We start from the raw sequence: 126,738 nt of genomic DNA, 5'->3' as shown, positions 1-126,738 counted from the left end.
CCAGGCTGTGAAAGGTAAGTAGCACTATTTAACCTACCTCTCCTTTGCCATTTTTCTGTGATTCTCTCCTTGCAAGGATAGATGTACCTGTCTACCTGTCCTTTGCACATAAACGTTTTCACACCTCCAACCCCTTTTGCTGCCTATCCTCAATATCTATTTATTTCCCCACAGTTATGTCCAGGTAAGCAGGTCCAGCTCAACCAGAGATGGACTATTTCATAGTATTCCTATGCCAGTCTATATGTACAGGCTGGCATTCATCTTATCTCTGCCAAAAAGGTCTTTGGATTGTTTTTTTCCTATTTTCTAGACAGTCTATGACCCTGAGGGGCTCAGTCACTGGCAGGGTCTATTTAGACAATGCAAATAATTAACCAGCTGAAACTTCCAAGTCTAGCTGAACCCTTAAGCAAGGCTTAAGTTAAGCTCGGTGAGATTTGGGAAACTCGCTGGCTTGTAGGATTGTCCCTTTTTTTCTCTGAAGTACTTTCCCAATTAAGCAGTAGTTCAGAAGAGGCTGTGGAATTTGAATTGTTATAGGTGACAGTCCTTGGGAGCTCTGAGGAAAGGGCCGGAGGGAATAGTCCCCTCTTCCACTTGAGCAATGAGGTGACTGCCCTGGAAATCACTTCTTTTAGTGCCTTATTAGTATTCTGACACACTGCTCATCCTATTAAAAATTACCTTGTCACCAGTGCCTTTACTAACTGTCATAAGCATGGACAGAGGCATTAACAGGCCATTCATTAGCTGTGCTCTGTTCCAACTCTCTGAAGCTACCCACAGCTGCTGAGGAGGGCTTCCTTCTGTAGGGGATGGAGCCTGCCCTAGGAACAGCCACAAAGATGCACACATCTGTAAGTAGGTGGCCTAGGGGGTCACAACATTATTTTCCCCAGTGCTGCCTGCTGAACAAGATCAGTTTTGTTTCCCTTCTGAGTCAGAAAATGTGGGGAAAGACATAAAAATAAAGGATTGTCAAGCACATAGGCAGGACAGGGGCAGAAAAGTATTTCAAAGAAACAGCATCACTGCTCTTCACCCCAAATCTTTCTTGTACTTTTTCAAACAGGGTTCCTGGATGAAAAAAAAAGTGCAGAAATGTATTCCATTTGGCCTGGGAATCTCATTTAATGAATTGATTTTTATTTTATTTGAAAGATAGCTGTTATTGGCATTTTGTTAATTAATTTTAATGGTAAGGATTAACAGTACAGCTAAAGATACACGAAGTTTACAGAACTTTTTGCAGATGAAATCCCAAAGGAGCATGTGGGAACTACTGTTTAAAGATCTACCCCGCATTTGTAGTTTTATTAGAACTGTGCAAATAACTGTTTTTCTCTGTTCACATTTACAATAATGACACTTTGGACATGAAGAAATATGAATGTTTACTTTCTTTTTATCTTTCCAGTCACTTTCTGCATCCAATTTAGGTTAATTCTGATCCTGAAGTGAAATTTCTTCTATTAGTTTCTCTCTTTAAGGTTGTGGTGCCTTGCACACCTGCCCCTGACTCAGGGCATCCTACAAGAAGGCTTATTTGTATATATCTTCTTTGGGTTTTTTTTGTTTCTGTGGAATATAATCTGCAGGAAATCTGCATATGCCTTTTTATTTGCGAAGAAGAAACCTCTTCAGTGAGGCATTCTCTGTGCTTGAATACTTCAGAGAACAGAGCACAAAAGCAGTCACATGGAAGCACAATCCAGAGTTATTCTCTGCCAAAAACACCATCTCATCTCTCTAGCTGTAGCAGACCATACAGGAGGGGAGCAGCTTCACCCTCTGCTCTACAAGCATAACTCAAAAGGAGAGCCATGGACAGATCATCCTGACTTCATGTGGGATTAACAGAGATAATCCAAGAAATCGTCACATGTAAAGGATTTCTTGGATCAGATACATTCGCAGAATGGGATCATTTCCTTTCAAATGTGCTCTGCTTTCCAGGGTTTGCATTTCCAGGTGCAGACAAAGCATTTTCTGAGACATTTAACCACTCACAGTCCTGCAGAGGGGTAGCTGTAAGTTTATGCACAGTAGAGGCCAATGTCAATCTGCAATGAGCTCTAGAGCTCATAATGAAGAACAGGTGACAAATCAGTTTCCTGCTCTTTACCTGGGGGACAAGGAGCACTGTTTTGGGAGCTGGCTCCTCAGTAGACACCATAAATAACTACACACAAAGCAGAAAGAAAAAGAGCTTCTCTGTTTCCATGAGTTAAGCACATACTTTAGGAGTAAGTTAATCACTCTGTTGTTTCCTGTGCCCTACCAATAACAGGAGACTTGTTTTATCGATTTTTACAAAGAACTGTTGGATCATGTTGGCAAAATCCAGCAGCTCAGTGACTCCAGGTGTATTGGAGCTGCCAGATCCTGTGTGATGGATTCCCAGCAGGGAGTCAAGGCCTGGAGAATAGCAGCCTGTAGGACTGCCTACAGGAATGAGAGGGATCCCATGGCAGGGACCTGAGCAATGTCATTCCTTTGGAGACCCAGGGTGCCATTGAGCATCCCTGCAAGAGATGCACTGCCGGCAGTGGGTGTGAAACCCTGCAGCCCCACAAACCTTGGTGTGGTGATGTTTCAGGGCCATTGGAATTGCACTGCTGGGTCAAAACACAGCACGGCTGGTCCCAGAGATCTGCGGTGGTACTTCTGCCTCTGAACCACACACACTGACATTTGGGTCTCTCATTCCTGCTGAAGTGCTTAGAATCCTTGAAACCTCTGAGATCTCGGTGCCTTTGACGCAAGTAGGTTCTTCCGCAGCTTCGATGGTTCTGAACACCGAGATTCCCACACCCGCAGGACCCCGCGGAGCGGCGGGCATCACCCACGGCCGTCATCTGAGCCCCGGAGAGCAGGGCGAGAGGCGCGGCCGGGCATCCATCACTCCGGGCAAAGCGGCGGGCGGGAGCTCCAGCCCGGCGGGTCCCGCGGAGGCGCGGCCAGCCCGGAGCGCGGCTGACACCTGGCGGCGGCCGGCGCGCACCTCGCCTCGGGCAGCGCGGCCGCGGCTCCCTGCGCACCGGGCCGGGCGGCGGGATGGGCGCGGGGCATCCCGGATCCCGGCCCGCAGCCGCCTCCAGGGCCGCTCCCGCCGGGAGCCCGCGGGGCGCGGCCGGCAGGTGGCGCTGGGGGCGGCGGGGGGCGGGCCGTGCTCGCTGGGACACCATCCGTCCATCCATCCATCCATCCGTCCATCCATCCATCCATCATTCAGTCCATCCATCCATCCATCCATCCATCCATCCATCCATCATTCAGTCCGTCCATCCATCCATCCATCCCCATCCACCCACCCATCCATCCATCCATTCCTCAAGGCTCATCCCTACCTCCGCCCTCCCCTCAGCCCTGCCACCCCGCTCCCTGCTGGCTCATCGTTCGTTGTCAGAGCTGGGGTCTCTCTCTGCGTTGCAGGCAGTTCTCAACGCTGCTGCAGTTCCCCTACCTGCTTTTGGAATCGCACCTTCCCGATGCTCCAGCGGCAATCTGCACCGCCAGGCGCCTCGGAGATTTCGGGAGCCAATATGACCCACAAAGATCATTTGTGTCTGTCTTGTCAGAAAGCACAAGAACGGGGCTTGGCTTTTTCATCAGAGAAATAGCACAAAAGAGGCTGGTTGAACATGGCCTGTGCCATCCTCAATCTCTTTGGGGTCCTGCTGAGAGCTGCTGGTCTTTCTTTTTCTCAGTAATTACCAGCAGCTTCTGTAACTTGAAAAAAAATAAATAAATAAAAAAAGCCCGACATACATTTTTTCTCGGAGGTGTCATGGTTCTATGTCCCCACTTTGCATTTGGAATACAGGAGCAGTGCAGACTGTGGTAATGAGGCTGGCTGGCCATCCCAAGCCCAGCTGGGGCGAGTGGCAGAGCCTGGCAGGGCTGGCTGGCACATTCTGGGGACACCATGAACTCAGGTGATTGCCAGACTCCGAGGTGAAGTTATGGAGGGGCCTCATCTGACTTCACTGGTGTGGTGTTTCATTAAAGGGCTTTGTGCTGATCAGAATGATGGAGCATAGGCCAGCGTGTTGGCTCTGCAGGCTAATTAGTCTCTCAGACCTTCTGCTCCTCTGCAAGTCCCAGCCCGGCTGGGCAGGCCCGCGCTTTGTGTTGCTCGTGTCGAGTGGCCAGGTTCCACATCTGTGCTGCTGGTATTTCACTGGTCTGCAGGGCTCTCATTTGGCCTATAAACCACAAACATCTGCTGGGGTTATGGTCGGCTTGTTGGCTGATTTCAGCAGGGGTGGTGACCCGCTGTACTAGTCAATCAGTTCTGGAAGAGCAAACTGGATGCAATGCAGGAGAGTTTGAGAGAGCAGGAAAAGCACTCAGCCAGTCAAAAACAAAAACTAGGTTAAAAAAAGAGCTGTGAAAATTCGCAAAATGCTGCAGTTTAATAGCCTGGGCAAAGCATATATTTGTGCCCAGGTGTCCTTGGTCTTTTCCACACATTCTCTCCCTCAACAGCTAGATATTCTTTTTAATGCACGTTGACAACAGAGCATTGGGTTTATCAACCCAATAAGATAAGCAAAAGTCTAGAGTCCCTTAAGAGGAAGGAAATTACGAGAAGAACATGTGCTTCACGCCCACACTGATAAAGAAATCTTAATTTGATTTAGTAAGGGAATAGTTTATTTTAAAGTGATATAACAGCGATAAATTCACCGTAATAGCTCAGATTGCAATGACATCTTCAGCTGTTAATGCGGATGTCATGTGTGCCTCCGAGAAATGTCATCATAGTTTGGCACTCTGAGGAATGACGTATAAGAGACTAACTCTGCCCTCCATCACAGCAGTGCTGCCTGGAACAATTTCACTGACCCTTCCCTCTGCTTTCTTTGGATTGACACAGATGGACACTAAGAAAGGAATGGACTGTTAAAGCTCTCAGTGTTCAGCCTCATTTCTTTAAAAAAGGAGTCCCTGCTGCTGGTCTGATTCACCTCTCTCCTATGCCAAGGTAGATCCAGGGATCTATAAATCCAGGGAGGACTTATACAGGCAAACAGAAAAGGTGTCCTTTCTTAAGTGAAACACATAAAGTTCTTCCCATGTAAATTCAGTTTAGATGCAGGAGTTTGGGTGAAGGACTGTTGAAGCTACTTATCCCACCAGTTATTCTATAGTCTCACTGAGAATTTATTTCCAGGTCAAGCAGGGCAGTACATGCTGAGAAGGCAAGGATGGAGCACAGCTCTGTGTAAATAATACATTAGGCCTGCACTGGACCAATTTCTACTGGCAAAGCAGACTCTTTTTTCAGGAACCTGGTCCAATTGGGACTACCAGCAAATGAAAGTATTTTATAGTGCAACCTTGTAAACTACTTAGTGATTTTGAAAATAAACAAATAAAAGCAAAGAGACTGTTCCTGTTCCTCAGTGTCTGATAATTTCCCAGGAGCATGGATGGCTGGAAAAAGATCTCTTTTCTCGTGGTTACATACCCTGCTATTTCGGGGACCTCACTCACTGAACTGCATTATCAGAAACATTAAATGAATCTCTTGGGTTTGCATTCCCAAAGAAAGCCACAGCAGCCCAGATTGCAACTTGTGGCAGCCTAACTGCTCCTTGAGGCCATGCTTACCCTGCTGGGCAACCTCCTTAAGTCTCCCCAAAATGCATAGGAGTTCTTGATCCCCGTAGGAGCCCTTAAAAACCCTGGCCAGACCAGCAGTATTCCTGTCAAAAGACTGGGGCTGGACAAGAGCAATGTGAGGTGACTTCTGGAAAAAGCAGTCTACAAACCTGTGAGCTTAATGGACAGTGAAATACATGATCCTTTTTCTTTAATCAACTGCTCTAAGTATTAGAGTAGGGAATAAAATTTTCCATTAGATTCTATATGGTGGGAAGATTATCTCTTTCTTTTGAGTTCTCCTGGATTTTCCTGTGAGAGCAAATGTTTCTGACTGATAGTGTGTGGCTATCAGACACAAGGAAAATTATCTAATTTATAGCCTGTACTGAGAAATCTACCAGCAGCAGAGTAAAATAGTTCTCCATATGGCACCATAAAGGTTCCAAAAACTATAGCTAAAGAAAACAACAATGTTCGTAGAGAAATTCTCCTTCCATGTGTCAAGGAAAGGGTTACAGCAACAAGGCTGGTAAAGACTCACAGGAGGGAATGATGTCTTTGATTGTCTTAGATGAATTTATAGCTTTTATGTACAGGATTACAAGTATTAGATGCATCTTTGTGCTAACAGAGCTCATGTTTTGAAGTACAAGAAAACTCTACAGTTACATTCTGTGGAGGCTTCCACAGTTTGCCAAATGGAAAAACATTTGGAGGTTTGGAAAAATCTTGCACATAAATTACTAAAGGCACGAAGCGCCTGAAAGATGGATGAAATCAGAAGCCAAGGAAAAGCAGCGTGTGTGCCAAGGAACAAAAAAAAACATGTAATGATTTCTTTTAATGACTCTCCTGCAAAATGGAGAGCAAGCTTCCAGGGCATGTCATATTCTCATAAAAGCAGCTTGCCTGGGTGATGAGAAATACCCTGTAAGTGGTCAGACGGAGACCAAATTTTTCATCCTTTCTGCACGTAGCTCTCCATTGATTATGTTAAGTGCTACCCACTGGTTAAAAACACAGCAAGCTCATTGTCTCTGCCTGTGGCAAAGGGCAGCTACACACTTGCTAATTTCCTGATTTATGACACCCTATAGAAGGAATTGAAAATGGGCACAAGGCGGAGGGACACACACACACACACTATTAGAACAGAGGGAGATCAGGAAGTTTGTGATAAAGAAAAGGCAGGCTCTCGTCTGACATGTAATCTCTCTTTTGGCTTGAAGTAAACCTGCTCCTTCAAGGCTATGCCATCAACAGGGCCAGGCTCAAGTTTCACCACTAAATCTGAGTCAACAATCTCTAATCTGGACACTGGGCTCAGGATTCAGGCTCAGGTTGCAGTTGGAAGCAGACAACAGGGACACAGGGAGGTGGGGGTCAGGGGGAATGGGGAGAGGAGGAAAAAGACAATCTTTGTTTCTCACTTGACTCTCTGCATAAGGCTGAATTGAGGTAATTTTTTTTTTTTTTTTTGTCATCTCCAAGATAAAACTTTGCACCTCTCTGGCCTTGAAGTTGCCTTCCTGACACTTATATTAAGTACAGAAGATATATGTCCGAGAATGGGGGACATAAGTTTGCAGAGCAGCTCAGATTTGGAGTTCTTTTCATCTTTCTGACATGTGATACCGTGACATAAGCTGCCTGCAGTGGGGTTGCTATGCAGATATACAGTTTCTGAAAAGTTACACCAGGAAAACTAAAACCTACCGATGGATTTAGCATTTCACAAAGAAGTGGGATATAATGTGTGGTAGTTAGACTCAAAAGCTAGAAAAGGTGAATTAAACTTTCATGAAAACAATCTCCCTAAAAAAACCAAAAAGGATCAATAAGTATAAAAGTATCTTGTTGCATTCCTAGCCTTTGGGCTTCTGACTTAATCCTGCTACTGTATATAATAAAGGACACCCTGTGTGTTTAATGGCAGGGACAGAAAGAAGTGGGAAATACTTGGGTACTGTTCCTCCTAATTTCACTCTCTTCCCCCTTCTTTGTTGCTGCTTTGCCATAATTTTATTTTGAAAAATAAAGACTAGAATAAAAAATATGCTGTCTGAGGCTTCCAGCCAAAAATGTGCCAGCACTTTCCCTTCCCACCACCACCCCCCCCAATCCTCCTCAAACTCCTTAGGCCAAAAGCCTTAACAAAAGCTGTTTTCTGTTTGGAAGATCTCTGGGTCCTGCGCTCTTTCCTAACCCCTAACACAGGAAATTATTTTATAATTCATGTTATTAAGGAATTCGACTCGTGCTCCCCCCTCTTCCCACCTCATTCCCTTGATGCCGACCAACAATAAGCCTGTGGGCTGGCACCCATCCTCTCTGACCCGTCTGTGTCAGCTCCTCTACCTGACCCTGCCCATAAATCATCCTGCTGGACCTCTAGTGAGGGTGTCCAAGCAACAGGGAGCTTTCCCCAGCACCCAGCCATGCTTCAGCCATATGCTTTGGGAGATACCTGGGAGTTATGCAGCAGGCTGCTCCCGAGCCCTGTGTGCGTGTGCATGTCCCAAACATTATGTTTCACATAATGCCTGTCATGCCAAAGACCACACCAGCAAGTGGGATGCAGTAAGTCAATCTGCTTTGGTGAGAATTAGAGGGCACATCTCTGTCCTGAGGTGCTCAGGAGAGGGCAGGTAATGAGAAGGGCCAGCATCACCCAGCACATGTGGGACAGACGTGTCAGGCAGCCCTGCCAGCCTGGCACACTCCCCTGCTCCAGAGCTGCCTGGGTGATGCTGCCAGTGCTGCTTCCCTAGGGAGCTCTTTGGCTGCCTGCCCTCCCTGTCCTGCTGTGCCCAGGGCCTGGGAAGCGTGCAGGACAGCGGGGCTGCAGCACGCTGGAGTGAGCTCCTGGAGAGGCTTAGGGGAGGCTTCCTCTGCTTCAGAAGTGGGCTCTGTAATGGGTCAGTGAATGCAGCAACTCTAAAGCCCTTTTGGGAGGAGGAGCAGATGCCCTTGCTCCAGAAGAGAGCCTCAACCCCTAACTGGAGGACTGTGATTCCTTTTCCTGGCACTGTGGATGTCATCTTCGCATCTCACCCCCGAGAAATGGAGAGAACCTCTCCTGCCTTTCTTGGCATAGCTTGTGCCCTAGTAGACCAGCCAGGACAGATTGTATCGTATTGATTCTGGCTTGGGACATGGGAAGGGATAACAGCCTTTCTCAACAACTTGTTTTGCATGTGCCTGTGTGGGCTTGATTCCTTCAGCTGAAGAAAGGGAGTGAAGCTGAGTCCCCAGAGTACAACTCTCTTCTGGAAAAGAAGGCAACATTCCTTCTTCCTCAAGCCTTTTTCTTTTACTAAATAGGTCCAGCAAGGTCCTTCAAAAGCAGGCCTGCTGAGAGCTGGGAATCACAACGCATCTCCATCCTCAGCTATCTTATCAGCAAATGATAATCACTTTCCTTCCCATCTGTGGGGCAGGATCCCACCTGCAGCATGGGATGATTCCAGAGAGCTCCAAGAGGGAGAAGGTGAGGCTGCCTCTTCTCTAGTGACAGTCATGTGCCTGGACTATTGATGTCAAATCAATAGTGGACAACTTTTAGATACTTGCATTATTTGTAAGGAAAGGTCCTGGGCATTTGGCTGCCTCTCTGTGTCTTGAGTATCCTTGGAAAACTTATTTCAGTAGGGCAGTGGGTGAAGTGTCTGGGACACACCTGCTCCAGCAGATAGGTGATACTTTAGAGGCCAGAGAACAGCTTGGAGGAAAGAGACTGTCAGTGGCCTGAGTTACTCTTTTCTTCTTCCTTGTGGCCAAGTCTGTTCCTCACATCGTCACAGAACTTCAGGTCCCAGGTCTTGACTGGTCAACGCATCAGGCTGAGGGGCACTCCTTTATCAGACACCTTGTCCCCCTTGGGAGTGCTGCAGTGCCCTGCAGTCAGCATCCATGGCACCTCTGAGGAGCCATGCTCCCACCTGGGAGAAAACAGCCAGAAGCTGCTGTTCTGCTGTGTTTTTCACAGTTATCTGTGTTTTGCTGGTGCTTCCCACATTTTGTGCAAAATGTCCCAGGATTGCTCAAGGTAGCAATGCATTTCTTTGCCCAGCACCACATAAATGTCAACTAAAATGTGTGCAAGCCTATGTAAAGCTGTTCTCCCTATTTTAAAACATTTGAGCTGTTATGTTCAGCATGAAGCAGGTTCGATTCTGCTCCGGATTCTCTCTCCCCCTGCTGCACATATGTGTGGATACTGCCTGAGTGCCACCTTTCCTTACCCACAGGTCCCAAATATCAAGTCAAGTCTCAATGTCAAGTGAGAGTGGAAGGCAAAACAACTTAAGAGACTGCTTATTTTCCAAGTTACACCTCTGTAAATCCAGAGCAATTCTAGGGGAATCAACCTGAACCAGCATTAGCAAATTTGCTCTTAGTTTGCACACAGAATGTTTGTCATAGTTGTTATTATTAAATGATGTCTTTATATTCCAGGTCTATTTTTAAAACAAAGGCAATGAAGTTTGGCCATCCAGTTCTATATATGGACACTCCAAATGGCATTGAAATGCCTCATGCATGTGTTTGGCTGAGTGTTGATTTGAGTGTCCAAATATGGACCTCAGAATGGGATATCTCACTTGGATAAGCATCCTTGCAAATTTGGCTCACAGCACTTATTTGAACAAAGCAAATTTATTTCTATCATTCAGCACAGAAAAAGCACAAATTGTTTTCATTTTGAGGGACATCCTTATTCACAGAATTGGGCCACTCAAAAAAGTGTCATGTGTGGTAGTTCTGAAAAAAATAAAGCTCTCAAAATCATCTAAGACAACAGGGGAGGAAATTAATGCGGAGTGCTTGCAGTGCGCAGACCCCCTTTTATCACAAGGGCAAAATTCTCGCTGACAGCAAGAATTCAGTGCTAGCAGAAGGGCCCATGCAGCTTGATCACAGCAAGCTCCCCCTCTGCCCCAGCAGCGTGAAGGGATGCACGCACGGCCAGCTGCTCTGAGACCCGAGGCAAAACTGCCTCTCTCTGTTGATGGAGACAGACTCTGCATCCCAAAACTGCACATGAGCAAGAGCTGGAGCCATGGCTGCTGCACGCAGGAACCTTCCCCTCTATCTCCCAGTGCACAGGATTTTCTTTGTCTGGCTCCTTGATGGTGAGTTCTCCAGGAAAGAGCTTGGCTTGGCTATTAGGTCTTAGTGCTTAATAAATAACGTCAGCAGCAAGTGAGCACCGATCTGCAAGTGTTTGCTGGGTTCCTGTTAATTGCAAAGGACCTTTACATCCTTTGTGTAATTCCATTCATTTTGTTGGCATCGTAGAAGGGATGGATTTGGCCTCAGAAATAAAGCAGGTTTCTCTTGAATAATGTATTGTACCATTTGGTCTGCATTTTCCTCAAGGTTTATGTATACTTGGATATCTCTCCCCGTATATGCAGCTGGAGATATTTTTTCAACAGCAAACAATGAACTGATTCAGCTGTCCAAAGCAGTTGTTCACATTCTGAATTTTGGGTAAGATATTAAGAAAGTATAAGGTGAGCAAATTCTTGGGAAAGCTAGGGTAAGCTTGTGATCACTGGAAACATGTGAAGCCAGCTCTAGCCTAGATATCTTCCTCTACCTCTGCTGTCCCGATGATTTTTGACAAGCTGATTCCATTTCTGGAAAAGAAAACCAGTTCACCAGAGAGAAAGATTTCTCTAAAGAGTCTGTTGTTTTTCAGAAGAGTGAAAATGTGTGCTAACAATTCTGGACCACTGACAAAAGCAAAATCAATACACACGGCCTTCGTTTTACAGCCAAGTTCAGATGAATAAATAGAGATGCAGCAAGCTGTTTACTAGGGAGACAAGCTTTACTCTGCGTGCCCTTCCAAGCAGGCACGCTTAGGCTGTTGTTGTTTGCCTTACGTGGCTGGTTAATGAAATCAGTCAAATAGTTCCAGAGCCCACCGGACATTTCCAAGCCCTCCATCAGCAGCGCTGGCTGTGCTGGCCAAGATCTGGAAAGCAAATGCTATTGTGTGAGATAGCTGTGGCAGAGGTCTGGGGGCACTTGGGAGGAGTTTGGTGCTTTAAAAACCTCTGATTTCAGGGAGAGTTCATGCACAGAAAAGCCCCATCCTCACGATAGGCAAGCAGAATATTCTCTGTACACTGCCCCACAGGCAGCATGAGAAAACTGTGCTTGCACAGATCCTCTCGAAATCAATGAAGCTGCAGCCACTGCATCTATCCAGGGATTTTCTCCAAGATCAGGACCTACCTCTGCACTGGGCTAAGTGCAGGGGTTTTTCTCCCCATGCCTTAAATACAGCAGAAACTGAGAAGTGTCGAGGGAGGCACGAAGATGGAAGGGACATAGATACAGCTTTCAAGAACAACTTACATGTATTTTTCTGTGGCTTCAGACTCAGGGGTCTTTTTGTCTTTGACCAGGCAGGTAGAGGAACGAATAATTGCATGCACAAAGAGGGGGGAAAAAAGAAAAATAAAACAACAGCACATTTAAGTGCATTTTTTTTCTTGGAGATTTATTTTGTTTTAATAAATCTGACACCAGTCAGGGAGAGAGAAAAGCGTTGCAAGACCGAAAGGAAAGCAGAGCACGCTGAGGGTGCTTCAAATTCTTGCTCTCATGAAGATGTTTCATCATATTGTCTTTGAGCTCTCTCCCTAGACTCAGGAGTTGTTGGATTCCCCCCCACCCACCCCTTTTTTTTTTGTTGGTTTTTTGTTTGTTTGTTTGTTTTTTTAAAAAGCGAGCTTACTCGCCCGGTGTGATTTCCAAGCTTTCACAGCTCTAATAAATAAGGAGCACCTGTAAAACAGTAGCTTGACTTAAGTGAATCTGTACAAAGGAAAATATAGAAATACAGTATATACATAGTGCTCATAGTGCACCATCACTACAAGGCTCTGGTTCGACTGACTCTGCTGCCCTGCTCCCAACACCACTGACACAGAGACTCTGCTCCTGCAAACTGCTCCTCTCTTCCCCTCAGCAGCCTTATAGAAAAGGTGTACTCTGAACACTCAAGAGTGAACAATTGCTTTATTCGAGTTAGTAAACAGTTACACTGAATCACAAGGTGATCTGAAATTTTTTTTAAGTTTTTTTCTTTCTTTTTGATTTTTTGTGGGGTTTTTATGGGTTTTTGTATTTTTTTTCTTTTATTTTCTTTTTTTTTTTTTTTTTTTTTTTTTTATTTGTCAGAATGGGATACTCCACAACTCTCTTACCAATTCAGTGCCAGTATAACATGCTCTAGTGTACTTTTGGACTCTTGGCTACAACTGTACAAGTGCACACAAGTAAATTCTACCCTGTTATCCTCCACCCACTGATTGAGGATCAAATTGCACATTTCTCTTAACCATGACAGGAGAAAGCAAACAGTGAAACAGAATCATGGGGGATCTTTCTCACTTTACCCTTGTTTTCATTGGTTTGTCCATACCATTCTAATTATCATGAAAGGGCTATGCATATGGAGAGATTGTCTCACTGCCTTCCTGGATCACTGAAAACCATCAGGGTTGAAATTTCATCCAAGTCTTTCGTGACGCCCAGCAAATATTCCCCTCAGATTATTTTACACCTTGAGGGAATTTTGGTCTTTAGTTCAACACTCTTGCTCTGTTCCCAAATGGGGCGCTATTTAGGGGAATTTAAAGAGAAAGCTGAGAAGAATAAACATTTACTGAGTTCTCTTGGCATTCAGTCTCTGAAAAACCACAGTATAAACTATTCATGCTGCTTCTTACATCTGTCAAATCAAAAATTAAAAGCCATAAAAGTGTAACACTGAAAATATGGCATTAGAAAGGATAAAGGTGGCCTTTGTAAAAATAACAAGGAAAGTATATTAGCCAATAAAATATTCTAACTCTTCATTTAAAAGTGCATCATGGGTAGGACAGAGATGACTCTGAAGCGTTGCTACTCCAGTATTACCCCTTTCCCCCATCAAAACTTGAATAGGTCCAAAACCATACAATGCAAATCACGATTCTTAGTGTAGCAGCAAAACCACAGCAGTTTTTCAAAGGAAAAAAAAATTTAAAAAATCCGTATCACTGTCCAGTCTCAAATATCTGAACTCCGAAGTCAGTGAGGGAAAAGTACCTATGTTGGTCCATGTGGTTTTTGAAACCCGGGTGAAAAATCCCCCCCAGCAAGAAACCAAGAGGAAGAAGCGTTCCGAGAGGAGAGGAGGGGTGGTCGCAGGAATGCTGAGCACACTGTGTGGATCTAGGATGTGCTGTCTTCTGGGTCAAAGGCACCCGTGGGACTGAGATTCCTCGGAGGGGCTTCATGACAGGAAGCTGCTTTCTCTGCTGGACTTTCAGCCAGAGGGGGTGGTGAGCGGACCAGCTGGTGTCATTCGGTGGAGTGACGTGGTTTGCTCTGCTCCCTTTCTCCATGCAAGGTACCCTGTCAGCGAGCGCTCCTGCAAAGCAGACAAGCAGAAGGGGTCAGGGGTAGCAGCAGGAGGCTCATTGCAGGCAGGCTGGGCACTGCCTGAGCTCGTGTCCCGCTCAGCCCCACGCTGGGCAGGCATCCAGGCTGAGGCACAAGCCCACCGCTCCAGCCCAGCCTGCCCCTCGTGCCTCAAGGGCCATTGGGACACACAGCCTTCAAGGTTGCTGCTGGAAAATGGGGGAATTTCTGTGATAAAAAGCTGGAAACCGGTATAATTATAGTTCATTCTCAACAACACCCTGGCAGTTATAAGCTCCTGAGCCTTAGTGTTTCTAGAGAATACTGGGAGATACACCATTGCTTCGTGTGCTTCTACTTCCCTTGTCAGCTGGCCATGTAAACTACCTAGCAGGGATTGTCCTCTCTGTCTCCCTACAGTGAGCTTTGGACTTTATCCCCTTGGATGGGATCTGCTGTCCCATACAGATTTGGACTGAAACTCTGCAATATTTATCAGCCTTAGTTTCGGTGCTGCGGCACATTTTCCTTCTCAGTCTGCTCCATGATCTCCCCTTCGCACTGGCTCCTCTGCAATCCCTTCAACAATGTTCCTGTATCCCCTTGCCAAACCTCCACCCTCCTTAAAGTACTGACTGGAATATGTCGACCAGCATGAACTTTCATGACATGGGGACCATGATATCTAGGTTAAGGAGTAATGTTTGTGCTTTCAGGCAATGTGCCCAGGGAGATGAGCTTCTTTGTGTGTACAGAGAGCTGTGAACAAGAACTAGACTGAGAATTGGGATGTATCCACCTAATAAGGTGAAGTACACAACTGCTTTCTGTCACATTTTTTGGCTTGAAGTCTCGGTGTAAAAAGGGAAGATGAGAAAATTAAACCTGTAATGTCTGTATGAAGTCTCACGCTGCTCTCCCTCTCCATACAGCAATGGAAATGAATTTCCATCCCTCACTAACCAGTCTCATGGTACATGGTACAGCACAGACCAATACGGGATTTGGGAGGGAAGGCATAAAGAAGTTCAGTGGCTATTGATGCTTTCTGCCTGGAGCAGTCATCTAGCTGTGTAAGTTCTGTTTTCCTCTGGTGCAGATGGACTCAGAGTAACAGGGTGTGCAGAATGGCGAGAAGGACCTTCCCTGTTGACCGGCTCACATGGCAATAATCGCGTTTGATGAATGCATCTTTGTAGCAATCAAGTTACAAAATAAAAATCTGTATCAGGCATAGCATGCAAAGTTCTATAAAGAAATGAGAACACACCAGTCATCACTGCTTCAGAGTTCAATGCTCTGCACCTCGTGCCAGCACTAGCGTGCATGACCAGCACAATAAAGTCAGCTATTTATATCTCCCCCCAAAAAACCCAAATTACTTTTTAGGAGAGGGACATATGCTCTTCACCCTAGCTGAACCTGCCTTCAACACACATCAAATATTGCTGATCGGATAGAAAAATTGCATGAACCACAAAAGAATTTTCATCACGGTAAAGCCGTGGAGTTAAGCTTATGTGAGTTGTGCTGAGGTAAGCACACTGGGTTTTGCTTGCTTTCCAAAGTCAAGGAGGGCTGGGCTGACCCTGGGTTGGAAGACCACCTAGAAGTTAGAGGCTATAGTTCAAACAGCAGCATGGAAAAGATGAAGGAAAGAGAACAAATAAGAAGGCTCATTTCTGCCCTATTGTTAATGTGGGGTGGAAGGAGAAAACTCAACTGGATGATGACCCAGTGCAAGCAGGTGGCTTGGAGGTTCATCTGTGTGGGCTCAGACAGTGATGCAGTGCTTCCATGCAATAGGTGAGAGCTGCACTGGTGCCCTGTGGAGCTGTAAGCCAAAACCTGAGCACAGCAGCTGGGACAGGCTGCACCCACCTGCACAGAGCTTCCTCTTTAGCTGATGCTCAACATGGGAGGATTTAAATCTTTGTTTGGAGCAGCACAGAATTAGAGCATGGCAGGTCAATTTGGCAGCTAGGCAAAGCCTCCCCACTCTTTGATCCCTCTCTGCAGTTACCCAGCTCTTTCCAGGTGCTGTTGTAGAGCTACAGCCCTTTGTCCTGTGGTGGGAAGCTTGGTCCTGCTTGGTAGAGCCAAATGCTGGAAGTGCTCCTCACTTCCCTGCCTCTCCATGCTGAGGAGCTGAGTGGCTCAGCTGTGGGGACATGTTCTTCTGCTCCCAGCACTGCTCCAGGAGCCAAGCATGGCATGCTCCTGGTGGCCACCAGAAACTGTTTTTACACAGGGTCCTTCCCAGACATGTCCCGCTCCCCCAGAGCAGCCTTGTCATTGACATGGCTTTGGACTCACACACACATCCAGACACACACACACAGTTTTTTGCCTTGTTTGCTTCCCTGTCATTCTATGCCCCATTGAACATTTCTGTCTCCAGATTCACATCTTATTGTTCAGGAAAAATTAAAGACTGGGTGGGGAGGGCTGAAACAGCCATTGATGTGGACTGGCATGGCAGAGTTTCCATAATTTAGCACTGTACTTAATTCACCCAGACAATGAATGCTGATGTGCTAAAAGAGGCCTGGTTCATCTGGGACATGCATGGCCCTAGAGTAAAGGCACTCCAATTATTTTCTCAAGGAAACTGCTCTGAAAATAAACCACAAGAGTGCAGCTAAAGTCAGCATGGGAGCAAGCTCAGCCCTGGAAACACTCGGGAATCATCTGTTACTTGTAACAGTTCTGTAATTTTTAATTTTTTTTTCTTTTTTACATTTCTTAAAGCAGCTCAAGCTTTTTTATTAAAACCTTCCCCTTTGAATACTCTCTTATTTATCTTTCCATGAGCTAAAGAAGGGATGCCACATTGCAAGACAGGGAGGACTTTTAGCATGAGTGGGAAAACAAGCTGAGTCCTTAAGCAACAACTCTGGATTTCAAAGGTAGTGATTTCCTTCTGCTCTGACCTTGTAAGCAAAGATCCTCCTCAGCTTGGGGTCACTTGTGGAACTCAGGCTCTCCCTTCTACTGAAACATGAGCTGCAATCTGAGCAAACATTGTGACTTTAGGGAGTGCACTGGGGAAGAGTCCTGGGATTTGCCTTTTATGCCTAGGCAGAACTGGTAAGGACATCCTCAACTCTATAAATTGTTGCACCATTTCCTCTAGGTTATCACTGTCAGGGGGTTTCTGGTTCATATTTTGGGGCATTCTGAGGTATGTATAAGGATCATGCAAAGAGGAAAATGCCATCATGGTTCTGGACTTCTAGTCTCTACAGAGCCTGCCAGGGCCAGTCCTGATTTACACTGGGGTGATTGGGTATAACTCCACAGCAACAAGGCAGCCCAGTCTTCCCAGTCAGTGCAGCACCAGTGTGTTTGCCAGCCTTGTAAGAAGTGTGCTTTTCCTCACTGGTGTGCAGATGTGGCAGAAGATATGATTTTCCTCTGAAGAAAAAAAAAATACCAGCCAAATTTTCAACAAATTCTCCCATTCTAAGCTGGGAAAAAAAATAAACAAACCCTAAAAAAACCAAAAAAAAACCCTGAAAAACTGAAACAGAAGGTAAACCAAATCCAGACAGCTTCTACTCTCCTTTCCTGAAAACCACTGTGATGTGATAACCCTTCTTTAAACCTCTGATTTTGTCTGAATCAGAATAGTAACTTCAATTTGCATTTCAGCAGTCTCCTGTGGGCCTAAACACTATTCCAAGGTGCTTTTCAATTTTCTTATTCAACCTGATTCCTCCAGTAAAACTAATTAAATAGCCAGAGAAAGGCAGTTTAACTGTTGGTAGGGGTATGGATGGGTGTCTTGCTGAGCCACAGCCTGTACCTCCTTGGGAGAGTCCTCCTCCACACCTGGGCCTGGCTTTTTAACCTGAAATATTATTGGCCCACAAAATTATAACAATTACCATAACAGAACTTTCTGAAGCAGCAATGAACCTTCATAGTGAAAAGTTTCAGCATTCTGTATCAGGAAGCCATCAATATTTTACCATTTTCCCATGTACAACTCCACTGTCCATAACCAGCCAGGACTGCATGCCTGTCACTGTCTCCATGGAGCTTCTCCCTGGGTTTCACAGTCCTTGTTCTGGTTCTTTTCAAGTCCAAGCAAGAGCAGATGCAGACTCATCCAAAAGCAAGGAGGCATGCTCAGGTGGCAAAAATGTCATGTGCATTATCTTGTGGGAAAAAGAAGGGGAATAACTCATCCAGAACACATAAGGAGCAAGTGGGTGAGACCTGGCATAGACATCAGTGCAGTGCCAGGCATCCTAGGGCACCTCCCTTACCCTCAGCACTGAACTGGGCACTGAAAAAACTGCATTGGGCCCAAACACTGCTCTAGATTTTCTCTCTCACCCCAAGAAGATAGGAACAACGTTTTACCTCCAAGATAACGATTTCAGCAATAATTGGTAAACTGCTTCAAATAAAACTGAATTGGCATTTTAACTGATCTTTGAAATTTAGGGTCAAAAATCAAATTTTCAGTGATTTCATCATGTATCCTTTCTAGTCGTGTTCAAGATTCTCTCAACTGGAGAATTCCTGTGGGAAAGGGTTTTATTTTTCTCCTCTTTTTGGATAAGGAACTTAGAAGTGGCAGCACAAGTGGTTCACGAAACCTTATAAATATTTGGAGCATAAGCAGGAGACACAAAGTTTTACATTTAACCACGTGGGCTCCAAATAAATGGCTGAAAATTGCTCTAACCATAGGTTTCAATATCAATCACCTGATGATGGGATGCAGATCTTTCCAGAGAGGTCAGAACTCCATAGTTATTTCACTCAACACTACCCGATCCCAAAACCCCCTATTTCTTAATTTATTTATTTTTTTAAAAATATCTGCCTTCATAGAAGATGATTACATTACACAGCATCAAAGCCCAAAACTGGGACTGGAAGATGGAGCACAGCAGGGAGCATGGGTGTCCTCTCAGCAAACGCAGTTCAGCCTCTTTGCCTTTAGATAATTTGTTATTGAAGGTTGGCTCGAATTTAAGGCAGCAATGTTTCAGAAACCCTTGGAAAAGCAAGCCAGCTGCAGGGCGGATATCATTACAAATTGAGACACATGTTGTACAGGAATACCATTCTTTGCAAATACCAAAGTTGTGTCTGGGGAACCAAAGCCACGCAAAGGAGTCGGAGGCAGGACCTCGATCTGTAACGCGCCGAGGGCCTTCAACTTGTATTAGAGGCACCAAGTGCTGAGTGCACACAGTACTGAGCAGGATCAAGCCCAGATATTTAATCAGCTGTAATTTTCATGGCAGAAGCAAACATTAAATAGTTGAGGGCTCTGCAGAATGTTAGAGGTTACTTTGATTCACGGCTCTCACGAGATGATCGCACACATTTCCAAAGACAACTTTCAGTCCTGCGAGTGCACTGCAGCTCATTATCAAAATAATGTAAATAAGGTCATGATTAGTAGGTCTCAGCTGTGAGGCTTTGGCTAGTGGAGGCACCCAGAAACATGCTTTCCTTTATGGGACCTAAAAATAGGCAGGAGAGACTCAGTAGGTAATCTGGAAACAAAAATTACTTCAGAAAGTCTTGCTTGCCACTGTCTGATTTCCTCCTGACTTCTTGCTCGAAGAGCTTTGTTTCTACTTTTCTTCAATCTTTCACTGTGTTTTTTAAACAATAATTTTATCCTAAAATCTATGGCTCACTGCTTGAGTATGTTCAACTTTTTCACAACCACAATCCTCAAAAGTATTTTGCTCCTTTATCTCCCACTTTCAGGTAGTGCTCATAATACTGTTAAATAGTTTATAAGCTCCTCACAGTTGTTTGGAGCTCACTGCTCTTCAATTAAGTTGGCCATGGTGTTTCAGGGTCAAGCTTCACAAAGGCTGTGAGGTGTTTAGCTCCTCATCACATTTCAGTGGCAATCAGACACAGACCATCCAGCATCTTGGCCCCTGCATGTCAAGGCAATCGATGGCTAGATGATGTTTTTACAAGTGTTTTTACAAGAGTCTGTTTTACTATGGTCTTTGTTGTTAGGGACTCTGTATTTAATTATGAGTTGTGCTTTCCTCCCCACCCCCATACAATTCCCCTGCACTTCTAGCTCGACAGCCCAAGGACAGGCTGATGAAGAGCTCAAGTCTCCCCATAGTGCTGTTTCACACTTAACACTTTTCAGTGCAGCCAAACCTTTGAACCAACTTAAATAAGAGAAGCATTTTAGACCTTATACTAATGTGCCTGGTCAGTCTTTAAAGTCTGGCAAAGCATTATGAGGAACTCATGGTTTCAATATGAACGTGGGTTGTACCAACTCAGGGGATGGCATGGCGCTTATTTCAGTTCAAATGATTTTCATCTCATAAGAAAATTAAAACTAATAATGGCAAGTAAGAACCAAAATTATCTCTGAAATTGGTGGTCTGAGATCCTGGGAGATGTCAGGTTGACTACAGTCTGCAGATGTCATAGGTTCTTCAGATTTCTGTGGGTCTGTCAATTCAGCTATGCCTTTTTTTGCTGTCAAGTTCTGGCTGTGCGTTTTATTTGCCAACAGCCCTGGATGCTTATTACCTTTACAAATCAGACCATGTGTAGTTATTTTCTAAACTGAGTTCAAGAATCAGATTCCATATTTGAAACATGTGTCCTAGGAGGTTTTATAGAAAAGCAGGAGGAGCCCATCAGAAATCAGCACTTGCTCCTTTGATTCAAAGAGCGTGCAGTGATCTGTGGCAGCGTACCACGAGCCTGCTATTTACTGCCACTGAGACGGAAGTTAGCACTCCCACACCCTGGCAGCAAGATGTGGGAGCTAAAAGCTACCCTGGAAGTATGTCATCTTATACTTCACTATTTTGAGAACCCTTTTCTCTTTTTTTTTTTTTTTCCTGGGAAACCCTTTTTCTGACTTAACATACCAGAGAAGATATACAGGCAATTTTGAATCATAAGATCATATTGCTAGAGTCAGGCAGCTCTCAAGGGCAAAGCTTCAGTTCCAAGTAAATGTGTTTAAGGCTTTGTGGTGTTAAAAGTCTCTCCTCTCCCCTTTTGGATAAATGGAAAATTTCTGTAGGCTCATAAGAAGCCAGGTGAAGGAAAACTTCTGAAGCAGAAGAGTAGGAGTTAAGTGTATGAGTTCAATTACTCTGCTGATTTAAATTAGTTTGGCATCAGTGGAACTATATCCAGTTAAAATTAGCTAAGGCTCTGGCCCATAGTACCGTGTCAACAAAGATGACTAGCATAGAAATGTGTTCAAACATAGAAAAACTGTTTTCAAGTATATCTTTAAGGTCAAATTTTGTCCTGATCATAGCAAGCTGGGCAGAGGTAAGAAAGATGTTGGTAGATAGATACCACAGTGACAAAGGAGAGATAAAATCTCTTGGGCTAAAAAAAAAGGAGGTTAATAGCCATGGCCCTTGCCTCGGGAATCCAGACCAGAGTAGAAAATCTTGTGCTGGACCATTATGGGCAGAGGAGCTCAAAGTGGGATATATATTACTTCTGCTCTGAACTGAGTGTTCTGTATGCCGTATATTTTTATGAGTACAATGCATGGACTAGACAACTGAAGGTTTGGGCCTTTCACTCAGCAGATGCTGACCCTGGGACCTACAAGTTGGCTCTGTAGGTGGCCACACACCAAGCAGGAAAACTCCTTCCTTTCCTGACCCCTCTGTCCCCAACACAGGATTACTCAACACACACACATGTATGCACACAGAAGCTAGTTGTGAGTTTAGCATGTGCCACTTCATTTGCTCATTTAGTTTAACATAACTATCATGTTAAATCCAAGCAGACCTCAGTGTTTTCATTTCTTTGCTTTAGGAAACGTTGACATCAAAGCTGGTGGGTTAAAACTGATCCCGCCAGGGCATAAAGCATGTAGGCAGGCAACACTAACACTGCTAATTTTAGAAACTCACATTGCTCAAACTTGAAAATGTAACACTCAACAGAATATTCTTCCTAGCTTCATTCCTTGATCATAGCAGGACTTTGGCACTGAGACATCTTTTGATAGTTTTTCAAATTGCATCAAGCTAGAACAGCTTGACAGTCCACATCCTGATGGAGAAACTAAACTTTAACATCAAGGATTATGTTGCTGATTAGCACTTTCAATAATCAAGTAATTGGTACATTAAATAATCCTGGGATTGGAAACTTGCCCAAAAAGGTTATGCTTGCACTGATTCCTTTTTAGAGAGTCTGTGTTGCTGTTACATGAATTCAATCTGTCTGTCCAGAACTCTAGCGTAAAAATATTTGGCTAATTTCCTTCTTGTCACACAATTTGATGGGAAATAAAATCCAGGAAAAGTTGCACATTAGAGCAATGTGTTCAGATTTTCCAGTTTGGGTAGGTGAGAATCAAGACCAAGAAAGACAACTGGCTGGACTTTTTTCCTCCCAGGTTAGTGGGGCCAGTGCTATCAGTACAAACCTCCAAGGGCCCAAGTCAACACATGTTAGTGCAGCTTCTATCCTCTTTGTAATTTATTACAATTTTTATGAGGTTGGAGTCTCTCTTGAGGCATCCTCTCCACAATTGGATTGCAGAAGGGTTTTATCTCCCTGTTTTCCAAGGCCTGGGCAGGAGGAACTAGCCCATGGGCATGGCAGAGGTCAGAGCTGCAGTGCAAGAAGCTACACCGATATTTTCTCCCCTTGTTGTACCCTCTGCATAGACACAGACAGGCTCTGAGCCCTGCTCAGTCCTCACAGGCAGCAAGGGCAGAAATCTAAGGCAGAGCCCTTTTGCTCCCCCAGACTGGCTATGACCAGCAATGCTGAAATAGCAAAAGAAGGGCTCTGCATGAAACCACAGAGTCCTCCCCTCAAATCAATCATCAGAGCTGCACAAATCACTGGTGCGTGCCTTGAGACGCTCAAAACCCACCCGCATTTCACTGAGGTACCCACTGGAATGAGTGGTTACCATGCTGTTTACTTCTGCAGAGTATCTGGAGTATCCTCTTTCCCTTGGAGCACATGAGGACCCTGGTCTCCCATACCTTCTGCACAGAGGCTACTTCTTTTCTTTTTCTGGGGGAGCGAGGGGATGAACACAGACTAATAACCATCACCGTGCCATGCTGTGCTGCTGCACAAGCCCCAGAGGAAGGGCAGACACCTAAGCTGGGCTTCTTAACTTCCAGCATCTATGTGGACATCTATGTCTGTGCCAGTCACCCTCAGTTTCCCTCACTGCAGGCAGAAATAGCCACTCCTAGGGCACAATTCATCTGAGCTGTCTTCCTTGTTGACTCTGGGATGAGCTCAGCTGTCTCTTTGAAGTGCCTGCTTCTCTAGGTTGGTTTTAAAGAGAGTTTAGGCAATTAGCTCAGCTGCATCTTTGTTACAGATGTCTGTATTGGGTCAGATTAATCTTGCCTGGCAACCTGAAAACTCCCCTGTAAGACAGCCCTTATGCTGAGGCAAAGAAATATGTAAAACCCAGGATGAAAGGGAAAATGGTTATTCCTAAGGATAATCACAGTGGCAGTTATTGACATTTAGGGAATACAAAGGGACGAGGACAGTAACTGAATGATAAAATATCCTTGTCTTTCCAATGCAGCTTGTTCAGTTTGCCTACTTTCTCCTCAAATACTATCTGTGAAGTGATGTCATGAATAATCACGTCAACACGCAAAAATACACATTCAGTGAAGCCAGAACTCTCTTTGGGGGTTTAAACTCTGGCTTTGAATGCTACTAAACTCCTCTTGGGACTGAGACCTTGAAGAGGCAGCATTGCTGCAGCCTGGATGGTCCAGGCAAGCAGAAATAGATGCTAAGAACCAGCCCCTCTTTGACTACAAAATAAGCACATAAATGTGCAAATCTTCTAGCACTGTCTTGAAATAAGCAGCTATGAGGAGCTTCAATGAGGTGGGAAAGGAAGAGTTAACCATGGCTCTCCTAAAATTTAATAAAAAGGATACAGCCAAATAGTGGCCTTGTCACTAGATCAAATTGCTACCCCTAGGTAGAAGCATGCATACATTCATGAAGGGAATCTTTCAAGCTCCAAAGGTAACACTGGGGTTTGCAACGAAGATATTGCTGCTGAGGGACATACATTCCATACCTCAGGGGTGGGCAGGGGGATCCCCACTAACAGGACCTATGAGTGTGTAAAGATTTTAAATATTCATTTCACCTCTGAGTAATTGTATATGCTGGTTATTACTTGTCCAAGAATATGATAGTTGTCCTCTATTCTTATTAGTGTATCTCTTAAACGTGTCAGCACATGCTGAGAGCAAAGAATTATGGTTGTGTTCCACTGAAGAAAGTAAATAAATACTGTTGATAAAGGGAAGTAATGTTTCCAGCCCTGCAACCAGCCCAGGGAATGCAGTGCTAACAAATGAGAGGGGAGTCCTGACTATACTATGTATCTTTGACGGTGCAATTAGCCCGCACTGATGGAGCAGGGAGATACCGCAATGGCCCAGATTACACAGCCTGCTGCTGCTATCTGTGGCTGTAGGTGCCAAACACCACTGCAGTCACTATTTGTGCAACCAGGGACAGGGATTTACTGCAGGCTACAGAATATTCCACGGATTGTAATGAAATCTGGCATGTCACCAAGCCACATCCGGCGAACCATCAGTATTTTACTGCTGAACAGATTTCTTGCAACACCCACCATTTCCCTTTTTCCTGAAAGAAGCTCTCCGTGCTTGTGAATCTAAATAAATTCCATTACATTAGTTTTGTTAAGGAATATATTCAGTGCAGGTAGCTCAGTGTGCAGCTGCAGTGCCAGCTGCAGGTTGAGCTCTGGGGGGGCAGGACCCAAGCCTGAGGATGGCAAGAGGATGGGAATAGGCACTGATCCTTTCCATTACAAAGGACACAGGGTGACCAGACACTCAACCCCAACAGCCTCCAGATTCTCCTGTGCTTAGACTGTGAGGGCATAAAAGTTAAAAAGCTCAGGGGTTCCTTTGTTCTGGATCCCTACTCAAAGGTATCAGCTCAAGCTGTGGTTTTGCTATCTATTTATTGCACCGAGACAACATTATTTTAAGCATTGGGGTATCTCAGAACTCTAATACGGAAAACCTGGGGTTGAGCCAGTGAGGAAACCTGGTCTAATTGTGTGAGTGTGGGGTGTGTGGCTGTGAAGGGGTTCCTGTCCCAGCTCAGGTGGTACAACAGTGACTGCCAGAGCCATTCTTGTATGATAGACAGGGAAGATTCATAAGACAGTTCCTCGCTCACAGGTTTGAAGCGTCTGACACACACTAAACTAAGGATTTTACAAAGATGCTATGCTATCAGAGGGATTGGAAATGAAGGATGAGAGGTTTCAGCATCTTGGACAAGCCATGGTGGAGTTACCCTTATCACTACCTTGCTCTGCAGCCCTACCAGGATCCACAAACCAAGTGCAGGGCTGGGGCAATCTCAGCTGCTTTTCTAAGATGGGAGACTTGCACCAAAGGCAGACACCTCAGGTAAGGCAGTAAAGCCCCATGGCAGAGGTTTTGCTGCAATAAGCTATAGCAGGCAGGTCCCAAAGAGCAGGCAGTCCCTAGGCACCAATACAAAAGACAGGAAAGCTCATGGAGAGGAGTTCAGTCTCTAGAGAACAGCTAATTGGAAAGCCAGGGTGCAGTCTGGAGGCAGACCAGAGTAAGATGGTTGGAACATTTGCTAAGTCCATTGGATCTGAGCTAGCAGGAAACTGCTGGGTCGTCCAGCTCTATGCTATGCTGCAGGGCAATTTCAGTCATTGTGAAGGCTTGAGCTGTGGTGTAACTCAGCTGAAACAAGCAAGCAGATTAATGGCCCAGACCTGTACAATATTCTAGGCAGAAAACCACTGACTTTGACATACACAGCACAATAACTTCACAGCCAGAACCACCACGATATGTTCTTTGAGCAAAAGTGTAATGAGGCTGCTGATGAATGGAGTACTGACAAGTACAGATGCAATACAACACAAAAAACAATACTAAAACACAAATACCAATCGTTTTCTGAAAGTGCTCATAAATTGGAATTTGTAACTTTTTGTTTCATTAAAGCCACATCCACATGAGTTTGACCTCATACCTGAAAATACTGAATTCTATTCACACAGAAGGCAGTAGTGATTACACAAACCTTTACTTATTCTGATTTCGAATTCGGAGACACCTCCTTTTCAATGGTGGCTCCAGATCCTCTGGCCCTGTGCTGAGTATTGGCGTTGAGATAATGCATGGCGCAATAGCAGTCTTTTCTGCTGGTTTTGGCACAGGCTGGATCACGCAGCCTGTCTTGGGCAGCATCCTCAAAGCATATGCATGGTCCTCATCTGCTGGATTGTTAAGGTTCGGGTCCTGTTTGTCTCCCCCAGCCAGGGGCTCCTCCCCAGTCTTCTTGCCAGCATCTCCCTCCAGGTGGCAGTTTGAAGCACAGTTGTTCTCCTTGACGGACTCCAGCTCGCTGACCGCCAGCTCCTCCGGGGGCTGCGGCTTCTTGGGCTCCTGGGGCGGCTCCGGGTTCTTGGAACCCTCTGTGCTCTTTGTGCCATTCACAATGACGTTGCACACCGCTGCGCCAGCTTCCAGTCCCGGCGTGCCAGAGGCCAAGGAGACGGGACAGCAGTGAGCTCCGTCACTGCACGGTAACGTTTGTGAGTCAACCGGGCTGCAGTTGTCCCTGCAGTCACTGCAGTTCCTTTTGTCTGAGCTACCAAAAGCCAAATTTACAACACTGTTAGGTTCACGTTCCACTTTCACTTGGGCGTGCAGAGCCCTGTGGATGACATTGTGCAGCCTAGACCGGTGGCCTACTGTTAGGTCTATCACACCGTCCTGTGGACCCTGCAGCACACTGGGGAAACCAAATTTACTGTTCACTGGACTACTAGGTCTGACAGTCAAATCAACAACTTCATTTTTACTGTGCTCCTGAAGCACTTTAGCTTGATTAAGGGACTGGCCTGAGCAGCTCGGTGATGAGTCAGAGGATTTGGATGATCCTTGCTTTGACTCTCGAGGGGATGAAGAGCTATTGGTTGGCTTTGCCCCAGGCGTCTCGCTGGAGGTACTCGGAATGAAGCTTTCCCCGTTGCTGGAGAAGCCATTGGGGGGTTTGGAGTCGTTGATGTGAGGGATGGGGATGGGGATGGGGATGGGAACGGGCAAAGGGACAATGACAGGATATGGCACTAGTAGAGTTGGGGGTGGCACCAGTGGGGCAAGGGATGGCAATCCAAAGTTCATCATCTGTGGCATAGGCATAGGACCATTTGGCATCATGCTGACAGGGGGGAAGGGAAGACTGGGCAAAGGAGCTCCGGGAGGGGGAGGTGGCAACAAGCCAGGAGGATTCCCAGGCATGGTAGGTGTTGTGGGGGGATGGATATGGGGGGAAAGCATTGGCCTGTGCATGGGGCTAGAGGTGGGGCCCATATTTCTGGGACCACCTGGTGGGGGACCAATTCCAGGAATCATTGGATTTGACAGAGGGCTGTTAGGATTTGAGGCATGGTGAGGTGGCCCACGAATAAACGGTGGACGGATTTGCTGCATAATTTGCTGTTCCATGAATATGGGCAGAGGAACTGGCCCACGGTTTGTCATCACCATGGGAGGACTGCGAGGTGGGACACCAATTGGAGGCACAATGCTAGCAGGTGGCTGGACAGAAACCGGTGGAATATTTGGATTCTCACTGATGGGAATAGGTTTGGGAACTGGCGTGGGGATTTTAGTGACAGAGCAGTTGGCAGTGTCAGACGGAGAGGCAGTGGTAGACGCTGATGGTCCAGGGCCTTGAATTTGGCCAGCTGCAGACGCTGGGGATGGGGCTTTTCTCCGAGCATCTGCTAGCGGTATATTCCAAGAATCTGGAGTCAGCAGCTGCACCCCAGTGCCTTCTGCTTTATTTTCGACTGGAGGATGTAATGTACTGCACAGTCCAGCTGGAAGATTGGCCTGTGTCTCTTTGTAGAAAATGTCCATTTTGTACTGATTGAGACATTTTGCACTGCAGAACTGAAGCCTTCTTTCCCCGTCCCCAAAATCCAGATACTCTTTTGTGTGTCTTATGTGCTTACACCAGTCACATACCTACAACACAGCAATAAAATCGAATCAGGTAAGAAAAGCAATCTACTCTTCATAGTGTTATTTTAAAAGTAATTTTTCAGTTGCTGAATACATAATTTTTCTAACAGGAAAAAAAGAAGTTACATTTGTGAAAACTGCACCTTTTTTTTCCTCCAACATATTAATGAATTGAATGCCCCTCCCCTTTTCTGGCTCCCATGATCTCAGTTCTACCTTATATGATGCATTATATATCTTAAACCCATAGCACAGAGAAGAATCCTCAGCTGGCATAAACTGTTATAACATGCATATGTAAGTGTGCAGAGTCCATATGAGTATGGCTGTGATTACTCCTTGGTGGTAATCTAAGCACGCCTGTGCCATATGAGACGCCATACTACACAAGGAGTGTGAGAACTGGAAAAGGACTCAGAAAGTTACTGGAAATGAATGCAAACCTTTTTCTGCTAAACTGCAGCCCACAGTAACATTTAGTATTTTACTAAGGGTATCAAATAATAAGTTGGAAAGAGTGTGATATTTCAAAATGGCATCACAAAGAAAAAGCATCATTGATTCTTTGCCCTTCGTTCCAAGGAGAAATTTGGAAAAAGTCAGGATATTTGTGTAAGGTTCAAATAGTCCCAATTTGTGATGTTTCAGCAAGCTGGAATTATTTTCTGAGCTGTTTGGCCACTCTTGTGTACAAGTCACTTTGAGTAAAACTTCTTGGCAAGCAAGGACCTGTTTAGCAACTTCTCAAATACTACGGCAAAAAGTTTGCATTGCAAGCTCAATTTTGTTTTGTTTCTCTGCTTTCCATTTAATCCTTTTTTGTGTTGCTATTGGTGTGGTGAAGGCACAGCCAATTTTTTTTTACATAATGCTGCAGAACTAATTAAGCTGTGAAAGGTTTTCCCAGTTGTAAACCACTAGACACCAAAGTTCAAAAAATAGTCATTCTAGGCTTCAGAATCCATTACTTCAGAGAAATTATTGTGATTTCATTAACACATTAATTTTGCAACACCAACAGCTCTCACAGATGGTGAAGACATGATCTACAATTCAAATATGACTCTTGTTTGCACAAATGCCTTTCCTTCATATGGCATTTTAAACAAGAATTAATATGAGTAATCTTGCCATAGCTATAAACAGATAAACAGATGTCAGATTTTTCAGTGCCTCACTTTTTTGACAGAATTTTACACACACAAAACCCCCCCCATTTTTGTCATTTACATTAGTTCTCAAAATACTCCACTGACAGAGATTTTTGGTGCTTTCTATCAGCATGTTGAGCCTATGACCATGTCAAAATATATCCTGGTATTGTTTGTTCTGCCTTTTCCAAATAGCCCATACTAGCTTGTTTTGAAATGACTCTATCTTTTGTACAAAGGAAAAAAATACACAAAAAACCCCAAAGAAGGCTATGATTGTGAAAAGACTGCATTAAAAGCATAATTAATTTTAATAACTATTGGCCATATAAACAATTCAAAACAACATATGCTGGGCATCTGATTACCCATCTCATTTAACTCTCAGCTTTCCTTTAATATAAACAGTGGCGACATTCTTGAGTTTTCAGTAATGTATCTTTAATGTATATAGGCACACACACACACACTATATGCTATGGTTATTAGCCCATTTAACTCCTCTACCTTTTGGTTATCCCATCAGGTTGCTGTTTGTTTCTCTCCTGCTCCCCTCCCCATTCACACGCATACACTCCCTCTCTTTTATCCCAACATTTAAATCAAGCTGAATAATCAATTGAGAAGTAGCAATTCCTAAGTCAACTCTGAAGTTTGGGAATGCAGGACCCAGATTTTTAGCTTGGACATACAGACACTGTGCCCTGTGAGATAAAGCAGAGGAGGTGCTGGTGCTGCTCGGTGCCTGTGGCATTAGCAAGGGTGCATTTCCAGCATGGTGCCCCATGGCAAGAAAGGAAATTTCCCAGTGCAAACAAGTCCAGCCCTGCATTGAACACACAGTGATGGTGTCACACCCTAAAATACATGGACAAAAAGGTTGTCAAATGCAGGGAACTGTTGAGATAAATGCCTGCACTGTTATGGTGCATGCATCCCCCCCAAGTGTGGGGCAGATGGGGAAGAGGGAGAGCAGCAAGCAGGGCAGAAGGGGCAATCCCACAGCTCCTGGATTTTATCAGCTATCAGCTCTCTGCTCCCCACAGGAAGGCTCAGTGGCCATCACAGACAGCCCTGGAGCTTGTGGTGCAAATAGTGCAAACACACAGCAGTGGGCATTGAACCATCCTGCATATTTGGCACGGGTGTGGGTTTTGCCACCCACCTGGCAAGTCGGCACACTTGATGGAACCATCCTATAATCAACCTCCTGAAATTTTCTGGCTTGCCACTGTTTTCAAAGCAGACAAAAGAGGAATTTGTGAGTCTACACCATGAGGTAATAGGAAACTATTTAACTCAGTGGAGCTGCTGAATTTACCTTAAAGTCATTTCTGAGCAAGAGCTCACTGCTGTAGCCACAAACAGTGATGTGCTCCACCACACTCCTCCTGCTGCTTGCAGAGCCTGCTCCTTCCCCAAGCGCTGGCAAAGATGCAGAGGATCTCCACATGTACGGTAGGACATGTACAAAAAGGTACTAGGAGCTCCCAGACAGCTCTTGAGGCAGGCAGGGGCAGGATGAAGCCCACCCTGGCCCTTCACCATCTATTTGCAGTGGAAAGACAAGGAGGAGAGTGGCCTCTGAGGTGTCTGCAGCGAGGGATGGAGCAGGACTTCAGGTCCAGCTGCAGTGAAGACTTGCCTTTCCTTTGGGACAGAAGTGAACCACCTTGTAAGCCTGCTGCCAAAGAAGTGCCTGAGAAATATGAGAAAGCAAACCCAGCCTCCTCTAGGAAGAGCCCCATCCATGACCTTAATTAAAGGGACTGAAAGAGAAATACAGCCCCACAAAAAATTGTGGCATCTTTTCTAATAATTTAATTTTATTAGTTAGCATTTGAAAAATTCACTGAAACACTTCACTGTATTATTGCTGTATTGATTTGTTTATCTCCAGTGGGCTCCTGCGTCTCTCCTGGCTAAACAAATATTTTCTCTTCCTTGGTAAAATATTTAGAAATCCTCCTTACAGATTCTCTACTGATTCCTCCAGTTTTCAATAATTCACCGAAGAAGAAACTCTGAAGTATGCCTGCCTCACTCACATATTGATCACAGGCCCTTCTGTATATTTTATTGCTAGATAAAATAAATTAAAGCTAGATAAATTAAAGGCAGCAAATATACCCTGAATACCCTGCATTGACCAAATATTCAATAATTATCTCATTGATTTCATGAGATATTGATGATTTTGATGAGACATTGAGATATTGATGCAATATCTCAAACTGTTGAAGCTACAACAGTGAAAAATGTCTATCTTCTACATTCATGTATTTCATAATTTTCTTTTGTTTTTTCTCCAATTCTTTTTTGTTTACATAAGCAATCAGTCCATGCTGCTTAGTTAAGAAAAAAGGTATAAAAATGTGGGACTCATATGCAGGTAATATGATGCCTCACAATACCATACAAAAAGGCAGAAAAACAGTCTCTACAACAATAAGGAAATTACTGGAGGAGAAAAAAATGTCACTTAAGAATTAATGAATCAAGTCCATCTTACAGAATTGATCATTTAAGATGAGGTCAATGAATTTATGATACAAATGGCTATATCACTAGAGGTAATAAAATGGAGCAATATCATTCATTTTGCATCTAACTAATGACATGCTCAGAGTAATTACAGATTTCTTCTAAAAGCCTACACTGATTAGTTCAGATGTGATAGGTGAGACATATATATCTCTCCATTCAATAAAATAACATTTTCTTATCTGTAGAACACGCAGCTGATGTCTATTTTTTAAATACTTGCATTCTGTACAGAACATCACTGTTCTTCATAACCAGCTCAGAATTTCTCTGCTCATGTATTCCCTTTCCTTCCCTTTTCCTGCCTCATCCCTTCATTGTACAGCCAAGAGAAGAGCTAAACCCTTGCAGAGTGCTTGTTAGCACTGCACACTGGATTTGGTAGTGCTTACACATGGGAGCAGCTCCCTGGGTTTCAGTGGGATTAGTCACAAGCATTAATGCTGTGGGATCACATTTGGAGGGCCTGACCCAGCACCAGTGGAAAACAATGAAGAGACTCCTCTTTAATGTAATCCATGGGCTTTGGATCTGTTGCTTAACACTGGCCCCTGCTCACCCTGGAGTCATCAAGAGCTTTGTTCCCAACCTCAGCAGCAGCGGAGGCACAGACAGGGATTTTGGAAGGAGCTGCAGAAGAAATACCCAGGAAGGAAGAAAATAAATGCTGTGACACTGAGTTACATACATTTCCTAGCAAATACAGGCAAAGCCACCATTTTGTACATTTCTACCAACAGGAGGTTGGACCAGTAGTGGCAACACTGACAATGAGCATGAACATTTCCAAGACAGAGGGTCAAAACTTGCAAGGTACTAACAGATCCCTTATGCACCTTCATATCCCTTGGAAAACACTTCTAGAACCTCTCTGGGGCAAGCACACTTCACACCATGAATGCCAGAACACGAATCCTGAATGACAGAAAGATCAGTAATAAGATAATGGCCTATCTCATTCAGCTGTAATGCAACAACCCTCAAGAAGATTAGATTTACCTAACTGGGGCACGTCCAAGGCTAAACAACAGAATGAACATTCCTCCAGTACATTTAATGTATTTATATTTTGGTGGCGGGATGCCAGTGTGCTACTTATAAGCTCAATGGCTCGGTATTGTTTATCCTCTTTCCAGTGAAACACGCGGCAATCTACACCAGGAGACAGCCCGGAGACACCGCATCAGCAGGAACACAACTCCTGCCCGATACAGGAGCACCTCAGCCAGGGCTGAGGCATCCTGCAAGGCTCAGGTGTCTCCAACACACAGAGCGGGAATAAAGCCATTCCTGCTGGCATCCATATCTTCATTCTGATAGAAACATCCAAAGTGGAGTCCAGACATGGCTGCGAGGCTGCCTCCCAGGCACAACACAGGATCCTGCTCTGCCTGAAAGGGCTGCACTTGGACTTTAGGCACCAGGTAATTAATGCTCAAGTCAATTGGCTGTCAAATGCAGGCACCAAGTTCACACGTTGGTGCAGTCCACCACTAACCTCTGAAGAATAATCTAGTATTAGACCCTACTTCATTAAGAAATACACTTGGCAAAATCTGTTTGCAGAGGTATTTACATCAGCCCTAGAGAAACAGGAAAAAGTAGCAATGGAAAAAACCCTGCTGTGATGAAAGAGACACTGTGCCTCTTACACAATGCTTTGGACGATTATCAGCTCCATGGTAAAGCTTAGCAAGAGGACAGAAAGTGGTCACTAGGGCAAAGAAATGCCATTTTCAGCTTCTCCAGAACCAGAGGGTGACTGACAAAGCTCCTCTCCTTCTGCAGGACAGCACCACTGGGGTATGCCTAGCATGAGGGAGGGTTGAATCACATCTGAGGACCAGGCTTTTATCAAAGATGCTGAACATATGCTGAAGATTATCAAAGACTCACTTCTTGGCATAAAATCCATGTATTTGACTTTGCTGAGTAGTTCCTACTTACTTTTCTCACTGTGGTATCCAAGTGCTGTCTCTTTATATACATTCAGGCATATGTTCTGACTGAACACCACTGCGCATTTCCTATATCCTGTTCTGGCCCTGGTTGCCTTTCCTTTTAGCCCAGACTGGTCCTGGAAGGGTCTGGGAAGTTCCCTGAAGTTTCCAGTTCTGCCACCCAGCCAGGATGTGTAAGGCACGGAGGCAGAGGCTCCCACTCCATCCCAAAGCCACAAGGTGAGGACACAATGCCTCTCCCCTGCACACCCTCCTGCCTTGCAGCCCAGTGAGAACCCAACACACCAGCCATATGTTTTTCAGCAAGGGCTCAAGCTTTTTTGAAGCCTGCCAGACATTGGACACAGCAAAAATCTAGAAATTAGGAAGTGGCTAGAAGCACACATACAGAGGTTTCTAGTATGCAGCCAAATGAGTCACAGCTAGTGTTCTAACACACAGCTCTGTCACACCCCGTGCAGAACACCCAGCAGCCACTGCAGCACGGACACCCAGGCACCTCGAGACCCAGGCCCCCTTGCAAGGCTGTGAGCACTCCCAGCAGGACACTAGGGGAAAATTCAGTCAATCAGAGGGAAAGAAACATAGACCTGTGTGTCCTGCAGGACTGTGTACCTAACTGTCTCTAAAGGAGTGTGAAACCTCTCTCCGCTGTCCTTGACAGCTCCCCAAGCTTATTGGGCAATGTGGCTCCCTGCACCCTCCCTTGTTTTCTCCATTTATCCATTAAGAAGGTTTCTCTACAGAGCAGGTTACCTAGAAGGTAATCCCCTCCTAGATCCCACCTGCAGTGCTAATCCTGCAAATGACCCTGTTTCTGCAGCCTGTTGCCTGATTAAGAACAGGAAAACTTTGGGGCCAGAGCTGTATACCTCAAGCATTAATGTATCTGACACTTCTGAGCACAGAGAAGCTGTGGCCCCAGTGGAGCTCTGGGTAAGACTGAGACTTCCTGCAAACATCAGTTTGGGTCTGTATCAACCTTCACCTACTCTTCTGCTCACTTTCTGAGGGTAACCTGCCACAGAACAGCCCCTCAGGAGGCAAAGCCCACACCGGGCTCTGAGGGCACTGCTCAGTTCTTAGCACACACATTGACTTGTTTGACACAAAGACTGTTCCAAGGCATTAAAGTTCCTTTTTAGCATTTCCTGACTCAGAACAAGACAAGTATGGAGCAGAGCAAGGAAGGCACACTGCCATGCCTGTTGAGAAGGTGGGCAGGTGAAGATCTGCAGCAGGACACGGCCACACTAAGAAGAATAGAGTCAGAGAAAGGAAGAGAGGGGTAATGCGTTCCACCCACAGAGGATGGAAAATGATGGACTCCTTTGAGAGGTAAGCAATAATCAGCATAATATCCTAATGCTGTTGTGCTTTTTTCACAGCTAATTGAGTTATCACAAAAGGTATTCAGCTGCCAGCACCCAGTGCCAAGAGATAGAGTGGGTGCAGCCTTGCCAGGAGCTGCTGTCGCTCACCAGCGTGTCCCACATTTCTCTGCTTGATCCTCCTCCAAAATGCCCACGCTCAGGCTTCCTCCTGAGATGGACCAGCCAGCCTGGGGCACAGCCAGTGCCTGAGCAGGGTGTGCAGGGTCTGCTTGTCAGCACTGGGGCTGCCAGGGGCTGCCCCGTGGGGCTGGGGGCTTTGTCTGGGGGTCCCTGGCAGGCATGCAGACTGTCCCTGAAGGGGGAGGGCAACTCACAGACTCTACTTTGAAGACAACTATGACTAAGTCCCTGCCTCAGCTGTCATGACTGGGAACTGATGCTCTTTCACCACCAAATGTCAAACAACACTGTAACAGGCATAATCCTAAGTGTGGCTCTAAGCAGTTATCCAGCCTCCATCACCATTTTTGATGTCTTATTGTAAAACATTCAGCATGTTTATTGTAGCAAGATTTTTCTATCCAAGATGGCTTGTGATAATTTTTTTATACTGATTGTTCCATTTGAATGGAGTGATTATTATAAAAAACAAAAAGAATCATTCCAGCTGAAACCTGCTGCGAAGGAACCCTGAGGCAGGCTCTAACACACTGTGAATGTGGTTACAATATAGCTCATAGCGATGCTAGGTGTGAAGGAAAACAGATTTTTACAATGTTTGGAGCTTTGTGTAAAAACAGTTGACAAAACAGAACACTGCAGTTGCCTACAACTTAAAACTGTCCTGTGACAAGTTTCTCTCTGTTAAAAGGATACCAAAGCCTGCCTGTCTGATTGTTTTTTCTTTCTCTGATGTTACCTTCCTAAATGTCTTGTCCTTTCAAAAATCTTTACTGGTTTTCTGAGTGAATACTGACTTTATGTCATTTAAATGCAAGACCCACTCTGTCTCCATTTTTCACTCTAATTATGCAGAAGTCTAAGCTACATGAAGCATAAGGAGAAAATAGAGTTATTTGGTAATTAATGGCTAATGATAAATTGATTCCATATTTTGAATCATTGCAGTTGTCATCTGTGGTATTTAAAACATAGGGCTTTTCAAAGCCCTTGGGTTCCTTTGTGTTGGGGGGCTTTTTAATGTTCCCAGTCAAACAGAATGAATGTGAGTTATGCTAGTGCCCAGTGGAAATACAGGTTGGGTCTTGTTTCATCAGAGTGGCTACATATTTGATTTTGTACATAAACAGCTGAGCTCTGTGTTTTCACCTTCAGTCTGATGCTTTGAAACCATGGAAGGAACTGGTGAAGCCCAAAATATGGTGGGTGAAACTTCAGGGAAAATGAATGTAGTGTGAGGTGGGGCTTGCCAAGAGCAAAGTTCTTCTCCCCAGAATGTTCCTGGCTAAAATAACACAGCATTCAAATCTAACATCTTTAATGTAAGGTTTTTACAGGGTTACTATAAAAGAGTGGGTTGAAGGGCATGTCTGCATGGCTGTTTCAGTACTGGCTAAGTCCACTACTGCAGCAGTGACAGAAGTCCTAAATAAAATTAATGTGATGTGTAAGATAAATGGAGGGTAAGAGCAGGAGACAGAGCTGGGGGTTAAATGCCCTCAGTAGGTCAGACAGTCTGTCTCACCAAGACTCACATTTCAAAAACATCTAAAGAACGTCCCAGTCTGAATGCCCTTTCCAAAAGGGCATGCCATGGGCTTCCCATGCCTGGGAAACCTCATGCCACAACAAGTGCATTGGCCTTTGAGCATGCAACAGTCTGTGGGACAGAGCAAACCACAGCTCAAGCTATCAAGTCCTACACTCAGATCCTGAGCTCTCATCAAGCCTCATCACACAGAAAAGCCAAGAAACTGCTCCTCTTCCAGACTTAACCTAGTCTGACAGGAGACCATTCAACTGTGTCTGTGGCCATCTTCCTTGTGAGCATAATTTGAGGGATCTGTGGAGTCAACTGAGTGTCTCCACCATGCTCCTCATGGCCCTTAGCTCATGGGTAAGAGGCCAGCTTGGCAGAGCATTGGTGCAAACATCTGCTGGTCACTCAAGCAGTTTGATTTGGGTTATGTAGGTATTGGTCTCCTTGATGTTCAACACTTGATTTCCAGGCCAACACTTCTCAAGATGTGCATTCCCAAATCCTCCTGCTCCTGAGATGATGGTGGGAAACAACTCAGCAGCCAGAAACAAGAACTACATCAAGTAGGTGAAGCTGGGAGTCTTGGTGAACTACAGCCTGTGTCTTTCCACAACAGGAGGTTCTGCTGTATGATCCTTAAGCTGTTAGTGCCTCAGCAGGAGCTTCACTTCTTCTAAAGATGACACAAATAAACTTCATCAAACTGCTGTCACTAGAGCTGTGCAAAATATCAGCAGTGAGGAAGCATTGCTAACACCTTGAGAAAAGGACAAGAATGTTGGCTTTGAATATTCAGGAAGTCATAAGAGAGAAATCAAAGCTAGCATATGGAAAAACATTTCTGGGGCTTAAAAATACTTCCTCAGAGTGTCCAGGCCCTGTTGTCTCTTTGGGGCAGTTAAGGGTAAAAATGAAAGGGGCACTTTACTAGGCTCAATCAATATCTCACTGATTGACCAAAATCTTTCCAAATGAGAAATCTGCACCCTTAGGAAGGAAACTCATGCAACCAAGTCTGTAGATGACTTCAGAAGCTAGATGAACATTCACTTTCTCTAATTAATTCACTTTTTATTCAGTATTTGAATAAACATGTTCACTCCTCTTGTTTTCTGATCAAAACTTTATTCTGATAATATGGCAGACATTGTGAGGTGAAAAATTACCCATCTGGCTAGAATTTATATCTAGTAATATATGTATTTTTCCCCAGTATATTTTCTTTTTAATATTTAAGAGAATATAAAAATAACAATAAAACTCCCTCTGTTACTACTCCAGTTGCTCATAGATTGGTTGACAGAACTATAAGTGTAATAATGAGGAGGTTTGAGGGGCAGGTTAATGTTTTTTGCTAACATATGATGCTTTTAGCCTAAGGCATTGCTGGAGGCCAATACCATTTCACCTGAAACCAAAATCACCACTGAACAGTCATTAAATCACTCAGAGTTAAATGTAATATTACTGGGTCTAGAGAATAGTACTGTAATCCAGATTTGAAATTTCATTAGCCCATAGAATAGGAAGCAGGAATGCAACCTGAAACCTTGGGAAATCTTTATTTACCTATAATGAAGGGTTCTAAGTCAAATTTCTCCCTCACACCTATTGCCATTTTACAGCAGTGTAACTCTCTGAGACTGGTGTTTCTGACTTATGCCTGTACAACAAGAACCTTACAGAATTCAAGTCTCTGGGTGCTTTGAAATACATATGTGTGTGTGTGTGTGTGTGTGTGTGTGTGTGTGTTCATTTGTGTGTGTGTTTGTTTCCCCCTATCTATATAGCTCAGGGATCTTCAGTTTTTATTCTTACATGGTAATCTTTATCATGCAATCATTTTGACAGGCCAGGGCCCACTACACTGGGTGCTGTAACATATACATAACCATGGCACAGGCTGCAGCAGAACTGGCTGGGTCTCACAGTCTACCTGACACTGATCCCCTGCATGTTTCCCCACCTTTCCCAAACATATAAAATCCTGGAGGGACTGCATCAGCCACTGACTTGGAAAAAAATAATATTAGGGAAAGATTGACTTGATTAGGGCAAGATTGACTTGACCATTAGTAAAAATGGATGAAAAAAGCCACAAAACTTCCCAGGAGAGGTGTTGCTGGGTTTTAGGCTACAGAACTCTGAAGGGAGTCAAAGCTGTTTGAGATTTGAATGCATGTGATTCACACTTTGAGCACTGCTGGTTTTGCTGCTAGTAATGGTACACACCACCCTGTGTCCCAGAGTATGCTGAGTTTAAAAAGCAGCCCCTCTCTCTGGAAACCACATGTGATTAGAACAGCCCTGGGCCAGATCCAAGATCTGCCTGGATCAGGGAAACATGTGTCACAGCAGTTTCAGCCCAGGACTGAGACATGTCACATCTCTTGCAGATTGGGCACAGAGAGTGGAATTCATTTTCCCATTTCCTCTGGAGTTGGGGGCTGGAGAAGACGAAGCCAAGTAAGGGAAATTGTTCTGCTGCACACAGAGGAAACATTCTGAGTCCTCTACTTTCTCTTGCTGCAAGGCACTGATCCTGGCTGAAACCCAGAGCCCATTGGTACAGACCCAGCTCCCCTTCCCCCTCCTAATTAGCACAAAATCACCAGTGGAGAGAGGCTTATTCTGAGCAACTGTTAGTATTACCCTTGGTCACTCCCATTTGGAGCAAGGAAGAATGAAATAATGGCCAGGGAATAGAAGAGATGGGGATTGTAACAGTCTGCACATCCTTCAAACAGGGAAAAGGGAGAGGAGAGGAGAGGAGAGGAGAGGAGAGGAGAGGAGAGGAGAGGAGAGGAGAGGAGAGGAGAGGAGAGGAGAGGAGAGGAGAGGAGAGGAGAGGAGAGGAGAGGAGAGGAGAGGAGAGGAGAGGAGAGGAGAGGAGAGGAGAGGAGAGGAGAGGAGAGGAGAGGAGAGGAGAGGAGAGGAGAGGAGAGGAGAGGAGAGGAGAGGAGAGGAGAGGAGAGGAGAGGAGAGGAGAGGAGAGGAGAGGAGAGGAGAGGAGAGGAGAGGAGAGGAGAGGAGAGGAGAGGAGAGGAGAGGAGAGGAGAATGAAAAGATTACTCTGTTTCTGGCAGGTAGGATTTACCATGAATATTATGGTCCCAAGATATCTGAAACCATGGTTTTTCAGGATTTTAACCTTGAAAATAATAAATGAGGAGTTACAAAGGTCTGAAACTGCAGCCTAGAGCCAAACATATGGTGAACTAATGTGTGTGAAAACTTCCTTGTCATCTTCTTCTGCTAATGCCTCTCTTGTTTTACTAAGAACATTCCTGCAGAGAAGCCAGGCTTCCTTTGACAGGAGCCAAGGCCTGTGAGGGTGATGGGCAGCAACCAGCTTTACTTATGTGCACACCTGAGGGAGGGAGGGTCAGTGCTTCACACACCCTATGCCCACTATGATGCTTTTCTCAGGCCCAAAACATTTGCTGGTCCTTAAGAAATGCAAAATGTATCTTCTTCCATGATACCTCTTTCTTTCTAAGGCATGGAAGTGAAAAAATTATCTTTCCTATTCAGATGAAAAGGTCTTACTCATCTCTCTGTTTAGAAAGCATTTAGCACTAGAACATACCTGACACTGAGCTATTTACAAAAATAAAATCTATTTTGAGTAATCCTGGGATCAATCTGGGATAACTCCACTGAAGCCAGTGTTGTTTCTTCAATTTGAATCATGTAACTGAGAGTTGAATTTGGCAGAGAGGATTAATTTCTCACCGAGGAGGGTACATTACAGCAGAAGGCATCAGATGCACTGTTCAGTAAAGAACACAACCACAGAGGACCCTTTAGCAATGCATTGTGTTACTGTAGATGGCAGTCCTTCCTTGCCTGGGTGCACGATGCACACACACTGCGACTGCACAGATTCTATTATGTAAATGCATCATGCCAAAGCCTTTCATACTTACAAGACCATGCAGATGATTTTCTCCTTGCATGACATGCACGACAAAGCAGCTATGTGGAAGCAGCACACCAGGACAAAAGAAATCAACATATTTAAACCATCACCCTGCAAAGCTCTCAAGTATGCTTTGCTCTTCAGATTCCTCCTCAAAGAAGACCAACTCTGCCTTGCTTTCTCCAGCCTTTTTCCTCTCCTATGTCTTCCCACAGAACTACTTCAGACAATAATTTCACAGGGTAGAGCACCACTCGAAATATTCTTCATTGGACCAGCTGAGATCTGGCTGGCAAATGAAGACCTGCAGCCATCACATACAAAGACTCCCAACTGTGCATTTGTTCAATGCAACTGAAGTGTTCGTTTTTCTTTAAAGAGCTTTCCCTTACATTTATTTTTACACCCATCCTGTGTAAAGTGCTCCTGATCCAGTGACTTAGAGCAGTAGCAGGAGGGTTACATAGCTACAGCACTGAGATAGGACTTGCCAGGTTGGCATTAGTCATTCTCTGCAAAGACAAAACTGCTGAGTAACTTTGGATAAGGAGAAGTGAAATAATCCAAACAGCACAATTTTAAATATTAACTTTGATTGCCCAGCTCAGCTCTGTGAATAGAGGTAGGCATCTCAGGAGGGTGGATCACAGCAGTAACCTACCTAGGGCTCTGAACTGGTCCCAGCAGAACTCTCTGTCCATGCATTGTCAGAGGAATGAAGGGAGACAAAGCAAGTCTCTCAAGCTGGGAGGCTTCTATGTTCTTTATTTCCAGTATGTATCTTTGACCATCCTTTTACAAGCAGAAGGCTTAACCAGATCTGACTAACCTACCTGGAGGATGAGGGTTTGGAAATAGGAATCAGGTCCTGTCACACCGTGTGTGTGACCTCCAGTACAGTCACTCACACAGAGCTGGTGCCTTGTTGCACCACCATCAAACAACCAAAGTGCAGCATCCCTGTGGGGCTCTTTCCACCCTTTGGGATGAGGAACCAAGCACTCTGCTCACACTGACTTTAGGATTTGGCTCTCTGTGGCTCAGTACGACTGCGCGCTCGTACACAGCCTGTTATATGGAGTGGTACCCGGAATGGCTCACTGCAGGATGAAACACAGCAGCGGGCAAGGAAGATGGAGTCAAGCATAGTGCATTTACTGTTAGGCATGGCTGAGAATACTGGCTGCTCTGCACACGTAGCAGGCACATTTATCACCCTGTGCTATAGGAGGGGGATGTGACTAAGAGATGGGGACATGCCAGTTAACCTCAGGCACTTGTCCAAGCACAGCGAGAGATCTGAGGTATGCACGAGGGTTGAAATTCCATTACAGGTTTTAAATAATTAAACGCTACATGTTTGGAAGCTCATTCATTCCTATTACTTTTTAAATAATTAATCTGTATTTACATCTAGTGAACTTCATGGAGCTATACACATAACAAATTTGAGTCAAGTTGCGGATGAGAGATTGCTCCTGTCTGACAGCATTACAAATGTTTTTGTTGTATACAGTAGCTTCAGCTATTAGGGATCAGTCAAAAACCAAATCCAACCTAGATGCTGCACACCACTGGGGTTTTTTATCAAATTATTCACAAGTAATCAAAACACTAAGAGAAATTGTAAATCCCCAGAGGAAAAAATGTGCTTCTTACATCTTAGAATAGTAAAAACTTATTTAAATTGGAAGACAGTGAAATGAGAAACTGCATATATTTTTCATATTGAACATAATCATTATGTTCAAGATAACACTGTCAGTTCCATGTAACCTGTAGCACAGACTGATTAAAAAATACTAATCTCAAAGCCTAGGACAACACATGTAACAGGGTAACAGACTCTAGAACAGAAAAAAAAAAAATCTTTATCTAGTACTTGTCTTCCTCAACACATTATTTCCTTCTATTTGCTTTTAGTTTAAGCTGAACAAGACATTAAATACCCAGCAGGTTTCACCTAACTGGAACTACATGTGATGCACCAAAATGAATAACCAACACTGTTGAAACCTCCAAAACAATAGAGCACTGAAATAGATGCTTGAAACCATAGCTCTGCAGTGGGAAATGAATTTGTAGCAATGGCATCAGGATTACATATTTATCATATGGGTGATTTCCAGCTCCAATTAGCCTCTATTTGCAAGTAAGCAGATATATATACATTCACTTACGCAATTCTAGCTGGTATTCCTACAAATTCAGACCAAAACTAAGTTATTTTCTTTTCAAATAGCATTACTACTAATAGAAAAGCTGCTGGCCAAACAGTTTCTTCAATTATACTAGGTGGAGCAAAGCTGCCTTCAAACTGAGATCTCTGTTACACCTGCACAGTTATTCTGGAAGTTAATTAGATTGCACAGGGGTAAATATGGACTTAATGTGCTCTTCAGAGGCCTCATAATGGCAGAAGACATATTAGGGAGAGAAGAAAGAAACCAACTTGACTTTCAAATCCCAGGCTGGCTTTGCAAGGAAGGGAGCAAAAACATCTGTACTGTAGGTGAAACAGTCATGCATTAGAGACCATGAAAAGCCAGTGTCACCTTGGAGAGGAAAGGTTTGCTTAAAAAATACCTTGCAAGGTTCTTATTTAGTAATTGTAATTAAAAAATAATAAAAAAAAACATGTAGGGACGCCTTAATCAAGGGCAGGCATTGGATCCAATGATGACAAGTCTCCTGTTTGCTCCTTTGACCTGTGCAGCTCTAATTCAGAGTCCTGAGGACAGAAGCTGCACATTTCTGAATGGCAGAAGACAAACAGGGCTGCAGAAGAGGGGACCACGAGGTCAGGTTTCAGTGAAAGCCAGGCTTGCATGCCAGGCACAGAGATCAAGGAGTGACTAACTCAAAGCACAGGAAGAATCAGTGCTTCAGATGTCAGCTGTTTCAAGGATTACAAGTCCTCCTGCTTCTAGTGTCAAGGTAATAATCAGAGCAGCGGATGCGCGAGGCTCCTCGCAGCGATAGCTGAATGTGCAGCCCTCCATTTGGATCCAGTTTGGGGGATTTTGTTTCGTTTTTGGACAAAGCCGACAGTGCCAAGTATTCATGTTTCAAGGCTGTTTTAAGGATCAAAACCCATCTCACTTAATAAAAAGATGAGCAAGATTCAAAACAGAAAATTATATGGGAGCTTCACATACAGTAGGTGGAGAGGCAGGATTCTGTGACTTTTTGTCAGGGGTATTCATGTAAAGATTGGTGCTAACAACAGCTTCTTAAAAATGTTGTTGTGTGTGTCTCTTCCTGTCCCCCCCAGTATTCATGTTTTCACATAAATCCTGATTTTGGCATATTACTTTATTGTGGAGACATGTTCTGTGTACTGGATGGCTTATGCAAATTAGCCAAATGTCCTATAAATTAGTCCTGAAGTGCCTGGGATAATGAGCTGCTTGCATGGTGAGCAGTGCACACTATTCAAAGAAGGACTTTATAGGCTGGGAGAATAGGAAAACATGATAAATGGGTCCAGACTGCACAGCAAGGCAGGATGCCTCCCTGGCACTGTGCTGCTCACCTCAAAATGCAAGGCTGACTCACTGGAACTGAAAAATGCAATACGAGGAAGAAACCAAAAATTGCAATATCCCACCCCCAGTTATTACCTAGCAGGCAGGTGTGTCCCCAGCTACTGAAGCCCAAGCTTGCAGATCTTCTTAGTTGACCTGGCCAACATATTTAAACTGTTTGCAGGCTGGGTTTTCTTCCCTGCCTAGTCTGGATTCTCACTGAAGGCCTTTGGGCATATGTTATGTATGTGAATTGTATTGTATGCAGTGCTTGCTTTTGGAGATATGTATGTATCTATCTACCAAAAGTCATACCTCTCTTATGTTCCCTGCCTGAGATGGAGAGAATGCTTCAAAAATACACTCCCAGCTGTATTTTAAAAACAGATGTTTTATGTCACTTGCTGCTATCTTGTGAAGTGTAGATTTAAGAGCGAGCTTTGTGCACAAAGGGCTGGTTCTCTGCTCCTGACTCAGGTGGTGCTCTCTGAGGCATGTGAGGTAAATGGCAATAAATCAGATAACAAATCCAAACAACACCACTTGCTTTTGGTGTGTGTTTTATTGGCATTCCATATTGAATTTGTGTGTGGGCACCTTCCTTTGCAACATAACAATAATTAAATGATATTAGCATTCAGAGGCAGGTGGATGAGAGAAAATGCTGTTAGGATTACTTGGTAACAATGAGAGCCTTAAGGATGCCTTTACCTTGCATTCCTTTATTTTATTATTGTCACAGAACTAAATGGGGGAGGGTAAGGAAAGCGGCTGGACAGCAGGGAGGAAAAACAGAGATGGGTTTTACAAATGGAGCGTTCACCTTGGCTCCCTCCCTCTCCTTCTGGTTCTTCTAAGGCCCCACGTTTTCTGCTAAGGATCCTGTGGAGCAAGCCCTCAAAGGGAGCCATTTAATCCCTTTGTCCTGCAGCAACCACTGCGCACTCCTGGGCACCCTGCCTTGGAAACGTCTCTTTTTGCTATTCAGAGAGAGCATAGGAAGCTCCTCAAAGCGCACAGGGCTGCAGTAACAAATCTGGCTCTCTACTGTCAGCGCTGCTGGGCTGTGGCCAGTGGCTGGGGCAGCTGCTTGGAGCTTTGTGCTCACTATGGCTAACCCCGATTCCGCGGCAATTCATCCCCTCTGACAGTTGTGCACACAAAAGGCACGAGGTAAAGGCAGAGCAAGCAGGGGGAATCCATCGTCGCAATTCCACATGAGCTTCAGAAGTGCAATTATGTCCATTTTATGAATGGAAGCAGAGACAAAGAGAGATAAAGTGACTTGGCCAGGGTCACAGGCAATATCTGGAATAGAGCTGAGGAAAGAACAGGCACCTCATTAAGGACTGATCTAATACCATGCACTGGGGCAATCTTCCTTGCAAAATACTCAGGCTTGCATTCAGAGACCCACCTAGTTTGGTCATACTGAGATATCAAGCTGTGAGCTGGGGCAGGTGACTGACAGGCTTTTACATGGCAAAGCTCACATTTAGTAACATCTGAGTCTTACAACATTTAGGAAAGAACTTTCCTCAGCTAACAGGACTTACAAGCCAAAGACTACAGGAACGAGGGGGGGCTTTAAAAAAAGTTACACGGTTTATCATGGAACTGAGAAAGAAGATAGCTAAATTGAAAGAAACAAAGCAATGGAGAAAGAGAGATATTCAGAAGAGGAAGAGAAGCCTAAGAAAAAAATTGCAAGTAACGGAAACCAAAAACAAAGGTCAAAAATAATTTTTAATTGAAATATAGCAGATATACTCAGGTGAAAACAGCTCAGCCAACAGGGACGATCCCTGCCTCACTGCACTTTCAATAAAAATGTACCAGCTTGTGTGAGCCTTGGGCAGAGAAGCTGTTTGTGCTGGAGACAGTCACAAGAGGTGCTGCCCAGGAGGCAGAATCCCAGTGCAAGGGTACCAAGGCAGGTGAGGGGCAGCAGTCATGCCCACTGATGGGCTCCACCTTGCTCAGCATCTGCAGTGAGTTTAACATCAGCAGGAGCTGTTTCAATAATGTTTTAAACCCTCCTGCCCTCCTTTTCAGAGCTCCAACATGTAGATTCAAATCCCTGGATATTCACAAGCAATTATTTTCTAACAATGCTAGGAGAAAAGCTTCCAGCTCTACAGCTTCAAAAACCCCTGCCCAGACATGCTCTGTGGTTGACCTTTTTCAAGACCTAGATATATATGAGATACCTGAATAAGATAATTGGCCAAGTATAATGCTGGTATGAGCTGGAGGCCTTATACCAGAGGTGACAGAGGCCCCCTCTAAGCAGGGGAGACACTGCAGGAACTCCATCCTTGCTGGTTTGCCCCCTGTGTTCAAAAGCTCCTCTGATGCTTGCTCCTCTCCTGACTTTGTTGATTTTATTCATGTGCATCCCGGTGTCAGGTTTCACAGTGGATGTACTTAGCTGTACAAACTGTGCCAAGTGAGCTTACCAGAATGGCAGCGTTGTGCAGGAGATGGTACTTTTGCAAGGGCAGCCCCAAATTTCTATTTTCCACTGCTGCACGAGAACAGCCTATCATGCCATGAAAGATATAAATGTTTTGTGGCCTTGCAGATAAGCTAGACAGATGATCCATCATCATTGGCTCTGCATCACCACCATGGTGAAGGGATAAGGAGTGAAAGCTGATGGCTTCTGCACAACAAACAAACAAGCACAGAGACAGTGTTTGCTCATTTCAATGTGCAAAGCTGACTTGTTTAAATATGAATATGTTGCTTATAGACAAATTTTAGTGACAGCAGCCTCGTGGCATCTATCACTGTTTGCACTTCTGCTAAAAATAGTTGTGTTGTCTTTGGATTTATTTAGATGTCACATCTGCAGGTAATTCTTGCTCCTTCCACCTCATCTCTACTTGTTACCATTTCCTCCACCCTCCAGGGTATATCATGCTGAGGAAGAGATTAAGCACACAAGGTTCATGTGGTGTCACAAACACCTGAAATCATTTCCCTGTCCTCACCAAAAGGCTGTGCCCTTTTCTCTCTCTTCTCCTCACAGTTGTTTTTTTGATCTGTCATGCCTGCAGACAAGGGGCACCAGGCACAGCTTTAAAATGCCCCCAGTGCCTTCATGGAAGAGCGAGGTTGTCCAAAAGGCAGCACAAACTATGGAGGCTGCAGAGTGGCTTCTCTAGACCAGATCATGATCATCATTGCTCCTCCATTTACAGAAAAGTGAGCGATTTCTTTCCCGCCCTGTGTCAGCTTATAGCACAATACAGATGTGCTTTAGAAAGAAAGCATCATCTGGAGGAACTAACAGAACCTTTCCATTTCTAGGCTTTCACTGTATATATATTCAGATGAAGCACCTGTCTCAAATTCAGGGTTATCTGCCTTAATTCAGACTCCTCCCAGAACTCATTTGGGCACTGTGTTAACACCTATGAAAAGGAGGTATCCCACCCAGGAAGCAAACAGCAGTAAGAAAACATAAACCATGAAGTCTAAACACTACTTGTTTCCTCCAAGAGCCACAATCCAGGCACTCTACCAACCCCTCTTTCAAGACAGAGCAACATGGAGTGTCTGAAGGTTCAACAAGGTCCAGGCTATTTTTGATTTGCCCTCTTTGCAGTTTTTGAACCCTGAGAGCACTGGGAGGTCCCCACGCCCACAGCACCTCATCCCTCTGCCACTAGTTGTCTGCAGTCATTCAGACAGATTTTGGTGCAGGACCAGGACTTTGGACACCAGGGATGTGGTACCTCCTGCTGTGTCATGCACATACCATGCACCATGATATCCATGTGCTATCACTCTGCTATTCAGAAAGGTGCTCTGAAAATAAAAATGTGCTCCCCACACCACGCACAATTTTGCTAGCTCACCTAGAAACCTACAAACAGCCAGCAAAGACCATGAACTGTAGCTCATAGCAGTCCACAAACCTTCAAAAAGGCATTTCACCTTCTGCACACAACCTGCTTGCACTAGTGGCAATCTTCAGTATTTTACAGCTGAACTATTTTCTCTGCTGTGTTAATCAGATTTGTTTCCAGCAGATTTTTCTAACAGCACAGAGGAGAAATTGGGCCAAACTCCTGAACATAGGGGCTTCTCCCAAAACTCACACTGACACAGCTGAACTGGAGGCAAAGAGTGGTGGGATTATAGAAAATTCCACGGAGACAAGCACAACCTGCTTTCCAAATACATGAGCAAGGTACTGCAGCTCTCCCAAGCAGGCTGCTGTGATCTTCTCAGCCCCCACCAGTAGTTCAGAGATACCAATGTCACCAGGGTGGCATTAGAGAGAAAAGCCATCAGAGGTCACTGCAGCTGTGTGGTGACTTAGGGCAGCTGAGATTACAGCAAGATCCCAGCAGGATTTTGTTAACCAATACAGACAAATATTTCAATTTATGCAAGGAGTACAACTGCAGCCTTTGCTTTCACTGACCACAGTGATCTTGAGCTAATCTCATTTGAACTTTGGACAGCTTGCACTCATCTAGTCCTTGGCCATTCCTTTCTGCTGGGGTGAGTTTCAGCCCTTGTTTGTGCTGGAGGAAAAAGGGAACTAAAGCTGGACTGCTGGACTGAGCAAGCACATGAGATATAACCCTTCATTAAATGTGCATGATGTGGTGACAAAGAACACAGTGCAGTGGCAATTGCCAGAGCCCTGTGGCAATACAGAGAGTGTATCCACCGGGGAGAGCAGCGCTTGCTCAACGCAGTCCTCTGCAATCTCTCAGAAAGGAAGAAATAAGATATGCATAGGATAAAACTGAACATATTTTCCTGGCCCTGTGAAACCCCTGTGTCTGTAAGGGTGTGCCTGCCCCTGCCAAGGACCCCATCCCTCCCTGGGCACATGCTCTGGGAAAAGCCCTGTATGCTGCAGGTGCAAGCACACCTGAGAATCTCACCTACTTGCTTTGCTCATGGCACTAGATGCTTCCAGTTTAAGGAGGAGACTGGATCCTGATGAGATACCATCCTAGAGATTTATTAATCCAAAGTGAAAAATAGGATACTGATAAGAGAGGCATTTACCATTTCCATCTATGGAGTCAATCTCTTCTTAGCTCTTCAATATTTCAGTTTCCAGCATCCTTTGGCCCTTATGGCTATGGTAAAATGATATATCGGCACCATGTCCCTAGTGCTATCTTCTAGAATTACATAATTCTATGTTTGGGACAGATTCTCATCTACTTTGAGACTTCTTTACACTCCTCTGGCAGCTGAAAGGGGCCACCTAAGTACATTTCATACTCACCAAATTTAAGGGTTCTTTCTATTGCCACAGTGATGAAAAGGCATCCCTAGCTAGGGCCAGAACCTGGTCCTTTGTTTAATGTTTTGAACAAATGAAGCTGCTGTTTGAACACCAAAGACAGAGAGTGAGAGGAGGGCAGGTGAACACCAAGTGCTTCTACCCTTGGCAGTCAGGAATCTGTATTGTTATAAGGCAGGAATGTACTGGGATGTGTTACCTTCCCATCCACTAAAAAACTCTCAGAAAATGACTGCTTGGCATCTTGACTAAGGAGGCATTAATTTCAGTGTCATGTGCAGTAATGTTCATTTGGGACAGGCCACAGGTGGTCAATTATTCCTCTGCCTGTCTGGAAGAGGTATGTTTATTCCTCATAATAAAACGTATTAGTTCAATATAGAGTTTATAGCTCAATTAGGAAAGTGACATCCAAAGAGTTACAGCTTCTTGAGGAGAATATAGCTAAAACAAATTTTTAAAACTGAGTTAAATACTACCCTCCTCCCCATCAGACAAACAGAAAACATACAGCTGGAGAGGCAACTGACAGGTATTTTAGGTTTAATATTTAACCAGCCTGTACAATTGAATATTATATTGCATATTAAAGCTTTAGACTATAACTGTGTTTCTTTATCTGTTTAAAACATTTTTAGCTGATTATTCAGGCACTGGTTAAATAAAAAAAAGGCACAAAATGTGATTTTGGTCCCAAGCATAAACAAAGCTGTGCATTGAGCAGAATTTGAGAACATTGTGCATACGAACACTTAGATCACTTTGTGGTATCCACACACAGCTCTGCTTACTTCAGTTACTATGTCTGGGCAGTCAAATTGTTTTTAAATACCTGTAAGTAAATCTTGGAACCTGTTTTCTCCTGTGTCAGATAATAATTCATAATAAATGAACTTTGCAAATACCAAGGATGTGGCTGTTTACTATTTGGAGTACAACACAACATTAAATAAGAGATATCATTTTTGAGCTTCTAACATTTTTATCTCAAATTCAAATTGCAAGCAAAGGCAATTAAATAACAGCATCCCCATTTCAAACCTGGAGACTAGACACCTAAACATAAAGTTAGCAGATACCTAACTTCAAGCATAAAAGCAGTCCCTCTGAATGGCTCTACCTGCAAGATTGAGGTTGGACACAGGCAGGAATATGCAGTTGAGCCACTGACTGTAATCACTAAAATGTAAGTGTCATATGGAAGGTATTTATCTAGTTAATGAGCAGATACAGGCACATCTAAACATTGTTTTAACCAATCCTAAACCAACAACTAATCATTTTGAGTAAATCCCACTCCACAAGTGCTTGCCTTCCTCTCTTAACTGCAGGATCTAGAGTCCAGCCTAGATGCCAAATACTGAGATGTCACAGGTGTGTGAATGGAACCATGTCCTAAACCAAAGGGTGCTGTGGAACTGGGAAGAAGAAATATGGCACTGGTGAAAACCACAGTGAAATGTAGACCTAGCTGAAGCTCAGACTGAAACATCCATCAGTTTACTGTGGATGCAACTGAGAACAGCTGATCATCTGAACCCCACAGGACTATCCTGTTATCCTGAAAAACATCAAGCACAAGGAAACGTGCACGGTTTTCAAACAGGGAAGCAACCTCGGGCATGATGAAGATTTCACTGCAATTGTTAGGGCTAGACTGGCAAAAGGTGTACACCATAAGAGTATTTCAGATTACTACAACCAAAAAGCTGTGCTCAAAATACTGAAGTGCTTTTATCTGTAAGTACACCCACCTGAAAGACCTCAGTCTGCAAATGAAAGCAAGAACAACAAAACTTATTGTAAGGAACAGACACTTCTTCCCAGGGTGAGAGACAACAGCACATCAAAATCACACTGCGCAAGACAACATTCATAAAAATGCTGATAGATATCATGCCCTGTTTGACTTATGGAGCCATCAAAAGCTCACTTCCACAGAGCATTTTTGGACCCTTTAGTTGACTGAATCACCAATTTAGAATCTGTCAGACTCCATTATGCAGATTAAGAGTCTCTCCTTGTTTTCATTTGTTATGCATTAATAGGAAAGCACTGGTGCCTGTATCCTCTCACACAACCAAAGCCTTTCTGCCATTACATAGTAAATTTTGTTCTTTCTCGTATTCGGAAAAAAACCCAACACAACAGCAACATGGCTTAGTTGCTATGCAAAGACTTAAGAGCCACTGCATAGGGATCAGTTCCAGAGTTTGGTTTGATTTGAACAAAGACAGGCAAATTGTGGCTGGATGTGATCTGATAAGACCTTCCTGCTTGCCTATTTCTCTTGTCTACAGGTGTAGCATGTGCTCAGAACAAACCTGAGATCCCCACAACCCTTTACAATCCTGATCACATTTAATGCCTAGTACAGTTAAAATTCTGAGTACCAACAGACAGATTTATTATGAATGCTGGTAGAGATCTTTTTTTCTCTCTCATTGACTAGATGTGACTCAAAAAGTTAATGGTAATTGCTCTCATCTTCATTTAGCAACGAGAGAGAGAGAGAGAGAGAGAGAGAGAAATGGGAGCAATTTGCAGATATGAGAACAGGTCATTACAGGTGTGTTATATTAGTGTATTCATGAGCCCCCTGGGACAGCCATGCTGTGATATCCAATAACTTTTTTAATGTGTAATTACACACCATTGGACTATAATTGATTAATTGAAAAGAGAATGTAGGCAGATGCTAGGCCAAGGCTGCTGCTGCTTGTTAAATGAATATGTCCTAGCTTCTTTATAATAAGTTAAGTGAACTACTCAGAAGCAATTAAGTGAGAACTGAAATTCATTAGATTTTATGTAATTGTTGGTATTAACTCTATAATAAAATGCAGGATTTATATTTTGGGTTTTTCTTCCCATCCCAAAAGCAATATAATACATGTCACTGCTGAGATGTAAAAAAAAGTGTCTGCCACAGTGAGCTGTGAGATACGTGCTCCTAGCATTCAGATCTTCTTCAGATAACTGTGGCACTAATCCTCCTTCTTGGGATGTCTTTCCTGGAAGTTCTGCACAGTCCCACAGATTCCCAATGAGATGGGGTTGGACACTTAACATCCCAGAGCACCCCCAAACTTCCCTGCAGTCTACTTGAATGTTGGTCAAGCTCTTCCCAACTCTCCTTCCCTCTGGCTGGATCTTAACTGAGAAATAAAAAGAGTGCAGTCTCCTGATTTTCAAAACCCTGCTCTCTTACTGCTGTACATTGGCTCTACAAGGGACCAAAGCCTTCAAACCCTTTTCAATGGGGAAGACAACACATGCAGCGAGATGAGATGTAAGCCAACTGCACCATTACAAAGAGTCACACTCATTAATGCAGGCACCTGTTCAGACCTGATAAAACCTATCCTTAATAACACCTTGCATGACTAAGAGGTCAGAGGAGAAAAAGGGCCTGAGCCCCTGGCACCAAAGCCAGTTTTATACCTGACCCTGTGCTGCAGGTACAGTGGTGGTGGTGAGATATTTTGCAAGGGATAGTTCCCCCCAGGGCATCCCACAGGCCCTACAGAGTCATCTGCATCTCCTGCACAGACCCCAGGAAGAAAATAGCTTTGGGTGATGACTTGGGAAATTTTATCTCCAATTTATATGGAAGGAATTTTAATTTATCACACTTGACTTCCTTAGGAACAAGACATATCTTTATTTTTTAACATTCTATAAAAACTGTCTGAACTTTATTTCACAGAATCACAGAATGAGTTGGAAGAGCCCCACAAGGAACCAGTCCAGCTCAGGTCCTGCACAGGACCACTCCAGAAAACACAGAGAACCTTGTTCAAATAGTTCTTGAACTCTCTCAAGCTTGGTGCTGTGACCACTTCCCTGGGGAGCCTGTGCCAGTACCCAACCACTGTGCATTTTCATCTAGTAGTTTCTTAACTTTTTACATATTTAAATTTGTGGAAAAAAAAAAAAAAAACTGTGTAAATAAAAAGATTGTGGGGCACTTTTTTCAATATTAAAGAAAAATCAATTTTTCAGTGACAACATGTTTAATATGAAAATTATAACTGCAGTAAACAAATTAAATAAGGAAAGTAAAGAGTAAAACTAGAGTAATACAACACTGTATTGCAGTAAGGAGAAATAAAAGTTAGAGAAATTATTCAGAGGTCATCAGTAAGTGCAGATTTATTAATGAAAATTTTAATGCTTGTCCTGGGAAGGAAGATGACAGATTTGGAGCTGTAATGGGATTTTAAATATTTTCCTTCTTAACAAATGCATTTTGCTTCTCTTCCAAAATAATAATAAACAGTCATGTTAAAAATTAAAAAACATGCCTCCTTTTGAGGAAAGGTAGGCTTGTGCTCACAAAGTATCAAATGCAACATCCTAAAATTATGCTCCTCTATTGGGATAAAGGAAAATGCTTAATTAGAGGCACTGGGGTGAAGTTGCTTCCTATATGTAACTGGGTGCAATGGCAAAAGGGATATGACTCACTCTTGGCTCCAGGAGACCAAACTCACCCCATTCCCATTGCCCCCCTTCCCATGCTGCCCACCCCTCTCACTGTCACACCTTTCAGTCCATCTCTTTAGGGCCCTGAATCATCCTCCTTTATTCAAATAATCCTCCTTAATTTGGTTCACTGGATAGAAAACACTGGGATTATGTAGAGCTCCTGGTGGTACCAGCCCGCTTGAGGAGGAAGCCGCATCCCTGGCCATGGGGGAGATCTTTTCCTTTTATTCCTTTCCTTGCCTTCCTTCTTCCCATTCCTCCTGGTCCTGTGAATTTTATACCTTGTATTTTATATGTTGCTGGGAACTGGCAGAGCCTTGCCCTCCTTGACACTCTCAAGGTGACTGTGCTTCCCTGCCCACCTCTGCAGGAGGAGAGGGGAATCCCTCCCCTCCTCAGTGCTGCAGGTCGTGGTCACTCGCTAACCCTGGGTGTAAAACAAGTGAGGTTTGGGTCTTATACCCAGCAGAAACTCTGCTACCTCACACTTGCCAAGACAGGGCTTTGTTTTCTATTAGTTCCTACAACTGGTCTCTGATGTCAGCCTTCAGCTTAGATATTATTAATAAAGATCATGTTTTCTACACTGGAAATTTACCTGTTAGCTGGCCTACTGCAGTTTTTGGTCAGACAGGAGGGAGATGTCTCAAAGCATGTCTCATTCATCCTTTTTTTGTTTACAGAACATAAGGTGTCACTCAGAATCCACCTCAAGTAAACAGGAGGGATCCTATTGATTTCTCAGGGCTTTGGATCAGAGGTTGTGAAGTTAAGAAATAAAAGCTTAATGCTTTAGTAGCATGTCCAGCATGGTGGTAAAGGACAGGGGAAGGGGAGCAGAAGGCCTGAAAGACCAAGGAAATCTCTCAAGACCCCCTAGAAGGTCTCCTGCAGCGCAGAAAACCTCCCACGTCCAGTCCATGCTGTCATACTGTGAGGAATGGCTTCACTTCCATTGTGGCATAGAAAAACATATCATTAAAATGCAGTGCCAAGAAGGACACAGCCTGTGTGCCGGGCAAGACAGTGGCTGCATTTGTTCTAAGCCAGTAAATAGATCTGTGCAGCCAGGCACAGGGACTATCATTTCCTGGGACAGGGTGGCAGGGGGCTGGCAGGCTGCAGCTCTGTTAGTCCTGTGCTATCCCAGCGAGATGCCGACAGCAGCGCAGATACCGAGGCACCCACGCCCTGCGGTGCCTACCTGTGCTGGCAGGCAGCAGGCAGGCAGGGGCAGCTGGAGCTGGGTGTCAGGGCTCTCTCTCCCCAGGGCTGCAAATCCCCATGGACCCAGTGCTACCTGTTTTCAGGGCATTTTCACAGTGCTCCTGCACTTCAACATGCACATAAGCCGAGCACCACTTAGCCCTTCATTCAGCCTGCCGGCAATCAAGGACAAAAAAACATTTAGAATAATTTTTCCTGCTTTGTTGCCCTAACTTGAAAAGAAACGGAGTGCAAGGTTTTCAGTGGGGTTTTGGGGAGTTTCTTTTCAAAATATTCTGCCATTGCTCATGGACTTTAGTTTTTAAAAATGAAACACTACAGGCGATTAATCTACCATATGACCTAAGCGTCGCTGTTATTCCAGTCACAAGAAAGGTTGAATTTCATGTGGCCAAGATTACTGAGGTTTTAAGAGCATCAGTATCAATTCACTGCTACAATTGCTTTTCTCCTTATTTTTGTTCCAGGGCCATAACCACCACTCTGACAGCTCTCTGTGCGTGATCCAAAGTCCCTGACACCAGCAGTGGGCTCTCCAACGGCTGTCAGGGGTTTTGCACAGTCATCTGCTTGAATCACTGCATATGCCACAGGGCAACTGATGCACTAGTACCAGTTGCCCTCAGACTGTGATGGCAAATGGAGCAAGGAGCTGATGAAATCCATCAGAAAACCACCCAAAAACTGAACCAGCAGTGAGACAAACATCGACTGATGCTGAAACAGCATTTAAGGCTTGGTAGCTCTATGATCTGGAACTCCACAAGGTGTCATAGGTCTCTTCCCCCTCTCCCCTCCTGCCTCTCCCAGGTGGCAGAATGGCCTCCTGACCACAGGATTGTACCTGGCAGGCTGGATGTGACACCCCTCAGAGCTGCTGGCAGCACTCCTGCTCCAGCCTGCAGCCTCCAGCCCTGCACATCCCCAGTCTGTGCCAGAATGAAGGAAGTGCTCTCCCTCTCCCTCTGCTGCTTTGCACCCAAGATGGTGAAGGAAGAGCCAGGAAAAGCACAAGGGGAAGTGCACTCCTTCCTCTCTCTCCACTCTGCTAGGAATAAGGAGACAGCAGGGGAGACAAAGAGGGTGTAAAGGCAAGAGATGGAATGAGCAAAACTATTTCTCCCTAATTCAGTCCTTTTTTGAAGGCACTGTGATTTTAAGTGGACTGAGAAGTATTTTCTTCTACTGCTGAGGCACTAACAGGGAGTGGTTTTGTTTGACACTAGGGCATAGTAAACAGGTCAGGCACCTTAAAAAAAAATTAATTTGAGCCTCACTTTCTGAAACCAAAACTCTCATGGCCTTCAAAGGATACCCATATGCATATTTACATGTAACTCATCTACAACAACAAAACCTATAGGCCTCATCTGATCACAAATACTCTCAGTACTATTTAATGTCAGTCTAGTAGGTATGAAATCTTTCCCACATTCCAGGGCCATAATTCTGAAGTTAACCTGGCTGCACCCCCGCTGCCCTGTCTGGGTGCTCCACAGGTGCCATTTGTCCTGACTCTGCCTCCAGTGCTGGAACAGCAGAGCACAGTGACACGACTTCAAGCAAAGCATTAGCTGCAGCTCTGGCTCGCCACAGCTTTGCCACAGCCTCCCCAAAGGCTTTTTGCTCATAAGAGAACATTTTGCATTTCATGTTTCCACTGTAGATGTGTTTTCAGAGTTTTCTCTGCCTCTTTCTGTCAATGATTAAAGATAACTGGCCGTAGGTGAGTTTGCATTAAATCTAATAGCAAGCATGTTTTATTTTGAGTCTTTTACATAATAGCTCCCAAGCACCAGGACTTATAATTCATCTCATACTGCATTCACAAATTTATCCTCTCAGAGCAGAACTACTAGGAATAGACTTTTTGATTTTAAAGATGAAAAAATCATTATTCTACTGCAGGAAAAGCACAGATTCAACCAGGTGTAGGACTGGAAATGAATTTTTTTCAGGATATTTATGTTTTGTTTGGTTATTTGCTTGCTTTGCATATAATCCCGTAGCAGTGGGTGGTACTCACATCATCTCCATAAACAAATGATCTGGAAAGCAACCTGATGTTTAATTTCCTTAACCCATCAAACCCTCCTTACCTCATACAGCAGCATGCCAATCTGAAACCTTGACTCAATATTCTGAGCAAACGGGGGGAGGAAGGACGAACTGCTGGTTTTTCTTTCCCACTTTTGTTAAAAGGCAACCAAGCATGACTCTTCCTACCCTGACTAACCTGGGTTGGTGCCAGATGGATTTTTCCTTTCTCTAGGCAATGGCTCAGGAATTCCATCCGGCTAGAGCTGGGGTTGTGGGCTTCTTGCTGGCCTTTTCACTCCAGCCTCCCCTTTCTCGGCAGTTAATCCCATTTTTCTCCCCACATCCACTATTAGCTGGACTGTACTGTTTCTTGACAACCAGCTTACAGCAGGGACTAAATTCTGCCTTTTCCTTCTGGAAACAAAGAGATGTGCCTGAAAGAAAAGCTTCCAGCCACTCATGGAATAAGGAATTAAAATCCCGAGGCAGTGCCTATGGGAGAAGAATGGATGGCTGGCCAAGACAGCATGCTGACCTGGCTCTTTAAAAATAGATTTCTTTTATGTAGTTCCCGATATTTATCATGGATAGCTAAACTTTAGACAACATGATTCTCAAAAAATACAGTAGAGTCCACAAGAAAAATCTGATGTGCTCATTGATTAGAGCATCTTACCACTTTGGTTTTTGTGTCCAACAACAAATCCCAGGACACAACACATACGGATTTAGCTTGGGAAATGAGTACCCTGTTCTAATCCCATAACTGCAAAATGGCTTTCTATATTAACCAAAATATTTAATTGTCACTGCTTTTCTTAATGGACAGAACTACTGAACACATTTCAGGGGTTTCTCCTGCCTAATTTATACCCTTCTTCCTTCTATTTCCTATCAAACTTCTTACATTCAAAAAAGACAAAAAACAAACAGAAAACCTGAGTTGTACTTCATCAAATTATCTGCTATTGTGGTGTGTAAGCAATGAAGAAACATACAATTTTTCATACTCCATGTTATTTTTGCAATCCGTTATGTTACCATGCTTTAAAATCTCTCCAAGTGTTGAAGAGTTAAAGCTTGCTGTGTGTGCCTGTGACCTGGGATGTTAACATTCAGCCAGTGTAGCCTGGCTCCTGCGGGAGAGCCCTGGCATGCAGACCCAGCAGCAGCAACCCAGCCCTGGATCCTGGCTGGCAGCACGCTCCCAGCATGAGCATTTCCCAAACAGAGGAGCCTGCCCTTGCCGAAACAAACCTCACTGGAAAATGGCAGCTAAACCCTAAAGCAAAGAAAGCATTTTTGAGCTGAAGCCTCCAATTTCGCCTGACAGAGTATTACTCTATTTACTCTGAACTACCTTCTGAAAACTCCAAGGGTTCCCTCATTCTCAAAAGGATAAACAACTTTCAGTTTCTCTTTTATTTAAAAATCACATCTTTTCACTCAGCCAGCATCTGACTTGTGCTGTTAGATTCTGGGTAAGTTTTCACCATTGGGAAAATATTTTTTTAGAGGAGCAGCTGACCCCACTCCTTTCTTTCATGTTTGTTTTGTTGGGCTTTTTTTCTGTCTCTCAAGGAATACTGACTAGCCTGTAAGAGAAAGAAGGTTTCTTGATGGCCAGTTTCAGTGAAATTAGCCTTTGAAATCTGAGCACATTTTAATACAGCATTGTTTCCATAAAGTAAAATGTAGAAGGAATAACACTACCTCTCCGTGAAACATAGACTCTTCAACAAATAACACTAGTTCCCCCACCACCCACACCTAGGCTCAACATCATATTTTCACTGAAAGTTCCTAAAATACATCTTTAAAGATAGCAGAGATACATATTCATTATTTGCCTACTATTTTTTCCACATACAAATTGAGTACAGATTACATTCCTGCCAATTTTGTTTCCAATAGCATAGGAAAAATAAAACTATAACAAATTGCTTTTATTACTTCCTTAAACAAGAATTGAAACTTGTCCAAAAAAGCACATGAAAGACTAACTTTGATGACTTGAGCTTTTGCCAGACACAGTGGTGATACAATAAAGCAAAAAACTTAAATGCATATTAATAGAGGAATAAGCAACTGGGCATTAAAAGAATGCTTGATTTTAATAGCACAAAGTGGGTTAATTGGTTCATTAATGGCTTGCACTAAATAAAAAGCAGATTTTCAATGGAAATATTACATGACTCATATAATGTTGTCTCTATTACTAAGTTTCTCCAGCACCAAGAAGCCTTACTGACTTTGGGAGCATCTTGGTGTGCTGTGATGGCTTGTCAGGCCTGATTAGCAGCACAGTAATTAAACATGGCCTTGAAGAAAGAGCTTCATTTATTTGGCACAGGAATTAAGAGTACACCAGGGAACTGCTTTTTGTGTTAGTCTGGTTTCCTCTCGTTAGGATGTAACACTGCTATCCCTGAAACCACCAGGAACTTCGCAAAGGGTTTAAGAGGGACCAAGACCAGATCTCACAGCTCACCTTGCTTTTGGCTGGGGAGAATCATACTGGCAACAAACTGAACCTTCTAAGTGGCACCTGTGGCTGTAAAAAGCATTGCCTTTCCCTAGCCAAGGGTCAGCACACCTGTGGGGTAGGAGAGTGCAGGCCCTGTAGTGCAGGTGTGGCCAAGATGCTCTGCACTCTGGCCAGTGTGGGGAGCAGGGACTGGCCATCAGCCCCGGGCTGCTGCTTCCTGGTGTGGGCTCCTGGGGCCAGCTGACTGAACCTGGAGGGCAACTCCAGCACTGGGTAATCTGCTCATCAGTTCGACTTTCACTGCCTATTGCTCCTGGGGCACCAAGAGCAGCGCTTGGCCTTGAATCCGGGGGGGGCAGGCACGGGCTTTAATGCAGAAAAAACACAGCTTGCTCCTCCACTGCCACCCGCCTCTTCTCTGGTTACAGCCACAAAAAAAGAAATGTTGTTTCAAAGTAAAACCCCGTGTACTACTCTCCATAAACACTTCCATTTAGCCAAATGATACATTTTACTTAGGTACAGATGAGAAGAAAGGCGAATGCAAGGGAGAGATCTACCGAAGTATCTAAGCCTCCCTTCTCGAAAGCCATGCATGAATCTCTTCTAAAGGTATGACAATTCATCCTCTGTTTACTTTAGGCAAACAGAAAAACTCATGGTGGAGCACTCATTTTCGCAAGCTAATCAAGAACATTAGGTCCCAACAGATTCATTTAACAGAAATATAATAGGCATTCCTGCTTGCTTTTAATCTCGTCTAGCTGAAAATGCTAAAATGAACAGAGAATTAACCCTGCCTTGGAACAGAGATTCTTTCACAGCTGATATCATCTCTCTTATGGCTTGTAAACACTCCAGGCTCCCTGTATGTGCTTTCCTGGCTTTTGCTCTTTCCCCGCAGCAGAGGAGAGGAATGGAGAGGAGAGGGATGGAGAGGAAAGGAGAGGATGCTTTGGATTGCATGCAGCTATGAAGGGCAGGAATAGGCGAGCTCTGAAGGAAGGACTGCCTGTTAGCGGAACAAAATGCAGCGCCACCACCCAAAAACAAGCCAGAGCTGGAAGGTAGATGGGAGAGTGAGTTTGGGGTGCTTTGGGGGAAGGGGGGTGTTTTCCGTGCATCACCAGCCACTCCCTGCATGGCTCTCCCTGATTTACCAGTGCAAGACAAGGTAGTAAGACAAGACCATTCACGTGCTGACATCAAATATATGATATTTTTCAAGCAATTTGAGATCTTAAACTGTTCATGGATAGCAGAACTAGCATTAGAACGCTAAAACAGTTTAAAAAAAACCCTATCATATTTCATAATGTATGTCATAATGAACAAAAGCCTTTTAAAAAAAACGGTTTTCACTGTGCTAAAGTAACAATCTAGACTTGTTGTAAGTATGTTATTCTTACAAGTAGTTCGCAGTTATTCTTGAAGGCAAGTCTTGGAGTTTCCTTAGCATAGTGCTGCTGGGGAAAATTTTCAGCATGTCCATCTTCATCTCTAGCCTGAAGGGAAATATAATGGCCTATTTAGGGACTTACAAATAATGGAAGGAAAAAAATAGCTAAAAGCATAACAGCTCAGATCATTAAAACAGACGGGAATCCCAAAATACAACATTATTAAAAAGTTTCTTTAAATAGTCAGTACACCTTTTAGATACGAGAACTTGGGATGCCGTTTTCTTACATAGCTTAGATTGAACATGCAAATCCATTGTGGAGTAATAATTAAAACAACAAAAGACAAAACCAAAATGAAATATTTGAGCTGGAAACTGAGTAACTCAGGGTTTCAATTTACTCCATTGCATTTTTCAGGATTACATTACATATGTACTCGTTTAAACTTTTTGACATGCTTCAGCAATCCCTAGATAATGTACTTGTATTTTCAGTTTAACAGTAAGGCCAAAAAAAAAATCATACTCATAATTTACACGTAATACTGTTACAAATAAATGGATTCCCCCTCCATGTTTAAGTGAAGCTTTGAAAGGAGCAATCATCTAGTGAGAACAATGATCCTTCAGTCAAATGCGGTCAAAATATTTAATGACAAAGATGCATTAAAAGTTACTGGTTATTTGTGACTACACTGTTAATTAAGAAAGCTGAAGTTTAAATGGAGACATTACCAGAGCCCATTAGCAATCCTGCTTTCATATAGTATTTTTCCCTTCTCATCTTGAGCGCTTTCTGCTTTTGAGTTAAAGCAAAAGGGAGAAGCAGGTGAAAGGAGGAGTGTCAGCAATACGCTCATTACACTGTTCATTTGAGTGACACTTGCACTCCGTTCCGCTCCATCTCATCTGATTCCTGACTGTTCACTCTCTCCCTCTCACAGCCTCCCAAAATTCACAGCTGAGCTGTCTCCCTCACATATGGCTTGCATATAATTATGCACATTCCATTTTACACTGCATTAAAATGATGAGCTCCTGGCTCCCTGCCAGCCTATTTAAATCAGCCCCTGCCCGAAGAAGCCGTGGAGAGGAGGAGGGCAGAGCAGGGTGACCGGATCGGGGCGAGGGCTGCGGGCAGGAGCGGCGGGGTGAGGAGCAGGCAGCCCCGCTGCCCGTCCCTCCTGCTGCCCCAAGGGTGCTCCTGGGCCAGGTGGCCAGGGATGCCCAGGTGCCACCTGGGTGCCCGTGGCAGCGCTGGCACATTGTCACCCCTCGCGCAGCCAGAGCTGCTGTCGTCGCGTGTCAGCGCCCGGCACCCAGCTCTTCAGCGCTGGCATTTATGAAAGATATTTACACCTTGCAGGCTCTGCGACTTGTTTGTCTTCAAACAGGCTGCTGCCTCTCCCCGAGGAGACGGGCTGGGAAAGGGGAGACGTGGGCTAACAGCACTGCCGATTTTTAGGAAAACATGCAGGGTCTGCACCTGAAAGCCCCCTGTTTGACTGGGGCCTCTGCTTGTCAGCCATGGGGCGTGAACACAGTTTGCACAACAGAAAATGCCATTTTTAACAGAGCAAAATCTGCCCAAAGGTGTATTTTGGGAAGTACCTAACATTGATGATTATTACAAGAACTGGGAAGTAGGAAAAAGGTTCATTCTGTATGTTTTTTAGCAGTTTATAGGTATTTTCTCTCAATGCCCTCAATAGCTGTGGAGTAAAAAAATATTTAAAATTTTGCTTTAAAACCGCAAGAAAGAGGATTCCTGAACTTTGGAACTCACTTCTGTATTAACAAAGGTTTAAATGCATTCTAATTATTAGCTTGAAACTGAAACCTCTCTTACACAATAAATCTACCTCCATGCTGCAGAGAATACAAAGTTCAAATCTGACCAGGTTTTCTAAAAAAAAACACCTCAAAATTCTCATTCTGAAAACAAACATTGTCCTTTCCTTTCCTCCTTGAAGGAATATGGGCAACCCACTGAAGCTCTCTCAGGTCATCTAGAAGACAATCAGGGGATGAATGCCCTAAAAATGCCTTGCACAAATAGAAACAGACTTGTCAGCTCAGGAAAACAGATGCCAAGGGATGCTTAGTGATGAACAGCTAGGGACATACTGGTGGGGCACAGGTGTTGTGTGGGGCTCTGGGTGCTGATGGTGCCCCCCCAGAACCCTGAAATTTTATCTTGGCACCATGCAATGCATTGTGCATGTGACGGCTGGCACATTGTAACCTGCCAGTGACCCTCTGGAGCGTTATCTTGGTGCACGCACACACCTTGTAAAATGAAATGGATATCAGGGTGTTTGGAGTGCATCTGTCAAAATACAGAGACAAACCCCACTGATTTTGACCTGCTTACCAAAATTGTCAGTTACACCAAGGTTATTCAACATGCTTCTGCTCCTACTGATCCAAACCTTGCTTTATTTAATTTTGGATGTCACTAAAATTTCCTAGTCTCAAAATCTGTTTAGCTACATACTGCCATAATTTACTCAGGCAGCAAAAATATACCTAATTTAGCTAGTTGGTTTCCATTGTAAAAAACAGCTATTCTGAGCAGTCAGGACTAATTTTCCAGTATCTTCACATTAATTCATTACTACCATCTTCCAACTGTAAATAATTTGCAGAAGGTAACACTCTTACAACGTTCATCACTGTTCTAAACATATTAAAAATCTGGCTCAGAATCCATCTTGCAGTGGCAATATTGTGATGCATCTGTGCCTACACTGACCCACTCTCAATCACTGCTGCACACCTCGTGATTGCCTCAGTTCCCCAGCACCTCACTCACAGCAAGCTGGCATCTACAGCTTTGCCATCAGGCCTGGCTGCCATAGGATGCTATTGCTCAAAAGAAAACAACTGCAAAAAAAGAAAAAAACCCAGCCAAATCTGTGATTGCTCTGATTTTTTAAAAATGCTTTAATACTGCTAAAATCATTATAGGAAGGCTCTCATCAAAAAATGCAAATACTAACTGCTAGATGTGATTAATTGCATACATGTAATATATGGGACAATTGCTCTCATGGCACATTTTGTTCCAGGACAAAAAAGGCATCAGCTCATGTTCTGAGACCTGGAACCATGCTAGTTTTATCAGAGCAAAACTGCTGTAACTTCGGGGTGGCAGTGCCTCTCCTGGGATTCAGTGAATCTCCTAATTCAATACCCTGTACTGGCAGACAACCGCTCCCGTCAGCTGCATGGGATCCCAGAGGGAGAGCAGCCCCTTGCAGCCCCTGGGGACACCAGGCTGCACACCTGACAAGAGCAGTGGCACACACTGCCAGAGTAGAGCACACTGCCCAAGGAGCAGTGCTGGTGAAGATGATCTAGTGAGAAAACTGCAGTTGACTTGGTGGAGGTGGCTTGGCTGTAAGGTCAGTCTGATGATAGGTTGTGTGGGCAATCACGGTCTTTAATTGCAGGTTAGATATCAGGAAGCCCTTCTTAATGACAGGTACAGCAAAGCACTGGAGCAGATTGCCTAAGGAGACTGTCAAAGCCCCATCACTGGAGTTTTTTAAGAGCAGATTAGGCAAACATCTGCCAGGATTGACACGCATGGAGTAGTTCCTGATGTGGGGAAGCTGGACAGATGACAGCACCTCCTTTCCTAGGTCCCTTTTTTTCCTCTGCTTTCTATTGCTGAGCTTTGAAAGAAAATAGTGGGAGGCTAAGGAAAAAAAAGTAAAAAAAAAAGAAAAACAAAAAAACAGAAAACAGGATCTGAAAGGATCTCTCTGAAAATAGCACAGCATTTGATGTTCAGATATATGTGTACTCATTAATAAGTGCATGATGACAACTATCTTTGGCAATAGAAACTGTGCTATTTGTTCATAAGCCAGCCAGCCTATATTGGTGAAAGATGCCAATACAGTTTGGAAACAGACTATATATTCAGTCAAGATTCCTTTTTTTAACACAACAGAGGAAGAACAATCTACAGCAGAATTTCCTCCTCTCCAAAGAGCATGGATATTTGTTTCTCCTTATTCTCAGAGAAAAATTATCTTGATCCAGACAGGATTTCTTAGCTTCAATGTAAGTCTTTTTATGCAGCTTTAGCCTTGGGAGAGGAAATCTGTGCTTACATTTTAATATTAAGGGCAGGATCTTATGATAGTGTAAGTCACAAGGCAGGTTGAACCAAATAATTTATTAAGATGCAACTTGTTAATGCAAAGCTTCCACTAAAATGGGACAATGCATTTGCAAGAAAATCCTACTGCTTAGTCCACAGAACTCTAATGCCACTTTACCAGAAGCACCTAACATTAAGAGCAACAGTCACTTGAGTAAGGCAGAGTGACAGAATATTAGTCTGCTTACTCGGGATAAAATTGCCACCTAATTTCCATAAATGTCCTTTGAAAGAGATGAAACATGGGAATGTTACCCCCAGATATGTTAAAGGCATTAGCTGAATGTCTCTGGTAGGACAGAGAATAAGCTGCAAGGAGCTGAATGGCATTGCTATAGAAGTGCAGATAATTGCATGGAGGCTCCTGTCCCATGGCAATGAACAGAGGAAATTCACATCACCCTTAATACTATTGTCTCCAGAGGCTGGCTGCAGATGGGAACTGAAAGCTCTGTTTCCGTTTCCACCACAAAGGTTATCTCTCCTTTCACTGAAACTCGAAGGAAGTCCTCAGGGAGACCCTAATCCTTGAAATTCTAGTTCCTGTGCATTTCTGTTGTCCCAGATAATCAATTATCATGCTCTCTACACTCACTGTACCAGCAATAGTAAAAATAGTGCTAAACTTCCACCTGCTGGGTATGTTTTTCCCAGAAATATGAACATGCTTGCTGTGGGCTGGATGGTGGGGGAGCCCAACATCAGGGTCCTGGGTGGAGGTGCTGTGCTGGGAATGGAACAGGGCCAGGGAAGACAGTCCAGAGAGGATGTTCCCCAGTTCACTTACTATGCAGTACAGGAATGAGCAAGCCCTCAGCTCAGAGAAAGTCTTCCCTCAGGAAAAGCCCCCACTAATGTTTGATGAGAGGTTTTCTCTTCACAAGGGTTTCAAGATTTTCCTGAATCATAGAGTGATGGAATAAGTGGTATTTACTTGCTTGTTGCCTCTCTCAGCTGTACTCTATTCACTAATCTCTACAGTTGTAATACTACACCACTCCAAACCTCTAAAATCGTCTCAAGGTTTTTTAAAAACTCCCAGGTATTTTGAAAGCATGTCTAAACGAGGTTTCATAAAATCTCCCAAGACTCAGAGCAGTGCAAAGAAAGGACCTAAAGGCTGGTGGTTTACCAAGTTGATATCATTTACATCCCACAAAAATTGAGGTTCTCCCTTTAGCTTGACTTCCAGTGACCAGTACAGGTTAGAGGTGACCACCCTACCCAACATTTTCCAGCCTGGGGTCTCTTTACCAGCAGTGATTCTCTGCACACTTGGTGGTGGTCTGTGGAGAGCTTGCAGGTCACGTGCTACTAAGTCCCCTTGTTTCCAGCTGCTAAAATGCATTTAAAGACAGCTAAAAATACATTAAATACTTTCCTAATGTTATTTTTCCATGTAAGCAACTGCTGTAGTCACCACAGGAATGTTATTTGATCGCCAAGGGGAGGGGAAGTGGTCTGCGAGACAATCTGTCTACTGGAGGTGATCTACAAAGTTAAAACAAAATTGGGAATATGCCCTCTTGAAACTTCTTTATTAAGTAGGCAAAGGAAAACCAGAAGGGCTTTTGCTGACTTGTTGCCTCCTCTTCTCTCCCCAGACATACGCCACATGAACACCAACTCACACACGCACATCTTTACTTAAGTTAGGGACTGAGACCTAGATTATGCTGGTAGAAGGCACCAGTGGATAGAAACCAGCAGAACAACATCACCAGGACAAGCCAAACCTTGGGTCTGGGTGTGCAGCTCTTCCTAGGTCCTGAGAAGAGGGCATACTGCAAGGAGACAGGTTTTGTTGCCATTTTGTTGCCTGGGGTCTCTGCATAGACTTCCTTGAAATCTCTCCCTGGTACTCAGCTGCTCCTGGTTCCTCAACATTACAATACAGACTCCACTGTGGAGTTCCTTTCCCAGAGGGAAGTCACACAGCCCCCAAGAAGGAACAAAGATGTCCCTGCAAAGTCCCTAAGCAGAGCCTGAGGTTCAATCCCCTGCAGGTATCCTCAGCAAGACAAGGGTCCCTGTTGTTGTCACAGCTCTTGCCCACAGCTGCTCTTGCTCTTACATGTCCAGTACAGATAGTGATGAATCTAGACCCAAACTCCAACCTTTGTTCAAATTTTAGTTGCCATTTCAAAAGCAAATACAAAACCTGAATGCAAAACCACTAATGGCAGACTGGATTAGAAAAACATCTCGACTCCTCATGTTTAGGAGAAGGTTTGGTGTGGAAGCAACTTCAGGAGCCAGCGATCTGGCCAGTGTGATTAAGCCCTTAGAAAATATCTAATTCTGAATATCCTGCACACTTCTCCACTGTGCTGACAGACAAAATACTCCCTGACTTCAAAAATAAATAGTCATCAGGTCAAACCTGCTATTCTAACCAAACCCAGCCCACACCACCTCATCATCCCTTTCTGAGCACATGTAAAATCTCCTGACAAACAGGCAGTTTTGCTGAGAAAAGCCAACCCAAAAAAAAATGCATTACAACAAAGAAGGAGAAGGTGCCAAACTGTGGAATGATAGGGCAGTGTTTCAGAAATTATCCTTGTCAAAGCAACAGAGGACTGTCACGTTCATTTTCTTGCATAACTGAAGCACACTAAAAAATCCAAACAAATGTGCCTGCAAATCTGAAAAACAGTTATTTAAGGATCTTTTCTTCTTTTTTTCTAATTTTTTTTAAAATGCTTTTCTTCCACAGGCTATGGCTCTGAATGGTCCAGCTTTATGTATTAAATTTTTCACTCAGGATTTCATGGTATAAAATTCTCCACAGTTTATGTTTAAAATGAAAGCTGCAAACTCTATTATAATGTAAGGAATACTATAAGTGGATCAAAAGGAAATATTAATAACAGTACTACTCTAGTGCCTGCTAAAGTAATAACTTCCATCCTACTGCACTTAAAACTTACACCAAAAAATTGATTTAGCTTTCTGGATTCTATAAAACTTTTCCTCCCCTTCCCCCAGTTTTGTTTCATATACTTGGTAGAAGAACCCTGATTTCCTCCTGGACTTCTCATCCTTCCAGGCAAAATCAGGATTTTCTTTTTATACTATATATTTCTTTATATAGTTTGCAATGCTGTACATTTATGGCCCTTCCTACCAGGGTCATAAAATACCTAGAAAAAACTGGTGATCATTTCCAGCCTCCCAGTACATCCAAATAGAGCAACTGAATTAAAAATAGCAGTGTCTACTGCCCTGGATCACTTCCCTAAGTTTTGTAGGAAGAGGAGTCGAAGGTTTGAGATGTTAAGTGACCACAATAAGCCAAGGTGGTCCAGCCTCAATCCAGTTGCTCAAAAGGGAACTGCCTAATGCTCTCAAGTGAAAACTCTGCATGGACCTCACAGTCCCACTTCATTCCAGACTTACAGACTGCTCCTTTCTCTATCAGCCAACACCTGGGCAGTTTCTGCAGCATTCCCGCCCTCCACAGGACTGCGTCACCCTCTCCCTGACAGTCCCCTGATGTGTGAGAAGTGTTCAGGTGGCTGCCTCAAAAGCCAATTTTTCAAACTGCACAAACCTTTAACCATACCATAAATTTTTTATAACCACTTCCAAATTGTGAAAGGATAAATATAATAAGAAACACATAACGTTGAAACAATTTGAAATAAACTTTGTTTATTGCCCCTTTGAACATTTTTTCAACAAGTCACTGCTGTGTGAGATCTTCATAAACGTGAGCCTATCCTGCTAATCTCCCTCCTGATTCACGACAGGCCTGTTCCAGAGACACTAATGGACCATGTCTGACAGTTATTGCAACATATTCAATACCCAGCCTAAAATACGGCCAGGAAAGAAATGAAAACATACTACAGACTTGCCAGTAGCTTCCATTTTCCTAATGGGTAGCTCACACCAGCACAGTCAATAAGCTTTCCCTCTCTGTTCACATTCCCTGATTATTATCATTTTTGAGATAAAATCAATTTCCAAAGTATTCTGTGTGTTTCACTGTCAGGTAGCTCAAGTATTCCTTGTCACTGCTGCCATTTCTACAAGGTGTCCAGGTGACAGATTTGGGCACAGGACAAGCACACATTTCCAATGAGCCTGCCAGAGAAGCAGGGAGACAAAACACAACACCAAGGAAGAAAAAAATCAAACAAAGAAAAATAACCCAAAAAAACACCAGAAAAAAAATTATGTCAGTAAGGGTTACCTAAGGCTTACAGACCAAGCAGACAGCTGTCCCTAGTGAATTTGTTTCAATGCATTTGTGTATTTCCAGCTTTTGCATTGTAAATACCAGAGCAACAATGCGGATTTTCTCTGATTGCAGTGTCACATATATGATTAATCATCTTGACTCAGAGCATATTTTTTTAAAGCAATTGCAGGCTGGTTTAATGAACTCCTCTCCCACTGGCTTTTATAGACTAGTCATGATCAACATACCATTAAGATAAACCTGGTGCCCCACCCCTCCCCCCTCTGACAGCTTGCCTTCTTTGCCTCACAACAGTCAATATCCAATTAAGAGGCAATGGATTTGATCGATACAGAAGGTAACAATAAGACTTAAACAGCTGGTAAATTCTACATGTACTCTTTTTCTTCGATTCCCATGTTCATGGTATATAAATGGTCCTGAGCTTTGAGTAAATGCACAGAAGGAAAAACAATGGCCAGGTCTGGCTGGTAAAGCTTTCCCCCAAATGGGCTTGATGTGTTTGCAAGCTACAGCACAGCCATAAATGCTTGTCTGGGGCCACTGCAAGACAGGCAGGATCCTACTCTCTCTATTTTTTGAGGTCTTTTAAAGGGTGAAAATAGAAATCTCTTCCTGGTCTGGTTACAAGCCACATGTCACTTGGGTCATTCACACATGAAAATGGAGGGGCTGTAATATTATTAAAGCAATCATTTATGAGCTGGGCCAAGGAATGACTGGTCTGGAGAGAGGGGAAAACCCAGCAGGAATGGAATGTAGGCAGGAGAACAGGCAAGAAGAGGGTGAAAAGAAACGAGGGGAAGGTTTGGTACAAATGACATGTTCTACAGCCTTAATATCATCCCCCAGTCTTTCTGCCAATGATGAATGGCTGCAATAAAAGGTGGGATACAAGCACATACAAGCAGGAAAAAAGCAAAACCTGCCTGGTGGTGAGGACCATTCATTTTAATTCCCAGCAGCCCAGGTAGAGGTCAGGGAGTGAGGTCACAATATCACCACTGCCTTTGGGTCTAACAACAAGTAGAGTATTTCTTCCATATCTCCTGCCACCTTTTTTTTTGAGGCTTTTATTCAAAGTTTTACTTTCAAAGATGTTTCATGGAGTACTAGGCTGATATAGTCCAAATGAGGTACCCCTCCTTCTCCAGGACTCCCACTCTATTTTAAATAAGAAGTCATGACCATGTGGGATGCCATGCTCTCACTGACAAATGGACCTAATCCAAACACCTCTGAGCTTGCTCCCAACAGTGGCAGAAAGTTATTCCTAAATCACAGTGGCATGCCTGTGTTCTCTACTGCCCACTGTAACCCTCTGTCATTTGGAGAGATTCCAATAACATATATCATGTCTAAAACCAGGGAACCGTCTGTTCAAACTCATAAGAAAGCTCAGAGCACACAGATCTTTTCAGGCAATGGGAGGCAACAGACAATAATTTATCTTCCAAACTTGCCTTGGGATTTGAGAAGTCCAATTCTGAGTTCTCCTTTCTGTCACAGTAAGATTAAATGTACTGAAAAACACCTCTGTCCTGCCAGCTCCCTTCACTACCATCTTCCACAGGGAGCAGTTGCAAGTAGATCTTTGGCCAGGTTTCTGAATCTAAAGTAATCCACTTCTAAGTGTTTCCAGCAGTTTACTTTAGGCCCCAAGTTTTATCAGACTACACCTGTTTTTCAACTCTGTGCATTGCTATTACAGAAAAAAAACTCCAAAATTATACTACTTTAACTCTTAAAGATAGACTTAAAAAATGGGGATCCTTCCATTTGAAATAGGAACAGAAAGAAACATATTTTTCTTTTTTCTGCATTCACTCAAATGGCTCTGCCCCTGACTCACCTGGCCCCTTACCACACAGCAAAAGTCTGCATGCTTTGCCATGTAATCCTACAATCCTGATTTTGATGGTTGGACTTGATTAATTTGGCAGTTGGACTTGATGACATTAAGGGTCTTTTCCAACCTTAATCATTCTGTGATTCTCTTCTCAACTTCTCACTCTCATCTCCTGTCTGGAAAAGCATCCCTTAGGGCTTCACCAGACTCTGCAAACTCCCAGTTAGCACTGATGTCTCGTCAGGCATATGTCCTGTATTTACATGCCACCCCTACCATTTCATGGTGGCACTGTTAGCTTTTCAAAACTTCCATGTGTTTATTCCAGGCTCTTAATATTTGCCCTTAGACAGCTCCTACTTGCCAATATATATATTGCAAATACTTAGCCAATAACCTTGCCTACAGCCCTGACCCTCTTTAGTGTTTCCTCACTATTCTGTGGACTACCCAGAGTCATCTCAAATGTGTCACCCATTGCATTGCTGGGCCTGCTGAAATCCAGCTGTTGTCCTATGCAACAGGTCAGGGACTTAGTTTAGGGCTCATTTGAAAGGATGTTCCTGTCTAAAAAGAGTTTGGAGAAACCTGCAGCAATGTGGCTTTGGTCTACCATCCACTGTGCACAGTTCCACAAGTTCCCCATTGTTTGACTGAGATGTAGAGTCTCTGTCTTGGTCACAGTGTATACTGCAGCAGGAGGCAGCAAGTCTTGGAGGAAAATGTTGCTCTAATTATCACCACTACACAGAAGTACAAATGCATCAAGCAAAGAACCAGCTCTAAATAAACACTTTAAGCATACTCTTACTCTACTAAATATTGCTGCTATATGAAAAACTTCACATAATTTTCTATTCCCTAATTTATTCCATCAAAATTCAAGGCCCAGTTCTCTTGCCTGCATCCAGACCACTTTGCATTGGCTTTGTAAAACACAGGAATGGTCTTGACCTCTGTTGTTCCCAGTGCACTTATTCCCTCTGTGCCTAAAGTGAAGAAAGCACCTACTTGCCCCTCACACAATCATGAGTGAAGTTAAGCTTAGGCAAAGGCCAGAGCTAGCAAGATAACCACTGGGGTAGTGACAGATGTTCAGCCTAACATAAGATTGAGGCCAGTAGACAGGAAAATCCGTCTGTGTTTCCCAGTACTGCTAGCAGGAGGAGGACTGTGGTGGTAGCCATCACCTTTTCATTAGCAACAGCCTGGTCAGAGAAAAAAGAAGCCAAGGAATTGTCTTTTTTATATTCAGAGTGTGAGTTCTAGGAACAGAATTATCATTTAAATTACTTACATATAACTATGTAATTAATGTCCGTGTCAGTTTATTACAGGCATCTTCACCATCAATGCTGTGAAATGCAACTTAGTGACTTTTTTTGTGGGGAACGAGCTGGAACAACCATTTGTCTCTCTTCAATTGTTTATATATTAATCATTAAATTGTTACTAATATTATTAATCTCATTATCCTAATTACATGTGTTCTGTCTTTTTAGAGTAGCATTCCTTCCAGAATTAGAGTGTTTCACACATCTCCATTGTTCCCCTCTCTCAGTTTAGAAACTTGATGGGGAATCACTGGCATCGAAGGAAGGTGAAATGAGTATTGAGCACAAGAAGCTGCAACATCAGCTGCTTAGCAGGGAGGGGAAATCTGTGAGTGCTCTTTAACAACAGGCACACTTCACAGCATCCACTGGCAGAACAGTCCCCACGGCGGGAGGTGAGGCTTAAAAGAACTGGTCCACTCTAATCCTTTAAAAGCAGCCTGGGTCTCTTTCTGGAAGTCTAGGTCATGTGCCTGGCACTGCCTCAGATGGCGTCTCCCTTCCGCCATTTGTTTATTTGCTTCTGGCAGTTTTGGCAGTGAGGTATCGGAGTGAAATGCACACCACTCCATACATATGGTGGGAAGAATCTAGTGCATCAGCTGAATGCATACTGTACTGTATACACATTCTGTTTTATCTCGGAGCACAGCTGTGCTGTAAAAGCTTACAAAATGTGAAGCCTTCTGTGCAGCAAAAACATCGACAGGAGAAGCTGGCCTATAACTTATTAGGTTGTGACACAAGCCAAAAAAAGACAGAGTTACAGCTGACAACTCCTGGCACCGTGATGAAAAGCACAATGGCTCATGTTAGAGAGGGAGTGTCAGCCCTTACTTCATGTTTTGGACTTTCACTGCCATGGGTCACAAATAGCATGGCTGGTTTGTTCTAGGACAGTGATTCCCAATCCCAGTGCACAGCTTCCAGCTAGTGACTGAAGCAAACAGCAAATCATCCCCCTGGTGCCCCACTGTGCTTGCAGGCAGCCTGAGCTATGATGGGATTCAAGGAGGGGGTGGGCAGAAGCCATTGTGCCTCTCTTCCTCACCCAGCACAGCAGCCTTCAAGCTGGGATCAGTCCTGCATTCCCTACTCCCCCTGCAAACTGGGCAGAAGGTAGCAGAAACACATGGCAGGAAACTCAGGTGCTGGTTGAAGCAGATGTCTGGTAGGCTTTTTTTTCACCACAACCTTGAAACAGGGACTCTCTATCTAAATCTGAGTAAGAATGGCCAATGGTCAAATGTAAGGTACCTTAGGTCAGACTCGTCTCAGCAACCAGTGTCACTCTCTAGAGGAGAATCTGAGGAGCAATGGGCTACCAGTCCTTCCAGAGGTACACACTGCCCTGAGGGCAGTGGGAATGGGTATGTAAAAGGTTTGATAAGTGAGTTTGGCCTGTGTGTCCATGGCTCTTGGATTTTTTTACATAAATCCCTGTGAAGTGCTGAGTTAGGTGAGATTGTAGCACATCTCCTTCCCTACCTACTGATGGACTCCATATGTGCATGTATGTGTAGGCAGAGGAAGTGTGGTGAGCAAGCAAAACAGAAAAGGGGAATGCAGGTGAGATGGCATTTTTAGGACACAGAGGAACTGCCCTGACAAGAAAGCCATGACTGGAGACATCACACTTGCCGCCTGATCCCATAGGAATGAATTCCTTACACAGCTGAGTGCTGAACTTCTCGGGGCTGACCTGTGTTGCTTCCTATGGATGCTCCCCAGCTAGAAAAAAGAATCCCTCCTGTCCAGCCTCTCCACTGCCTGAGGTGACATTGACTCTCAGGCTGGGCCTCTGGCTCCAGCAGCTTCCTTGACAGACAGATTGTGGAGAGCACCTTATGGTGGGACAGCACACTGGCATTCCACAGGCTCTCACCAGGGGAATCACACCCTTTTCTGCTCCTCACAGAAACACATTCCTCAGGCAGGAACCCACCTGACTCCAAGGGAAAAGGGGAGCTAAACCCTCCTGTCAACAGGAGCTGAGGGAGAAAGTCATCCCACAAGGAAGCTTTCATCTAGCTGCTGCCACGTCCCTCAGCTGTGAGGAGACCTTCTCTAGCACAGTCATGGCACCTCCAAAGTCAGCAGCCCCTGGGGGCTCCCCAAATGCCAGTGCAGGAGTCCTGCAGCCCTGGCCCTGCAGGGGATGAAATCCAACCCCAGGCAGGTTCAGCCTGTCTGCCTCATCTCATGGGAGCACAGCTGCACAGCTTTTCCATTGCACTGGGTCCATTCCCTTCTTCCCTAGCCCCCAGGGTGACACCCTGGCTACTCCACAGAAAAGGGGAAGGGGGACAGGACTGTCACATTTGACTGTCACAGGACAAGAAAGAGCAATTTAAGGCCCAGTTAGACATTTTGTCACCTCTCCTACCAAATATATGCAAATAAAAGAGAAGCGAGGAAACAGAAAAATAACAAGTTCTTGCCTCAAGCTCTAATTGCTGCTGATGTTAGTTCATTTTCAAAAATTGACTTTAATTGCATCTCCACACTGGGTAAACTTGCTTTTTCAAAAGTTATTTTAAATACATGCCAGACTGCTCCTTAAAACCTGGCCACGGTCTCATGGTCTGCAGTAGAGGAAATAGTATCAGTGAAAGGCAATCAGAGTTTTCAAACAGCTCTTACATAAGATAGTACCCACTTAAAAAAAAAAAAAAAAAAAAAAAAAAGAGAGACAATGGATGTGATAGTAGTCTATGTAGTGCATTATATTTTTATTATACCAAACAAAAAACCTCCCATATTTTTGCTACCCAAACAGAAGTCACTAGTAGTTATCCACTAACTATTCACTGTCTCTCATAATGTAAAAAGCTAGAGGTTCAAAAAACGTGCAAAAAACTTACAAAAATAACTCTTTGCAGAACAAGTCACCAGGCAGGATGGTGTGCAGGTCAAAACCATGCACTATTCCAGGAGGAGTGCAGTGCCTTTTGGAAGGACACATTCACCAGCTATTAACAACAAGAGCACAAGCACTCCACAAGAGAATAGCTCCAAGGAACCAGTAGACATGGCCTCAATGCAAGGAGACATGAGTCTGGCCTGCAGGGTGACCTCAGCTGGAGTTTTCAGACACTCAGGCCTCTGTCAAACTCTAAGAACTGATTTTGGAAATGGGAACTCTGGATCTGTTTTCAAACCTTGAAAGTAACACATGGAAATTAGTTGGGGCTATCATTTCTGCTTCCAGAAAAGGGTAATTAAATTGTTTCTGAGACTGGTAAGAGACTTCAGAGATGGGAGCCGAATTTAACTTTTACAGCAAACATAGCTGCATACACTTTGGCTGAGAGGTGGAAAGGTAAAACACAGGTGTGTATTTCCTGATGGTGGAAACAGACTAGCTTTCCTTCTTATACATGCTCTAGGAAAGGTTTGTCATTGAAGGGCTTTGAAAGCCAGGAGGTCACAGCTTTTCTGGCCTTCCAGCTGTCTGTTTATACCACAAAAAAATTCTAGGAATCTATTCCTGTTGTGAGAAAGTTCAGCACTCTTGAAATTCAACAACTTTCAGTATCCTGGCTTGAGCCAAAAAGAGACAACTAGATTTGAAACACATAAATATCCACAGGAAAAAAACATGCACATATAATAGTACAACAAATAAATTTCATTCTGACCCCTAGTTTTCTTTTCTTCAGTTTTACCTGCATTTCTGAGTTCAATTACATGGTCATCCAGGAAATCAACTTAGATTGCACTCCTAGAGATACATGAAGCAACCAGAAATGTCATCACTTTTGTGATGACTTTCAGCAGGGGTTTCAATCTTTCTCTCTCCATCTAAGGAATGCCGTATTGCTCAGAGACAATTACAAATGAGCATCCTAGAAAACACCACTTCTGTAATAAGAGCCTGCTAGAACATTACCAGCTATTCAGAGACTTGCCCTAAAACATATAAACAGGAAGGGAAAGGGCAGTTGAAGATACTAGGAAATGAATTTGTCTAAACCATCAGCAGGACCTTTAACACATGCTTCACTAAAAATAAATAATAAAATAAATACTAGCATTGGACACATTTTTAATAAACTCTAATACTACAGTTTTTCTAGTTGTAAAGGACTTTCAAAATTACCTTCAATAGCTTCATCAGTTTCCATACCCAAATCTACAGTCACTTGCTTGGTAACAGGTGGAATGTGGCAACATTTATGTAGTTCTTGGACATGGAAAGTAGAATGCAATAATGGAAAAGAAGAAAAATCCTTGACTGTGCCAAGAGATGCCATTGCTTTTTAGATGGTTCTGAGGAAAAGATACAATGGCCCCACTGTGTGCATAAATGCATGTATGAACATGAATCTCTAGGTTTAGTTCCATCAAGTAATTAGAAATTTAAAAGCTAACATCCTAAACACCCTAAAACTACAACTGTTGTGAAGCAGCTGTTGAAGCTGCTTCACAAAAAGGTGGAGCTGCCACACATAGCTGTGGTTGGTCAAAAGCTGTGAGAGCTCACAGAAGCCTGTGTGGGTTTTAATTTCCTTTTTCTATCATTTTTCATCTCTCTTGGTCACCAGGTGCTTGTTGCTGTAGACAAATCACTGCAGGAAGCAGAAGTTCTGCAGAAAAGGAGTTTCAAAACCACTCTTGTTGGATCAACTAGATCAGATAGACTTGCTTTTTCCTTTTTTTTTCCCACATCCTTGCTTGTCCCCATACCCAGGAAAACCTGTATTATTCTAGACTGGCTTAAATGCAAAACACACTAATAGGAGACCCATATCTAGGCCATGTCAGGGAACAGACCTGGAATATTCACAGAAAAATTGACAGACTTGATGGCTGAATGGATTTAAGCAACAGCTGGAATCAGATGAGTCTAAAATCACAAGTAAGCTGATCAGGAGAATAAATCTTTCATGGATTACATTCAATTAAGTGCTCTCACATCACTGAGAAGCAGCTAGACATCCATGCACAAGATATGCTAAAACTAACTGGGTTCCAGATTCACCCACTGAGGCTGAAAGCACAGAAATCTGGAGTTTGTCTGCCAGGCTGGGGACAGTGGCAATTAATGTGAAAAAGTGACCACACGACCAACATTTTTGTAAACTCTAAACATCCCTCCAAGGATAACCCCTCACCACATGCAAAGAAGATTGTCTTTAAACTGAAAGAGGGTAGGTTTATATTGGATATTAGGAAGAAATTCTTCACTTTGAAAGTGATGAGACACTGGCACAGGTTTCCCAGAGAAGCTATTATGGATGTCCCATCCCTGTAAGTGTTCAAGGCCAGGCTGGAGTTGGACCCTGAGCAACCTGGTCTAATGGGAAGTGTCCCTGTCTATGGCAGGGGAGTTGAAATCTTCTTGAAATCTCTTTCCAAAACAAACAATTCTCCGATAAAGCACCCAGCTCCTTTATGTTTGTCACATCTAACATGCAGGAGATGGGCTGAATTCTAAAAGCTGCCACTCAGTAAGAAAGGCAGTAAATTTTTATGCCAGCTACTTTTAGCCACAGAGCAGAAAGTGGCAGAGCCAAGCCCATCATGCACTCAAAGGCTTTCATTCCACAGCTCCCAGGGCACAGAAGCTGTAGGGTTCTTAGCAAATCTGAAATAGCTTTCATGGTTGGAGATCAAGTCTCTGCAGTAAAACATCATGAAACTGTAAAGGCAGAGAGGCAAAGAACTGAGCTGAAGCAAAACAAACCAACAACTGACTAGAAAGACAGCATGTCTCTTGGGAAAACTGTTTAATTGTGACCGATTTTATGATGCTAATATTTTTCATTCATTCCTTTCATTTATTTCTCATTTTTTATTAGAGGAAAGTTTTAAGAGGAACTGATTTCTTGCTGAAATGTCCCATACTGTATGTCACAACAGTAATTAAGACATGACAGAAGGAGATTATGGTGTGGTTCTGGATTTATACTACAGTGTTGGAGTAAAGAACCATGCAATTCCCTCTGACAAAGTCACTTAGGTTTGGATTTTCAGAAGACCTGGTATAAGTTAAGCAAACAAAGTCCATTTTTTGGTTTTTTTTTCAGGGAAATCAGTTGCTTAATTTTGTCGTGAGCTTTCAGAAATTTATTCTTGGCCAAAGGAGCAAAGGAAACACTTTCCCTCACTCCAGAGCTGTGATGATGGCAGGTTACAAACACCCAGCTGCATCAGGGCTGCCCAGATGTGATGTTCCTGGGGGGTGGCTCCCCTCCTGGGTGCTCCATGGAGGAAGGGGCTCATGTGGTGCAGGACCACCCACCTGGCTTTCACGTGCCTTTGTGGGTGTCTTTCCTCTCCTGATGAGGGCATGCACCTCTCTGACTGCTACAGCTGTTGATGGGGAAGGAAAACAAAGTGGCAGAAGCTCACCCTCGCTTGCTATGTAGCCTTTTGCTGGTGCGAGAGGCTCCTCCCTGTGAAACTGTCCAAGCTGCAAATTCACTGCAGATCTTCAGCTGTCAGCTGGCCAGTTCACAATTACCCTAAACACTTTGACCCCTACTGTGTCCTGAGTATCCATCAGGCAGTGACTGCTGTCTCAGACCAGCTCCAAAAGACTCCCCCTGTGACAGTTACTACATCAGATACGCTCGGCTTTGTTTTCCATTACAGCAGTGGCTTTCTGAGGCCAGACAGGGCTGTGCTTTGCTGTCTGTCTTATAAAATCAACCTGTAACTAAAAAATTAAGCCGTGTTCTTTCAAAGGTTTTCACTCTTGGTGATAAAAAATCTGCTTGTCAGACTTTCTTGACCATTACCCCGATGATTCTTACTGAGGTGGGAAGGCATCTGCTCATTCTCCAGGCACACTGACAGCAACAAGATCCATCTGGATCAACACAGGAAGCACAGAGAGCATGCAGAATTTCATTGTTAAACAAGAAGGTGCTGTTCTTCTAAATAACCACTTTCTTAATTACAATATCATTTTAAGCAGAGATCACTTGCCTCTACTCTTCAAGGAATAAGAGTAGTGTGATAAAATCAGCACCAGGAAGGACAGAGGATTAGAAACCGGGGTCAGGGAACAAGGATTTAGGAAGTTGAGAAGGTGTCCCTAAATCTCAGAATATGTTCACTTTCCCCAAACAAAAATCTACTATTTGGCTCTTGAAATCTGAGACTCACAATAGGAACACGAGCTCTGTCAAACCAGCCGGGTTTTCTGCAACTCTGACAAGGAATTTGGTGCAACAGCTCATGAAAACAGGTGGTGAGTGTCCAGTTCAGACTGGGAAGTAGTGTACTACTGTAAAATTCCCATCTTCCCACCCCTTGATTTAAGAATTTCCGTGTCAAAAAAAATTGGTCAGCTCAGCAAAGAGACTGAACTATCTTGTGAAAGCCTTGTCTTTTTAATTGCAATAGCTGTGAAACACTCAATGCATCTTTAAGATTTTACAGTGCTGGAAATAAAAAATAACTGAAATATTTACTATTATCTTATCAAAATATCAGGCCTGCAACTTATAGGAATATTTTATGAATGGTAAGCCAGAAAGACTTACTTTTTTTTTCATTCTTGGGTCACATTCACAGCAATGCAAGAGCAAAGAATAAGCCCTTCTCTCTTTTGCAGAATTGATTTGTTTCATTAAAAGCCAAAATCCTCTTTCTCTTGCCAGCTGAAATAGCTGCCTTTGTATCCTTAAGTGAAATCATTAAGAAACATGTCAGACAGAGAGAGATGTGTTTTTCCCAGGTATTTCTAAAGCCATTGAGTACTACAAGTCAGAGCTATGAAATTATACTGCACCACTCCAAGCATTTGTTCCTCTTCCCAAACAGAGCATCATTGTTCTTATTTAAAGAAATAATCCTCACAAAGCTGAAATAATTATTCAGCCCAAACAGCCCATAGCAAGTGAAACAGTCTTTAGACAGCTGTCATGGCTCAGTCTTCCGGAAGCTTTGATTTTAATGAAACTCATTAAGGAAAGAAATTAACAGAAATTAACAGGAAAATATCATAATTTGTCTTGTTTCAGAAAGCTTGAATGGAGACAAAAGGCTCTTTAACATGACACTTAATGTGACCAGTCAAAACTCTCTGTGTGTGGCTGAGTCTCACAGGCTGAGTAAGTCCGAAGCTGCCTATGCTGCAGCTCCTCAGCTTGGTGCAGTGAAATGAAAAGAGTAAATGAGAATACCCTGTCTTAGGGCACTAAGGAGCCTGTCTCCTAAGCATCTGTGCACTGTATGCCCATACAAGCATGCAGGAATGTTCAAGGTAATGAAGATGCTACCTGTAAATATCTTTGGATAATGAAAGATGAAAGGTAATAAACTCTCAAGAGAAGGAAACAATTTTACAGATAGTTCATGACAACTGTTTCTTTTTGCAATACTCTTCAAAGGAGGGGAAAAAAAACCCACTTATCTTTTCAGACACATATTAGGTATCTAAGTAATCTCTGATTTCCCATTCAGAAGCACAAAAAGGAACATTCCATCATGGCTTTTAATCTGAGTGGAATTGACAGAGGAGCATGCAGCGCTGTAAGCAGCTCAGAAAGGCAGCAATAACAACACTGACACGTCTTGGTTTAGTGTCCTCAGCCTCTCCCCTGGCTCTCACTGGCATGCTCTCCCTTAGCTCAGCCTGCTACACTGCTGCCTCATCCCAGAAGAGAGCCACACACACCCATCCACAACGTGGGACTGGCATCTGCTCAGTGCCTGGGCTAAAACCCTGCCCTTCTGCAACCAAGTTTTACCTTTGACTTTCAGAGGGGCCAGGATTTAGACTGGAGAAGTTGTGAAAATGACTGCTGTGGTGCTTGGGACCAGAGGGAAGCAAAAGGGGAACAACAATCTACAGACCACATTCACAAAATAGAATTTTCCTGCAGAAAACAGTAACACCACTAAGAATCTGTTGAAAGCACATAAACAAAAGCATTACCTATTTGGCATTTGCCCCTTACCACCTGCAGTGGCAGTCAGCTCCTGAGGCAGAGCCATGTAGTGCTGCCATCATATTATGAATCTACTGGCAATACCAGGGCAATAACAGGAACACAGTTACTATAACTTCCTAGGAATTTGTATAAATATAGGTTAAAAGACAAGGTAGTGCTTCTGGGGGGCGGGGGTAAGCCCTAGTTATATGGAATTTAGAAACAGTTTTCCTGTGATGTCTTGTGGAATTCACAGTGGTGTTAGTGGCATGTGGGAAGTGCTGGGGTCCATGAGATAGAAAGAGCAGGTATGGCAGGCAGGAAAAGTCAAGGGAACAATCAGAAGCTGTTGGCAGGAGGGAGACAAGGATGGGCACAGGAAATCAAGACTAATGGAAATGCTTCTGAGAGAAGTAAAAAGAGTTGGACCTTCAGACAAAGCAATTCCTGAGAAACAGACAACAGCAGAATGACTCCTCCTCCAGTTCACACAAATCCTGAATGATAATACATGCCATAGAGGATATGGAAACTGGATCCCATCCAAACAACCTCAGAACAAGCTGAATATGTCTAAACTGGAATCACCTGGACCTTCCTTTATCCCAGCTGAATAGAAATCTGTTCCCAGCTTTTAGTTAGATAGTTCTCACCTGACATTTATCCAAAACTGTATGCTGTTTCTAATCAAGAATACCAGCAATGTCCTTCATACTAACATGCTTAAAGCAATGGCCCACTTGTGAATACAGCTGTTCCAAAAAAAAGAAAAAAATCCAAACTTACTCTACTGAAATCACTCGAGACAAACTGATTAAGATGACCAGAATTCAACCCCACAATTCTATACACAATTTGGGAAAGTCTGGGAACTTTCACTTACTCTTTTAAACTTTCTGAACTTCAAGGAGTTGAGGAAAGCTATTGAAATATATCAAAAGAGAAAGTACCTCCTTACAGTCCCTCAGACTATTTTTTAATATGCTTTTATCTAGTAACACTATGATGATAGACTTTGATGATAGAGATTAAATTAAACAAACCCTCTTGCATTGTAGGGAAATTCCTGGATGACCTCCAGGAGGTTATTTCTGCCCTAACTAGTTCTATGTCAAAGCCATTTTAGGAATACAAATGAGTGGAGAGATTAGGAATAGATGAATCCTGGATATCAGACTGCAGTGGGTTCACCAGCTCTTTCTGAACTAGCAGCAGTGATTTCTTTCAAAAAGGAATCCCCCAAAATTAACCTATCACCTAGATTACCTTCCTCCTGACTGAGAGAGCACTGAATTTCTCTTTCACTGGCACTCCTTCTCATGCAATGCATTAGACTATTTACTTAGGCTCTGAAGACTACCTTATGTGTCCTCTACCACACAAAAAAAATTCATACATAAATGATTCAGGAGTACATGCTTTATCCATTCCTCCTGTTTAAAAACATGTAAGCCAAATGCTCATCACTTACTGCCACTCAGCTCAAGCTTCCTACTGGCTTCAGCCTGCCTTCAAACTAAGGGCTAAAGATGACCTGACTTTCCCCAGATGAGGATGTCTAGCTGGAAGCCCCATCACACTTCCTGGAAGATAAGGTGTTTACAACATCTAGGAAAATCAAATTGTTATGATTATAGCTCTTTATACTTTTGTTTTGCTTATTGTGATAGGCAGAAAATATTCCACCAGAATTATTTTGCTATCTTAATTTGCTCTCATTTATTTTCACATGCAATTCACTGCGTGTTTCGACCATTAATTCACAAGAGTTATTTCAAAATTGCTTGCACTTCATCAAGTTTCCTTTTATATCCTCCCTTTTTCTTATTTCAAGGAGGCCAAATACAACTTTTTTGCCTGTTTACGAATCCTGCTGATCCTGCCTGATACCTCCACAATCAAAACACTAAGTCCTGTTTCTCTGCAATCCCTACCTCTAACCAGTCTGCTCCTGGAGTGGCCATTCCAGCAGCAGTGACTGTACCTCAGAAGGGTCCCTATGAGCTGCTCTGTCTCCTGGTTCTGGAAGAGGTTGGCACATCCCTCCCAAATGCAGCCATGGCACAGAGATATGGACTGACCCACTTCAGCCCCCGCTCTCTCACCTGTGAGCCCCACTCCAAGGACAACTGGGACAGGGACCCATATCTCTATCACTACTCACTCCTCCGTAATACTCAGATAAGGAAGCCTGTCTGCTCCCTGAGAAAAGCCAGAAACCAAACCAAGAAAATTGTATTAAAAGCATAGAGCTTCTGCACATCAAAGAAAACCCCTTCCCTTCCTATTTATATTGGAGACTTCAAAACAGCCACCTCAGCCTTTGCTGTCATTTCAGCTGTTACAGAAGAGCCTGTTCTCTTCTTTCAGACACGTGTATTTTATGCAGCATGACAAGAAAACAGTCAAAACTTTTCCTCACTCTAGTCTGAAAAAAAATATTTTTCTTCTGTATTATATAGGAAGAAAAGCACTGAGAAGGCTTTGCAGGCAGGTTTGTTGAAACAGAACTTCAAATACAGAGCAGCAAGCTTTCTTATCATGATTCTTTTCATGAGTTTATTTATGGGACTTTTTTAATTCTGGAAACGAGCACATGGCTGCTGCACCTACAATTTTTACAACCAGGATTGCCTCTAGTTAACCTCAGTGTTATGGAAACATAATTAAATGGATTTCTATGGGACTACTAGAGTGTAAAACAGGGTGATCCCATGGAGAATTTCTTTCCCAGTATTCCTATTGTCACTTATTTCAAAAATAGCAAGATCAAACACAGTGAGAGGTATTGTACACACTGCAGCAGCCCATGATGTAAAGTAAATGATGACAAGTAAAACACAAGAACAATGGAAACACTCAAGAGCACTGGTGTCACTTATGCCTGGTAATTTGTATGAGTGCTGCATGTGTCCTGGATGCAGGGGATGTTGGCAAGCTGGGGATAATGCTTATAAAACCACAGACCCACATTATACCTGGCACAAGGCTTGTTTCACCTTGGGAAATGTGCTGTGAGTTAGTGGAGGGTCACTTTAGCCACTGACATTGCTCTGGTAGACAGAGACCTCATCTCACAACCAGGCCTTATCTTGTATTGGAGCATCTGTGCCTGAGCACTGCCAAACGTGTACATCCTTCCTGACAGGCTACTCAGAGCCAGTTAAGCCTGGCAAATGTGTTTGTGCACGGCACTTTAGCAATACAGCACAGGCAAAACCTGCTAGTTTTCTTCCATAATATTTGCAAATTCCGTAACAGTTGATTATTTATACATTAACCCACAGACTTCATTTCTTCCATCTTATACCCACCCATTGTAGATGTAGTGTTGTTGCCACTTGCTCTGTTAGGCACGAATTAAAGCATCAGAGCCGTGTAATTTATGCATGCTATTTTGTCAAGTCTGTTTGTATGGAATCTGCTTTGGAGAGGCAAGCTGCTCTCTACTCTGAGGCCAGAAATAGTATTAATTTTCTTTTCTTTTGCTGCTATGGATCAAGGTAACTTCAGAGCAGTCACCAGCAAATCTCTGACGAGATGGAAATTGCAATGTTCTGTGTTTTATGCCGCTTCAGGTAGAGATGATTTGTGTGCATGCAGAAGTATGACACTGACATAATAGAATAAAACCCCAGTTGACATGGATATTCAGGGAATGCCATTATCAGGGCAGCCAAACGACCAAGGACAAAGCACTGATTTACTAAGTTAGAATATGACTGTGCACTTCTAGGTTTCAAAAACGAGGGAGGAAACCAAACTGCCTGCCTTTCCCAGGAAGCAGTATTACAAGGCAGACAGCTTGTTCCACTTAAATGCGCCCCACTGCAGTAACAGTATTACTTGTGAAATGAAGACACAACATACAGTCTTTTCTTAGTGCTTTACAATTCTCAGGTCAAGTGCTAATACATATTACAGAGCTCTCCCTGGCAAGTATTGTTAGAGCTGTCATTAAAGACCTCCAAAAGTCTTAGCTGTGCAATTGAAAATGTTTCCAAATCCTCTTATCCCAAACATAACAAATCTTGCTGTTGTTAAATCTGATGTTTTGTAAATTCGATACTACTTGGCTTATTGAGGGGGCTGAAGAATTTTTTTTTTTGTGTAATAACACAGATCTCCAGAAAACGAATAAAGCGTCTCTGCAGCAAGGGAATAAGACGGATCTCTGGGAAGGGATTTATGTAGACCCGTGGAAAAGGAAAAATCAAAGACCACCTACAGTACAGTATGAAGATGATTCTAGGATTAAAAGGCACAATAATGCTACCCAATTACATCTCTGCCTGGGTCATGTGCTATGCATAGCAGAAAGAAGCAAGATGGCAGATACCCTGGGTTATTTTAATTAATTTAATCATGTGACTAATTGGTCTCTGCTGGGTTTCTGTGGTAACTGCTTCCTAAGTGCTGATGGGCAATTGTGTTAAATGTAGCCTGGAAACTGCACGTAGGGTGCAGTGCCTTCTAGGGAGCAAAGGGAATTGTACAGCTGTGCGGGGAAGGTGCTCCTGCTGGGGCACTGATTATCTCCGTGCAGAATGTCTACAGCTGTAGCGTCCTCTCTGCTCGTCTGCTTCCCGGAGGAACACGCAGAAAACGTGCTAGACTTTCTCCCTCCTGGGCGTGAAAGTAGATTTCCTGAAGGAATACGCGAGGGCACACGTATGCGGCAGAGCACGCGCGATTTGGGAACAAAGGGAGAGCAGCCAGAGCGCCGTGCGTGCAAAGCCGGAACGACTCCTGCGCGCAGTGTGAGGCCCTGCAAACCAGAATGTCTTCTTAGTGCTGACTGTGTTCGAGGGTAAATCCATTACCAAGCCCTGACACAAACAACGTGTGAAACCGGGTGGTTTGTTTTTTTCCCCAACTGCTCCTGCTTCTCTTGTATTATTCATGAAATCCCTAAATCCACACGGGTCATAATTAGCATGGAGTACTGCAAAATGGCACAGAGCTGCCTTCAAAATTGGCAAACACGAAAATGACTTGTAAAAGCCATTCTTTGCTTCACGGGTTGAATTTCGGATCACCACGAACAAGAAGTTGTCATCCTGTTGGATCCAAACTTACGCCCATGTCTCCTCACATGATTAATGTAACAGCAAGAATGGAAAGATGATTAATAATAGCAACCTACATTCCAGCAATCACAATTGCACGTAAGAAATGACTGTTTAATGGGGTGGTAAGTTAAACCCCATTAAGGGCACAGAGAAAAAACAACTGAGAATCTCCTTGGTACCTTTCAATGAAAAAAAGCAACCTAAGGAAATAGCCTTAAGACAATACAAGACATGCTGCAAATACAGAACACAATAGGGAACAGAAAATGCCATCCCTTATCCTAACCTCGCCAGTGAAAATGCAGGAAGAGGATAGGAAATGCAGGAACACATAGCCAGAGAGAGGTTAAAAGTTTGGTGGCTGTATTGAGAAGGCTAGGAAGGTTCCATTTAATAAAGCAAGGGAAAGGATAAGGCAGAATGGTGAGGGAGGAAAAACATGCATTGCCTCCATGCCCTGGGCTACTGGAGGATAAAGAGCTGTCCAGCCTAACTGCAGCAGACCTGAGCCTTATTTTATTTAATATGAATTAGGTTAAATTTAAAATACCTTATACAGCTTTATCAGCAAAAAGTTACAGTTGTAGAGCACAAATATCAAATTCCTCGTTTTTCCTGTTGTAATGCCACCACTGGCTTGAAGTTTGTGATTCAGTTCTCATCCTACTGACATCAGTGGAAATATTGCCCCTGACACTCACAAGACCAAAATACTTTCTTTGTTTTGAAACTGGAGGTCAGTATGCTATTGCATACTCTGTTCTGCAATTTGGATTGAGTTATTCACATCTAAGTTCACAGAAGAAAAAAAGGCTTAAAACCCCCACATTTGCTGTAGGCTGTCTTTAGGAAATCAATTTTAGGAAACAACTTAGAAACTAGGTGATATGCTGTAATATCTCTATTGTGTTCTTTGGAAAAGTTAGGCATAGTGAAGCTGCTACACATTACATTTTATGCTGAAATGTCCAGATATGATGAATTAGAGCTCTACATGACCCCTCTTTAAAAACAGTCCTTATTGTGTGAGACTGAAAATAACCTCACATACTGCTTTAGTCTTTTTATAAGCCTTTTACACTTCCCATATTTTCACCAACAGCAAATACTAGAAAATATTGACATTTTCAAAATACTCCAAAAGAGCAGTGTGGTGACCCTGACAACTGCATTATGAAGGCTGGAATTTTTTAAGAGAGACTTGAGAATAACTGAAAGTGAGACAAAACATTTTCATTTAAGTGATATTAACAAAAAACTCTCCAGTAAGACTATACCAAACCTATTGCTCCAGACCCAGTAAGAACTAAATGGAGCTATTACAACTCCTACATTGGGCCAAAATTATGGCTGATCCAAGTAGCCCCACTAATTTTAATGAAGCTACACCTGCTTACTCCAGCTATGTGTTGCACAACCAAATGGAACATGTCAATTTGGATCTGGATTCCATCACAGAGCCCTTCATGCCTGCTATGCCAGCAGAGCAACCACTCTGATAAGGGAGATGGGTCTCACCATAGTAATCAGCCATTTGTTCATCTGGCAAACTGCAGCTGACAATAGCCAATACCTGAAGGAAGGAATGAAAAATCTCCTATAATCTACATGCTTATAGGATGCATTTGGGGCTGACACAGCAGGCAAAATCTCTCATGAATGAAATTTGGTTTCTATTTCTCTTTCACTTGGTTTAGCTATACACTTTGTTAATTATAATCAGTTTTATCAAACCTCTGCAACTACACCATTTAATTTCAGTAGCAGTTCAACTGTTACTCCAAACAGAGCTTTCCTGTTTATTTCAGGGGCTTGTGGCTCAGGCCTTTAACTATTTGTAACAGTTGCATCTAAAAATGGGCACTGCAGTTTTGGGAAGGAATAACTCCTGCTGAATCTGAGCATGCTGTCCTTTCATTTCTGCAGGAGACAGAAAATACACAGAGGACAGTGTACACATTCTCCCTGCCAGTGCCAGCCACAGTGTTTACTAGTGTTTGATTTTCCCAGCTTAGTCAGTCCCAAGCAAACCTGCTCATTTCAGGTCCCAGTTACAAGTGTTAACACTTCAAAGTATTATACACCACAATTGCAAAAGATGGCCCTCTGGCCCAGCCCTCTCCTCCTTCTCCACAGGCTTAACATTTTAGTTTTCGCTAAAGCATCTTTGATTCTTCTGATCACTGAACTCTGCATATCCCAGCTCTGTCCAAATCCTGCCACTACTTGCTCTATCTACACTACAGCAACCACCCAACTATCCTCCACCACACTCCACCAGCCCAGACACTTGCCTATTTAACTACTATAGTATCTGCATTATCAATCTTACTGCCCTTCTCCTTTCCTCAGGTTCAGGCTGTTGTCTAGCTTGTCTTCCCCTAAGATAATTTTTCCAGGTTGTTTTTTTGCCCCCCTAGACATAGTAACTAGTTTTTGTAAAAGTACAAGTTGGGTTTTTTCATTATTTCTAATTCCTGCAGAGAATTATTTTCTGTCCTGTCTGGTATCTGCAACTCCTCCTAGCTCAGTATCAGCTGCAGAGTTTGTGAACTCGTTCTCTGTTCTCTCCTGGAGATCATTAATGAAATATGAAACAAGACCAACCTCACGAAAGTCCCCCTGGCACTTCTCTATCCACAACCTGATATGCTGCTCTTTATCACCTCCCTTTACTTTATTCCTTGAGCCTGTTTTCAGGCCACTTGACAGTGTTCATATCCAAAGTAATTTGAATTAATCTGAGGGTAAGATTTCATGAGATGCCATTTCAAGTGCTTTACTAAATTTCAAATCCATTAGAACTTCTAATTTGCCTCCCTCAGCTGATTTCCCTGCCTGTGTACATACTAGCTGTGTTTGCTTGTCAAAACCTCTGTTCTCATCTGTTACTCCTTGCCCATATGGTGTAACTACAGAAAATGGGAATGTGGTTGAGTGGGTTTGTGCATTGAATATCTGCCTTTTGTTGGAAAATCCAGCTTTTTTTCTAAAAAACAATTAGTTTTTCTCAAGCAAATTGAATTAAAAATTTGTATAGCACATATAAAAACATTCCTCAGAATTATAAAGTAATTTTTCTTTTGGCAGGAAACCTGAGTCCTTTTCAATGCAATCAGTTTCCTATTTAAATGTCCAGCTTCCTATGAAAACGTGGACTGAGGTATGATGAATTCACTGCTTCCATGGAGGGCAAACTATCCATAGACATCAAATAACACATCAAAATCAATTAATCTTATCCGGGAAACATGATCCTGAGTCCAAATAATTACCTAAATATCTCTGTCTAAAAGCTGTTATGTATAAAAATTACATCCCAGCTGTTCTTTACAGTGTTACTACCTGCCAGGTCATGCCTAACTGAAGCTATTCAACTGAAGTTTATCCTGCTGTTAAGAAAACTAAATAAAAATTATTTAGGAACTTTCACTTCCTGTGCTCAAGAAGAAATTAGCCTTCTTATGTCTCCTTTTCTTTTTTTGTTTTCGTTTCAGGTTTTTTTAAGCATCATACAAAAGACTTCCAAATTTTCAAGAACAGTTGCTGGTTTTAATGATATATTGCAGATCCTTGTCAATATCTCTGCTGCTTCACACTTTTATTTCCTTAGGAACACTCGGCTGAGTACCATCTGCTCCTGGTGATTTACTGCTCTCGAGTTGCTGAAGTTGCTCCATAACTTCACCCTAAGAGACTTCAATTTCTGTTATAAGGCCACACTCTGATTTCTTGTGGGTAGTGTCCTTGGGACAGAAATTTCCTCATCATCCTCTGTGGTGAAGATGGACACAAGAAATTTAACTTAGTTTCTCTGCTGTTCCACTTTTTCAGAAGAGGTGAGAGCCATGGCTGGATGGCCCACCAGAACAGGGGACTTAGAGGTGGCTCTTTGTTTTCTACAGAGCCACTTTTCCTATACTTCCTACACTGCCTGATACCTGCACCTTTCAGATAATTTCTGCACTTTAGCTCAGGAACATTTAGCTGTAACTGATTTTGAATTTTTGGAAGGAAGTGTTTTGTCTCAAAAAGGAAAAACATTTGGTATTTCTGCTACATGCATGCCTAGGACCCTGGTGGCATTTCCATCATTTAACAACCACACTTCCAATTTGGAGAAAAAAAAAAAAAAAAAAATTTTTTCCTCTCTTGCTGTGTGAAAAACCGCAGAAACAATAGGAAAACACACCAGATGCAAAATAATTGAATTGCATGCACACAATGTACAGGGCAAATATGCACAGGGCCTGATCTAAAGCTAATTACAAGCAATGGGATGTCACCCACTGATGCCAATGGAATCTGGATCTGGCCCAAAGAAAGTACACAAGAAAGCAGAGGGAGTTTTTTTGTATCATCTTTCAGTTACAGTAATCATAGGTGTTGTTTGTAACAGTAGTAGGTAACAAATTTTCCAGCAAAAGTGTGATTTTTAAGTTGACAGTGTCCCTTTAAGCTTATGTACTTCTTCACTTAACTATGCCAGATTTACTCTCCCCTTTCTACTTTTCCTTGCTCAGAGGTATACATACCATCTGTGCATCTAATATGGTGTTCTTAAATAGCCTCCAGAGAGATTCAATGCTTCTTTTTCCCCCCCCTTTTTAAACTTTCTCTTGTTTAACCCTTTTCCTTGGTATTTTAGAACCTCCTCATTCAGAGCTCCTGGTCCTCCTTCTTTAGGATGAAGTTGCCACCTTCACACACTGAAGTCAGGAGTACAGCTACTTGTTCTTTTAATGCTTGCACATTAGTCAAAACTCATGGGGAGTTGCCTTATCAAGGCAGTGATATTGATAAATTGCTTCTGCAAAAGGAAGCGTGAGACTGAACCATCCAACAATAGACAAAGTCGACCATTATTTTAATACTACATAATGAAATAATTCAAACCTTTCTCCCTATAAATATTTAAATGTCAGTGCACTGTTTTAATCTCTAGATTAATCTTTTAAGACTTATATTTAATTCTAGGAGGTCTCTTCCACCTAATTTATAGTAGTACTGTGCGCCACAACTGTGAAAGTTTGGGGGCTAAATTAAAAATAATAGAAGTTATTGTGACTGAGTTGCCATTTGATTTCTAACTCAACAGGTTTCCCTTTCCATTTGAGACTCCAAATTTCAAGGGAAAGAAGGGCCACAGACCTACAGGACACTGCAGTGCTGCATCCATCTCTGTGGTAAGAGCAAAATCACTGCACTCGGTCAGTCTAATGGAGATGCTGAGTCCTGGATGGCTTCCCACCTGCCCAAGAAAAGCTGCACCAGGCTACCATGCCCCACTAAAGACCCTTTCCCTCAAAAAGCCCAGAGCAGGGCTGGAGAGATGCTCTGCACTGCTCCTGAAGTAAAAGGACAGAAACAGAGCCACATCTACTCATCCTGTGTGTGCCAGCCAAAGGGTTCCTGCCCGAGCACCTCCAGCAGCCCTTCTGTGTGACACAGGCAGGGCCTGGCCTCCTGCTCCTTAGGCTGGAGAGTAAATAAACCAAAAACATCTAAGCACACATGCTCCCCACCTCCAAACCCATCAAATGGCTGTTTCTAAATATTACTAAACAGATGAGTACGTTTATTTTAGCTAGAAAATTGCATCAAGCCTGACAACTCACAGCATGTGTTTACTTTCAACTTAAATTCAAATAGGTGAGTTGTAAATGATTAGGGTTTTGACAGAGCACAGTCAGTCACTGAATTTATCTGGCCACCAAGTGATCAAATATTATTGGAGAAACTATTTTCTACTGGAAAGACATTTTACATTTTCAGACTTTTGCTCTATAAAACCCACCTTGTTCTCCCATCAAGTTTAATGCTTGCACACTGAGCACAGCTTGATTTATGGCAAGAAACTGACTTCAACTAACAATCCCCAGTAGTACATTTTCCTGTTCATCCAGCAGATTATAAGTTATATCCATTTGGCCTCTCCTAGCCTCATTTAAACTCACAAGGCCAGACTCAAGGTTAATGGGTGTAAGAATTTCTTCAGTCTTCCCATAAACCAGCAGACATTTGCAAACAAACTTAAAAGGGATGAAACTTTCCTGGCTGGAAGGGGCCAAATAGATAGACAATGTGATTTACTCCCTTGGTCTGACTCAGTTTCATCCTTGAATTTATTGCAAGATTTCTATGGCTGATGGAGAGGAAAGTCACCACACTGGGAGTGTAACAGAGTGATTAAATACAGACTGTCAGCTGACAAGAAATGTCGCAACACCACTGAACTGCTGCCTCACCTGCACAAATTACTTTGCCACTTGTGAAATGTGACAGCAATGTCATCTCCTGAGACACTTTAGGACTAGAAATTACCTTCCACCTTCAGCTGGGCCCCTCAGGTTTTTTACTTCTGCCCACTGTGCTGGACAGAATTTCACCCCATTAGACTACCCTGTTAATTCCAATTTCTGTATTCCACACACCCTTTCAGAAGTGTGTACCAATGGTGTTGCTCACAACATTGTTCCTAATCCAAACATATTTTTGAAAACCATATTTGATTAATTTTGGTTTTCAAATAAAAATATATAGAGTGAAAAAAATACTCAACCTCCCTTTCAATATTTCCCTAAGTTAATGAGCTGACTGATAAATGAACAGATGCCATTAAGGCAATAATTTATTCAAATGTCATGATATTTTTGAACAAACATTTAATATGCATTTCTTTATTTGCCCAGCTCATATTAGTATTAATGATTGATGTGTTCATTAGGAAAGGGAAGAGTGGCATCAAATATAGTCTGTGCAAATTAGATTCACTTTGGAAATCTAGCCTAAGCTTTTGTCAGAATAAAGACTGTTCTTGATGCTCATTCTGTGTTGGGCACATGAAAAAAAAAGCTGGAAGGTGCCTAATTTCATACAAAGCCAAGGTTAGTCTAAGGCAACCTGAGCTGAGACATGAAACAGGAGAGCAATATTTTTTTGAGCAATTGGCTAGCTCACTTAGGCTGGAACTAGAGGGGTTCAGAGGTAAAGTAAGCACGGGTGTGTATTAAATGTGCTAGTTTTCTGAGTGCATCATTGTTATTTGTTTAAAGTTTTTAATCAAAAAACCCTTGGTGATGTAAAAATATTGTGGATGCAGACCATGAAGTCTATCTTGCCAAAATTTTTTAAATGTCCGTTATCCTCTAGTGTCCTCCTCTCCCCTTTGAAAATTCATCCTAAGTGATTTAAGACCTCAGTAAAGCTCCTAAGTAACCTCCATCAGTCACTTTGCAGGTAGCAACTTCTTTCACTTCTCCAATACCAAGGTGTCAGAACATCTATTTAAATCCAAATCATTGTTCTAAACTGCATTCACCCAGTGTGCAAAAAACTTAAAAGCATTTCCAGTCAAGTCCTAACACAATTAGTGGGTTTTGTTGTACCATCTGTATGTAAACAAAACCTGCTTCTGGGAAAAAGGAAAAGCGCAATGGTTGAAGCAGTCCAAAACTGATGTGAGGACACCTCACATAAACTGGTAGCTTTGTTTGAATCAAATGCCTGCCTCCTCAGAGGCAGCTGTAATTAGCATATTCATCCTGATATAACCAAAGCAGCCAGAATGCAACGCGACTGATGTAATGTGACACGGTGGTTAAAATTAAAAGTGAACACGCCTTTTAATTGGATTGGATACCTGCTTGTAATTCAGACAATGGGAATTTGATTCAAATTTACAGTATTAAATGGCAGCAGATGGACATTAAAATGTCCATTGAGTTTGCAAACTGACAAGCACGCTGGGTTTGCCAGATCCCTTCATTAAGTCACTGGTGGCATCAGTCAGGTGCTGCAGCCCATTCCATTGTTAGCAACGGCAATACATTTTGCTTTGCTGTGGATGAGCAGCGAGATATTCTGACTGATGGCCTCAGCAGGTTAATTTAGAATTTCATTTGCCTCTTCTAATCATGAAAAATCCTAGCTCTGGTTTAGGGAAGCAGTTCTATGAGATTTCTGGGTTTAGCATCCTGTAAATAACAAGACCAGCTGATGACAGCAAGACAATGATGTCAATCTTCTTTCTGACCAATGCCACCCATTTCTTTCACAGATCAGGACTTTCTTGATATTTCAGCCTCTGTTCCAGATTCTTAGTCACTATCTGCAGCCTTCAACCCTCCACAAACTTTAAAAACATCTCCTGAATGAGGTTATTTTCCTTATCCCTCCTTCTCCAGCCAGTTCCTCAAAGAAGTTTGCAATTGTGCCCCACACTTGAGCAGTTTCCCCTGCAGAGTCAGCGTCTCATCTGCATTCACTCATCAGCGCTCATTTATATCTCAACAAAGCAATCACAGCTATGGAGATGTTTGTTGTCTTTTTCCTCTCTACCTTCCAGCATTTGCAAGAAACCTTTTTAATTGGCTGCTGTGGCAAATCCACGCACGCACACAGGCAGATGTGCACACACAAATACAAGCACGTTCTACGCAAACCCGCAGCAGCAACTTTGTGAACCATTTATTAAATCCTGCTTTTCTCTGCAGCTCCACAGAACCAAATATGGACAACTGCATGCAAAGATGGTGGGACACCTGCTCTGCACTGACCTTTCTGAACACCTGATTAATGCAAGTTAAATCTCTAGGAGAAAGATTTTTATTCAGAGCCTCATGTGTTTCAGCTATGGAAAGGGAGCCTAAAGGAACAGTTAAGCTTTTTTTTTTTGGGCAGGGAATTATTTGCATCAAATTGCTTTAAGCAATTTTCTGAATTTCAATGAATAATGATCACTTTACAAATTAAATTTTGTAGATGCATAAGAAAGAGATGAAAGTAGCTTTTTTTTGCCATTACTCATTGACTTAACAGTGAGATTGTTAAATATCTCTCATGCACTGTTAGGCCGCACAATTAAGCTTGAAATCAAGAGAACTTTCTCTGACAATCTTCAGTAATAATTTTGGGGAATGATAGCAGCTGTTTACTCCCAGTTTATAGTATGTGTTTGTATATCAATGCCCATATTATCACTTAGTGATAGATATTAATTAACCAAAAAATTATGCAGGCAAGAGCACTAAAGCTATATGATGTTGCAAGCTCTTTATCATCTTTAAATACAGCTTGAAAATGTGAGGAGTGGTATAATGCAACAGAACTCAGAACTAAATAAATATGTGAGACTTCTTACAGCTCCATTTTATAGTTCACATCCATTTTTGCCACACAGATGAGATAAAGGGCCCTAAACCACACTCCCTGTCTGCACTACTAACACACAGTGTTGCCCATCATTATACTTTACTGGGAGAAAAGGGTCATCCTTGTTTACATCTTCATGGTGCTAAAGAGTAGCTTACATTTACTTTTTGATTTATGCCTTTTTATTTATTAGTATGAATGAAATTGGACTATACTGTAAACAAAAACATCTATCTTTCTTCCTAATTGGGAGGCAGTGCAAAGCAGGGACAAGGTTAAATATAAAATACTGCCTGAGAACCTTGCAGTCACTATGTCTCCAAAGTCTTAGTCAAACCAAGTAAATTATTCTTTAATATATCTGTGAAGAGAGTTTATAACCTCTCTGAAGTCAGTCCTAGTCCTACATTTGGCTATTTGGTCATAATAAATTTGTTTTCTGACCCATTGAGTCAAACAACTTAATTTGAAAATTAATCTTCTCAAGCTTCAGACTCCCTGGATCCAATTATGAATCCAACTGTTCACTTTAAATTTCATATTCTGAAACTTGGTGGTCTAGTGCTTTTTGCCCTTACATGACTCTTTGGTACTTAACTTTGTATTAGCTGGCCTGTAAAATTAAACTTAAGAAGGGAGCACCCAAATCTTCTATCTTTGGTTACCAACATTAGTCCCAAATGCTCACTTTTCTAGCAATCGTTCCTTTTAATTGGTATTATTATGCATAACAGGTTGTCATTATACAGAATTCATTATGTGCATTTGACTGGGCAAACTGGACAAAACAGGAGCAGGAATGCAGATTTTGGTTATTTTTGTTTGGGGGTGGCAGTGGTGATATTTTTAGGTTTCTTTCTAAATTGGATCTTGTCTAAATACTTTGGGTTTTGCTTAATGGGGTAAAAGCCTCAATTTTTGTTAATTTATGTCTGATAATTTAGATAAATTTACTCCATTGTGAGAGCCTTTGTAATTTCAAAACATATATATTTCTATTCTTGCAAGGCATGGCTGCTGGCTGATATAATTTTAAGCAGTCATGACTTCAAAATACCCAGAGCAAAATTTGCATTTCTTACAAGAACAGCAACTTAAGGTTGCACCAGCCTTTTTTCCTACAAATTTCCCACTGCAGGCATGAAGGTCCCTGGACAGCCCTAGCTATGCATGGATGCAGAGGATACAGGGAGCTTGTGGAGCCCAAAAAAAATTAATCCAGCAGGACAAAAGGCAGGAGAGCCTGACTGGCACCTCTGATTTAACTCCTTGGGTTCAAAGCTCCCAAGGCCAGGAAGGTACTGACTTATTGCAATGTGTTGCTATCTTGCTAAACCTAGTGCAGGGAAGGGGTTAGAAGATGGGAGCAGCCAATGCCAAGCTGACCTGGGGCTCTGTGGAGCACTTTCAGGGCACTCCAGCATGGGCTCATGCTAAGCCTTCTCCCAGTTGGGAGTCCATGGCATCCAGCACTGTAGTGTACATTGCCCTATGCATGGGAAAAGATTTTTTCATTAGGATAATTACAAAAGTCACCATTCTGAAGACAGCAATTGTCATTCAGGGATGGATAATTCACAGCATTACTCAGTGCTGTTTTGAGGCATTAGTGATAACTAATTCTTTACTGCTTAAACAGTCCTATCATCTGAGGCAAGCACTTATTACAGCACTTCTTATCTAGGAAGGGAGGGAAGACGGCTTAACGTGATCCATTAGGAAACTCAAGCTTTATATAAAGTGACCACAAAGTCCTATCAGCTCCCAGAAATGCAGCAGCTGTACATATTTAATGTAATACAACACTATATTGTGGCAGAGATCCACTGTTTAAAACATGCATAAGGCAGGTGAAATGTGACTGTTTTGCTCCTCTGTTTGAAAAAGGAGAAAGTGTAGAGTGGCATAACTCCTTAAAGTACATAAATAAGCATTTAGAGTCATGGAGAAGACAGGTACACTGTTGAAACAGCAGTAACAGAGCAAAGGTCAGCAGTTAAATCTGAAACTATTGCATCTTGGTTCTTTTAATCTTATTCCTCAAGACTCCACTGTGTTACTAACAGTGAAGTGCAAAACCAGAAGCATGAGGGTCTGCTGAGTTCTACTGTGCTTGTCTTAATTCAACAGCAGCACTTCCTAAATATTCTGTCCCCAGATCATCTAATGCCATAAACATACATGCAAGGGGCACCTACAGATTGCCTCTGCTCAGTCAGATCCTGTGAAATTCCAGGTTCCACAAGTCCAAAGAGAAAGAAAATTTAACTCACTGGCTTAGCTTTGAAGCAGAGCCAATCAAAATGATAATATTTTCTCACCATGCTTTGCCAAGTCCTCCCACATGACATTTTGTTAGTTTGAAACTTCTTTAGTGAATAATAGGACATTTCACTGAGATATGCTGATATAGGAAAATATTAGAACATCCATTGTGTTTATATACGTATATAAACACGTATATGTGTGTGTGTATACACATATACAAAATAATGAATACAGAGAGCTTTCTGGATAAAAATATTCAGCATCTTCTAGAGGTGTAGGAAAGGGAACCAAGGAGAATGTGAAGCTCTAACTCATCCTTTTTCATAATACAAGGATGCCTCCAACAAAGCACAGGGTTAATAAATAGCAAGTCAGGTAAAAGGGAACTTTTTCATATACTGCTTCACTGATTGAATTCATGGTCATAAACTATTACTGAAATCTACTACTAATGGGTTACTAGAAAATTGAAGTACACCTATGCATTATGTTATCAAGCATTTATTTTCATTTAATGGAGATCTAAATCTCTTATTTCAGGATCTAAGCTGTAAGTGAGAAAGAATACACCAAGTTCTTTCATCTGCCTCTCCAAAGTTTCCCAAATTATCTGGTGCTCATCAGTTCGGGACACACAGGACCACCTAACCAGGATCACTGACAATGCCTCCATTACTAGTAAGTATCTTATCCATGTAAATTTGTGACTGGAAGTCACAGGAGCAATAGATGACAGATTTGTATCCTGTCAGTCCAGAGTCTCTGGACTGTGCCTTGCATGTTGTAAGGCACACTGAACTGCATGAGATAGAAGTGCACATGTGCACATGCACATATATCCATGCAAATTTATTCTCAAATGAGGAGCATCTAAGGAGCGTGCATTTCCCTCCTCTCAAAAAATGTAAACAACACTCTTCACAGAATACTAGTGTGACTTATACTTGCCTGTATGCTCCAGTAGACACTATGAGCTTGATTCTCCAAGACTGCCACTAAAATTCCACTCTGCTGATTTTTGCAACCTAATTCTTCAGGCTTTTTTTTTTTTTTTTTTTTTTTTTTTTGGCATGATGATGTGACCCAAATTTATAAAGGAGGTTAATTTGCTATAACAAGTCTAGAATCCATATGTACTTATTTGTTATTATGACAGATGTAAAAGACCAGATTTAGAGACCTGAAGTCAGTTTGAACTTGACAGGCTTGGAATGTTCTGAAGCATGAGGGCAAATGGCATCATTTAGGAAAATGTAGAGTTTTATGAATGATAAACATTTCCAAGACAATAAAGTTACCTAAAGGCTCACAATATTGAACACCAAAAGGACACAGTTACTTTTTTAACAATTAAAAATTTGAGGTGTTTCTCCTCTATTTTTCTTTAAATGACATGTTACAAATTCTGCTGCAGATAAACAGCTGCTGAAGTAACCTAGAGGGCATATTCAGGCACTGTGCTTCAGTGATTACAGCAATTTTTGTAGACATTCAATATTAGGATTGCTTTCTAATTTTAGACAGAGTTAAATTTAAATGGAGTAGGAGGGGCTTTCACATTACTCTAGATGTTCTAGCATTGCTTACCCCAACCCAAAAACTCTATAGTGTCTGAATTTTGTAGCAATGGTAAGTTATTAAATTTGATAGAATGATACTAGAGTTCTTTTAAAGAATGATACTAGAGTTCACTAGCAGCAGTGAAAAGAAGTCCAGCATTGCGATGGGACTGAGATTCAGGCCCTGAAAGCATTTACCCACTGGCCATGATCCCAATGCCATGGGACTTGGTGGCATTGTCATACACATTCTTTCTCTACTCTATTTCTTTGATACTTCCTCTTAGCTGTGTATGTGTAGGAAGTATCCTGAGACTCTAAGGCCAAATTCAGAGTCTTATGTTAATGCTTATTAGTATTTAAATTCCCTGACTCTCAAAAACCCAAGTATCAAGCTGAGAGAAACTGAAAGAAAGAAGGTTAGTAAAGGGCTGACAGTCCAACAGACAATACAGACGGAAAGTGGTGGGATTAGGTGAAACAGAGAAAACAAAAGAAAGGAGTTTCTATTAGATGCTAAATGAGACTCAGGCTGGGCCTGATTAAAGCCATGTCTATGTAGGTTACATCTTTCCTTATTTCTCTTACCTTGTTTCTCTTGAAATAAGCTCTTCGGCAAGCTGCAAAGCACTTCTCGCTGCAGAAGCATTTCACTTCACTTCCCATACTCAGGGAATAGCGCTTGATTCCAACTTTCTGGCACCAGGCACACATTATTTGTACATTTGACACATCATCTTCTACAACAAAAATATAAGAACAATGTTTACATGAGATGCAAACACCTTCCTCAGACATCTGCACACTTACTCTTAGCTACAAGCAGCACCAGCTCATCTTATTTCTAACTCACTCACTGTCAGAGAGCAGAACTGTGCCTGCCTGTGATCACCAACTTCATCCTCAGGCAGCTGACCTGTGCCAGCCAGACTCAGCAGACTGGCAAAGCTTCTAAAATGGCTGGAAAAGATGATTAGCTTCAAAAATTGTGCACTGCTGAAAATGTCTGGAAATCTCGAGAACTTCTAAGCATGCTTAAGAGCACACAACTCTTCATTAAATGAGTAACCAAGGCTGAAGGTTTAGTGGGTATTGCTGCTTTGTTCTTGTTACTTACAGTCTGTAAGTGAGTCCCTGAGATGCTCTGCTCAGCAAGCTGGCAATAAAACACAGCCAGAAGGTGCTGCACCAAGGCAGTTCTCTAACACGAGCCCTCTGCTAAATAAGAAGGAACATAAAACACCCCTTCTCTGTATTATTTTGGAATAACTAGCATACAAAACAGGGAGCTTGTGTGTGAATTCAGCAGTCACAGAAACATAGACTTGAGCAAGGCAGAAGTTGCAGCACTGTGGCAAAATCTGCCGGGTTACTTTTCAGTTATGTTCATTGGTCAAATTTAATTCAGGCAGAGTTCCTGAGCCTCTTTCAAGCTCTTCTCTAACATGTGTTACAAATGTGGCATGTGTGCCTTCTGCCATATAAAAATACCCCAGAGCTTATTTACTAATTTGCAGCAATATCCTTGTGTGGTCATGATTCCTACCTCAGCTTCACAGACAATAGCAGTGAATAGTTAAGTGTACTAAAAGGATCAACTCAATTTGTTAGCAGAACTCATTCTGACTTAAAACTCAGAATTCTTCAGTTCTTATGTCCAGTTTATGATACTGAATGACCTTTCAGTTACAGACAGCAGCCATTGTCCAACTTCTGGGAAAAATTATCCCTGGAGACTAATTGTTAAAACAGTTCCTGGTCCATGAGCTGTGGAGAATTCATAGCTTAGAGATTCTGTCATGCAGCCATCCTATTTCCCTATAAAGGATTTGTTTTTGAAGCTATGCTGTCATCGTTCTGTAAAATTATTGGCAAACTAATTTTTAGCAGAGTGATTTGGCTCCTTTCCCTGACTATCATAACTCAGAACTACATGCTGCATTTTACTCACCTTATTGGAATAAATATTGCCAGTTTAATAACTTTTTTCCTTCTACAAATTGTGTTGTGATTTACAGCTACAAATAAAATACTACAATGTAAAATAATGACCTTTTAGTTTTAATCAGACTGTCTACCTTTAAACCTATATTTAAGGCCAAGTTATAGCTCAGGTTTGTGTTTAATGTATTGTATCACTTACCCTTTGGGGTGGGATTTGCCGCTATTATAAGCTCCTTCATATACTGAACATGAAGAGAAATCAAAACAACTTGGCCAAAATTATCCCTTGGCATCTCTAGGGTCAAGAAGCCTTCCCTGAGCTGGCTGTAACATCAGCCAGGCACACAGCTGGCAGGGTGCTGCTGTGGTGGTTTTGCATGGGGTCATCCTTGTCCAGGATGCCAACTACTCCAGCACAGACCAAGAGCTTTCTTATCCTGAGACATTTGAAGTAGCTATCTTTTACAAAGGCACCCTCATTCAGCTACCTTTGTACCATAATAAACCAATTCCTTGCAGACTGAACCTGCCCCTTTGAATGTACCAGGACAACAGAAGATCTTCTGAATCAAAGGAACCAGACAGCAGACTCTTGTTTCAGATAACAGTAACATATATTCCCCTACTGATAAGAAGCATTTTATCTCTAGAAAAGAGAAGATCTACCAGTGATACCTTTCTAATAGCCTTCATTTCTGGTGAGAGGAACTCTCATAAATGAAAAAAAGAATATTACAAAGCTGAAAGAGAGTTCACTGGCAAAGTAGGTGCTGAAGTAGCTCTTTTTGAAGCAGGTTAGCTTGTCTGGGGCACAGTTTTTAAAGGGAAACACAGAGAGGCACCACTGGAATTCTCAGGGGCTTTCATGAGTGATTTGATAGGGGGAACACCTCAGCTGTCACTCAGTTCCTGTTCACTGATGCACATGAACTGTCTCCCACAGATGATGAGAAAGACCCACACAATTGTTAATTTCTAATTACACAGGCTCTCAGCAGCTGTTTACATGGAAAAGCCAGGTTGTCCACTTCTCTGCACTTTTCTGCAGGCAGTTATGCAAGACATCAGGTTCAGTCCACCTCTTTCTACCAAAGACCCTCTAAGATGCATCCTGGCAAGGGGTGGAGAGGGCCCTTCTGTGTCAAGTTGCTGTCTTGCAACTGTCCAGAACTTCACTACCATCTCACAGAGAATCCTTTGAAGCACCATGGCTTCACTTGGGGTCCACGGATCTGACAGTCAAAAAAATAGCATAGAATGGTCTACAAACTACTACTTCCAGCCAGTGTATGCACTTCCAGGAAGTGATATGTGATATCCAGGAGGTAGCAACAATATTAGTCAAAATGGTCATCATTTTGAAAGAAGGAAGGGGGAAAGGCAAGGAAATAGTCTAGCTATATACAAAGAAGTCAAACTATTTCTCTATTCTACTCCTTTCTCACCCTAGTCATTAAACAATGCAATCCTTTTCATTTCATGGTAACAGCAATAATAGAACTAGATGCCTCTTCAAATTAATAGACTCAGGAACACTGCTACAGAAGGATTAAGTGAGTATGGCCATGTGAAGCAGCCAGGGAATAGCAGTACTTCAGAAGGAGGGTCAGAATATGCACTTCCTGGAACAGGACACTAATATATCAATTATCAAGTCATCTTTGCTCCCTCAGGTGTGTACTTGCCCAAGTCAATTTTTGATGCAAATCTAACCTTTTGTAATGCAGTTCATCAATGTATGTAATGCATGTAATCCAGTATCACATTTCTATGGACCATCAACCGGGTCCAGCCCAGCAGAAGGAAAAACTTGGTCTAAAATCAAATCCTTTCTTTCGGCTACAAGAGATGCTAAGAACAGTAGAGAAAGGAAGTCATGCTTGGTACCTGGGAGAGTACAGAGCTGTGCCCTATGTGTATGGATGACAGCTGGGGACAATGGTAAAGGTCCAAATCTGACTGTGTGCTTTCCTTCTTCACACCGCTTGCGGCAGAGATCTGAGCAGACCTTGTAAAAAGAACTAATAGGCATGTTTTGTTACAGTGTATTAAGCTTAGCAACCAAAAATCAGGACTGCAACACTGGCAGAAAGTATTACTTCATGTATTTCTACCAGCAGTGAGGAGCAATAATGTAGCCTCAAAACATTAAGACTGTGTAAAATAAGAAAAGAGAGTCTTGGGATTTAAGTGCTGTCATCTGCTAAACACAAGTTGGAATAACCTGAAACCAGAAATTCATATCTTGCATTCCGTTCAAGATAAAATTCCTCTCACTTTTTCACAGACCTTCATTTTTCAAGGCCAAATTCTTTGAAAATCACTTTACCCGATTCCTGCCTTGCTTTCAGGAAAATGTAACAAATCCCTGTTCCTAGAGCTCTCAGCTAGAAGAACTTGCTGCTAAGAGATCACACGGAAGCAGGAAATTTCAAATCCAGTAGTTTAAGACTGGCTGTCTTCAATCTTTACTCTAATCTTTTCCTGATTAGAACTGCACTGAGAAAGCTTCTCCACAATAATTATACCAGTTTACTACATCGGCAGTGGTCTCCTTTGCTCATAGTCAGACTTTTGTTGGTAGTCTAGCTTAGCATATCTGCTTAAAGCAACATGAGCTCATCCTGACACCATGCCTACATCCATCATGTGAGCTCTCCCTGGAGCAGCTCTTCTGATGAAGATCATTCACCATCACTTTTAGGACTCACATAGCTACGCTGACACATGTTTGTAAAGTACAAAAATATCATTTGCAAGTCCTGGCACAGATAATTTTGAAGTGAAAGCAAACACATCTTAATAACTCCTTTTTTTCCCCCTCCATCTGGGCCTGCAACTTTATGACCTGCTTTTGCAAAGTGCTCTCAGATCTGTCACATTTATGACAGGAAAAACTGGGCACTCTTACAGGTGAGACAAAGAGGAAATGGGACTGACACAACTGAATAGGAACAGGAGGACATTCAGTAGAGCATACATATTGTTGTCCTCTTTAATTAGACCAGGTAATAGATGGATAAATTCTTTCTACGCACTGCACAAGATCTAAATTTCCAGCCTCTGCTTTTCTGAGTTCTCAGCTCTTCACAGGGAGAGATATTGTGGGAGTTACAATATTGTGTTTTTCAGCCTCTGGGTTGTGTCATTACAGGTGGAAGCAGTACTCCCTGCACCCACCACACAGATACTGTTCAGTTACATCTCCTTGTGGTTTTTATCCTGTGTATTTTTCATAATGAACAATGCAATAAACACAGAGTGTTTGCAGTGTTAAATCATGTTCCCAAAGGGAGTAGTTTGTATAACAAGATAAAATTATCACATTATAATAACTAAATATGCATCAGTCTAAAGCATGCTTCAATTAATCATCAAAAGTTTGCACCGCCTCTTTAGATCTTAATTAAGCAGAATGTTTGGTATTTTTTTTCCTTTCAAATCCATGTGAAGGAGCTGCAGAAAATTGTTCCTCTTAAACCCAATGAGCAGCAGTTTACACTAATCGATCTTATATGCAGCCATAATTTAAAGAGGTGGGGGGGAGTGAAGGAAGGCAATGACTACAATGGAGTAAATCCATCATGAACAGCCCTGTCTCTATCTAAGCAAACTAGCACAATCTGTGGTGTTTGGTGCAAAGTTCCTAAAACCCCTTCAATTCTGGAGTTAAATCCTGATCAGTTTACTAAGTTTAAGTTACAACACTCTATTAATACTGTTTTGAACTGAGATGTATTTTCAATTTTAACTCCAGCTTCAAAAAGCTGGATGAAACCAAATGCAGCTACAGCTCTAATCCTGCATATTAAGATGATTCAAGGGCAGGTACTTCAAAACCTTACTTTCCATATTTCCTTGCAAGAAATTCAGCAGGAGATACTCAATTCTTTTGACAAGAAGATAACATCTCTCCCAAAGGTGCTCAACCACAGTACTTCTATGCAGAAGTAAGACCAAGAGGAAGGAGTGTCTGGGATTGAGATCTCAAGTATGGCACCGGGACTGAGTGAGCCTTTGTGAAACATGCACTTTGACTGTGGTTGTATCCATGACCTGATATAAAGTATTTTCGTATCCCATGTCTCCCAACCAACCAACTCATCTCTGGCATGAGTTTCCTTCCATCACACTATCAGAAGCCATGTCTCTCCACTACTACTTTCATCTACTTTCCTCTCTTTTTGCTGCACCCCGCCCCCTCACACAGGCAGTTTGGATCCCAGGTTTTTTGGGCAGGGAGCTATAATAGCCCTTTTTCTTTGAGCTGGGAACTGTGCTCAATCCACTGGTGTATATATATATCTTTAAATATTTTAGCTGCTTTCACTATTACTTTCTAATGAAAAGCTGTAAAACTTACTTTTTAAAGACTTTAGATCTTAACTTGACTTGAGCATCTGCAGCAATAACACTAAGGGCTCACTGTTTCCACTGGGACCTGCCAGGATTTCAGAATTGGATAATTCCGAGTTACTCGCCTGCTGCTCCTGAAATCCCAGATCCCCATTGAAGAAAACCAAGGAGCATGTATTCAGATTTTTCATCCCCAAATAGTTCCTGAGGCTGTTGATCCCAAGCAAAGCATAAGCACCATTACAGCCAATTTTCTTACACCCAAAATGCTTTACCAAATCAATCTCAAACTAAAAATGGTGAAGGAACAAATATCCTGAGACATTGCTGCAGATCCCCTTGTGATATCACCTTAAGCACTGATCCTCTAAACAGATGGGGCATGTGACAAACTTAAGGTACAAGAAGTACCTTCAAAAAGTAATTACCAGAAGAAGATTAAAATATAGGGCTGACAATAGAAAGCTTGCTGCAGCCATGGCTATGGAAATATCAGAGCCTCTACAATGCATTTCCTTTTAAGGACCAGTCTCTTCAAGTTCACTACTCTGCCAATAAAGCAAATGTCCCAGCCTCTTTTGAAAAAATAATTTTGTGGAACCATGGCCTGCCTATGTTTCCTATGAGGTGAGACACATTCTTATGCATAGTTCTGTAGGGACTGAATGCACAACACAAAAGCTGGCATTTAGGCAGGTTTTAAACATGCAAACAAAAAAACCACCTATTTCAGCTAACAGAGGGGGAACTCCCTGTGTACTTTGAATATATGCTATTAAGGTGCATACATGGACTTCATGATTTTTTTTTTTTTTTAGCACAAAGTAAACACTTGGCCCTCCGCAGAGAGGAAAAGACATCAACAGTGGGCTAGATGGGGCAGGCATCCTGGCAACCACTGGCATTTAAAAACCTAGGGAGTAATAACCCTATGATCAGTGTAAATTCGGTGATGTTTCAAACTGAAAACAAGAGAAATAATTGAAGAGATAGGATTTGCTGCAGTGGTTTTTATCAGGGGACAAAACCTACAGTGAGAGAAATTGTAACACTGTTCAGCAACCAGAAGATATTTTTGAAATACTGAAGAGGGATCCAGAGCACAGTAAAATGAAAGTCTCCTCCATATGCAGACTTAGCTAGATCTGATAACGTGGTCTTTACTTAAGGAACATTGCCACTCAGTTCTGCCTGGAATCAAACTTCTTGCCACTGTAGTCATAGATCAAATTCCTCAGTTAATTTTGACAGATGACCTTGGAATTCATTGTTAATGGCCTGCTAAATACCACTTAAAACAAAGTTTATGATTTCAGATTGCTCCAATGCAATTTAAATATTGAGAAAGGTTACAGCAGGCTGTTCCAGAATGTTCACAGGGCAGGAACTCTGCCCATTCCCATATGTTGCACAGTTACTCATCTGCACTGGTATTCACAAAATCTTCCACAAACTTTAATTCTAAAGCGATGCTAAACTGTAACACACAAAAACTAATTTCTTTCTATAAAATAACTAAATACTTACTTTAGTATTTGAATATTTCTTTGTCAGCCTAGGTCACAGACTGACTTTACTAGTCAGCACTGGAAATGCTTCTCCTTTAAGATATTTTGCCTCGCCAGACACCATTCCTCCAGCCCAGTTCTCCTTCACCTTCAAAGTTTCTGATAACTTCTGGTACAACTCCAGTCATTATAATTTGCAAACTAACATTATGTCGAGATACTCATCTGTGGGTTGCAGGATTTACAATCCCCTTTCCTTCTCCAAATATACTCAGTATCTTGTAAAAATCTTGGAAGGGAGCATTATTTTTCCCTTGTACTTTTCTCCTCTGTGGAAAGCTCAGTAAACTGCATGACATTGTGCTTTTTGCCTCCCCTTCTCCTGTGCCCCTTGTCAGTGACCTCCCTTCACAGCACAGTACCACAAGAAGCCAGTTCTTGTTTGGGATGCTCAGAGCAGCTGGAGCACTCTGTGCCTCACTTGTACACAGAAGGAGGCAGGAAAGGGAAGGATTTTGTTGGCCCTCATGGCTCAAAGGACAGAGCAACCAGCAGTTGTATCCTCCTACCAAGGCACCACCATGGAGATCACAAGATAAAATAAATCAAAGAGCACTCAAAGAAATGGGAAAACTGAGACAACATAGCCTCCAGCAGGTGCCAGGGGAAGGAGGCAGCTTGTTCTCACCCGCATTGAAAGAATTTTTTGCATTCTTCTTTGACTACCCTTGATTTCAGCCTTCCTTCATCCCAGGTAACAAGAGTTGTCCAAACTTGCCTGAGCAAAAGGGCAGAGTCACCCTAAGTGCCCTCTCAAATTTACTGTATCATTAAAGGCTGCAGAATAACAGAAGGTTTGCACACTATATACTAAGGCCATACACTCTGCATAACTGTGCAGATTTTTAGTTCTGGGTCATTCCAGGCTCTTGCATTTCTGTTCATCACTATTTCTACGTGACTTTTAAATTGGAAAAAACAACCAACCAACCAACCAAAAAAATCCCACCAGCCTTCTTTACATTGCTATGCAGAAAATAAGAACCTTCTAACACCAAGCAGAACTAATCTTAGGATCATTTTGTTGCAATAGGCTGTACTCAAGACTAACCCTGAAGATCACTCAGAATCTGCTGCCGGGCCAAAATGTAGTTACCAGCCAGCTGGGCAAGATGGACTCTTAGTAGCCACAAGGAGACTCTTACAGCAACTTTCTGGAGGCTGCATTCACTACTATGCTTCCAGGTGCAGGTTGGATGGCTGATGCTGGCTTATAAAGTCATGTTTGATTAGGGCACTGCTCCAGTGTGGTCCACCTGGCTGGGGCTGCAGATCAGGGCAGTGCTCTTGCAGACAGCCTCCATGTCTGAGTAACTTGCATTCTCCTGCTGGATTTAGCATCCTGCACTGACACACCATAACCTGAGTCTGTAGACACTCAGTGCAACACATAGGTCTCATGCATTTAACTCAGCCTTTTTTGGGTTTAATTGTGAGGTACAGCAAGGAGAGAGTGCCTTTATTGGGGCTGTTTATATTTGCTTAGTAGCACTCTAATGTTTTCCAGAATCATATAAGCAAATTGGAACCTAACATTTCGTTTGACTAAAACAGAAATCTGAACAGCTTGAAGATAAAATTTAGTCAGACTACCCAAAATTATTTGGTTTTCAAATTAAAAAAAAAATACCAAACAAGCAAAAAAACCCACCAAAACAAAAACCACTTTACTGCAAAATAGGCATGAGGGGAAAAAAGATAATTTTGTTAACCCTTCAAGGTTTTAACCTGGTCATATAAAATATGAATGCAAGCAGGACACTTGTTCAAAGCTTTCCAGCATGCTCAAGGAAAACCTAATCTGCTGAAATAGTCAATGACATCTTCCTAGACAGTTTAGGATCAGCACTCCTTGCTCCTCTTTTTCAAACTGATAACTGTTTCTGACAAATAATCATATTTGCCTTCCTAGAAATCCTGTTTTCCTTGGCTTCCTGAGTACATCTTTTCTACCTCTGCAATTGCTGTCTGTGCACATTGCAGAGTATCCTTGTTTCTCTTAAGGTTTGTGAGCATACCCTATGCTCTGCTCTACTTCCTCTTACCTGTATTGAATCTTATCAGCAAAATTATTCAACTAATAATTCAATAGATCTGCTTATCCTCTTCAGACCATTACACTCCTGTCCAAATGAATACCTCAGCCTGTCTCTCTGACACCTCTTTACTCATGCTGACCCTTCTGCTCAAGATCAATACAGCAAGAATTAAAGTCTTAATAATTTCTCCCTGAGTGCTCACTCCATATTATTTGCTCAATAAGGATGGACTGCACCATCTTTCCTGTCTTTCAGGTTCATGATTTAGGTATCATTTTCACCTGTGAGCACTCCCTTTTGAGCTAAATTGAAGTCTTGTAGATTTTTCTCCTGTAGGATATCTAAAAGCTTTTCTCATCCATTCACAAGCTCTGGACACATCCTAATTCTTAGTCACCAGTTACTACAGTTCATCACTACCTGGTGTTCTCTCTGGCCTGTAATGTAACTTTGCCCTCTGTGTGTCCACACAAAACATGCTGCAAACATCCCTTATTTTGCCCAGAATTTTAACCTTGAAATTTTCTCTTGGCCTCTTGCTGCCTCTCTCTCCTGTCCCCCTACTCCATTTATCCGCTCTAACGTGGATAAATGCTTTGGTGTTCATCTGGACGATGCTGAGCGTTGGCTGAAATAAACATCTCTGTATAACCCTGCAAAGGCCTTTCCTGCTGATTTCACCCCAAGCAACACCTTAAATGCAACAATGTGAGTATAACCATTTGCTCAAGTCAGAGAAGCACCTTTGTGCTGTTTGCAGTCATCCCCTCTGCTTGCAAGGGACTCCAAGAAAACATCCCCAGAGTTACTCTTGTCTGGCTTTGTATCACTCTGAAGTTTTCTGCTTTGATGTTGTGCCCACAAAACGGTGTCAAAGTGCAGTGCCAAGACCACTGCCTCACACACTGGCTCTCCTGGTGCCTTTGTACTCCCTTTCCTACCAGTTGTTTCTTGCCAGGCTCTTTGGGGTGATCATGGCTAGGGCACCTACGCCCTAAGATAAAACAAAACCATTACTAGCCATGCCTGTTGCAAATCCCACAAAAGGAGGTGATTCTCCTCCCCGCTCCAATCCCCCCAAGCTTTGGTCTCTAAAACAAAGGTGAGATAAATAAGTTCATCTGCTCAGAAGTCATGGTAATCTCGTGCTCATTACCAACCATGGGATAAAGTCAGAGGAGGCAGAGATTATGTATTTGTATCTCCTGTGCAGGGACAACAATATTCATTGCTAATGAATTAATTAAAAACTTAAAGGTAGAAAACACTTCTGAAGAGCTCTCTGTACACATTACACTTAGGGGTACATTTGAACACAGGATCATATGTTGTAGGTGGACAGGCAAAGAACAGAAGGCAGTAGACTTGGCCAAGATTCCCCTGTGTCCACTTAACTACTGTTGCAGTAATTTGTTTTTCTACTTCATAGTTCAATCTCCTCCTGCTTATTTAGTGTCATAAAAATCCAGCAACTGTGGCAATTTGCACAATGCATGCTATAGCCTTGTGTTCACATACCACAAATTCAGCATTCTGGATTCATTCGTGACTCAGATTGGAGGGGAAAATAGCTTGGGATGGCACAAGCCCTTGATTAAAGCTTTAGGGCCAAATCAACAGCAGCTGAGGATCCAGCCCATATGGCCTGAGATCTTTAGCTGTGTAAAGGCTGCAGGAATGGGCCCAAATAGCTTTGGTAATTAGCAAATATCATATAAAATAGATTGAAAGTCTTTGGCAAGGAGCGGGTATTGAGCAACATTTGAAAATTATTCATAGCATATTATATACTTCTTTAGAGATAAAACTCAATGGCATAAAACAATAATTTAGGAGGGGCAACTGTACTCTATTACACGACCAACAACAGGCAAATGCTTTCTTGGATCAATCAGTATTTTACAGCTGCCTTTAGACAGTGTTATGAAAGGGCAGAGGTGACCATCCAACACCTGGGATCTGATCCTACAAGCAGCTCTGCCTCTGCAGAAGCACCCTGGCACCTGCTGGCATCTCTTCAGCCCTGTGTGTGGAGAGCTGGTGCTCTTGGGCAGGAGTTGCACGTCCCCCTGTATTCCTCTGTGCCTTGGTCACTGGAGAACAACCACAACAACACCCAGGGATGTCCACGGAAGCAGGACTCAGCCTGTTCCTATCTGGATTCACCAATTTTCTCACCATGTGGAGCAGTAAACAATAACACAACAATTAATCACCCTGGTGTAGCCGTAAGAGCTCCTTTCACAGATTACAGTAAGCAGCATGCAGAGGGGAATAAATAATTTTTCATGCAAACTCTGAGGAATGGCACGTTAGAAAACCACTCCTGATAAAAATCTAATGAAAATGTAAAACCTCAGTGCAGTCTCCTGGGTAGCATCAAGATCATATTAAACCCTTGAGAGACAGCAGTCAGGGATTTCAATGGGAATCAAGAAACAGTTTTCCCAGTATGAGCTTGTTAATCTGATATAAAGACATGATGCTGATTTGATGGCTTTGTCTCTTTCACTGTTTCCTTCATGCAGTCTATTTTTAATTTAATAATCTTCCATTAATTTAGTTAAAGGCTTTATTCACCAGAACAATTTTTTTTTCCTAAAAGCAAATGCTATTGAAGTGCTGAGAGCACAATCCAGCATGAGGAGTGTCACAAGCAACGCAAGTTTGTTGTCATTGCATTAGGGGAAGCTTTTCAAGAATACTCAAGTGATTAAAGCCACTCCCCCACTCATTTTTAAAGCTCCCTGTGACTGGATTTTAATTATTTAGAAATCAGCCCTCTTGCTAAGACACCTTGATCCAGTGGTCTCAGGACGTTGTCAATAACAGCAACAATTTTCACATGTTCGTTAGGATTTACCTGCTGGTGGCTTTATGAAAGGTGGTGGAATTAATGGGACAATAATAGGTACATTCCCATGATCCTTCGACCCTGCTGGTGAGTCTGATAGTCCATTTCCTGTGGCAAGCCCTGGGTAGCTTGGGTTTATATTGTACGGTGAAATAACACTGTCCTCAGGCAATTTTGGTTTTGGCAAAGAATTTTCTGTAAAACACAAAGAACACATTGTACAGTATGACACATAAATTTCTTAAATGGCCCTACATACTTTCACCAATCTCTTCATTAAATTACTTACCCTAATACAAGAATGGAGCACAAAAACCCCAGGTATTTTCCCTTTAAAAGAAATTGATACTTTCCAGTAATCTTCAGGAGTGCTTCATTTTATTCAAAATTAAGCTCACACCTTCTTTTTGCATAAGGTAAAAGATGGGATTATTTTGTCATGCATAGCCTTAGTGTGCCTGATTTACTCAATGGCATCCTATTCTTATACTTCATTTCTAGTTTGCATGGTGATCACATTCAGTGTGCTGAGACTTCACCAGCACGAGGAGCATGAACTGAAGAATAAAAGAATTTCTATTCTCTATAAATAATATGAGTAGTAATAATGAAAGGAATTTAAAGAAAGGAACAAAATATTGAAATCACAGCAAAGTGTGCATAAAATGATGACAGTTATTATTCTAATTCTTTAATCCCAAATCACCTCAGGATTCTTTTTTGTAGGAATTTCTCTAATATATGTCAGCCATGGGACTCCCTCTTCTCCCATCTCTCAGAACAAGAAATGTGCTTTTCTCCTCTCCCTTTTCCCCTGGCATACACCAAAAATTTCTACCTGTCACAGGCATTCGACACCTATGGTACTTAAAATGTATTATTTGTATCATGTGCCTATAAAAAAAGTATGTCACAAATTTCATCAAGCATAGAGTGGAGCCAGTAATCATTCAGTAAAATATGTATTTATTAAAATAGAAATAAATTAAGTGCATTACTATGCACAAGTTTCTTCAAAGGTAGCTTAATGACATTACATTTTCAATGAAAAATAAATATTGATCACCAATGCTGTTACAGAACTAACAAGCTGCAAACATTCAATTTTAACAAAATTAGGTTGTTCTACCTTACCTCTAATTTTTTCCCCTTTTTTCTAGCCATCTGTCCCTCAGCACTGGTCTCTCTGGTGTCAGTACTCATTGCAACACTCACTGAATATAATACTGCTGCTGGCTATCAGAAAGAAAAGCCCAACACTGCTGTCCACAAACGCAGTGAAAATAAAAGCTGCTGGAATTTCCTCTCTTTACCTCATCTTTGAGAAACTCCTGTTGGATAAGTCAAGATGGAGCCATTTTCTGCTCTTCTCCTTACTCTGATGACAAGCCCCTATCCATTCCCCGAGACTGAGGAGTCAGAAGGCAAAAACTGAATGACTGAACAAACCAACAGGCTCTCACCCTTTTCATTTTGAATCACAAAGTTTCAGCAATGTCTCAAACAAATTCCATCCATGGAAAACCTCTAGCACAGTGCAGAAGACAATATAGTACAAACATGGATGAGAAGTCTTTTGTAAACTTTCATTGTTCCTACATGTGTGAATATTCCAGTTTAAAATCTTTCACAATTTTAAAAAGTTGTAGGCCAGCCAGTCTTAGTATGGGAAGCAAAAGGGTTCCTTAAGGCCACCCTGCTAAGAAAGTCCTCCCTCATTTCTCCAGTTGTGAGTAGTTTACTAATACCACAGACACATGGCTTTCAACTGACACAAAAAAGGCATTATTTGTGAAGATATATATCAACATATAACAATATATCAATACACCAACAGTAAATTTGTTAAGTGACTTTCCTCACAGTCTATTGGCTTCCCTGTACCACAAGGTACTCTCAGATATTTTTATGTAAAGCAACCAATACACAAGCAGCAGAACATGCTTCACAATCAGCACCAGACAGGTTGAGCTATTAATCCTTCTCTATATGAACACAGAAACATGAAGTCTCGTTACCTTTGAGAACAGAAATGTGCTGGCGGCTTTCCCCATCTGCTGAGTAGTTCCTGAATTCAATATCTTCTCCATCTTTCAGTTCAACCTTATCATAACCATACCAGCCAAGGAGCTCATTCATAGTGTTTTCAGCAAAGTTCTGAAAGAGAAAAATTACCTACTTATTTATGTAATCAATAACCATTTGGAAGGAAGGGAAAACTGCATAAATCGAACCATATCTGTGCTACATGAGGAAGTGTCAGGTTTGGCCCACCTCCTCAAAGACTAATGTTCATTTCATAACTCAAGTGCATAAAGTGAAATGCATTTAAATCTCCGACTGGCACATGTAATTATGACAGAGACTCATATGTCTGTAATTTAAAGAAAATGAAAAGGAGAGTTATTTATGACTTCTGCTCTGACATTCAATGTCAGAAATATTTTAACATACATTCCTCACACGAACTCGTCCGTGTTGCCATAAAATATTTAAGACTGCAGCAAGAGAATAACAGAAAACCAAGATTTTTTTTCTCAACCAGCAGTTAATCAATCTTACTGCATTACAGTCTTTTCAGCTGGAGCAGGTCACTGACACAATTACAGTTCCTTGAGGTGTCCATGAACCAAATCAAATAAAATCACAGCAGACGTTTCTTCTCAGTTATAAGGCCTCGCATAGTCGAAGCACTTAAAGATCCTTCACTGTGAAAGAATTCTACCATCATTTTTCATACAAACATTTCTTATGTTTGTTTAAGAAAACCTTTCTCAATTTTGCCATACTTTTTTTCAAACCAATTTCCAAGTGGCTGAGTGGTTACATTTTATGTTTGTATGGAAATGCAAAGTATGGAACATGACTGTCATAACCCTTAATTTCTATTAAAAATATGTCCTCTAGGTCATGAGGCAAAAACATTTCAGTAGAAAATGTTCATTATTGGGCTAGGAGATTTAGTGGAGTAAGTTAAGAAATCTGCAGCCAGGCAACAAAGCTTTTTGAAACCAAATAGTGCCACAGAGCTCTACAGCTTATGGATTTAGGAAACTACCACAGGAAACCAGCTAATGAATTATTGCAATGGCAAAGATCAATTTAAAGTAGTATGACAACTATAAGTTGAAACAAAAAAGCCACACACAGAGCCTATTTGGTTTCTGCAAATTTCTTTATTAATGCTCTTCTAAAACAAATTCCAAACTTCATATTCCTCCAAGATCTTGACTTCTAAAATAATGCTTCTGATAAGCACTGTCTCCCAGGACTCAGGCAAAGGAATAAGGAGAATACAGCACCAATTCAAAACAAACGGTAAATGTCAAATTTGCAGGTTGCCAGATTTTGTCTAGTAACTACTCTAGCTTAATTTTTGAGTGGGAGAAAGTCTAATGATAGAACACAGCAATTCTCCAGTCATTTAAACAAATAAATAAAATTAATCAGATGATAATTGCTTTTGAATGCAAAGCTACAGCAGGCGCTGTGCCCCAGAACCTCGGCGCGCCGCACTGCTCCTGCTCATTCATCACACCACATTACATAGGTGTTCCTGTCACTCAAGGAGCACTGTAAAGAGGCTATAAGCAATAAACACAAGCAATTTGTACTCTTCCAAGAGTATCATCTGTGCAATTATGCTACAAACACATTTCAGGAAAAGAAAACCCTAAACAAAACCCCAGATCAGACCCCTAAAGCATCCATTTCCTTTTGGTTTTCCCTGTCTGCATTTTCACCTTACTATCTGATGGGAGTCACAATTCTGTGGCTGACCTGTGCAGCCCCAAATTGCTGGAAAATATTCCATCATCCCACCTCTGCTTCTAGACTCAGCATTGTAAGTATGATATCTGAATTATGCCACTACTACAGTTTTCAATGTGTACAGTGCAGTGTAAATGTGGCTAACAACTACCTACATTGTTTGAATGATACAGATGTTTAAAACCCATGGGATAACAAAATGACCTGGACCTGGAGAATCAAATCTCACCACTGCAGCTCACCCAAAATTATGTGAAAGAGCCCAAGGTCTGTCAGCTTCCCTTGCTTTGCTATATTTCAACTATTGAGACACAGCCCTAGAGACTAATCTAGCAAGGTAGAGACCAATTGACAAAGTCTTACCAATTTAAACCCCATGCAACCAAATTAATTGAGTAGCTCTAAATTTGCCTCCTGTGGATGCTTTGTGTTTTATTTGCACTGCTGATCAACTCAGACAATGAATAATTTCTAATTACTGTCAAGGAATACATAAGCAAGGTTGTACATATGTTTGTTTTTTCTTGAAAATTTATACATGTATCTGTCCCTTCGAAATGTAGTCAAAATGATAGTTGGGTTTGTAATGGCACCAAATTTAAGTACCTTTCATGTCTCATTTAAACTACCCATGATAAGTGATGCACCAAAATGAACACTCATATTGACAAAAAAATACATTGCAGTTCAAAATCACTCATCATAGAGATCTGACTCTTTTATAAAATAGTAAATCAATGGGGTCTTTTCTACCAGCTTCAATGAGAGTACAAGGAGGTTGCATGCCACCAACAACAAAAGTAAGCACCTTTTTAATACTGATTTCCAAAAAAGAGTGGCTTGGGTTAAAAAAACCAAACAAACAAAAAACAAACCAAAAACAAACAAAAAAAAAACAAAAAAACCCAAGCCATTCTCCTCCATGATTTATCTTACCTACTACAATGCTGCAAGTCACCCTTAATACCCTTCTCTCTGTGACTAACAGCCAGAGCTCCATTACACCACACTTTGTTCACAGCAAATGGAAAGCATGACCCCATCCTCAGCAAGCTGAGTGTCAAACCGGAGAAATGTTTTTTTTCCCACACTGACTCTCTTGCACAGATGAGTCTCCAAAGAACACCACCACCTTCCCTGACTCCTGACTACAACATCCATTTGCAGAGACGTGTAACACCCTGACAATTGAGACCTGAGCTGAAGCTGACCACTATTAATCCATTGTTTTAATATGTTTTCCCTTCTTCCATTTCAATGATAGACACAATACACGTGAATTCAAGATATGGTGACAAGATGGGATTTGTAAAGACCAGTGTGGTGGCAATAGTCAAAACACAAAGGATGAGATAATTTTTCCCTACGTGTATGCAGGGGAGGTGGGAAAGAAGAAAAAGAAAAAAAATAAATGAGACAAAGATCATTTCTTGGAGAAGCTAAGGAAAGGAAGAAAGCATATTAATACACAACCTGTACATGCAGAGCAGAACATCACTGAAAGATACACAAGTTTCAAAGGCTTGGTGAAAGAAAGGGTGACAACTGTAACACTGAGGCTTTAGAAAAGCAGGAATGTGGACTCAACACTGGAGCAGGCAAGCAGAAGCAGCAGTGATCAAGCAGGCTAGACAGGAGTCAGAGGAATTGCAAGATAATAGACCTGCCAAAGACCAGGGAGGAAATGTGAAGGCATGTGTGGATGACCAGATGGAGGATTTGCAAGGAGCTTCAATTCAAAGCTTCAGCAGCAACAGGACAGCAGAGGCACTACTGCCTACTTTCAGACTCATTCCCCAAAAGCATGTGGAGTGCCTGCAGGATAAGGCTGCCACCCCAATCCCACAGCTATGCCAAAGAGCTGGGACGACGTGAAAGACTAGGACAGAGAAAAAACCTTGCTCAAAATCAATAAAATCTCAAGTCAGCAATCACACTGCTAAGCTGGGAACCCTACATCCACTCAGCCCAAGGGGAGCCCCCATGCAGGGACCCACAGATTTCATTGCAAATGTAGAGCACAGAGCCTAACTTCAGCCAGGTGTGGAGGCAATGTCCAGTCTCCTACATGAAAAGAGAGACCAAGCCCAGGTGCCACCCAGTGTGACGAGCTGAGAAGAAAACCACAGAAATCCTGTCCCACGTCCTGCCATGCCATGCACCAAGCAGACAAGCTTTAGAGACCACAGTGGAAACACCAGTCCCCTCTGCAGCTGCCAGTACACCCAGGCAGTTGGTTGAGATCCCACAGGAGCCAAATCTCCTGCCCTTCTCTAGCTGAGGAGCACCATTACAGCTGCTGACTGCCTGAGCTTTCCCCATGGCTGCAGCACAGCCAGCTCATGCCTGCCAAAGAAACTGGCCTGAAAATGCTCCAGTGCCCCAGTCACACACCACAGTCAAAGCCCTTCCTTCCCAACAGATGGCAATTCAGCTTTTGCCACTAAGTCCCAAACCACTTATCACCACTGTAGGGCAATGTGTTATTTGCGTGTTTTAACTGTATGATTTCTTTATTCTTGTACTACACAGAAATATCTTCCCTTCTGGAAGAGCCAGAATAACTAACTCTTATGCTCATTGATATTTCTACTTGAATTTGCTCCCTATTCCCCTGAAAGATGAAGAGCATGTTGACTCACTAGACTGCAGTTTCCCTCCTTTCTGAATCTGACTTATATGCTAGGCAGTAAAAATATAATCACATTTATTCCCACTTCAGGATTCATTTCATCATAACAGTACACCTACAGTTTGATTTTTACATTACAACGCACCATTTCCCCAAATCTTTGCTAATTAATACATTCTCAAGCTATGTCATTTGTGTCTTTCCACCTTAGATCTCTTGATTTCCCTTCTCTATGAACCTTATTCACAGGGGGCAAGGCCTGGCTTCACCGAATGAGGCCTGGCAAACTCGGAGGCAGGAAACACAGGGGAGAATGAGTCTGTCAGACTCATTTTCTTCTAGGTTTTACTGCTGAATGTTTATTTCAGATCTGGGAGGAATCATAGTGGCTCCATTCCATTTCCTTGCCTGCATAACCCACTCAGTGCAGAGCCCCACAAATTCACTTTTCACTTTCACTGCATCAAGGAAATAAAAATTATTCTGGAGGCACTATACAAACCTGGATCTTTTTTCCAGCCCTCAGATTCTTTGCTTGTTTATATTGTCGTCATACTGAATTCTATGATTAGACCTTTATGCTATCAGAAAGCAAAACTCCATGATGCTTTACTTTCCTTTGTCCTCTCATGTACCTTTGATTCTGTAGAACCCACTTTGTTTGGGGAAGCACTATTTCTGCAGTGCCCTGCCAGGTGAGGCTCCCTGAGCAGACATTCCACAAAACTTCCATGAATACTCCACCTCTGTCTCCTGAAATGATACAATTGATAAAGCCTGTCTGCTTTTCTACTTTCCCAAAGATATTTTTTGCTTTTCAGGAGAGAAGGGAGGACTTTCCTTGGAATCTTCCAAGTGCTCTGAGCAAACTGGCTCACTCCAGGCACAGGGCTGCTATGCCTGCTTCACCACTTTCCTCCTTCTGACAGTAGTACTTTCAAATGCCAAACAGGGACTATTTAAACACTAAACTGAAAGATATTCTGAAGAGTTTACTATTAAATGATAACAGATGGGGCTGCCCTAAGCTTTAGGCACCAGGAACAAAGCCCAATTTTATATACAAATTAGTTTTTGAGAATATTTATGGACAGGAAACTCCTTGGGTGCATGGAGCAGCCCTGTGAAATTACAACACAAATTAACTGCTTACCTTTCAACTGCTAGAGACACATGGATACATTGCCTCATCTGGGCAAGAGAATTTCCAGTGCAATTCAGTACTGGATGTAATCTCACTTCACAGCATTGCAGAGCACCTAGCTATTCCTCCTGAGCAGCACTGCTACCTGGCAGCAGGATGGCAAATGGAAATACGCTGAGGAGAGATGGATGAGGAACCCACCACTGTGCCTAAACAAATGCTTTCATCAATTAAACTTTGACAAATATTCTGGTCTAAAACAGTAGTGGGTTCCCTGATGACAATAGGCTTGGATCTGTGAGGTCTTCTGTTATCCACCAGCAAGTGAAAAATGGCACCAAACTGAATTTCAGAATAACTATCTGCTTTTCTTCCATGGCACAAGGTGAATGTTACCTCTGGAAGAAAAACTGCAAAGTCTCATCTGAAGGAGGAAGGAGGACAAAAGGAAAAACAAGAAAATACGAAAGAGTGGCTGTAAAGGTCACAGTGTAACAAAACAGTTCCTCATGAATATATTTTTCATGGAAATGTAATATCAGAAAACTGTGCAGAGTCATGTACTTTTCGCACACAACATTGTATCAAATTAAAATTTGTTATAACCACCCTGTACATTAGGTTAGCGATAACAAAAACGTAACTCAATATCTGGCATAAGGAAAGAGTGAGCAACCTGAATATCCATCCAGTCATGTTAGAAGCAAGCTGTGACACTACTGTTGGAAAACACTAAAGCAAGCAGTTAGGTGTTGTGATCTTTCTCAAGTAAATATCTGACTGTATCAAACAGCAAATCTCGAAGGAAGTCTCTGTGATGAGGTAATATTATTGCTCATTCACAGTGCCTTGAATTTACTGTACTTAAAATAGACACTTGTACCAATGGCCTTTTTCTTATCCAAAGGGGGGGATAAAAAGAAATCACATATACACCAGTCCTTTTTCTTTCTGCTAGCAAAGGGAGGCAATTCGATCCAACGTGGGCTGAAACCTGAGTAGGTCACTGTACACCATGATAAAATTCCCTAACCCCTGAGCCAAATTTCCCTGAGGGGGCCCTCCTACTTCTCCTTTACTTTCCAAGCTGACTTTTCCATTCCCTCTCTCGTCTTTTCCTCCCCTTCATCTCTTTCATTTCCCCTACCTTAAAGCCTTGATATCTGATCTGCTGCTGATACTCAGGTTACAGTTTTTACAGCTTAGGCTGTCTATTGCTGTATACATTCCTTTCTTTCTGCTCTGCTGTGATTACTTACCAGAGCTTATTTTACACTGGTCCAGATGAAAGCAGTTCAGATGAAGGGAAACAGTCAGCCTGTTTGAACATTACAGATACAAACCTACACAAGGGCACATTGTGCTCCCTCTGTCATTTCACTGCAAACATTTTGCACACTGTAACCAATTTGTTACATTATTGTATTCTCCCAGTTTATTAAGAACAACTAGACATCTTAATTAATCAGTAAAGAAAAAGGGTGAATGATCGCCACAGGATTTCACCTTTCTCAACCAGTCAAAAATTAAAGCTACTTCTTTTTCCTCCCTGCTTTTTTTCCCTTCTTAGATGATAGCAGACAACTGTCAGACTAAAAATGCATAGCATATATAACACAGTTTATGCTGAAAGGTAGGCTATGGAAGGTTCTGCCACAGCTGTCTCACTCTCAATCAGAAATCACATGAGTTCAAAATGTCCTTTTCACACACACTTACTTTTTAAGTCAGCTGAAATCTTGAGGTTCCTACCCTTAAGCAGTGAGCCATGATTTAAAAAGAGAAATTCTCTGCACGAAGGTTAATGCCAGTGCTTAATACCAAAGCATTAGTTTAAAATTGTGTAATTTTTCTCCTTCACACAATGTTGTTTTTGTTTCTTCCTCACCCTTTCAGACAAACATCTGTTATACTGTAGAAGAACAACTATCTCCCAAACCGCTGAGTGTGCCTGCAGCCAAAGTAAACAAAACAAACCCAGAGGATCCAGCACAGTCAGCCTTTATATCCAGCCAGGATAACATTTCACATGTTTTGATTAAAATTAGCTAATTTGTAATTCTAGAACCTATGAAACTTAAAAGCTGCAATCCATATAGATCGCATTAGGCGATGCTCTGAGGGGCCAATGCCCTGTACTACAGACCTCTGCAGTCCTCAAAACTATGTGGGATTACAGCGAGCAATGACTCTCCGGTGGCTGCACAGAGCCCTCTCCGAAAATAGGATGTGTCACATATCTCACAAAGAAAGATCCCGCTCCTCTGGACTTGAAGCTACTACAGTTTGTTTCCAAAGAGATGCACCAACACGTTATTTTGTTTGTGCCTCTAATACTACTCTTGTCCACGTTTACACCTGAAGAGCACACAGAACCGTGCACACGCTCATTACACAGGCAGCAAGAACAAGAACGCCTGCCCTGGGCAGGAAAGGGCACCTAAGCGAAATTAGTGGTGTGCAAAAGAGGGGAGGGGACGGCGCATTCCCGTTTAATTTTATATGGGGAGATCAATGTTCCGGAAAGCAAAGATATTTTCACTAGGCATCATGCATATTTATACACTCGCCTATATAGTATACATACTATGTGAACGACTGACATTTTCCAGGCAGTCTTCCACTTACAATCAGCCTTTTAATAAATGACATATTCAAATTAAATCTCAGCAGCTTTATCTCGTAGCCAGACTGTGCTGTTTTAGTCACTTTACCCGCGCATTTAACAACAACAAGTTCAGTTGAAGTCTAGCAATACATTGTTACCAACTTCGGGGAATCAGAAACACCAAACAAACAGGCATGAAACAGACACGGAAAACAGGCGCAAAAAATAAGACCGGTCCAGGCTCGAACAGCGACTTAATGATAAAAGAAGTTCCAAAATAGCGGTTTTGTGCCATCGCAGCCATCCCAACATCTGGAGCGGCCGCCAGGGCACAGCTGGAGTGGCACCGGCTCCTATCAGGCAGGACAGCCCTCCGCGCGGTAAACACGCTTCCATGGAAAGCAGCCCTCGGACAAGCCACCTTCCAGCGACACCTCTGCGCTGCCGAGAGCCGCGGAGCGGAGCGGAGCAGCGCGGGAGGAGGCGAGAGGGACAAGAGAGAAAAGGGCTCTCCGCGCTCAAGTGCGAGACCGATGCGCGGCTCACACCGCAACGTTTCACTTTGACAATTTAATTACACAGTTGCAGCTGGCTACCGAAAAAAGGACAGAAATACAGTGCTTAAAAGAGATGCCTTTCTTTCCTAACTTTAAGGGCTTCGCAGCTACCTGAGGGGGTGTCTATAGAAAGAAAGAAAGAAAGAAAAAATAGGCTCATCATTGGCACCCGAGGAGCTTAAAAGCCCAACGAGAGAGTTATTTTTAAAAAATAAATAAAGCTGGTCAATGAACAGGATTTGCAGCCTGTGAATTCGTCTCTGTTTGCAGCCCAGGAGGCGGAGTTGAGACACATTCAGTGCATCCTACAAAAAAAAAAAAAATGACAAGAGATCCTTTCTTATTTCATCTCCATGCTCGAAGGCGGGGGGTGCGGGGGGGGACCCCGCTCCCGTCCCCATCACAGGCACCTACCTTCATCTCCTCGTTGATCTCCCGCTTCACCGGGTGAGCCGGCTTCCTGCTCCTTTTATTTTCGGGAGGTCTCCCTTCTTTCTCCATTTCTGCCATTTTTTGCGCCTACTTGGTGGTGGTGGTGGTGGAGATGAAATGGCTGCTGGTGCTCTGGGGGGGCCGGGAGGGGCGCGGGGGGGCGGCGGCGGCTCTCAGTGGTGGCAGGCGGCGCCGCGGAGGGCCCGGGGGGAGCGCGGCGGCGGCGGCGGGCGGGCGGGGGGCGCGGGCGGGCAGGGGCGCGGGTGCCCCGGCGAGTCAGCCATCTTCTGCCTCGCCGCCGGCCCGCATGGGAGCGGCGGGGCGGGCGGGCGGGAGGCAGCGCGGAGCGAGCCGGCCCCGCGCCTGCTGTGGCGCTGCTGGCGGGCTGCCGCGGAGGGGGCGGCGGAGGGAAGGGGGAGGCCGGCCCCGGACCGCCGGCGGGCGGGGCTTGCCGGCACCGAATCGGCCGCCGCTGCCCGCCATGGGAGCCGGCGAGGGGGGAGGCGCCGAGCACCGGGCGGAGCGGAGCGCGGCGGAGAGGAGGGGGCGGTGCGCACACGCCCCCGCCCCCAGCCCGGCATGGGGATGGGGATGGAGATGGGGATGGGAGCCCGGTGCCCCCACGGACACCCGAGGGGTCCGCCCAGCCTGAGCCCCTCCGCGCAGCCGACCCGACCCGTCCCGACCGCTCGCGTCCCGTACGGTCCCGTCCCGTCCCGTCCCCGTCGCTTTCAGCCGAGGCTCTCCCCCGATCACTCCTGTTTTTCCCTTTATCTGCGGCGGGGAGGTGCGGATGAATGGTTCGGTGGGACGCGCTTCAGCGAGGAGGTGCCGGATTACAGCACACACTGTGGGCGATACATTGATTATTCCTAGGCTCTGCTTTCCCGCTTTCCCTGGCAGTCCCTGATTACCCGATAAAACACATTACAGCACGGGGGTGTCCATTGTTCCGACAGACAAAATTGTAATTGTACCGGGTTTCTCATTGCGACTGCGGTACACCTTAAAATGATACATTTTTTTCTAAAAACACCCAAACCCACACTCGAAAGATAAACTGTGTTCCGTGGGCATGAGTAGGCTCCCCATAAAAATTTCTGTTTACCCTGTCAAAGACAAGTTCGGTTTGCATGCAACAATGTCTAATTTACATTCTCTGTTTCCCAAGCTTTAAATCACTGGCACTTTTTAGCATGAAAAGTTCAGCTCAACTTTGCTCGTTTCGTTACTAAAATGAGCCTTGCCTGCCTGCCTGTCAGAACGGGCATATTTTCCCCCGTGAACTTTGCGAATAAGAAGAAACGGGATTTTGCACAGTCTCAGCTGTTAGAGCATCGAGCATCAAGATGAGATAGCTTCCAGACTGAGCCTGTAAAATCCTAGAGCACATCCGCGGTGGTAAGGTCACGGCCGCTGCGAGGCGAAGGTGCTGCCACTCCCCTCGCTGCCTGAAAGAATCAGGCAGATCTTGGAAAAAAACAGCCCCGATCGTTTGTTTTTGGCAGGGTAGCAGGACCTCTCAGAGACCCTCGAGAAGGCTCTGCTGACAGCAAAGAGTTGCAGTTCAGCTTCTTTAGGGCTTGTGCTGTGGCCTCGGTCCATTCCGCGCACCCCAGGAACACAAGGTCTGGCCTCAAACCCACCAAGCAGCAAGCATGAGAAGAAACCAAGGTTGTTCTTTTTTCTCTTGCTTGTAGTGTTTTCAAATATAGTGATTTCTCAAACTTGTGAAAACTAACTTGTAACTACAGGTAACCTTCAAAGGATGATGTTCAGTAGGGAGGTTTCCCTCCTCCTGTGCCGCTCCACCACCAGCACAACCTCACCTCTATGTTTTGCTTATCGTATTCTATTACAAACAAATCAGTACAGTTGAGCTCTCATTAAGTACAGGAGATATTCCCAGAATCTCAGTGTATTCTTTCACACAATAAGATAGTACAAGGGGAAGCTGCTTTTAAACACAACCTCACATTTAAACACAACCTTTGAAACCTTTGGCTGGAAAAAGCCAGCCAACCTCAGACAGCTATTCTGCTTTGAACAGCCATCACCTTGCTGATACATTAAGTCATTCTAATGAAAAAGACAAAACTAGTTCTTGTATTAGACATATCACTAGTTTCTCTGTAGAGTGAATGGAAGAGTTTTAAGGAAAATGTTAAAACCTCTGCTAAACAGAATATTGCCTCAAATGGTTCTTGTTCAGTAAAACATCACAGGACTACTTCTCAACACTTACTGTGTGTATTGTAATAAAGCACTGGCACTGTTTCATTAAGCACTGCATAAATTTAACAGGCTTGAGTTGACAATCTGACAAAAAGATTAATCTCAAACTCCCAGCATAAACAGAACTTCCTTTAATGTTGGAAGATACTTAGGAGAAGGTATTTGCAAGCCTAGGTGATGTGAATTGACTACAGCAGGTTATGCGGAGTAGACCAGAATGAATTTTCTTCAGGATCAAGTCTGTCATTCTGGTTTTCCTGACTAACATCTGAAGTTTGGCTGCAAATTGAAGCTCTTCCCACCCCTCTTGCTACCAGTTCTGAATGCTGATTCTCACTTCTTGATCACCAAAAGTAACAGCATTCAGCTGGGTTTTTTTCACAGTATTTTTCTGAATGCTTTTGAATGGAGATGTGAACTTATTTCTCCTGACAGTAGGCTCATTTTCTCAGCTACTTCTGGTAAGCTCTTTAAAAAGAACCTCCAGTCCCCCAGTACCTTGTCAACCACCAGATGAAAGCCACAGTCCTAAAACATACCCTGTTTTCCTCAGTATTTAATGTAGGACTGGGACAGATACAAAAGTTCTACCTCTCTGTGTCCTAGTAATAATATCTCCATCTGACAGCAGGTTATTTCTGCAACTGTCACGATTCCTACTTTTCTAGAGCTGTTATTACCTTTATGTATTGCATATTATTACACTGCATTTTCTTGGGAAGTTGTTCTTCTAGTGACAGCATATGGAGGACCATCAACTGACAACACAGAAGTTCATGCATTTAGAGTGCTCAGACGTTATCTGACACACATTGGAGGTACTGAAATAATTTTGGAAACCTAATTATTCCACTTGTTACTAAGGGGGAGGGAATGACTAACAAAAAGGAATGA

The 126,738-nt window shown here is 42.9% G+C and overlaps 1 protein-coding gene across 2 annotated transcripts; it reads right to left on the bottom strand.

The window, feature by feature from the left end:
* Positions 1-11,788: 11,788 nt before the first annotated feature.
* On the bottom strand, positions 11,789-124,067 carry SOBP (sine oculis binding protein homolog). 2 transcript variants are annotated; one of them, XM_056486582.1, is made up of 7 exons: positions 123,592-124,067; positions 114,484-114,622; positions 112,475-112,660; positions 100,293-100,444; positions 61,205-61,300; positions 26,158-28,112; positions 11,789-14,053 (listed from the first exon to the last, which is right to left on the bottom strand). In XM_056486582.1, the coding sequence occupies exons 1-6, from the start codon at positions 123,685-123,687 to the stop codon at positions 26,160-26,162; spliced, it is 2,622 nt and encodes an 873-aa protein (XP_056342557.1). In that variant the 5' UTR covers positions 123,688-124,067; the 3' UTR covers positions 11,789-14,053; positions 26,158-26,159. The 2 variants fall into 2 exon arrangements, with proteins under 2 accessions (XP_056342557.1, XP_056342558.1); XM_056486583.1 differs by lacking the exon at positions 61,205-61,300.
* Between the last annotated feature and the right edge of the window lie 2,671 nt (positions 124,068-126,738).

This window comes from Oenanthe melanoleuca, chromosome 3 (genome assembly GCF_029582105.1).
Source record: "Oenanthe melanoleuca isolate GR-GAL-2019-014 chromosome 3, OMel1.0, whole genome shotgun sequence".
NCBI classification, from domain to species: domain Eukaryota; kingdom Metazoa; phylum Chordata; class Aves; order Passeriformes; family Muscicapidae; genus Oenanthe; species Oenanthe melanoleuca.
Note: the sequence above shows the minus strand (reverse complement) of the source record. Positions and strands in the feature narration are given on the sequence as shown.

What these genes read in the sequence shown, in the direction of transcription:
- SOBP (XM_056486582.1), bottom strand. Translation starts at nt 123,687, where the DNA reads ATGGCAGAAATGGAGAAAGAAGGGAGACCTCCCGAAAATAAAAGGAGC. An exon ending in AGATCAACGAGGAGATGAAG is followed by an intron (nt 114,623 to 123,591) that starts GTAGGTGCCTGT and finishes TTTCTCTTTCAG; the next exon opens with AACTTTGCTGAAAACACTAT. An exon ending in CTTATTTCAAGAGAAACAAG is followed by an intron (nt 61,301 to 100,292) that starts GTAAGAGAAATA and finishes ATTTCCCTTCAG; the next exon opens with GCTAGAGATGAAGATGGACA.